At 42.3% G+C, this 144,179-nt stretch overlaps 1 protein-coding gene across 1 annotated transcript; it reads left to right on the plus strand.

Annotated features, from left to right (window-relative positions):
* Nucleotides 1–1,360: 1,360 nt before the first annotated feature.
* LOC148022594 (alpha-1,6-mannosyl-glycoprotein 2-beta-N-acetylglucosaminyltransferase) lies at nt 1,361–113,827 on the plus strand. Its single transcript, XM_087695550.1, has 16 exons — nt 1,361–1,652; nt 25,287–25,496; nt 25,673–25,809; nt 25,943–26,053; nt 80,033–80,134; nt 80,303–80,411; nt 80,487–80,684; nt 80,765–80,933; nt 81,021–81,102; nt 83,086–83,179; nt 83,312–83,408; nt 98,320–98,413; nt 112,609–112,681; nt 112,919–113,092; nt 113,186–113,311; nt 113,422–113,827. The coding sequence occupies exons 2-16, from the start codon at nt 25,299–25,301 to the stop codon at nt 113,584–113,586; spliced, it is 1,929 nt and encodes a 642-aa protein (XP_087551676.1). The 5' UTR covers nt 1,361–1,652; nt 25,287–25,298; the 3' UTR covers nt 113,587–113,827.
* The last annotated feature ends 30,352 nt before the right edge of the window (nt 113,828–144,179 follow it).

The following is a 144,179-nucleotide window of genomic DNA, read 5'->3' on the forward strand; positions in this document are numbered from 1 at the left end:
GGGACAACACTTCAAGCTTTCTTATAGTTCATCCTATCTCCCAAACCAACAAAATATATCCTCTACCAAAAAAGAAGAAAAAAGACTAGCAATCCCCTAAGGAGAGAATGCATGTGAGGTTTTCTATTACAAAGACAAAATATGCAAAGAATCTTGAACCCCACATATTTCTCAATAAGGCCTCTTCCATCCTCTATGACCTACAACCCCATCCAAGTCCCTAGTCAAGTTGATCCAACAAGAGAACCATTAGTTAGGTGTAATGTTAACAATGCCTCTTCCATCCTCTATGACCTACAACCCAACCCAAGTGGCCAGTCAAGCTGATCCAACAAAAGAACCACTAGTCAAGTGTAACAATGTTAACAATGATAAGCTCTTCAACATATTTGTTTCAAACCACCACTTTGACCACCAACCATTAAATTCTAGGCAACATTCTTCATCAACGAACACCACCACTCCTCCGAGGACAACATCATCATGTCCCAAGCATTCTATGTCTTTGATGTAAGTTGAAGCATGCTATTTACAAGATGGTGAGTGCCATGGGAGCATCACTCATTTAGGACGGGGTAATATTAGTTGCAAGTAGTGAAGAAAAATGCAAGCATCGAGTGGAAGCATGCAAATATGAAGTGCTAATAATATTTTCAAAAATGGATTTTTTTGGATTGCATCATATTAATATTGGACATTGCCATCTACAATGTTAATGTTCTCAAATGTTTTATGTTGCACTATTATTGTTGTAATACTAAGAGCCGAGCTCACTTTCATAAAAACTATAAGATCTCTCAAAGATAAATGGGAAGACTTGTATCTGCATGAGGTTGTGCACACTAAAACTCTATGCATTTTTAAATAAAAGTGGCTCTAATTAACGCAAGCGGTATGCATGCATTAAAAGGGACCAATCAGTAGACCATAAGGTGAGTAGGATGCCCAATAGGGGTGGAAATCCTAACTTTGTATAGTAAAAAACATGAAAAAATAAGAGTATGTTATGCATGTACGCAAACTTGAGTATCCTTGCTTTTTGCTTTCACTTCGCTTGCTCGTGAAGAGTGAAGGAGAGGGAGAGAGTGAGAGCAAGGGACTTGAGAGGTAAATATATTGCCATTCTCCTTTATTCTTCTTGGAGCACACAACAAGATACGTGGAGCCATTTGTGTACATCTAATCTCGAAGTATGCAAACAAAGATAAACATCCAAACCAAAGCTTTAATGCACACATGTTGGCACCGAAAAGAGAGCGCCTAGCTAGTCCCATTCTACATAGATAGTTTTATTCTTTCCCTCTTATACTTGGCTTGGATTGTTCAATTGAATGGCATGTTAGGTTGGTGATAGGTTTGGAAGATTCAAGAAAAAGAGATTAGATGAGATGAAGGGGAGTCTTCAAAAAAGTTTGTGCAGAACTTGCGCTGAAAGGCCACATGGCACGACCTAACTTCAAGTAACCAACGACCTCTTGCAACATCAAAAAGGGTGCCTAAAGAAGAGGGCAGCCTTCGAGAGTGGGGTTGGCGTCTCTCTCTCTCTCTCCTGCGCTCTCGTCTCTCGCATTCGAAGGAACCCTAGGGCAAATCCTGTGCACCGTCACCAGCTTGCCACCACACAGGGGACGCAGTCAGAGGCCTCTCAATCGGTAAATTCCACTTCCGTTTCTTCAAGATCCTATTTTCTTTCCAGGTCAGATGCATTGCCAGCAATCAAGCGTCAGAGCTGAAAGCCAGCTGGATCATGATCATTCTGTATATTGTTGATCACTACGATTCTACAAAGCGTTTAGCCGGCCGGAATTTGAGTAAGAAGTTACAGATGATGAGGACGAAGCAAAGACTTTCGAGTAAGAAGCTACCGATGATGACACAAAACAACGATCTTGATAGGTGTGCCAACCGTGGGGCTGGGCCTCGTTGTTTCTCATATCTCGATTGAAAGGAGACGTAGAACGATGACAGAAACAAAGATCTTGATAGGTGTGGTAACGATGGGACTTTTCCAAGAAAGGGCCTTATCAATGATGCGTTGTTTCTCATATCCACGATCAAAATAGGACAGAAGAATCGATGTCATGCTATTAGAAAGAGGAAATGAAAACACAAAGTTGAAGGTATGCCTTGCATGTTAAGATAACATGGAGTTTAGTGTGTTCAAGGGCAAGGGGAATTAGATACATCGATAAGCCTAGGAAGATTGCGTCTTCCAACATCACCTCACTTGTTGCTTGCCAACCACCGATGTAGTATACATTAGCAATGCAATCCTTCAATATTTTGATTGTTTGTACGACTGACAATAACCTTAATCTCTTCTCACACAATTGATTGCATGGTGTAGTATACGCTAGCAGTGCAAGTTGAAGGTTTTCCCTTTAATATTTGAATCGTTCTTATGGTTCATGATCACTCATGATAATGCATCGTCTCTTTCCCCCCCCTCCCCGAAGACCAATGGCTGGTCATATTATACAACGACAATGCTAGTTGAAAATTTTCCTGAGTATCTTAATTGTTATGGTTCATGATGACTCATAATAACCATGGTTCCTTCTTCCAAGACCAATTATCAAATGTATTGTATAAAAGCAAGTTGTTGATAAACAATGGCCCTTAGAGAATATTGCACGAGTATCTCAAGTAATCCATTGCTTGGGTGTGCTATCCAAGTATTTTGTAAAGTAACCCATACAGAGTTCATTAAATGAATAGTTGCATTACTTGCTCTTCTTCATTAGGTTGTAAAACAATCATTATTCATAAGTTACTACGTTGAAATTCACACAAACTAGTTCAATCATAATGTATCTAATACATTGTGGATTCCTTGCTTCAATCTTTAATCATGGATTCACTCATGTTTCAAGTCATGGATTGTGACTATTGAAGTGGCAATAAGTGACTTATAGATGTGCAAATGAGAGTTGCTAGTTGGCATGATGAAGTGGCAAGTCAAATTTGTGAATATAACCCATTTGTGTAGTTGAGATCTCAAATGTTTAGAACTTGGAGTGAGTGCACAATTAATGTATGTACATGTAATAGAAGAATCATAGAAAGTGCAAAAAAAAGGGTTGGTATAGAAATTGCTATATACACTCACCCATTGGACTACATGAGTGAATCCTTGAGGTGATTGCTCCTTTTTCTCTCTCCAAGAAAAGAGAAACATTATTAATAAATATCTTGGTTAAAAACCAAGGTGGAAATGTAATACAAGCCTTGTACGAGATGACCATGGTATATTATAAGGTAACAAGAAATAGCCTAGCATGAGGGTTTTGCGAAATGCCAATCAAGAGGTTGGTCCGTAGTGCTAGACCATATGTGTTGAATCTAGATACAGAAGGTGCTAAAGTCCCATGTGTCAATTATAAAGGTGATTGCAAGACCAATGCTAGCTTTAAATAGCAAACCCTCTTGAATAAGTTTAAAGGTAGACCAAATGTTTTAAAAAGAAGTCGACCAAATATTTTTGTGACCACTACAATATGGGTATTGGAAAATGACTGAATTGAAAGGGCTATGGATAGGGGATTACTCTTTTGCAATGACTCATTGCTTTTACAATATTTCCACTTACCATTTTCATCATTATTTCAGTCCTATAGCATCAATGTTCAATCATCCAACAAAAATCCAAGTTTTGCAGACAGTGAGTAGCATTTATGCAGTCAATTGAGCATCAACATTTGAATGGGCAGGAAAGAAATTCATCAAGCAATCATAATCAGTCCCAGGCTGAATTCTATATGTCCTTCAATGGGAATTAAGAGGTTCTATTACACTCAATATCTCTTATGAACAATGGGACCGGTTCAACAATTGGATGAAAAGAGAGATTAAGCTGAAAGCAATAGAATTATCTCTTTAATGTTGATGAAGAGTAGTAGATGAATCCAACCAATCAACATTCAGTATAAACCATAATCAATAGACCAAGATTTTAGATCATAAGACCAACTTCAAGAAAGCTTTGTCCAATATGATTGCTCCCATGTATTTCAGCTTGTTAGGGACAATGTTGTGACTTTACATAATGTTCTGCACTCTTTCTTACTAAGATTGTAGATTGTCTCCATTGTGTTATTCTTGAACATTGTTGAATTGTGAAGTGTCTACTTTGACTAGAATAGATATTTTTGAGTTTGAACTAGTGAAGATTCTAATCTAATTTGTTATGCTATTGATTAAATATATTGGATTGTCAATGGAACTCCAACAAGGACTCCATTGGAATATTGAGGCCTTGACTAGAGAAAAAGTATTGACATTAGCTACTTGTTTGGCATTAGGAAAACCATTGTATATTGTTGACACAGACTAATTGTGGAGAATGCATAGATTTGGGTTTGTGACTTGGTTGCTTTGTTTGGGGCTTGGGGTTGTTCTAATAGCTCAAATGGTAAATGATTATATAACACCTTAGGTTGAGGTCCCCAGTTATGTAGTTGCTTTTCAAAATTTATAGCATGTGAGCCTTGCTTTTGCTAAAGGTGTCATTTCAAGAAATATTATGGATTTTGAAAAGTTGAAATCTCTAGATTAAACTTTAAAATGCTTGAGAAGCTATAATGCTAAGTGCAAAGGTTGGAAAGCAAAACACAAGGGTTGAAACTTCTTGTTGAAGGGAGTGAGCGAGTAGAAGCACACAAGTGGAAGCAAGAGCTATGGTGGAAGTGAGAGAGAGAGAGAGAGAGAGAGAGAGAGAGAGAGAGAGAGAGAGAGAGAGAAGCGATGGCGATGGGCGAAGGTGGACCAGAGGACGTGCGGACGTGCTCCCCTTGATCAGATGTCGTGTCTTCCTGTCTCGCGTTCTGCCTAACTCCTTTCGTCACCAGCGCAGGGTCTGTTCCACGGCCCTGCTCAAGCTCTGCCCTCGTGAACAGTAGCCTGTCCTGCTATCTGGTTTTCCTCGCTTTGACCAGTGCAGGTCTCATTTCGTCCTGCCTGTCGATTCATCTCCTGTACCTTTTGATGTCCGTCTTTCGTTTGCATGAGCGACTTCTGTCCCAACTCCTGGTAATTAGCATCGACCTGACCTAATCTAACATCCTCTATTCTGCGCCTGACAGCGAGGGTGTGATGACCTGCCCTAATCTGAGTAAGTCAGACTGTGAGTGACATAGATTGTAAAAGGCATGTTTTCATTGAACAACAGTATATAGATTAGGGCTGTGGTCTTGAGGTCCTAGGGTACAACGGCCTATTGAAGGAGACAGGCTTTGTCCTGTTCTGTGAAAGACAGCCAAAGTTGGATAATCTGTGTAATCAGCATAAACCTTGGGAATGGTGAACTCGCAGGAATCTAATGGTATTGACATGGCCTTTCTAGAGCAACATATTAGAAGTGGGGAAGACAAAGACTTGGTTGAATTAGATGGCGATTCGCGAGTTGAGGATTCTGGGCAGTTAATGGAAGGGGACGAGATGGGTAAACGTCGCAAGATGTCAGTCAAAGAATTGGACTTGTGTGCCGTAAATTCACCTCAACAAAATGTTCAGGCCTCGTGCTCTTAGACTAATGAGTCTTTTTAGTTTATGCTAGCTTTTGCCAATCATTTGATGTCGGAATATACTCAAGCTAATGAGGGTAAAGCGAGTTATTTACCACAAGGGGAACATGTGGTCGCTGTTGTGGGTGCTGATTTGGTTCTACAGCAGATTGCTGCCTTCCATAAGAGGGCTGCCATCTTTTACTTTACGGGAAGGACCCCATTGATCTCCAGTATCCGTGCATGGTTGCTATCCATGCTTGCCAAGGTGAAGATGTGTCAAGATGATGTTTTAAGGCAAGACCAAGCATTCCTTTTGGAAGAGATCTATGATGGCTCGAAGGGTTTTATTGAGGTCGTCTTCCGTTCCCTGGAAGTGCAGGCTCATATTATGCAACATATCCTGTTGTTTATGGATGGTCGGTTGGTCCATATGGAGGCATATGGCTGAATTTCAGGAGATATTGAGGTAGGCATGTCCAATTTGGGTCGAGGTGGTTGATTTTTCTACCCATCTTTGGCGACTTCTTCCCTTTGTGTTGAGATCTCTCGAAGGGTTGTTGGTGGAGCCCAGGTTGGCCTCTCGTAACAGGAATAGGGTATGCATGCTTTGGGATACAGGGAAACCTCGCCCGACTAAAGTTCATTTTCAGGTTCCGGGGTTGCAAACTTTGGTCTATGAGCTCAAATGGGGCACATTTGCTGGACACTATGTCAGGTATGGACAATTGGGACATTTCATTTCAGAATGTGATAGAAGCCAGGAGGTAATGCAGCCGTCTTTGGATCGTGATTTGGATATGCATGACCATCTTCCTCAGTAGGTAGCTCAATAGCGTGAAGTTGCTTCTGATCTGATTGTCCAGCAGGGATAACTAGATGAAAAGAAGGTTGCTTCTCAAGGTGGAAATCAGCGTGCTTCGCCCTTGGGGGGTTAGAACTTGTTTCCTCAGGATAACTCCTGGGTTACGGTGGCTCGCCGTAATGCTAGATAGGAGCCTCTATCTACTCCTAGTCACCTAGCTCCCCAAACTATTACCCAGACGTCGAGGTAGGGGATTCTATATGAAATCTCGATCTGTAGTTGGTGGTAATGAAAAAAGGATCTTTGATATTACTGTGCACTTTGATTCATGAGGGAGAATGGTGCCTCCTCAAGATGTTTTTCGTGGCCAACAACAACAGTTTCCTTCTCGTACTTCGATTGCTAGTTTGCAAAGGGAAGATCTGGTTGATGTGATTCGAAGCAAGATGGAAAGATTTCAGGCAGCCAAAGCAGTTGATATTAAAGGGAAAGGGAAGGTGGGGATTCAATAGTTTTCTTTTCTGTATTTCATCATGAGAATTGCGTTATGGAAGGCTAAAGGTATCTCTTCGGGCAGTAAGTAGTATCGGTTGTGGAAAGTTGTGTTAGCCGGCAACTGGGATGCTCTATGTGCCGTGGAGCATAAACAACATGCTTTGGTAGGATCATCTTATGTATATAAGGATTACTCTGTTTTCTATAGTGGGTGTGTTCCACATAAATCTGGAGTAATATTGGGAGTCAGATCATCATTGCAACCATCTTTGATTTCTCAGGATCATCGAGGTAGATTCATGATTTGGAAATCCAATATGAGGGAGAAGTTTTATGGCTGGTGGGTGTGTATGCTCCTTCTACTTCTTGTGAACGTCATCAGCTTTGGGATGACTTGCATTGCCCTGCTATGGCTCGTCAAGGCTTTGTAATGGGTGATTTCAATGCCTGTACATCTATGGATTAGACGACTTCTCAACACTCGGTTATGGATGGTCCTGAGTGTCATGCTTGGGATGCTTTTGCAGTTGAGTCTTTGAAACAGGACATGTGGTCTTGGTTGCATCCCTCGCACTCAAGATATACTTACCGTTCTCTTCAGCATCCAAACACATGGGCTAGACTGGATAGGGTTTATGTTTGTCAAAGTGATTCTTTTCTCCATGGAGTCCTTGATATGTGGATAGAGCGAAAGCATGTCTTGTCTGATCACCATCCTTTGATCTTGGAATGACACATCGACTTGTTCATGCTTATAAGGCTCTCCTGGCTCGCTTGCCTCTTCGTTTCAATCAATCCTTTCTCCTGCAAAATCAGTTTCTGGAATGTATTCAACGAATAATTGACTCCTTCCGTTCTAGGGTCCTATTAGAAGGATTGGAAGCATGGCTTGTTCTTAGGGATAATGCGCGTAAGTTATCCCGACAATTTGGTATTCAACATGCTTCCATTTTACGTGCTGAATTGTTGCATGCATAATCTTTGTTGGCGCGTTCGTTGTCTTTATGTTAGTTGGGAGATACTATAGATGACTTATTGACAGGCATTGAATGGTTGAAAGGCGGAGTTGAATCTTTATAGGAGCAGAAATATGCTAAATTTAAATTGCTGTCTAGAGCAGAGACTTTGCACGATAACAACTATCAATCTCACCAGTTCTTTGCTCGATTACATCAGAAATATACCCAGGAAAATATTATGCATGTGAAGAATGAACAAGGTGTTATGGTGACAGAACCTGCATCCATCATTCAGATGCATGTAGATTTTTACAAATCATTGTTGGGCCCTCAAGAGATTCTGTCAGACGTTGTTTACTCTACTCGCAGATACATTTGTGATCTTGTTAGTAATCAAGTTCCGCTAGAATGAGTAGCCTAAATGGAGGTGGATATTTCAGAAGATGAAGTGGAAGAGGTATTGTCCCATTTGCCTAAAAGAAAAAGTGCTGGTTGGGATGGCCTTCCTAATGAGTTATTTTCAACCAATGTTGAGCAACTTAAGGATCTGTTGACTCGCTTGTGTCAGCAAGTTTGGAATTCAGGTGTCATGCCTTCAGATTAGAAGATTGCAGTCATTCGGTTATTGCCCAAGGTTCCCTCTCCTACTTCTTTGAAACAATGGAGATCCATTTCTGTTATGGGCTCTTTATACAAAATCTTTTCAAAAATCATTGCCAACAGATTGCAAAAGTATTTCTGCATTTGGTTTATCCTCGCCAATATGGTTTCATTAAGGGTCGGAATATAATGCATAACATTTTGAATGTTCAATATGGGATTGACTTTGCAAAAGCTTGAGGCCACCAGTAGGTGGTCATGGTTCAGCTTGATATTGAAAAGGCATTTGATCATGTAAGCTAGTCTTTTTTGAGGCAGCTAATGTTTACCATGGGTTTTGGGCCACGTATGGTTTCTCTTGTGAATACTATTGGTCAAGGGGCAATGGCCCGTATTGCACTTAATGGAGGCATCACTGATGAAATTACCTTATCCCACTCTCTCTGTCGTCAAGGCTGTCCTCTCAGTCCTTTGTTGTTTGCATTAGTTACTCACCCGATGCTTTCTTTGTTGGATAAGTTGGCCAATCAAGGTGAGATCGTTGGTTTGTCTCTTCCCAGTGGGGCCCAACTTGTGGGTCAATCTTTGTCAGATGATTCCTTTATGTTTCTTAAGGTTGATCGCTCCAATGTTAATCGAGCAATGGTTGTGTGGAAGCTTTTTGCTATGGCATCAAGACTCCATATTAATGCTAAAAAATCCACTCTACTCTCTTGTACGGAAAATGATTTGCAGGCTTTGGGTTGGAATGGTATTGTGATTCCCAAGGGGAATATAACTAGACACTTGGTTTATCCTATTGGGGTGGAGGTGGCTCCTTGTGCCTTGTTGGATTGGTTGGCATCTCGTATTCATGATCGGTTTATGTACTGGAAGTCACAAGGCTGGCCTCTCCATGTGAGACTTAAAGTTGCACAATGCATTATGATCAGCATGATTTTGTTTTTCTTATCTTTGCTTTCTTGGACTAAGAAGTTCCTATTGGAATTGGTCCAACCTATCCGATTCTTGTTATGGAAGAAGTAAGGAAATCGCCTGGGTTAGGTGTGGATTTCATGGCAACACGTGACTACTAAAAGGATGGGGGGAGCAGCTCTATTGGATGTTAATTTTCATATCGTTGCTTTGAGGTTTGCTCTTCTGTAGGCTCTTTGTGTACAGTCTCATCCTTGGATGGATATAGCAAAATGTTTTATAGAAAAGATTGGCATTTCTCATAGTAGCACGGTTATTCATACTTATTGGTGGCATGTGCTTTACTCCACAAGATCTTTTAAGGTCTCCCAGTCTTTTCTTCTTTCCCATATGATTGCATCTTGGCAGACGATGTTACGTTTTTCGGTTTGGTGCCCCCCGGATTCTCGCAAGGAGGAGAATTCTCTCCTAGGCGAAGTATTGGCCTCTTCCAGGTTGTTGGACTGGCGTGACAAAGATCTTCAGAGGTCTAGACAAGTTTAACTTCATGGCTTGGTTGGGGTTGCAGTTAGTCCAGGATTTTGAGAAAAGGTCGGTAGTAGAGTGTCTTAAAATAGGTTGATCGTGCATAACAGGTGGATCCTGGGCCATTGGAGTATCATCTGCTTTGCAGGTTGTCTAGTTGGTTGTACGGGAGTAGGAGGCTCCTCTTGACCTCAACTGCCTGCTTAGGTTGCTTATGCATCTTTTGCTCATGGAAAACTACATCATGGCTACATATAACCGGTGAACTTGCAGATCCCATAGATCATAGCCCATCTCACCCGCATCCCCATAACCAAGAAAGATGCATTTCGCGGACTTAGGATCCAACTTATTGTGCTTGTTCTTAGGAACATGGCGGAATGGCTCACAACCAAAGACATGCAAATGAGTATATGATGGAGGTTTCGTAGTCTGTGCCTCCTTTGCAACCTGGCAATGAATAGCAATGTAAGGGGACTTGTTAATCAAGTGTACGGAAGTAGTAATTACCTCAGCCCAAAAGTGTTGTGGTAAGCCTACTATGGATATGTATTTGCACCCCCAGGGACTGTTGGAGCATAAGGATTTGGTGTTGCTCATGCAGGAGAATTTGATAGTGTTGGTTATCATGTAAATACAACAAATGTACCCTTTTTGCAAGAGCCTATTTATGATAATTTGACTCCCATAGGTCCATATCGATGCAAACCCATGGAAAATTTGAACGTCACTATGATAAAGGTGGCAAAAGTGTGAAGTTTGAGCCTTTCAGTGGTGCACAAGATAGGCTGAAAGCACATGTTTTTATTTAGCAGTTTGATGTAGCCTACTCTAGAGGCAACTTCAGAGAGACATCTAAGATATAAAAGGCAGCCACATTTTTGAAGGGAAATACATTGCAGTAGTGGTCTACACTTCTTATTCAAGGGAAGTCACCTACCACTTGGGTCCAGTTCAAGCAAATGGTTGCCTTAAATTGGTTGACAAGTACCTTTGAAGTAGACATTATGATAGCTTGGAATCAATTGAATTCCAAAGATTGCAAGAACTTGGATTAGTATAACAAGAAGTTTTGGGATGGATTGCCTCTAGTTACTTCTTATTGCACATTACCCTTCCATGAGTAGGTGGAGAAGTATATTTGTGGTTTGCCAAAGGGTATTTGGGATTTTTGCATTAAGTTCATTGTTTTGAGCATGTCTTAGCTTATAGAAATTGCTACTACAGCTGATACATTGCTGCGTGGAAACAATGCATGTTTCCAAGATAGTGATGCCAAGCCACATGTCATTGATGCTAAGGTTGAGAAAAAGGGTAAATCTAAAAATAAAGTTGAAAATCAGAGGAGATTTTAGCACACAAAGAGTGGAAGATTAGGGGTAAGATTTTCAGAAGGTACTTGGTGAAGTTTCAGCTGACTTTAGTTCAGGCTCAATTAGGTTTAGCAGAGCAAGGGTCCAAAGTATTACCTGATGCTCATGAGGGAGCTAGCACCTTCGCTCCTCAGTGATGGACAACTCTAGATATAGTGGATCTTGGATGTATTCAGCAAACGTTCAGTTTACTGTAGCTAACAATATGTTTGCCAGGAGATCACTATTTAGTGTACTAGTCACTATGTTTGGTTTATAGATGGATATAGTTTTCACTACAGCTTTGAAATTGTACATTGCATTGATTAATGATCACGAACTGATTAATGAATACTGGTTTTCAGTGTATGATCATTAATATTTAGTGGTATTCAGATGGTTTTGTGGACAGCAACATATGTTATGATGCCATTGATGTTTTAGCCATGGTTTATGCTATGCTATGGTTTGATTTTGCCAGATGAGTTGAGCTCATGAGAAATAGACTTGTCACATGATAATCTAGAAATGTTTTTGAGATTCTTTGTGAGTCTTATGTCATGTTATGACGGCTAGTAATTTTCAGCATGTGTTGGGCATATGGAATGGTTGAGCAACAGTGTGTAATGTTGTGCTAACTATGATGCCTTGTGGAAATTCGAGTCCACTATTTTTGCTTTTGATGCATTTGGCAATGCAAGAGGATTTTAAGGGGGAGGGTTGTCATGAGGACATGTTTTTTTGAAATCTCACTTAACATGTGGATTAATATTTAATCACATGGTTAAGTAAATGTTGCATATGTGAGGTGTAATTGGGGTTAGAGTAAATTTATAAAATCATGGGATGTTAAAGGCAAAAGTTGCTATAAGTTATGCTGCATAGGTACTTGGTATTTAGTGCCAATTGTTGGCCCAAGTCATTCATTTGGCCATAAGTGTTAGTTGGTGTCACTAGAGAAATAATTATTAGATTAATTTTCAATATTTAAAGATTGAAAATTAATATTTAGTTATTTCAATATTTAAAGATCGAAAATAAATATTTAGTTATGAATAATGTTGGAAAAACCTTTTGGAAAGGCCGTCACTAGCAAAAATGCCCATGCAAGACAGAAAAACGTCTTTAGAGGTTGGAGAGAGGTTTTTAGTAACTAGTTTATTCAGCTTGCAAGAGAGAGGAATAAGATGCTTCTGGTTTGATCTACAGCCATGGGAGGATCTTTTGAGGCAGCTAGCGAGGGGTAAAAGAAGACCAATCAACAGCTGATGACAGCATCTATAGGCTGTTGAGGCAAGGCAGCAGCAGTAAATGACCGATTTTCTTTAGTTTTTGTGAAGAAAGTCTAAAATTTTTCACTCTTTCATTCTTTCTCATCTCCCAGCCTTTCTACACCCTTGCTTGTAAGATTGTAGCATTGAGATCACCAGAGGTTGATAAATTTCAGATTTCTTTGCTATAAATCCTAATCTGCAGTAAAAATTAGGGTTCAGCAACAGCCTCGGGAAGTGTGCCAAAAATTGAAAGCTCCAAGACTTGGATTTAACAGGGCTAAAGCTGTTTTCAGTCAAATTCAAGTGTAGGGACCAGCCAATCAATGAATTTGCACATTCCATCTTCATTAAAGTAGGTGAAGGCCAATTAATCGCCTGAATCAAGGGGAAAATGAGATTGAAGACTTACTGGTCATTTTGGACAGCAAGGGGAGTTGGAATATTGAGAGGGATTGGGAAAATCCCATTATACATCAAGTTCTTCTTCAATTAAGTTAAAGAAATACCGAAAGGGGCACCAATTTTGGGGCCAACAAGGATTGTAAGTTAATTTGCATTTCTCAGTTTTGTAATAAGTGTTATTGTTGTAACTAAGTTGTAATCAGGGAATTACCACCCATCCATGGAAGGAAGGCTGGCTTCAATAGAGGAGGATCATCTTCATAAGATTTTTCTTTTTGGTTGCATTTGTCATTGTTGAGAGCTTTGATAGATAGTTGTGTGGCAGCCTAATTAAGAGACTTGAGGGGGAGGTATTTATTGCTGAGGGGTTTATGCCTTGTACAATGTAGTATGCTTGCACTTATAATATTCACTTATTTTTGAGACTTAATAGTTCAAGAAAATAAGTGAATATTGTAAGTGTGATCATACTATGTTATACGGGGCATCTATGAGCCATTCTCCACCTTTGTGCTTCTTTGTGTTAGCTGACAAGTGTCTTGTATTCTCATCTCTTGCATGTAAGTTGTAGTCTGAGTCAAACGAGAACATTAGGAAATTATCTTCATTTCTTTTGTGTGTCCATGGCTATAATTTTCTAAATAATTGTCATGTTGAGCTTCAAGTATTCGTTCCTTCTATTTTCTTGATTTGTTAAGTCTCGGAAATAAGTGAATATTACAAGTGTTGGGGCATCTACAAGCCCTTCTCCACATTAGTGCTTCTTTGTGTTAGTAGATGCATGTCTTGTATTGTCATCTCTTGCCTCTGAGCCTTAGTTTGAGTCTGACAAGGACCATAGGAGCTTTAATGTCATCTTTGTTTGTCATTTTATGTGCTTTAGGCATTTTAAATGGAGGGTACGTTAGTGAATTTCTTTTTGGCTTTGTAGGTTGTCTTGTGTGTCCTCATTATGAGCATGGCCACTTGATTATCAGTTGTGGCCCCAGTTTACCTATTTATTGGCGATCTGCCCTTTCACTGATTCATCACCTCATTCTGATCATTTAGCCAGCCCTCTTGATTCTCTTTCCCCGCTTGCTACTATTTGGGGCCCACATTGACACTCCGTATTGCTTGTTGTGGCTGACCGTTGCAGCCTCTCTTTCAGCCATTACAGTTAGTTTGTTCCTTCTCTCCCATGTTGATTCAAGCTCCTCTCCAGGTTTGCTTTCCCTTTCCTTTTTGTTGTGCACTGTCACATGGTATTAGAGCCACGTGGGGGAGTTAAAAGGGTCTATGAAGAGGAGCAATTTGTATGAGTTTCCATCAGCTGGGTGCCATCCTTGAGTTGTACCACACCTTGCGTCTGCTGTCAACCAGTGCTGGGTGGCTTGTTTTCAATCTCTGCAGGCTGCGTTTTGATAAAGGGGAGTCACATCTAGTGCTAGGCGGTGTTCAGTCCTCACCTGCTGGTGGTTGTTTTCTCTATGGCAGACTTGCGTTTAGTGCAGGATATACAGGTTCAGGTCTATCTTTGCCTCCATTTTGCAGAATAGGTGGCAGGTTTTCTAGTCTGGGAGGCTCCATACAAGCTGGACGATTTGACATACAAGTGGACAAACATCTATTCTTGTGGCATTTATATCTGGCAGCACCTCTGTGACCTGAGTGATAGGATCTTGAGTTGGGCATCAAGTTTTTTGTGGCCTTAAAGGCTGTATTTACTGCAGCAAAACCCTGCATATCTACATTTTGAAGAGCTGCCCCTCTTGCATGGCATCAAGTGCCTCTTTTGCTTCGGATACTCCCTGTGTACCCTCCTGAGATAATCTTTTTAGCTGTACAGCAGACTGACGGACCTCGAACAGGTAAAGAACACCCAGTACAACACCTCTTTTATTGTGTTTTCTTGCAGGTATTCTTGAAGGACGTCTATGGTTGACGCATATGCTTGGGGAAATCATGTGGATCGGGATTGTTCAAACCGTCCACCATCCTAACATCCTCTTCCTTCACATTCTTTCGAGACTACTATTAGAAGTGGATGCAGGGATGGAAGCGTAGGAAACTATTGTAATAGATTGCATAAAACAAGAGAACTTAGAAGAGAAACATGCAAAGAAAAATAACACTACATAAAAAACTTTATTTAAAAGAAAAGAGATGCACGGGAAATGGAGTCCACATACCAAGATATGAAACATTATAGAAATAACATGAAGCATGGGCTGTGTGGGCATTGGCATTGGCTCCCTCTCTCTAATAGATATGCTGTAGGAGTACACAAAGTGAAAAACTGGAGGAGGAATTGACCAGCCTATAAATAGGTCCAAACTCATGATTGGGTCAGCTAGCATTTGGGGACCACAAGTAAATAGGTTGACCAGCCATAATACAATCGGCCATACAAAAAGAAATAAAATAATCAAGCGCCCATATAAACTGGCTTGATTGGTAGGGTTGGCACCCCTTGTGCAAGTGTCTGTTCCACTATCCCTACTTGTATTCGAGAAGTCGAATGGGACGAATTACCCTTTGTGGTCTTGGAAAGTTAACTGCATCCTTGACATCTATGATGGATTTTGTTGCAGTCTCTATACCTCGACCTACCATGGATCCCTGTGTTGGAGTGACCTTGAACTCTGCAGCTTTATGGAATCGGTTGAATGTTAGAGCTTGCTTTTTTTTCTCTTCGAGTTTTGCAGATTTTGTGCTTGTGCATGTAAGACACATTTGTATTGTTGCTAAGGTTTGTTGGGATAAAGGCTCGATTTAACCTCCATGTATAATACACACACATTATTTAGTTGTACATGTGAATGCACCCTTACGTGCCCTAAGTATAAATACATTTTATTCTTTGTGTACCAACACATTGTTGGTACACTCATATCGAATATTACTTTCACTCTACTCTCTCTCTGACTCTCTCACCAGCCATCATATTCTCACGCTCACTTCTCAAACTTCTGTCACTCTTAGTTGAGCTCCAACAACTCAGAGTTTATGGTACAAGATCGTCAGGCGTGCAGACGGATGGTTGTGTCGAGTAGGGAGACGGCTGGAGTTCGTGTCGAGTAGGGAGATGGTTGGAGTTCGTGTCCAGCAGGGGGTCGGCTGGAGTTCGTGACCAAGCTAGAGTTGGGTGCCACAAATTGCTAACTAGTGTGACCAGCGTGGACCAGTGGGCAGTAGCAGGCGTGTAGTAGGCGCAACGACCAGCAGGGAGCAGCCATAGCAGGTAGCGGGCAGTAGGCGCATTGTGCAATAGGGACCGCACAGCGTGCAACGTGGACTAGCAGACCACATGGATCATAGCCTGACAGATAGAAGCAGGCAGGAGAGCAATTACTCGTTATGCTCGATGCGGCGGGAAATTGTGGATATGCAGACGTCAGTCTCTTTTCAGAATCAATATTCGTGAGACAAGGCGTGCGTGGACGGATGCTAGCAGGCCGTTAGTCATGCGAGGTTAACGGACCTCCCCGTCCCCGTCAAAAAATTCTTTTTTTTGGGGAATTTCTCATAACCTCAATTATTCCCTTCCTTTGATGGGGTTCACATATTGGAAGCATAGTCTTCAAATCTGTGCAAATTTGAGTCCGAAAATTTGGGCCTTTTCCCAGATTTGATTCTGTTTGTGCCTGGCAGTGACATTCCTATTAGAAATTGCAGACATTGTGTGTGTTGACCTCAATCAAATTGGGGATTTTGCCAAATTTGTCGGAATTTCTCTCTTTCGAGTAAAATTTCTTGACATTGGACCCCAAAAAGTCGGGGCTTTTCATATTTTGATGAAATTTTGCTCAGCTGTGTTAGATTGGTTGACATTTATGCACTGTTGGACCTAGAATTTTGGGATTTTGTGCAGAATTTGGTAAATTTCTGCAGTATTTGCCCGTGTGGTGGCTGGTTCATGTACAAACAACCGATATTTATTACTGTTTGAAGAAGAACAATAGGGTATTTGCTGGTTCAGCTTGTACTTTTGCATTTTAGGGTCATTTACCCTTGTGTTCGTGATAAAATGGCTGCAACTTCTTTCAGTTCAGACATCAAGAGTTTGATGGAAATCAAACAGTTTGATGGTCATGGCTTTGACCTTTGGAAAGACTGTATGCAGGGCATTTTGTTCCTAAAGGATTGTGATGATGCTTTGCAAGAAAATAAATCCGCACTAATGTCTGATGTAGATTGGGCCAGAGTAAACAAAAAGGCTGTGGCTTACATTAAGATGGGTGTCAATGATGACATCTTGATTGACATTAAGGGTTTAGATACAGGTTATGCAATATGGGAGAAGCTGAAAACTACCTTTGAGATTACCACATTTGTTAATTAGGTGCATTTAATTCACAAGTTGGTGAATATGCGACTAGATGAGCCAAAGCCTACAGCTGAGCACTTGAGTGCATTTACAAGCATTTTAAATCAGCTCAAGGATGCAAATTTGGACTTTGATGATAAGTTGAGGGCGGTCTTTTTGATCACGACACTGTTTGACTCTTGGGAGACCTTGGTGGTTTCTCTCAACAATAACCCCAATCTCTTATATGAGGGGGTGAGGGGTTCAATCTTGAATGAAGAAATTAGACGTATGTCTAGTGGAGAAGGCAATAACTTAGCTTATAATGTAAGAGGCAGGGCTGAAAATAAAAATGCAAATGTAGGACAGAGAAATAGGAGTAAGAGCAAAGGAAAGGAAAAGAGTGACATTACTTGCTATCACTGTGGTTGGAAGGGCCATAAGAAGGAACAAGAGAGAAAGAAGAATGCAGGAGATAAAAAGCAGGAGGATAAGACAGATGCATCTGAGGCAACCAAAGACAAAGAAAAGGCCAATGTGGCCTCTAGTGTAGTCATAGAGGAGCTTTTAAATACAGAGGATGATGCATTGTGTGTAGTTGATTATGATGCCCTTGTATGTCACATGCAGGATATGCAGATTACCAAGGTTGATGTGATTGATGCACTTTTGTCAGTTGATAATGGTGTCACTCAGACTTGGATTGTAGACTCTGGTGCCTCTTTCCATGTAACTCCTTGCTTGGAGTGTTTTGCTATGTTCAATGCAGGCAGTTATGGAAAGGTGTCTCTTGGAAATAACCATGCTTGCAGCATTGATGGGATTGGTACTGTACACTTGTCTTTACACAATGGGCAAGAGCTTGTGTTGAAAGATGTCAGATATGTGCCTGGCATTAAAAAGAGTTTACGATCTGTTGGTCAACTTGACTTGCATGGTTACACTATACTGTTTAGTGGTGGATTGTAAAAAGTGAAAAGGGTTCCATGTTGATTGCACAAGGAACTAAGAAGGACACTTTGTATTGTTTGTACTATAAAGCCTTGAATGGCAAGTTTCTTGTAGTTGCTGAAATTTGCAGCCACTTGGAGTTATGGCATAAGAGATTAGGCCATATGAGCCAAAAAGGACTTGATGTCCTTACCTCTCTGAAGAGGGTTGATGGAAAAGGCTCTAAACTTGAATTTTGTAATGAGTATCGGTTTGGAAAGCAAATTAAAAAATCCTTTTACTTTGGTGTCTCTTCGTAAGTCCAATATCTTGGACTATGCATTCTGATGTATGTAGTATGCTTGTGAAATCGTTGGGTGGTGCTACATATTTTATCTCCTTTATAGATGATTGTTTCAAAAAGATTTGGGTATACCTGTTGAAAAAGAAAAGTGAAGTGTTTGCTGTTTTTAATACTTTTCATGTATTTGTGACCACTCAGACAGGTAAAAAGCTGAGATACTTGAGAACTGATAATGGGGGTGAGTTCACATCAACTGAATTCAAGTCTTTTTAGGACTTTATGTGAAAGAGTGCGGTGCATGTTGTCCACTGCTAATCTCCCTCATGAATTTTGGGGAGAGGCACTCAAAACCGTGGTTCACATTTGCTACTGCTATCCAAATAAGTCCTTAAATAATGGCATCCTTGAGGAGGTTTGGTCTGGCAAATCGGCCTCATATGATGATTTACGCATATTTGACTGTGATGCTTTTGTGCATGTTAGAGATGAGCTGAGGAACAAACTTGACCCAAAATCCACCAAAGGCATTTTCATGGGCTATGGTGATGAGGGTGAATTTGGCTATAGAGTGTGGTTACCTTGATCCAAGAAAATTATTTGCAGTCGCAATGTTGTGTTTAATGAGGCAAAATTGTTGAAAGGTACTTTAGCCTCAAATGAAGATATGAAAAAGGTCAAATTTCAGAGTTTGCAGCCGTCTATTACTTCAGAAAATGAGCCTCATGGTGCTGTACCATAGGCTAAATTGATGATTAGCGGGTTATTTTTGAGCCAGATGATGATGGACAGCAAATAGGAGCATAAGGAGTCATGGATAGCAAGATAGGCTTGCTGATGATGAAAATGCAAGTGCTGGTAATGAAAATGAAGGTGCTGTACAGCATGAATAGCATGCTGAAAATGGCTTACAGCAGCCAGTAAATGTTGATAATAATATACCTCCAGATGTAGACCCAATTCTTGAAAATGTTGATCATTGGGTATGCAAGTCTACATGCGTAAGAAGGCAACCACATAGGTTTGACCCCTCCTTGCATTATTTGATGCTTACAGATGAGGGTGAGCCTCTTACATACAAAGAGGCCAAGTCATGTGAATTCAGCAATAAGTGGGAGCTAGCTATGCAGGAAGAGATTAAATCTCTATATGCAAATGATACTTGGGATTTTGTGTCATTGCCCAAGGGAAGGAAGCCACTTCCAAACAAATGGTTGTACAAAGTAAAGACAATTGATGGGAAACCCAAGTACAAGGCAAGACTAGTTGCTAAAGGATATGCACAAAAGGAAGGGATTGACTTCCAAGAGGTCTTCTCACCTGTTGTGAAGATGACCACTCTACGTGTGCTTTTTGCTCTCACTATTGTATTGGACTTAGAGCTGTATCAAATGGATGTAAAAACGATGAGGAAATCTACATGAAACAGGCCGAGGCTTTGTAGTTTCTAGAAAAGAGCAGATGGTGTGTAAACTAAAGTGCAGCCTGTATGGGCTGAAGCAAGCACCACGGCAGTGGTACAAAAAGTTTGACACTTTTATGTTATCTCATGAGTCTACACACAGCCATGCAGATCATTGCTTGTACATGAAAAAGGATATAGATGGCAGCCCCATCATACTTGTTTTGTATGTGGATGATATGTTACTAGCTTGGAAAAGAAAGACTAGCTTGGATGCTCTCAAAAATAAGTTGAAATCAGCTTTCCCTATGAAAGATTTGGGGAATGTAGAGCATATTTTGGGTATGAGAATTCGCAGAGATAGAATGCAAAAATTACTGTTTTTATCTTAAGAAAGTACATTGAAAAGGTTCTGGACAGGTTTAACATGGTTGAAGCTAAGCCTTTTGGGGTAACCTTATCTCCTTATCTTAAGCTTAGCAAAGCCAACAGCCCAAAAGACGACGTGGAAGCAAATGGTATGAAGGGAGTCCCTTATGCATGAGCTTGTGGCTCTCTTATGTATGCTATGGTTGCTACTCATCCAAGACGTTGCTCATGCAGTGGGAGTTGTTAGTAGGTTTATGTTAAATCCTGACGAAACACATTGGGACGCTATCAAGTGTATTCTTCGCTACCTCAAGGGTACACAAAGAAAGTGTATTTGCTATGGGCAGGGTGCAGTTAGTTTGCAGGGTTATTGTGATGTAGACATAGCAGGTGACTTGGATCCTCGTAGGTCCACCAACGGGTATGTCTTTACAGTTGTTGGTGGGTTGTTTCTTGGTGTTCCAGGTTGTAGAATATCGTTGCACTGAGAACCACTGAAGTTGAATACATATCAGCTACTGAAGCTTCTAAGCAAGCTATATGATTGAGCAGACTTGCAGAGGATCTCAGCATGTCTATGGGTACTGCAGTTTTGGGATGTGATAGCCAGAGTGCTGTGTATTTGGCTAAGAATGCCATGTATCATTCACGCACAAAGCATATAGATGTGCGATATAACTTCATCAGACAAATTTTGGAAGATTGTCAAATCATGTTGACCAAGATCAAAACACAGGACAACCCTGTAGATGTTCTTACTAAAAGTCTAAGCAAAGCTCAGCATGAGCTTTGCATCCCACTAGTGGGAGTTGGTTAGAGGTTCACTTCGGGCCTTTAAGTGGGAGGTTGTTGGGATAAAGGCCCGGTTTAACCTCCGTGTATAGTACATACACATTATTTAGCTGCACATGTGAATGTACCCTTACGTGCCCTAAGTTTAAATACATTTTATTCTTTGTGTACCAACATATTGTTGGTACACTCATATTGAATAGTATTTACACTCGTCTCTCTCTGAGTCTCTCACCAGCCGTCACACTCTCACACTCACTCGAACTTCTGTCACTCTCAGTTGAGCTCCAACAAGGTTTGGAAGAGATTGGTGACTCTCTACTGTATCTAGACATTTGGGTATCATCTATCTCTCAAGCTGAAAACATGATAGCTCTCTGTTGTGCAAATTCCCTTACGATGAGGGATTACATCAATAAAATGGAGGAGGTTCAAGATGAGCTTATATCCCTTGGTAAGGACATTTCTTTGGAAGACTTGGTTGTGACATTTCTCTCATATCTTTCATCACCGACCTATGATGCGTTGTATACTAGTCTTCTCATCTCTTGTACACACTGGAGACTATCACATGGGAGGAGCTAGTCCCATTGTTGGTTCTTGAGTTGGATGCGTGTTATAGGGAGACAACTTTTGGCAAAGCTAGTGCACATAGCCATGCTTTTGTGGCATCATCTATAGGTGAAGGACAAGCCAAGTAGAAGATAGGGAAGAGAAAGAAAACCAAAGTCAGCTTCAAACTTTGATACGGATTTTGAGTAGAAGCAGCTGATATAGTGGAGCCAAAGCTTTGAAGATGACTGCATTGTCTTGGTTGATCAGGAAGTAGTGAGAAGGGCTGATGCCAAATAACCCGGTCCGAATGTGGTAGCAAAACTGGTAGGAAGCGTGTAAACATCACCGTACTTGTTGTGGTAGTTCTTCTCAAAGTCCTCCTTTGCCATGTTAGTGAAATCTAGTGAAGGTGGAGTGTTGTCCTCCTCACCGAGTCCATAATACCTTCTCAGGGCCTCCAATGATGGAGAAGCCTGATAAGACATCATAGGAACTGGAGAAGAAGGTGTCTGGGACATTGTGATCCGGTTACGAGTCGTATTGTGAGCCTCGCACAAAGACTAGCTCTCCACAATATCCGTAGGATACTCTTTACAAGAGCACCGACTCTGATACCATGTGAAGAAAACTGCTAGGGTTTGCACTGAGGACACACAGAGTGTACGACAACGACAGAAATACAAAGAGACAGACATAGACACAGAGGGCAAAACTCGAACCCTAAAAGCAAAACTTAAAACTCAAACACAAACAAAAGAAGGGACAGAGAGAACACAACTCTAAAGTGAATGAATGCTGTAAATGAATGTAAGAGTGTACAGTGTGCTCAAGGGCAGAGCAATGTCGGAGTGTGACGTCCACCGGAGACGGATCCCAAGTCTGTGACTACCAATTGGAGTGTAGGAGTGTTGAATAGTGAATGGCATCAGGCTGGTCACCAAAATGCAGCAGTTTAGAGGCTGCAAACTGGGAAACGCAGCAGTGTACCACCGATCAGAGGTTGGAAACCGTGCACAGTCTGCTATAAACAGCAGGCTGAAACAGTGTTTGATGTGGCTGGCGATGACTGGATGATCAGATCGTAGCAGATAATGATGTCTCCAGCAGTTGACGTCAGCCTGGATGAAGGCGCTAGTGGCAGGAGCAAACTCGGATGGAGTGGCAGCAGTCTCGAGGGCTGGACAGCCACGTGGGAGGAGGCTGATGATTGAAATCTGCACGTGGAGTGAGAAACCTGCACAGACGGAATAAGACTGAATGGGGGCAGCCTATCTATTTATAGATGTGGAAGGGTGCCCCAAAAATTAGGGTTTCCATTGAACTCTCTTGAATCGCTCCCCGTTTTAGGGTTTTACTCTAAAAGAGCATTTTTTAGTGTGTTTTGGGGCTGTTTAAGAGGCTAATCAGCAAGTTTTGCATGTTTTAGCCCAACACAATGGAGAGGATGGAGAAAGGAGGGAAGAATATGGAAGAAAGGGTTAGAAGGAATGGAAGAAAGGGTTAGAAGGAATGAATGAAGTGGGTTGTCAAATGGGTGGAGTTAGTGCCATATTTATAGGCACAGATTGTCTTGAGTGGCGCCCATTGAGGTCACTCTAGTGGCACCTCGGCTCTCTTAGATGGCTCCGAGACACTAACTAATGATTCAAATAAAGCCGTTTTGGGGTTGTAAATTGAAACCAAAATAGGAATGAAGGAGAAGAAATGCGCTGAATGACTTGGTTTCTCAACAAGTGTCATTGTCGGTGACATAGCTTTTGTGCCTATTTGTGGTGTTGGCATCCTCTATTGTCTGATAGTTCGTCGAACTTTTTTTGGAGGCTCTACATGTTTTGGAATTGGGCTTTTGTCTTCTCTCAGTTTATGGCCTTTCTAGATTAGGACCCGAGTTGTCTTCATGGAACATGTTGTCTTTGATGATGATTCTTCCTTGGGATCCATTTTAGTGATAGGTTGGTTGGAGAGAGGGCTATACAAGGTCCATTCCCCTTCCATTGAGCTTGACTATTGTTGCACCTATTTCGAATTTTGCACAACCTATCCCACAGGTTCCATGCCATTTCCCACCATCTTCTTTGGTGGTTCTCTTGTACCTTCCATCCCTTTCAAAGGGGGATGATATCAGTGATGCAATTGTGGATTCCTTGGTCCTTTATGTTTTAGAGGGGGATTCCTAGGAACTCGAGGAACTTTTTAAGGGATTATTGTCTACTTTGGGCACTTTTTGCATGCGGCCATCTATTTCCTTCATCATTGAGCCACCATCCCGCGTTGTTTGTCCCTTGGTCCCTATTGCTTCTTTGCAAGTTATGGCACCTTTGATAGTTTATTGCTATTGTTTTTTAGTTGGGTTAGAGGCTTGGCTTACCCATCCTTGACTAGAGTTTTCGGGAGCGATCCATTTGAGGCCTCTTTTCCATTGGATTATAATGGTCTTTTGCTTGATTGGGCTTTCATTTGGAGAGGGGGTCTTGCTCCTTGGTTGGCATTCTCCATCAATGGACTTCATTGGCATTGGTACTCTTCTTACTACCCTTGGATCTGTGTCTTCTATGGTCTTTAGCCACATCTAGGATTTGAGAGGGGGTGCTAGCAGTCGTGTGTTTGTTGTACCATCATCTATTGCTTGTGAGCCACAATTTGAGTCAGAGAAGGATTCTGACATTGTCTTTGTCTGCCATTTATGTCCTTTAGGCACTTTAGATGGAGGGTACATTGGTGCATTTCTTTTTGGCAGTGTAGGTTGTCCTAGATACCCACATTATGAGTCTGGTCACTTGATTACAAGTTGTGGACTCGATGTGCCAATTTATAGGCAGCCTGCCTTCACACTTTCATCGCATCATTGTGATCATTCAGGTAACCACCCTCATTCTCTTTCACCCCTTGCTATTGTTTGGCGCCCACATTGACACTTAGTGCTGTGTGTTGGGGCTGACCATTCCAACCTTGTATCTTTCAGCCATTGCAATTAGTTTGTTCCTTCTCTGCTGTGTTCATTCAATCTCCTCCTCCTCTCCATGTGGACTTTCCCTTTCCTTTCAACTGTGCACTCTCACACTTCGGTGTCTCTAGTTGATCTTTTGTTTTTAGTTCTGTATGTTAATGATTAAGTGTTATAAAAAGCATTACCTGTTACACAACCCTGAATAGCTTTCATCACCACATGGCATGCTGTCACATCATCACAATTCATAATTGATCATTGTGAGCAACTGCTTATGCTTAGTTTGGTGTGCTAAATAGCGTGATGATAATCAATGGAGGGACACAACTTGGAGATCATTATAGCAGGAATTTGTGTTGCTAAAAGTAAGGGTGCGAGCAGTTGACATCCTAGTTTCCTTGAGAAAGGTTCTACATGCTGTGGTTGTAATTGAGCTGGAGCTAAGTGGATAGTGCCTTGGCAAAGGTTCTAAGTGGGCTGGTCAAAATTGAGTGAAAGCTAATTGGAACCTTTTTAAAATGGGTGATGCATGCACCTAGTCAAAAAGAACCATAAAATAGCTATCCACCAACTATTTGTTGCAATGACTCCTCTATGTGCTCTCATCTATGTTATTGGAAATTTTGAGGTAAGGGTGCATGGGCATGGGCAAAACTTGAGTTGGCGCAAAGCTCACTCCTCAATGGACTGATGGCACTGTAGTTTCTCATAGTTTGCTAATATGTCAGATGTCACTTCTCATAGTTTGCTAATATGTTACAATTCTGACTATTAATAGTTTCAATATTACTTCTTGATTATTTTAGGTGCAATTGTATGGAGCACATGATAACCATTTTGACTTTTGACTCTTTTCTCCTGAAAAATTGGACAGATTCAAGTAAGCATGCAAAGTGTCTCTGAATATGTTGTACCACCTCCTGTCGAGGGTGTAGCTGGTGGAGGGACAGGTTACGGTTGGAATGATGCCAACCTAAAGCCAAGCGATGAAAGCAGACCAATGGTTTCAGATATGGTTTCCATTTGGTGCATGCCTAGTACTGCCAACATAGGACATCAAGAGCAGCCGCGGCCCCTGGAGAATGTGAGGCTTTTTTTTTCCCACTGACTTTGGCACTCGTAGCCTCAGAATTAAAATATTTGCAGATTGAAACTATCCATTCATATTGTTAGATTCTTGCAAAGTTTCTTGCTGTTCTATGCATTTTGATATGGGTTTGTGAAATCTCTTGACAATCCTCATGTGCTTGCTTGTGCCAGATTGCTATGCTAGCTGCAAGGAATGAAAAAGAAAGTGTACAGATAGCATTGCGCCCAAAGGTAACATGGGCAGGTGAAGGAGTTGCTGGATGTGTCGAGGTTAATTGCACAGATTTTTCTTCTGAATCCTCTCATAAGTAAGACACATTATCCAAATTGCAAGTGCGTCAACTTTTTACATTCTTGACGGGCATAGAATTTGAACTGTTCGTTTGATCTTAATTGAGGATCTGCTGTTTAGGTTAAGTATGTTTTGGTTCTTACTTGTAGGCTTGAAGTTGGAAAGGCTGTCACCATACGTCGTGTTGTACCAATGCTTGGTGTACCGGATGCCCTTGTTCCACTAGAGTTGCCAGGTGGCAAAGTGGCTTTACATCCTGGGTATGTAGGTTGTTGTATTTCAACAAGGCTTAACCAGGTTGCTTATTTTGCCTGATGAAAACATGCTATCTGTTTGATTCATGTTATGCCTTGTTATGTGTTTTGTTGCCTGCAACTTGGTGCAAGTATGTTTGCAGCTCTTGAAGTCAATTGGCAGTTTATTTCTTTCTCAGCTCACCACTCTGCAAATTGTTAAGAACACTCCTAGGATGGGCAGGTCACACAAATTGTACAATCAAGCAACTATAATAGAGCTACGTATTTGTTAGCATTGCATGTAAGGGCGTGTTATAGTAATGGTTAAGGGGATCTTGCCTGTTTCTGAGGGGCAATTACCCCCAGTTAACGAGTGCTTTTTAGGCCTTTCCTTTTTTAAAGGGCTTTCTTTCCCACGTCAAGCATCGAAATTAGCACATTAGTAAAAGCAAAGCCCGCACAGGACAATACTCCAGTGCATGATGTGCACTCTTGTTTAGCTCAAACTAACCATGATATATTCAATTCAAGACTGTGCATCTGAAATTTATAACAATGTCCTTTTTGGATAAATTTAGAAGAGATTGGTGCATGAATTCTTTAACAAAATTAATTTATAAAATGCAGTAGCACTTTGAGTCTTGAGATTATCATCAGATACTACAAACTTGTCCTTGTGTAGAGCTGTCTTGTTGCAAAGGTGAGGATAAGAATTGCCCAATCAAGTTCACACATCTTCTTTCTCTTAGCCTTGTACTTGTACTTGACATCCTCCCCTGAGCAGAGAGCCAGGATGATAGTATTCCTCTATATGGCTTTTTATTTTGTAGAGGGATCTTTTATGTATTTTCACTTTGGTGTTGATTATCACCGAGGTGTTTTTTAATAGAATTTCTCTTCTTGAAGGAAAACAAAGACTCATCAAATTAACGCACATGCATAACAAATCCAAGTATATGTTCAATGCGTCATAGATCTACACATCAAATACAGGAGTCAAAACTATTGGTTTTTAGCACATTGCCATCCTTAAGGTCAGCTATAACCATAACCCATGTGGCAGACACTTTTCTACAAGCTGTATGTTGAATTATGTAAAGCACAAACTGTTAGGGATGTATATATCCTGGGTGTATGGGCTCATAGGCTGAGGCTGAGTGCGTTTCATTTTTGATGAGGGGTACACATTTAAGGCTGGCTGACCTGTAATTTTTGCGACATTTAATGCTAGCTGACCTGCTCTTTATTTTGTATTATTCTTGCCTATTTAGAGCAGCCCCTCCTCCACTTCACAATCATTTGATACGAGCATACTGCATCATTTTGGAGAGAGGGAGACCAGGAGCACTCTGCTGGACCGCTGGTTGCCACAGCCTATGTCTTTGTACACACTCTTGTGCCTTGGTATATGGATGCCGTTTCCTGAGTTCATTATCTTTGAGTTCATGTGTTCTTTGTTCTTTTGTTCAGTTGTGTGTGTTTACATCAACTCTTATCTTTTCGCTTCCATTGCTCCACGTCATTGTGACGTGGTATCAAGGCCCGAACATCTTGGTTCTGGTGTTGTTCCCTGTTTCTGTCTGCTGTTTCTGTTTCATGTCCAATTGCTCTTCCCGACTGTGGCAAACTTTGTGGTTCAACTGGCATAGGTGCTGGCAGCTGGGTTGTCGTATACATTGTAGTTTTTTTAATGTGTGTCTGAGATTTTTTTTCCCATGTTGGCATATGTGTGTATGCTAAGTATGAAAAGAATTTTCACATATAACAACACCCTTGGAAGTTTGAAAATTTTTGCACAGTTCAAGTATGCAAAGTATGAAAGACGTTTGCATCCTTTCACCCTCCCAAAAGAAAAAAGGTCTCTTTGGGGTGAATTTTTTTTTGAAAAGCATTGACAACTGCATAAAATGTGATGGAAGCAAGGCATGAGCAAATGTGATGAGTGTCGAGCATCCGGACTGAACTTTGCAGCCTGTTGGGTCATGAGACTGAAGTGCCCACTGTGCAGCCTGTTGGGTTCATGTAGGCAACTCTGTGTGTGTGTGTGTGTGTGTGTGTGTGCTGCCTCTTGCGATAGTGGGTTAGGAGATTACCACCTAAACTCACATATGAATAGGAGTTGGAGTTTGTGGATTCTTATACATACCTAGGAGGGTTATTCACAAGGTCCACCTTTTCTATGTGAGAGGCAGTAGACACTAGATTGACTCATGGATACACAACACTTGGTGGTTTGGAGAGGATGTGCTTAGAGATACACTTCTAGGAACCTTGCACCAAGTTGTGGCTCTTTGATACATTGGTCACATCCACTCTCCTCTATGTAGTACAGATATGGGGGCCTAGTCTTGATTACCAGAGGAGATCAAGGCGCACTTAGGACGGATAGAAGTTGATGGAGAGACCGTTGGTGTCCATGATATCTAGGGTAATCAAATGTAAGCCTTCAATCTTACATGAGATCATCAAAGCTGAGCTAGTGGCTGCATCGATTGTGGTAGACGCTCTCACCCCATCGGTCACATACATACATAGCCTATGGGATTTACCTAGACATATATGCATGGTTGGCTCTTGAGTCCTCTAGGCAGCTTGCTAGGGAGGGTGAAACTTCATGTTGGTATGCATATAAGTTGGCATGGTTTGAGCTACATGGCTTTAGCATGCATAGTTTACCCCCCTTCTAGCACTCCCTTTGATGCACCATCTCTTGATTTGAACAGGTTAGAGATTTGAAGGATTATCAGGATGGATCTTACCCAGTTGGATTTTAGGCGACATGGTTGACGCCAATGTAGGAGTTGGGGATGAAGATGGCTTTCTACCGTGAGCATTCTCTTCATACCATAGATGATGGATTTATTGTTCGCTTGAGATACATGGACATTCACCTTTTGCATGGGATGTGATGTACTATTGGCTAGCTGTGCACCTTCTCACATCAGTTGAATATTGAGACTGGTAGATATAGATCCATCCCACCAGAGGAGTGCATATGCCATTATGTTAGATAGAGCTAGAGATAGAGGAGCATTATATCTGTGGTTGTTGAGCTTATTATGAGGCCCAAGGCAAATTTCTCTATTTGTTTAGAGATGGATTTGGACTGCTATTCTAACTCATGGATTTTACCGATCGGCGATGCATTTTCCTCTTCCTCCTTGAGATACGCCGACTTCATGACATGCTTCTTTGCAGTACAGTTGCTCTGGGATGTTGCCACGAGGACGTGAAACTTTGATGCTTTGCTTATGTTTAATTGATATTTGATTAAAGAATTAATCAAATGTGCAATTAAAAGATGTAGAGGTGCAAGCTACTTTTTCACAATTGAAGGCCGAAGGACCCTGTGAAAAAGATGGGTGTCAAAGGCAAAAGTTGTAACAAGTTACACTTGTTGGATTTTAGGTGAATTTTGGTTTCAGTTTTCCCTTAGGACCATTAATTGGCCATTAAGTGTCAGTGGTGACACTAGGGACTAGGCATTAATTAATGGATTAATGCTTGTCCAAGGGTCAATTAATGCATGGGACCACTTTGGGTTGCAAGTGGTTTGACCAATTAATTTTTGATGGGCAAGGTTAATCTTCTGGGCATGGATTAAGGATTGAATTAATTTTCAGGATTAATTAATCATGAAAATTAATTAAATGTCTGGAAATTGCTGAAAATGGATTAAGAAAGCTGCCACTTGGCAAAGCTTTCCCATGCAAGTGGGGGAAAGACTAAATAGGGCTGAAGGGAGAGGGAAATCTCGTTTTTTCATTTTGGAGCTGTTGGAAAGAGGTGTTGGACTATTGCTACCAGCTTTTGGGGCCATTTCCCAGCCATTGGAGACCATTTTGGTGATGGAGATTGCATATTCTTGACCTTGGGAAGCTGGCAATTGCTGCTGATTTACTTTCTCCTGAAGATCACAGTCTCTGATGCTCCTATTGTTGTTGGTGCATCCGTTTGGGGCTGGTACAGTAGGGCAGCAACAGATTTTGATCAGTTCTTCGCGACGAATCTCAGAATTTTCTCTCTCTACAGCATTCTCTCATCTCCTTCAGTCTATGCTCAGCAATTCTCAGCCATTTGGAGGAGATTTCAGCCATTTTTGGTGGGTTGATCTTTAATTTCTGCAATAAACCCTTATTTACAGCAAAAATTAGGGTTTAGCAGCCACCTTGGGATCCGTGCCAGAGATTGAAGGCTCAAGGGACTGAAATCAGCAGCTGATAGTTGAAGATTATCAAGGGATTTCAGGAGCCAGCCCATCCCAAATTGATTTGGGGCAGCATTTGGCTAGCCAAGGGTCAAATTGGAGAAGAAGTCCTGGGTGAATCAAGGGGCAAATGACCCAAAAGGCTTGCTGGTCATTTATGACAGCAAGAGCAGTTGGTTAGCAGGAGGAGATTGAAGAATCTCGAGTTGTACTCCTTCCAATTGAATGAAAGCTAAAGAAATACCGCAAGGGGCGCCAATTTTGGGGCCAACAGGGTGTCTACTGTCCAAGAATGTTATGGTAAAGTGTGTATTTCATTTTATGTGCATTTATTTATTGCTGTAATTAACTCTTAAATCAGGTTATCACCACCCATTCCAAGAAGGAAGACTGGTTTCAGATGTTGAGGCTCTTTCTAGAGGCAGCTCGGAGACTTCTTTGGGAGGGAGTCTCCTAGTCCACATAGGAGACTCTTGCATTGCCAGAGTTCACACATAGACAAGGAGTATTGATTGATTGAGCTGTTCAGCCTGGTTGATCTAGACGTCCTAGACCTCAACACAAACACCGATGACATCTTCATAGGTAGATACATGAGATTATCACTTAGGCTAGAGTTGGACTCTCCATATCCATGAGGTTGTAACTTGTACCATTTGGAGCTCACTATTACTAGATAGAGTTCCATGTTTTACAGCTAGCCTTAGCTAGCTTCCTTCTTGTTTGCTTTGTGTTACATGTTTTGCTAAGATAGTTGTACCATTATACACATGATTGTAACTCATGGTCTCATAGGTCATTTTGGCCTTTTGCTAATGTTAATATATAATTTCATTTCATTTCATTCTCTCTGTGTTTTTCAAAGCTCACCTAAGAGTTGAAAGCGCACACACACACACACACACACTCTCTCTCTCTCTCTCTCACACACACACACACACACACACACAAATTTCACACATTGTTAGAGTGATTAATTTTTGAAATTATATTCCGGCCCTTTGAAATCAGGCCTTTGCTCACAATCTTCACTCTGAATAGTGAAATTAACGTTTGAAATTTAGTTTCAGCATTCAAAAATTTAATTTCAGTGCCTGAAATTTCATTTTAGCCCTCTGAAATTAGATTCCTGCGCTTTGAAATCAAGCTTTTCTTTCATAAATCAAAATTTTCAATCTATAATTCTGCATCATAATGTGAAGTAACATCGAAGAGACTTTATCTACAGATGGGTTGTATGTGTTAGCAGATTAGTTAGCTCATGGTTGAGTCTGGACTTGTGGTTCAGTAGGCTGGCATCATAGATTATTTAGGCATTTTATTTGCCATTGTTTATTGTGGATTGGCATTATTTGCAGCCAGTCGGCCAGCATTTAATGCTGGCCGACTTGTCATATTTTAGACATTTATTTTGGCCTATTTATTGTCAGCCTCCCTCCTCCACATTCATTCATCACTTGACAGCTTCTGGGGAGAGGGAGCAGGTGCCAGTGCCTCCAGAGTCGGTGACTCACATTGTATCCGTACTGTCTCATGTCTTGGTATATAGATTCCATTTCCCGAGCATACATCTGAGTTCTCATTTGTATTGTGTTATCTCTTTCTTTTCTTTTGTCTTGTGTTTAGTAGTTTATTTCAGCACATGTTTATGCTTTCATTGCTGCACCACTTCTGACAGTATGTCGGGTCCAAAGTGGTATGTTTTAGTAAATGAAGCCACAAGGAAGAGGGCAATTCACATGTAAATGTAATAATTGTGGTCATTAGTGGGATGGAGGTCTAGATCACATCATGATGTGCATTTTGGGCTTGCTTGGCCATGTCGTGGCTCCTTGTAGTAAAGCACCATATTTTGCCAAATAAGGTTGGAGGATGATGCATGCAAGCGAAAAGGCCCAAGATTGAGATGTGAATGTGGATGCTAGGGAGTAGTTTATATTTTACCATTGAAACTTGAAGTTGATGAAGCAAAAGGGGAATCCAATAGAGCCAAGGCAAGTGAATGTTGACAATATTGACACTACAAAGACAAAGGATGTTCCTACTATCCCTCAAGAGGAGAGGGATATTTATTTCAAGTTGTATGAGGAGCTTATGATGTCATTTTTGAGGTATAAGTTCAGCAGCTTGTACTTGTAATATAGTTGGCACAAGTACCGCTATAGCTGAAGATGAGGATCTACTTGAGAGCTTGAGCTCTAGTAGTGTGAGTGATGATGAGAAGTATGAAGACATTGAGCAGCATGTTGGGCATGAGTCATGACACATTCTCTAGGATTTACTTTTGACTTTTCGTAGTTTCCATTTTGATGATTTATGTGGAAATACTCATGGTGCCATAGGTTTTACATCATTGGGTGCACAAGTGTGTGTACATGCTCGTGGGTTGTCAAGCAAGAAACAAAAAGATTTGAGATGAAAGAGAGACTTGCCAAGCATATGGGACTTGCAAGCATGCAAGGAAGCTACCATTGCCTTGCATTGTTTCTTCTATGTTGAGGACATCCTTGTTGGAAAGTGAGGAATCTGTACTTTGTAGACATGGTGAAGGCAATTGGAAAGGTTGGTCCTACATAGAAGTTTCCATCTTACAATGAGTTGCATACAAAGGAATTGAAAGAGGAGGTCAAATGCATTGACAAAGAGCTCATAGCAATAAGAGAAACATGAAATAATTATGGATGCTCTTTTGTATGCAATGGCTGGTCGGACACAAGGTGAAGGCCCATCATAAATTTCACGGCTTGCTCCATTTGTGGGAGTATTTTCTTAAAGATTGTCGACATTTTAGGGGAGTACAAGTGTGAGAAGTTCGTATTTTAGCATCGAAAGCAAGTAATCATTGAAGTGGGGCCATCAAATGTGGTTCAAGTATGTGTGGACCATGCAACAAATTGTGTTTGTGCAAGCTAGTTGGTTGAACAAGGATGGGCAAATATATTCTCTACAAGATACACATGCCATTGCTTGGATGTATCGGTTGAGGCTATTGGTAAACTTGATTGGGTTGTCCTTGTATTGGAGAAAGCAACAAAGATTGTTGTGTTTATTACAAGAAAGTTTATAGTCCTTACAATTTTTAGGTGTCTTATTTGCAAAGATTTGGTCAAACCATCTGCAATTGGCTTTGCATACTCTTTCATAATGCCAAGTGGTCTCTTGGATGGGAGATGTGCATTGGGCTTGTGCAAGTTGATGATAAATTTCTCAAAATGAAGGTGACTAAAACTACACAAGCTTTGGAGGCGTTTGAGATTTGTTCGCCGCATCATTTTTGCAATAGATCAAACTCATTGTAAAAATTTGTACCTCCATTTTAAAGCTATTACACTTGATAAATAAAAAACGAGCAACAATGGGTCTCATTTATGAAGTTACTGATCACATGGTAGAGAAGTTGCTAAAGATTCAATTTGTTGTGAATAAGCTAATGGGTGAAACACAAGCTCTTTGCATTGTCCAATGGCATATGTGCCGTATATCTTTGCATGTTGATGGCTACATGCCAGATCAGATTGAAGTGGTGAGGAAGTGTTTGAAGTTATCTTTCCTTTGAGAGTTCTTGTTTTTGATGACGAGCTTTTCCATCAAGGGCCTAGGTTTCTTTAGAGAGTACCTAGCTTTGATACCATGTAAATAAATTCTTAAATATAGAATACAAACACAATCGTATGACAAACCACATATTGATAATAGAACTGAGTAGGGTTAGGTTAACTTAGAGATGATGAACATAGAAGATGAATGAAGAATGAATAGATACAATGCTCTTTGGAGTAAACACATTATGCAGAGTGAATATGAAACCTTAAACTCCCATGTCTTTTAAGGAACAGGGCAAAGAGCATGAGATTGTACTCTGTACGGATCCTGAAATGCAGTAGATAGTCTTTGTAAACGATCAGTAAGTGCAGATCAAGGTGATGTATCTGTCCGGATCAGGCTGAGTAGCAACAGGGTGGCGTGAATAGATTGAAGTCAAGCAGAGCAACATTTGGCTTATGGGACATAGACTCTCTCTAGGAAAGTTTGATAAGAATTAAGTTTTGGGGTTGTAATAAAGAGCTAATCAGTGTATAATGCATTTTTTAGCTCAATAACATCTTGTTTGGGTAGGGAAAAATCAAGATAGTGATAAAGAGATCCATGAAGGTGTAATGAAAGAAGCTGAGAGGAGAGAGAAGAAGAGCTGAGGAGAGAGAAAGAGAGCAAGAAGACTAGAAGAAGAGAGAGAAAGAGAGAAGGGAGGAGAGAAGGGAGGAGGAAGCCATGGAAGCTGGAGATGAAGGTGAAGGGTATGATCTTGATAATAACTGGTTGCCCTAATTTGGGGCTCTTACACCTTAAATATCCTGGTCAGTGTGACGGGGTGTCTAAACCCTAGTTGGTGTGTATCCCGCTTGTTATAATCCATCCCCACTCGGAAGGTTTTTGCCCTAAAAAACAAGGAGAAATAGAGGGGAGTGATGGGTGGGCTAAGGGAGGGTTGCAGAGCACTACTCAGAGCCCTTTGACAATGAAGATTAGGTGTGGAGAGACTAGGGACAGCATGCAATCCGGGACTGGTCTGCTGAAGTAAACTGGTCACAACTTTTGATAGGTTGCTCCAAATAGGGCGTACCATATGTCGAAACGGAGCTTATGACGAGTACTTTCAGCCTATGTAGAATGCACATGCATGTGATTTGAGTAAGTACAAAACTGTTCTAAAACAGTATGCAGTCTGTGGGAAGAGGCTGGGCAATTTGGGGCATGACCGGCTAGTCTTCTAGCCGTTGGGGTTCACGGAGGTAGGGAAATTCATTGAGGATGGTTGCTGGGCGCCAAAAGGCTTCTTCCAAGGGTAGGCCTTGCCATTTGATGAGGTATTCTTTGATGGATCAGGACCGTAAGTGCTTATCTCGCTGTCCAATGATTGTTTCAGGGACATATTGAGTGATGTCCTCTTCATCTATAGGGAGAAGTTCTTCCATATAATCCACTGAGGAGCCTACAAAGGGTTTCAGCAAGCTAACATGAAACACATTGTGGATTTTGGTGGTAGGGGGGAGTTCTAAGCGGTAGGCCAAGTCGCCAACTCTCTTCAGGATCCGATATGGGCCATAGAAGCGATGGGCTAGCTTGTTACTGCTGCCCTCTTTGAGAGTTGAGTAGCGGGACTTAGATACTTTCAAATGGACCAATTTCTACTCTTGGAATTCCATATGCCTTCGTTTTTCATCATCATAGAGTTTCATGTGTGTTTGGGCCTTTTGAAGATTCCTTTTGCATTGATAAAGTAAAGCCTGCATGCGATCCAATTCAGCTTGACTCTGAGGGTTGATCTTATCGGTAAACAAAACTGTGGAAAGGGAAACCTTATACCCATATAAGGCCTCAAAAGGGGAAACTCCAATGCTAGAGTGTGTGGAGTTATTATATGCAAACTTAGCCAAGTGAAGCCACGTATCCCAACTGTGCTGTACATCATTGTAAAAGTACCTCAAATATGTCTCAAGCCATTTTTTCACTCTCTCAGTTTGACCATCAGTTTGAGGGTGGTATGCAGTGGATGGAGCAAGTTTAGTCTCCATGGAGGTGAAAACTATCTGCCAGAAGTTGCTCTTAAACTTTGCATCTCGATCATGTACTATGACTTGTGGTAAGCCATGCAGCTTGAAGACATTTTCCATAAAATGAGTGGTTACATGAGAGGCAATATATTGGATCTTAGTGGGGATAAAGTGGGCAGCTTTGGTGAGGCGATCAACTACCACATAGATACTGTTCCACCCTTTCTTAGTCGTAGGAAGGCCAGCGATAAAGTCCATTGTGATGTGAGTCCATTTCCCTTTAGGGATAGGGAGAGGTTGCAAGAGGCCAACGGGCCTGAGTGTACTATCCTTGTTCTGTTGGCATGGAACATATTTGGTCACAAAGTCTTTGACATCCCTCCATAAGCCTTTCCAATGAAAGCTCTTGGCAATCCTGTCATATGTTTTGAAAACACCCAAGTGACCTGCAGTGGGGCAAGAATGCATCTCTTCCATGATCTTCTGCGTGAAGGGGGAAGTGTGCGGGATGACAATCTTGCCATGGGACCAAATAAGGCCATTCTTGAGCTGATATTGGGAGTTTTCAGCCATAACCCCATGCTGTAATTTTTGAAATGTGTGGCTGAAGCGATCATCTAACAAGTAAGCCTCTTGGAGCTCTTCAACCCAATCACTGTGCAATTCCAAGATAGAGGACACTCTGCATGCTCACATTCGAGAAAGTGAATCAGCCACAATATTATCCTTGCCCCGCGTGTGTGAAATATCAAAGTCATAGTTCTGTAAGGTTGCCACCCATCGCCTTTGCTTAGGAGTCAAAGTAGACCGAGTCAAGAAGTATTGGAGGACTCGGTGGGCGCTTTTTACTTGGAAGCGGCTGCCATACAAATAGTGGTGCAATTTCTTGATGGCATGGAGGATGGCCAACATCTCTTGGTCATATACATTCATTTGCATCTTCTTATTATCAAGCTTGCGGCTTTCAAATGCAATCACACCATGCTCTTGCAACAATACTGCACCAATACCCCAGCCACTGGCATCACAATGAATGGTAAATAGCTTAGACAAGTCAGGGCAAACAAGGATGGGGGCTGAAGTAAGCGCGTCCTTTAACTGTTTGAAGCTATGATCCGCAGTGGCATCCCAAAAGAATGACTCTTTTTTCAAGCGATCAGTCAAAGGTGCTGCAATGGTGGCATAGTGCTTAATGAAGCGTCTGTAGAATGAAGAGAGACCAAGGAAGCCACGCAAAGAAGTGGTGGTGGAAGGAGTGGGCCAATCTCTAACACATTGCACCTTCTTTGGGTCAGCCTATATACCATTTTTGCTCACAATGTGTCCCAAGTACTCCACAGATGTCTGCATGAATATGCATTTGCTCTCCTTAGCAAAGAGTCGATGCTCTCTCAATATGTCAACGTGTGTCAAGTGCTCCATAGATGACTTGCTGTAAATGAGGATGTCATCAAAGAAAACAAGTACGAACTTGAACAGAAAGGGTTGTAGGATTTTGTTCATGAGGCTTTGAAAGGTGGCAGGGGTGTTAGTCAACCCAAAAGGCATCACAAGAAAATGGTAAAGTCCACGATCAGTCTTGAAGGCCGTTTTGACCTTATCTCCTGCCCGCATATGAATTTGATGGTAGCCAGAGCGCAAGTCAATCTTAGTGAAAAAGCATGCCCCTTTTATCTCATCCAGCAAATTATCAATCCATGGGATGGGGCAGTGGTTCTTCACTATAATTTTGTTCAAATCTCTGTAGTCAATGCACATGCGAAAGGAGCCATTTTCTTTTTGACTAAGAGGACATGGGATGCATAGGGGGAAGAACTTGGTTCAACGAAACCTATCTTCAACAACTCCTTGATTTGCTTTGCAACCTCTTCACGCTCACACTTGGAGAGTCTATAGGGGGGTTTATTCACTGGCTTGGAATGGGGCTGTAGGTCAAGTGGATGGTCCACTTGTCTCTTGGGAGAAAGGGATGTAGGTATCTGAAATAAGTCATTGTATTCCTCAAGTAAGGCTTGCAAGGCTGAATCATGAGATACTGTGGAGGGTTGATCAGAATTGTCCTTATTTAATTGCAAAACAAAGATTTGTGAGCATTTCTTAAACTCCCGTTTGAGTTGCTTTGCTGTAATGAGCTGAAAATCAGCATGATCTTGAACTCCCTCTTGGTGGATAGGCTGTCCATGCATCATAAACTCCATGTAAAGCTGAGAGAAGTCCATAGCAATTTTCCCCAATTGTTTCAGCCAATCACAGCCCAAGACAACATCAATGGGGCCCATATCTAGGCAATCAGATCAACCAGTGCCACATAATTTTCAGCCAGGCATAAGGGAACTGGAGAACATACATGTGTGCTGATTTCTTATTCTCCATTTGCTACTTGGACCTTCAAGGGGTGGTGTAATGCCATAGGGGTACATTTCAACCGATCAATGGCTGATTTATTGACAAAACTGTGAGTGCTTCCACTATCCACAAGGATAAAAACATGCCTTCCATTGATGCTGCCTTGAATGCGAAGCGTATTGGGGCTGCGGGAACCCGTCCAAGCATCCAAGGAGATTGAGCAAAGGGAAGTGGGAGGTGGGTGGGGTGTTAAATCACAAGTATCTGTGATGGAGCACCGCCCGGGTCAAAGGGAAACCCATCCTCGGGGTCATAGAACTGCTCATGATCAACATCCTCCGTGGGCTCAGCTTGGTCAATGGGTAGGTCATCCTCCTCAGTGTGCCAATCTTCCATGACATACATGTTATGAACTTTGACCTTAGCTGTCTTGTACGGACATTTGGAGGCATGATCAGCAGTGTACTTATCTCCACACTTAAAGCATAGGCCCTTTTCTTTCCGTTCCTTCACAACATCTGGGGAGATGAACCGTTGACTACTGGATCCATTTGAAGGTGATGCAGTGGACTGTTTATTTTCAGCATTAGAGCCTGATGCTGTTCCAAAAGTGTCCATTTTTCTTTCAGCATGGAAGGCGGGGTAAGTGAGTACTTTGGGGCTGTTATTAGGCATATAAGTGCCTCGAAAACCACCTCCCTATGGGGCTGATCATGAAGGAATGTGGGGAGGTCCAACACCTTGCTGAAAATGCTTATTCTTACGGTACTTTCTTGCATATCTCTCAGCCAATTCGATTGCATCAAACAGTGTGGTAGGTTTTTTGGCCATGACATCGGCCAATAGACTCGGTTCCAATCCATAGATGTATTTGTGCAATTTAGCATTGTCACTAATGCTCTCCACATACATGGTCAAGTTCATGAACTGATTTGTGTAGTCACGTACAATTAGGTTACGTTGGTTAAGAGTGTACCATCGTCTTGCCAACCGTTCTTTTTCCACAGGGGACACAAAAACTTGGACCATATGCATTTTAAAATCTTCCCAGTCAATAAACCGTTGATTCTCCCGATTGATATAGTGCCACTATGTGTGGGCAAACCCTTCCAAGTGGAGAGAGGCAAAAAGTATTTTTTGCTCATCAGTGCGGGGGTAGATGTTGAAGTAGGACTCCAACTTGGACGTCCATTCCTCCACATCAGATAGTGAGGGGGATGGCCCATTGTACTTTGTTAGGATGATCTTGTCACGCAGATCATAGGGGCCATGTGTCAGAGTGCAGCGGTGCGGAAGCGTAGGACTGAGAGAGAGAGAACGCAGAGAGAGAAGGGAGAGAAAGAGACAGTGTACAATGAAGATCTGCTGTATAAAGAATGCTGAATACAAAGATATACACGGGCGCAGTGCGCTGGACTGCGTGTCTCCACCTCGACGATGCGACCTGCTGTCCACCTCGAAGTCTGCTGCAGTCTGCACTGTCTGCTGTCTGAAATCTGTGAACAGAGACAGAAATCTGCACGGCACCGGTCTGTAATCTGCGACAGAGAAGAGAGGCCAGACTGCTGAAAACGTCGGCAATAAATAGGCGAAAAATCACCTAGAACGGGGCGCAAAATAGGGCGCAGCCTGATAAAAATGGCTGCAGGCAGTCGGACTGCCACGTGGCAGTCCGACTGCATGCAGTCCGACTGGACTGCACCAGGCTGAAACCTGCCTGGCTGTGATCTCTCTAACACCCCCTCTCAGAGCCTGGACAGGGCAGAAGCCTGAGGGATCTGGAATGTTGCCGAAGGAGAGCCTGAGGAAGCGCCTTCGTAAACAAATCCGCAAGATTATCCTCCGTCTTGCAATACTCCACAGTGATGGTCTCATCCAGAAGCTTTTCTCGAATGAAGTGGTACTGAATCTCAATGTGCTTCGTCCGGGCATGAAAAACAGGGTTCCTTGCCAAGGCAATGCAACTCTCATTGTCACATCGCAGCAATGTAGGACGAGTCTGGGGGCACCCAAGCTCCTCCAACAATCTCCGAAGCTACACTACCTCGCATATGGTGGATGACGCGGCCCGATACTCCGCCTCAGTAGACGAAAGGGCTACCGTGGGCTGCTTCTTGCTACTCCATGAAATAACACTGCCACCCAAAGTAAAGCAGTAACCTGTTGTAGACCGCTTGTGGTCCACGTCACCGGCCCAATCCGAGTCGCTCCAACCTGCAAGTATGAGATCTGACCCATCTGTCCCTGCGGGGTAATGAATCCCCAAATCAGACGTCCCCCTCAGATACCGAAGTATCCTCTGAGCAGCCTGCCAATGCACCGTCTTAGGTTCACTCATGAACCCTGCCAAGAGCCCTACAGCAAAACATAGATCAACCCTGGTGTTGAGAAGCCAAATCAAAGATCCTATCAACTGTCGATAGCGGGAAGCATCCGCCAAAGGAGAAGTTGAGTGGGACGTGGCCTTCCAGTTCGGATCCATAGGAGTAGAGAGGACCCTACAATCTTCCATCCCAAAGGACACCAAAAGCTCCTGAACATAACTCTGTTGGGAGAGAAAAATCCCCCTCTTGAGACTGAAAAATCTCATGTCCTAGAAAGAAATGAAGTAGCCCCAAATCCGTCATCTCGAACGTCTTATGTAAAGCTGACTTTGTCTCCTGGACCTGCTGTGCATCATCACCTGTGACAATCAAATCATCAACATATAATACAAACAGTACACAACCTTCCCCGGAAGTGTGAACATACAGCTGCGGATCGGCCTTGGACCGCCGATATCCCAACTGAGACTGGAGGAACGAATCAATCTTCTCATTCCAAGCTCGCGGGGCCTGCTTGAGGCCATACAGGGCCTTCTTCAACCTGTAGACTTTCCCATCCGCAGAACCAAAACCAGGAGGCTGCTCAACGTAGATCTTCTCCTTTAAGTCACCATTCAGGAAGGCCGACTTCACATCCAGCTGATAAACAGGCCATCTCCTATGGCCAGCCAAAGCAAGAACAGCTCTAATGGTTGCCATACGAGCTGTGGGGGCAAAGGTGTCATGACAGTCAATGCCTGGGCGCTGTGCAAAACCTTTAGCAACAAGGCGAGCCTTGTGCTTATCCAAAGTACCATCACTGAGATATTTGGTCTTGAAGACCCACTTGACTCCAATCACCTTCTTCTTCGGGGGGCGTGGCACGAGTGACTAAGTGCCATTCCTCTCAATAGCCTCCAACTCAGCTTCCATAGCTTTCTTCCATGGGGCGGATTGTAAAGCCTCCTTCACGGAGGTGGGCTCTCGATCCTGCATAACTCGGGACATCAAACAATAATTGGAGCACACAAGCTCCGAAGAATGCGCCCGGTGCCTCCGTGACCGCCGGGACCATCCTGCGGTCCCCACTCCTCAGGAACCCCCTCGATCCCTGAATCACGGAGTGTGTCACGGGCCTAGCGAGGAGGAGGCCGAACCTTCCCTCGTCGGTCTCCATCAGTAGAAGACTCTGGAATATCCACCGGTGGGAACTCCTCAGTAGGATCCGGTGGAACTATAGACTCTGTGTCAGAAACAGAATCAGACTCATAAGGCACGAGCTCCAGTGGAACTGAAGAAGGAGCCAAACTCTCCCCTGGATCTCCAAGAACGGGATGCTCCTCACCCGTTGAAGAAGCCGGAACCTCCACAAACCGTACATCATGGCTAGTATAAACATCCCGCTTGACGGGATCATACAGTCGGTAGCCTTGGGACTGGGAGCTGTAGCTAACAAATACTTGTTTTCGGGAAGCCGCTTCAAATTTATCACGGTGAGCCTTGGGAATGTGAACATAGGCATCACACCCAAAGACTCGGAAGTAAGAAACATCTGGCTTCGTTCCAAAATAAGCCTCAAATGGAGTCATCCCTTCCACGGCCGAAGTAGGGGATCGATTAAGGATGTGGACTGCAGTAGCCACAGCCTCGGCCCACAGAACCTGAGGGGTCTGTCGGTGCTCCATCATGGTGCGCGCCATCTCGATCACACTGCGGTTCTTCCGTTCAAGAATACCATTTTCTTGAGGAGTATTGGTATTGGCAAACTCCTGGTGAATTCCTCTATCTGCACAAAACCGAGCAAATTCATTAGACACAAATTCACCTCCCTTGTCGGATCGCAAGGTCTTCAACTTCTGGCCTGATCGGTTTTCCTCAAAGAGAAGCCAATCCTTGAAGTGCGAGAAAGCTTCTGACTTTAGTGCCAAAAAATAGGCCCATGTCATCCTGCTATAGTCATCCACGATCAGCATAAAGTACGAGCTCCCGCGCAGGGACTCAGTCCTCATAGGGCCACATAGATCCGTAGATACTAGCTCCATCGGTGAAGTAGACCGTCGCGAAGCTGTGTGGGGAATGGCATCTCTATGCTGTTTCCCCCGGATGCAGGAGACACATGGCTGCTGGCTCACCACTATATCCGGCAACCCTCGAACAAGCTGTCCACGTGACGCCTTCCGAAGATAGTCATAGTTTAGGTGACCAAACCTAACATGCCATAACTCAGATTGTGACTGTGAGGTAAGAAGAAGAGTAGAGAGGGCAGTGGAAGACTTCAGTTTGAAAATGCCGTTCTCCTCATATCCGGATGAGAGAACCTTCCTCGATCCAGGATCAAGGACGCGCACAGTAGAACTGTCAAACTCCACCAGGAGACCAAGGGAGCAAATCTTATGAACTGAAAGAAGATGGTACCCTAAACCTGGTACATGCAAAACCTCTGAGGTATGGGTGCCACCTCGACCATCCGGAATAAGCTGCATCTTACCCCGACCTGCAATAGAAACTGAAGAGCTGTCACCAATGAGAACCTGCCCATGCGAGGGTCGCAGCTGGGCAACACCATCTGATGAAGGAGTCATGTGCCGTGAGGCACCACTATCAACAATCCACTCTCGAGCTTGGGGAGCCGACATCGTAGCATCAGAAGCATTCGGAGAAGCGTCCTCAATGACAACTAGATGTAGAAATGCAGCTGATGAGGGTGCAGCCACCGCTCCAGAATCCTTGGTATCCTTCTTCTTGGTGTCCTTCGTGTCTTTGTCAGGGCAGTCCTTCTTTCAATGGCCAGTCTTTCCACAAATATGGCATGTGAATCTTTGTCCTTGTCCTTGTCCTTGTCCTTCTTGGACTTGTTATCCCCCTTCTTCTTCTTTTGGTCCTTCCCCTTCTTCTGAGAGGCTTGACTTGTCAGCGCCTCCGTCTTGGAAGCATTCTGTCCCTTTAACTGTTCCTCTTGGTCCAAGACCATAGGAACCAACTCTTCCCAACGAAGAGTAGACTCTCGCCCCGAAGCAATAAGGGCAGAGTAAAATGTACCGAATCGTGGCGGCAACTGGGACAGTAGTGTGATCGCCATGTCTTCGGAGGAAATCGGCTTCCCCGCATTCTGAACCTGCATCTGTAGCTGCCTTAGCTTGTTAATGTGTTCCCTTAGCGAGGAAGACTTATTTACGGACAAGGTCCGCATCTGTACCTCCAAAGAAACCCTCTTCATCAGGGTCATCCGATTGTACATTTGATCAAGCTCCAGCCATATCTCACGAGCCACCGTCAAGTGCTCGATGTGAGCGATCACGGCTGTAGTGCATGAAAGGAAGAGAAAGGATCGAATCCTAGCATTCAGTTTGTCCCAATGAGACTGGGCCTTGGCCAACTCCGCACGAGTATCGGAAGAGAGTTTGGACTCATCTCTTACCGAAGGCCAGTCAACATCCTCCTGTACCAACTCTGCCAGATCATAGGACTCCAAGATAGCCAACATCATAACGCGCCAAATGCGGTAGTTGTCGCCGTCGAGCTTCTGATCTGTAGGAAGAGCCGGTAAGACAGGCACCTTCCGGTCCATTATCGCCTGGAACTCCAGGTCCATCTCTGAAGACATCTTCACCTGCAATGCCTTCTCAAACGCAAAAGCAGCCCCCTCTGACTGGGTACACTCAGCCTGCTAAGGCTCTTCCGCGTCCTGAAGCTTCTTCACCCGCCGGAGACGATGAAAAAACAAAACCTGCACTTTTAGGTTGAAAACTCAAAATTCCTCTGCGTCAAACAGCAGTAAACAGCAGCAAATCCACCACTTGTACTCCTTTCCTGTGCGCCCACACTCGTTTCAGCCTTGTTCCAAGGCGCAGCCCTCCTGTCTGCCCTTAAACGCAAAAAACGCAAATTTGTGTCGCGATGGAAACTCCACTTCAGGTTGATTCTGCGCTCAGTCAGCCCTCAAACACTGCTCTGATACCATGTCAGAGTGCAGCGGTGCGGAAGCGTAGGACTGAGAGAGAGAGAACGCAGAGAGAGAAGGGAGAGAAAGAGATAGTGTACAATGAAGATCTGCTGTATAAAGAATGCTGAATACAAAGATATACACGGGTGCAGTGCGCTGGACTGCGTGTCTCCACCTCGACGATGCGACCTGCTGTCCACCTCGAAGTCTGCTGCAGTCTGCACTGTCTGCTGTCTGAAATCTGTGAACAGAGACAGAAATCTGCACGGCACCAGTCTGTAATCTGTGACAGAGAAGAGAGGCCAGACTGCTGAAAACGTCGGCAATAAATAGGCGAAAAATCACCTAGAACGGGGTACAAAATAGGGCGCAGCCTGATAAAAATGGCTGCAGGCAGTCGGACTGCCACGTGGCAGTCCGACTGCACAGTCCGACTGCATGCAGTCCGACTGGACTGCACCAGGCTGAAACCTGCCTGGCTGTGATCTCTCTAACACCATGCTGCCCATGAAATCCTTGCTGTCCATGCGGCCCGTGGTGGCCATACATGCCTTGCTGTTCATACACCCCTGGTGGTGCATTAAGCCCATATTGTTCATTATAACCATGCTGTCCACAATTGCCAGGCTGGCCATTTGTACCATATTGTCCTTGATGGGGCTGATTCATATGGGGTGCATGGGGGCTCCTAGGTAGAGCGGGTGAAATCCGACCCAAGGTGGGAGAAGGCCTCAGATGGATGTTGTCGACATGGTGGACCGGGGAATTCAATAGGGGCTTATCATGCGTATGAGAGGGTTCCCCGATCTCATAGGTAGAAGGGGAAATTCCCTTAGCATCAAGTATACCTTGTGGACCATGCGACGGTTCCTGATGTGGAGGACATCTAGATTCATGCCTAGAGTCATTGGTCTTCTCTTGGGATGAAGTGGTCGCCAATTAAGCAACAAGAGCAGTGAGTTGGTCCAAGGTCTGTTGAGTTTTCAAGTTTGAGATAGCCATGTGCTCGATCGCTTCATCAAACTTGGACATCATTTGGCAGTGGTTGGTGACCATATCATTGTGTCGTTCCATATGACAGAGCTCATGTTGGCAGAGGGTGTGATTGAGAATGGTATACGGGTCCGTTTTAGGCATTTTCTCCTGTATGTCACCATGGTAATCTTGCGCCAAGCGTGGTTCCTCATTCATGGAGGTCGGGAGTCTCTAATCTCCCTTTGGAGTTCCTCTTGGGCCTTGCTTTTGCCTTTCTGGCCAGCCATCTAGATGTAGTCCACAGGACCTGCTGTCAGTAAAAGGGGCGTAACTCTTTGTAGGAAACTCCGATTGATGAGGTTTCGGGCTCAAGTCGGAGAGGACAACGTTCTCTTCGAGATGAGCTATTAATCTTGGTGATAGAAAATGATCAGAATTTTTTGTAATGAGTTTACCGTGTCTGTCCTGGAGCGGTTTGCATCCTGTCCATAGTGACCCTAGTGCACAAAAATGGGCATAACTTTCACACCGTAGCTCCGATTGGGGAGGTTTTTGATTCAAACCGGAGGGGACGAAGCTCTCTTTGAGGTGAGCTATAGGGTTCACCCCCAGATTTAGAACATAATTTTCTGCAATGGGATCTTTATGATAGTTCTGCAGGACTGTGACCAAAACACTGCTTGTCCCTTAGTACCAAGGTCTTACATGGATAGAGCATAGTTCAAGGGGCCTGATCAGCCACATCAATATCATCTTGAGCATACTGAGCATAATCCCGAGCATCATTGCATACTCATCAGCTCTGTCATTAATGCATAAGTACATTCACTACCATACATCTCCTTTGACTGCATGTACTTCAAGTGTCATACATGGGTGCCATTAGCATTGTGGGGTATCCAAGAGGGATCATTGGGACAGGGGAGTGGAGTTCATGGGAGTACCTGCATTTGCATACAAGTATCGGGATCCGGATCACCGGGAGGTGGGCAAAGTCCCCCCCGGGCCGGGTTGTGCACCCCTTCAGGGTCTTAAGTGGTAAGGGAGGGTCACCTCTCTTTTGTCTTACCGCCTCACTAAGCATCGGCCTTTTTCCTCAGCCGGAGTATACATGGCAAACATTTTTAATAAGCAATCGGTATGAGATGCATTGGAAAGAAGACATTGGGCATTTTCATGAGATGCAAGGAATGATAAAGGTTGGGGTAGGGGTTACCTTGGCAGTCTAGTGACTCACTGGCTACTACTTACCCAATTTACAATGGCTATTATTCATCCAAGATCACAAGACAAGATAGGGGGTTAATGTTAGCCATTACAATGAATTTCAGGAAGAGGTATGATGCTTGCACATGAAGAGGATTGAACTATTAAACCTATGCAATCTTAAATCTCTCCAACAATGGATTAAGCCCAGCAAGTGGCTAAATTGAGAGATTAAGATCAGATTGGCATACCTCTTTAATGCTTGGGAAGACCGTTGAAGCATGAATCATCATGATGCTGCTTGCTCCATTGATCAAGTCCGGTTGTTGGTTGGGGCATCCAAAAAAGAAGATTTCAGCATTCGAATGCTCCTATTGATGAGGAAGACTTCCGTGCTTGTCCCCGAGCTTGAGCTTCAAGAATGGGAAGCTTCAAGTGAAGCTTTCATGGCTGCCCACAAAGTTTCCATGCATGCTGAACTCCAAGTCTTCCTCCGGGTGAGAGGATTCATTCACGGGCTGAAGGGCTTGTGTGGGTTGAGCTCTCCGGGTCAGAGAAGGCTTTAGTTTGAAGAATCAATGGCTGCCCCAAGCTGTTCCAAACTGTCCCAGCTACTGTCCACCATGGGAGTTGATTCCCGGGGTCAAAATGCCAAGGGGGAAAGAGAGGAGTATGCTAAGTCGGTGCCCAAGAGTGGTAGGGAAGTGGCAAAGCAGCAAGAGGAGAAGGGCAGGAGTGTTGGAGCAGGCAGGCAGCTCAGCGCAAAATGCATCGCATTTTGCGGGCTGATGCTTGCTGTCTTAGATGGGCTGAAGATGGTCACCAAGGTGTTTGCCAGGTGGGAAATGACCCTCGGAAGCTTGTGGGGGGGTTGAGTGTTGAGGTTGAGGGTTGGTTGCAGCAGGAAGGAGGGATTTGGGGGCAGTCCACCATGGGAGCTTGAGGGAAAAGCTTGATGGGAAAGAGAGAGAAGTCTGGAATAAAAAGTAACTGTGGTTTTTCCCCTTCTCTAAACCGTTGAACCTCCAACTTGCCCTGGGACTCCTAAAATTTGCATGAAAAGAAGTGACGACCTGCTATTTTAACTGTTTTACCTCCAGATATGTCTGAGTCTTTAGCCATAGCTCCTGCTTGCTCCAAAAAGCTGAAGTTAACTGCAGTCCTTGCTGTACTTGTACCTGTAAACTTAGTAACTAGGGTTTTTGGGATTTGAAAAGGGAGAAAGGGGAAAGAAGAAAATGACCAAAGACTGAAGCTTTGATACCACTTGTAATGAAAAAAGCTGAGAGGAGAGAGAAGAAGAGCTGAGGAGAGAGAAAGAGAGCAAGAAGAAGAAGAAAAAAGACTAGAAGAAGAGAGAGAAAGAGAGAAGGGAGGAGGAAGCCATGGAAGCTGGAGATGAAGGTGAAGAGTATGATCTTGATAATAACTGGTTGCCCTAATCTGGGGATCTTACACCTTAAATATCCCGGTCAGTGTGATGGGGTGTCTAAACCCTAGTTGGTGTGTATCCGGCTTGTTACAAAAGGGCGTATGACATTGCTTAAAAGGTACACAAAGGATGACGTGGCATTGCAAGGATAACTTCTTAATGAGCTTGACATATATAAGATTGAGGTATCCTCTTTTGCTTGTCCAATAACAAAGATTGAGAAAAGGCTACAACTGTTAGCTTGCCTATTTTAGTCATGTCAGTCAGTCATCTCGTGGTTGTGAGCTCCTGTCAAAGTTTGACAAGTTTCTAGTTTTTCTAGTTTGCCTCCACCTCTAGACATTGTCCTTGCTAGTCAGGATTTTTTGTGGCAACTTGATATTATTTTGGTATTTTTTGAAGTCTGTCGACCAGCATCAAATGCTGGTTGGCCAGCATTTGTGGCACTCTTAGGGGTAGGTCAGCTAGTTTTGGGCTCTTATGGCTATATATAGCCAGCCCCCCCATTGGCAGTCACTCACTCTCTCTTCTCTTCTTCCCTTCTTTGGCAGGTGCACACATCTGATGGGATAACGGTCCATTTGACCTCCGTGTAAAGTAGAGGCGCATTATTTAGTTGTACATGCGAATGCACCCTTATGTGCCCTAAGTATAAATACATTTCATTCTTTGTATACCAACACATTGTTAGTACACTCATCCAATTGTACTTTCAGTCTTCCGCTCTCTCTCACCAGCCGCCACACTCTCACGCTCGACGACTCCTCAAACTTCTGCACATCCACAACTGAGCTTCAACAATTGGTATAAGAGCTTAAGGCTTCACACGCTTCCGAGACCACTAAAAAGGGGACAAGTAGTGGGCAGCTCACAGGCGATAGTCAAGTCGTAGGTGACATTGCAGCGGGTGCAGGCGACCTGTTGCGTGGTGTTGGATAGCAAGGGCGTTGAACAAGACGATAGGCAGGACCAGTCTAGAAGGTGACGGCAGCACAACAGGCGTGACGGGTTGCTTGACCTTGATGCTACTTGAGGATGAGTTTGCTTTACGACTATAGGGGAAGCTTCCATCTAATTTTGGTAGCTACTCTTTGGTTGCTTTTGCTACTTGAAAGTGGGGTGACAAGTAGAAGAAGAAGGGCTAGTGCTATCATTGTGGCATAAAAGGGTGCCTTTGCAAGGATTCCAAGAAGCTAGTGGCATTATGGAAAGAGGAGGAGGAGAAGAAGAAGGTCAAAGACTTTGCGGACCCTTCGCCGTCTTCGGGTTTTGACTCCAATTTGGCCATGCAGTGAAGGCCATGACATCCATGAAATCTTTTTTCTAGTCCTAATGGTGAATCATCCCTCATGACTCTCCGATGCTAGAGAGGGAGTGTGAGCAGGTGGTGGTGGTGGGGTATTCAAGCATAATTCATATGTAGGTGTAGTGGACGTTGACTATGGCTTCCCACGTGCATTGATGAAGTTTGGTGGATTCAAATCTTAGAGCTGGTTTGCCTTTTAGGTTCATGATGGAATGTTTGATAGTGTGTGGATATTTGCTCCTAGTCTCTTCCCACATAAGGGGACACTTGTGGTTTGGCCAAAGGCAGGGAATCCATGGTCATGGTAGTGCTTTCCACAAAGTTGCATGATAGGTATTAAGATTTGGCTATTTTTACGTCTTATGATTAGGGATTGGTATGAATTGATACTTTCCAATGCATGTTGGTGGGGGCTTGTGTTAGCAAATTAGTCATCTTTGGTGTGAGTTTGTGTATGTGTTATATTAGTCTTGGCACATTCTTTGTGTAGGTGGTTGATTTATTGGTTGTTGTGCACATCACTGTGTAGGTGTCTAATTTGGGCCACCTAAGCATTTGTTGCTGGCCGACTTGATTTGGTTGACTAGCTTACTTTATTATTTTCTTTTTATACTAGCCGCCTTTTCTTGATTATTGGCCTATTTATTGGCTACATTCCTTGCTCCTCAATATTGTTGTCACCATACTGTGTTACTTGCAAGTCTTGTTGGAGAGAGAGAGCCAGTGCCAGTGCCCACTCAGCTATGACTCATTGTTGTATTTGATCATCTCATATCTTGGTGTATGGATTCCATTTCCTAAGCATACTTTTGAGTTCTTACTTTGCAATATTCTCTATCTTTGCAGTCTCTCTTCTTTCTTGAGAGAGCCAGTGCTAGTGCCCACTCAGCTATGACTCATTGTTGTATTTGATCGTCTCATATCTTGGTGTATGGATTCCATTTCCTAAGCATACTTTTGAGTTCTTACTTTGCAATATTCTCTATCTTTGCAGTCTCTCTTCTTTCTTGTGTTGTGTAGTCTATTACACTAGTTTCACATGCTTCCATCATTGCATCCACTTCTATCAGCTTGATCACCCATTGCTTGGAGATCCATGGTCCTATGTGATTGTCATCGTTGTATGTACTAGAGTGCATTTCACCTCTTATGGATTTGATGATGATCAACTTGTATTTTAGCCACATTTAATGTTGGCCGACCTACTCTTTATTTTGTATTATTTTTGTCTATTTTAGATAGCCCCTCCTCCAGTTCACAATCATCTGATACGAGCACATTGCATCTTGTTGGAAAGGGGGAGATTGGGAGCACTTTGTTGGTTGCCTATAATTCTTGCCTTTGTACACACTTTTGTTGTGATGAGGACATGTATTTTTGCAAGCCTCACTTAACATATGGATTACTTTTTAATCACATGTTTAAGTAAATGTTGCACGTATGAGGTGCAATTGAGGTTAGTGCAAATTAATGAGCTTGGGACTCGAGGGAGTCAACAAATGTCAAAGGCAAAAGTTATAGTTAGTTATGTTGTACATATACTAGGTGGTATCTTGTGCCAGCTATTGGCCTAAGTCATTTATTTGGCCATAAGTGTCCGTTTGTTGATACTAGAGATGTGGTGTTTAATTGTACTCAACGCCAATCTGATGGTTAAAAATGGCACAAGGACACTTGGGAGATGAAGTAGCCTAGCTAAATTTAATTACTAGCTAGTTAGACTATTTTTTTGGGCATGAAAATAATTCTTATATTAATTTTCAGTGAATTTAGACAGGAAATTAATATAATAATGCAGATAATGTTGGAAATTCATTTGGAAAGACTTCCACTCGTCAAATTTTCCAAAGGGAGGTTGGGAGAAAAGTGGGGAAGGCTTGGAGAGCAAAAATGAAGGCTGAGAGAGAGAGAGAGAGAGAGAGAGAGAGAGAGAGAGAGAGAGAGAGAGAGAGAGAGAACCCTATCTTCACGAAAAAAGAGAGTAAACCCTAATTTACAGCAGAAATTAGAATTGAGCAACTACCTGAGGAAGTGTGCCAGACATTGAAGATACCAAGACTTGATTTATTCAGGCCTGAAGGTGATTTTCAGCTGAAATTAGATGGAGGACCAGTCAACCATTAAATTTGGGGCATTTCCTTTCTTGTCGAAGTGGGCAAAGGCCAATTGATTGCTTGAATCAAGGGTAAATGAGATTGAACACTTGCTGGTCACTTTGGACAGCAAGGGGACTTGGATTGCGAAGGGGATTGGGAGAATCCCATTGTAAATCAACTTCTACTTCAATAAAGCTAAAGAAATACCAAAAGGGACACCAATTTTTGGGCCAATTGGGTATCCATTGTCCAAAGATACGTAGGTAAATTTGTATTTTTAGTTTTGCAATAAATGCTTAATGTTGTAATTAAGTTGTAATCAGGGAATTACCACCCATCCATTGAAGGAAGGTTGGTTACATCGTTCCATTGTTGGGATACCATCAAATCCTTGGGATTGGTGGGCTTGTGGCACTTAATTGCAACTTGGGATCATTGCAATCTTGCTGAAATTGTTCTCGGCAGTGAATTACAGCAAGTATGTCTCCACAAGATGATGCGGAGTCAAGTGGAGATGATGCATCACTCTTTGGTCATTCACGTGGTGAAGAGGGAAATGCAACGATTGATGTTGGACATGGTTCTCAGCATGGACAACAAGCTGAAAACGTGGGAAATGACCCAAATGTTGGTACTTCTATGTATCAAGAGGCTGATGACCAACAAGAGGCTAAAGAATTTGATAATAGCTTCAAGGATGGGATGTGAAAAGGACAGCCAAAAGAGTGTGATGAAGGTGGCAAAAGTGTGAAGTTAGAGGCTTTTAGTAGCGCTAAAGAATTTGATGATAGCTTCAAGGATGGGATGTGAAAAGGATCACCAAAAGAGTGCGATGAAGGTGGCAAAAGTGTGAAGTTTGAGGCTTTTAGTAGTGCACAAGATAAGTTAAAAGCACTTACTTTTATTTAGCAGTTTGATGGAGCCTATTTTGGAGGCAATTTCATAGAGGCATCTAAGATACGAAAGGCAGTCACATTCTTGAAGGGAAATGCATTGTAGTGGTGGTCTACACTTCTCATTTCAAGGAATGACACCTACCACTTGGGTCAGGTTCAAGCAAATGTTTGCTTCAAATAGGTTGAAAAGTACCTTCGAAGTAGACATTACGACGGCATGGAATTAGTTGGATTCCAAGGATTGCAAGAACTTGGATCCATACAATAAGAAGTTTTGGGATGCTTTGTTGCCCATTACTTTTTATTGGTCAATACCCCTCCACGAGTAGGTAGAGAAGTATGTTTGTGGTTTGCCAAAGGGTATATGGGAGTTTTGCATAAAGTCTACTATTTCTAGCATGTCTTAGCTCATAGAAACTACTACTATAGTTGATGCATTGTTGTGCGTAAAAGATGCAGGGATCTAGGACATTGTTATCTAGCCACATGCCAAAGAGGCTAAGGCTAAGAAAAAGGGCAGATCTGAAATAAAGGTTGAAAATAGAGTTGGAAAGAGGAAGAGATGGTAGAGAATGAGTGAGAAGAATGATGCACGATGTAAGGAATTGATGGTTGCAAATAAATGCTTTATTTTTGAGCAGGAAGGGCACATGGCAAGGAGCTGTCCTATTAGGTGGCAAGCTGAAAAAGCTGATGACAGGGGAAAGAAAGGCAAAACCATTGTTGTTTGTGTTTGATATAGTAGCAAATCAGCACAATGATGAGAGTACTAAACTTCGTAGGAATTGGGTTAAATTAGAATTCAGTAAGCATTGATTTTTCTTGATCTAGGGGCATGATAAAATTTCCTATCTCTTGATATGGCAGCCCGTTTAGGCATGAGAGAGGGTGAGATGGGGCCTATGGGTGAGATTGGTATGGCATGCAAGGGGTATGCATAGCCGGTCACTCCTATCATTGAAAAGCTTCGGTTGCACATGGAGAGTTATGTGGACAACGAAGAGTCTTTTATTTCTCCTTTGGAAGGAAGTGATGTCTTGCTTGGTATGCCTCGGTGGCATCGTGTGCATGTAGTGATTGATGCTCATGATAAGATTAGGACCTTCTTTCACAGAGGCAAAGTTCATACTTTGGATGTAAAGTTGAAAGAGGAATTTGCCCCTATTGTATCTGCATTTGCTATTTCCAAAGTAATGAGAAAACATCTTTCAGCTCACCTAGTTTTTACCAAGGATAAGAGTAATAATGAAAATATTGGGAATGTGACGAGTTGGATAAAAATTGCATGTCATTTTTGCAAATGTATACTGATTATTTTTCTTAGTTACTTTTGGGACACTTGCCACTTGGAAGGCTCGAGGATCATGGCATAGATCTAATCCTTGACAGTAGCACTTCTAATAAGCCACCTTATTGAGTTGGCGCAGCCCCATAAGAGGAGATAACGAGTTAGGTTAATCAGCTGTTAGAGAAAGGGTTGATTCAGTCTAGTTCATCTTTATTTTGTTCTGGAGTGCTTCTAGTGTAGAAGAAGGATGGGTTATGGCGCATGTGCTTTGACTATTGCACTTCGAATAAAATCATGATAAAAAACAGGTTTCTAACCCTTAAGGATTGATGATATATTGGATAGATTCCAGGGGGCAGTCATTTTCAGCCGCATAGATTTGAAAAGTGGTTACCATCAGATTCACATTAGGCTTGAGAATGTATCCAAGATAGCATTTCAAACATTTTTTGGTTTGTATGAGTTTCTTAGCATGGGTTTTGGGCTTACAAATGCTTTTGCCACATTCAATGGAATGATGAATTGCATCTTTTGGCAGCACATGGAATTTATGGACGCTTTCTTTGATGACATGATTGTCTTTTCGAAGAATGAGGCTGAGCATTGCAAGCATTTGGCAATAGTGTTCAATGAGATGTGCAGGGATGAGTTGTTGATTAATGACAAGAAAGGTGAATTCTTTTTGCATAAGATTCACTTCTTGGGCCACATTGTATGAGTTGATGACATTTATATGGATCTTGCTAAGGTTGAGGCAATTCGTTTATGGCCACAGCTTTGGAATGTTCATGAAAATTGCAGTTTTTTAGGGTCTTTGTTCATACTACAAGAAGTATCTATAGAACTTTGCGGAAATTGCTTTTCCATTGCATGTTATGCAGAAGAAAAATGTGCCATTCAGATGAACATTAGTGGAAATTTTAACATTGAATGCATCAAAGGATAAAATGACTTCGGATCTTGTGCTTGTATTACTTGATTTAAGGAAGTCATTTGTTGTGCAGTGTGTTGTATGTGGGAACACCATCTTTTAGGGACTGATTTTATAGTGGAGACAAATTGTCATGAGGACATGTATTTTTGAAACCTCACTTAACATGTGAATTAATTTTTAATCATATGATTAAGTAAATGTTGCACATGTGAGGTACAACTAGGGTTAGAGTAAATTTACGAGCCCAAGACCTGAGGAAATCATGTGATGTCAAAGGCAAAAGTTGCTATAAGTTATGCCGCACAGGTACTTGGTGGTATTTGGTGCTAGTTGTTGGCCTAGCTCATTCATTTGGCCAGTCAGTTGGTGACACTAGAGAAGTGGCGTTTAATGGTACCTAACACCAATTTGATGATCACAAATGGCGTAGAGACACTCGGGAATGGAAGTTGCCTAGCCAATTTAATTATTCGCGAGCTAGGTTATTTTTCAGGGTATCGAAATAATTATCAGATTAATTTTTAGTATTTAAAGACTGAAAATTAATATTTAATTATGGATAATGTTGGAAAAACCATTTGGGAAGGCTGCCACTTGTCAAAAATGCCCATGCAAAACTGAAAAACGTCTTTAGAAGTTGAAGAGAGGCATTTTTAAGTGTATTCAGCCTGCAAGAGAGAGGAAGGGGATGCTATTGGTCTAATTTGCAGCCATTAGAGGACCTTTTGAGGTAACCAGGGGCAAGAGAAGACCAATCAACAGTAGGTGACAACGTCTACAAGATGTTGAGACAGGGCAACAACAGTAAATGATAGATTTTCTTTAGTTCTTTGCGAAGAAAGTCTGAATTTTCTCTCTTCTCTGTAGTCTCTCTCATCTCCTAGCCTTTCTATAGCCTTGCTTCGAAGATTACAGCATTGAGATCACTAGAGGTTGACAAATTTCAGATTTCTTTGCTGTAAACCCTAATTTGCAGCAGAAATAAGGGTTTGATAGTAGCCGCGGGAAGCATGCTAGAAATTGGAGGCTCTAAGACTTGGATTTAATAGGGCTGAAGTTGTTTTTAGCCTATTCAAGTGGAGGGACTAGCAAATCATTGAATTTGGGGCATTTTTCATCTCTATTAAAGCGGGTGAAGGCCAATTGATTGCCCGAATCAAGGGGCAAATGAGATTGAAGACTTGTTGGTTATTTTGGACAACAAGGGGAGTCGGAATACCGAAAGGGATTGGGAGAATCCCATTGTACATCAACTTCTCCTTCAATTAAGTTAAATAAATACCTAAAAGGGGCGTGCAATAGGGAGTCCAATGTCCAAGATTACATGGTAAAGTGTGCATTTCAATTTTGTGAATTTGTTAGTTGCTGTAAATATTGCTTAATTAGGTTATTTACCACTCTATCCGAGGAAGGTTGGCCTCACAAACCATCAGACTTTGTGTTACTTTTTGATTCAGACGAAGCTATTTGAGAAGCATATGGGTCAACAAACTTCTTGTCTGTGTTTCACTTTCAAATTGGGCACATAGATGGCAAAAGGAATGTAGTGGTTGATACACTGTTTGGTAAGCCTCAGTTTTTGGCTATCAACATGGCTTATCACACTGAGTTGGATGCCATGAAGGATCAGTATGTTGCTGATTTGGACGTTAGAAATGTATATGATCAGCTTTGCAATGGCCAGATGCATGATCACTTTGTACTTCGAGATTGCTTTTTGATGATGCATGTGTCAAAAATAACAGGTATACTCTGATACCATATCAAAATAAGCGACATTGCGGAGAAAATCCTAGAGTGTCGGAGCTGTCAAATAGGAGAGCAGCCTAGATGCTGGTGCCAGGTGGATAACGAGACGCTAGATGATGGAAGATGGGCTGGGCTGTAAAAGTGTAGGTCCTAGCAATCTTTGTGATGACAGACGAGTGACACTAGGTTATGGAGGAAAAGCTAGGCTATAAAAACGCAGGTCCCAGCAGCCCCTATGATAAACGAGTGGCGCCAGGTGATGGAGGAGGAGCCAGGCTGCAAAAACGTAGGTCCCAACAGCTCCTGTGATGGATGAGTGATGAAATCACTAATGCTCGATGATGGAGACTGTTGCCAAAGGCTAGGATGTTGACATCAACTTGGAGATGATGATGCCAAGCAAGAAGGCCTTCAACTTGAAAAACGCAGGTGAAGGTGGAGCTTGATGGAGAAGGATATTGACGCTAAGCAGATGATGGTGATGCCAAGTGGAAGATGCTCCAAACACAAGGCTTGATGCTGAAACAGGGCGTTTGAAGCAGAAGAGGAAGGGTGAAGGTAGCCACAAGCCACGAATGGCAATGTCCTTCATAAGGGGTATGAGGGCAGTGGAAGGGACTGGTGAGAGAAGGAAAGTGGTAGGGATGACCGAAGAAGGTGGTGAAAAATGATTGAAGAGTAGTGGGGTGGTGAAGAATAAATGAAGTGACTACCTATTTATAGGTATAAGCTGTCTAGGATGGTGTACCATTGTGTGCGCGCCCATTGAAAAAGTGGCCAAAATATGGATACTAGCCCTTCTTGGGGCTGTTAGTGTGAAACCCTAAATGAAGTGTGTGAATTGAAAAAGTGGTTTCTCAATAGCATGGACGTGTATCAGAAAGCAGTTGAGGCATAGAAACAGGGAACGACCGTTCCGGCCTATAGGAACGGCCTAGCGCGTTCCAAACCCTCCTAGGAGGTGAAACGGCCAGGGAACGTTCCCTGCCGTTCCGTGCCGTTCCCTGTTTGGAACGGCCGTTCCAGGCCTGTTGACTGAAAATTGACGTTTTTTCCCGTTTTTTTTTTTTTGCTTGGGTCACAGTCCTTCTACCACATTTTCACCCATCTCCATTGCCTAATGTGCACACACTAATCTCTCTCTCTCTCTCTCTCTCTCTCGGGTTGAAGATTCAAAGTGTCAAGACAACCCACAAGCTAATTAGGAGTCCATGTATAGTTCAAATTTGATGCATTATTAACTCTTGCAAATCAGAATCGAATTTCAGTCGATCCTCAATTCCAAGGTATTCATCCATTTATATTGTCTAATTTCAAGGGAAATTGGGATAATTGGGGCAATTCAAGGCAATTTGGAGCTATGGGGGTAATCAAGTCAATTTTGAGACATTTGGGTCAATTTCATGCATTGACGGGTATTGGGGCAATTAGAGGGACATTCTTTGGGGCAATTTGGGTCATGCAGGGCATATTTGGGGCACTTAAGACATGCGTTGTCCCCCCCATTCCTGTTCCCCGACCTTGGACGTTCCCCCCGTTCTAGGGGGTCTCGTTCCCGTTCCCGTTTCCGTTCCCCGTTCCCCGTTCCAGGTAACTATGAGTTGAGGGCCAAGGTGATGATTGAGAATCATGCTTCTCCTTAGGCTGGTCATAGAGGTATTGATACCACAGAGCTAAGGTGGTTGTGTACTTCTTTTATTGGCCAGCTTTGACGCATGATGTTGAGTAGTTTATCAGGAAATGCGTAGTATGCTAGAAAGTCAAGTATAATAGGCAAAAGATGCCGTGTTTATTGCAGCCCTTGCCTATTCTTGATAGGCCTTGGCAAAGCATTGCTATGGATTTCTATCTTTGAGCTTCCATGTACATCTATAAGGAATGATGGGATATGCAGGTTCAGTAAGCAGGTCCACTTCATTCCAGTGAGGAAAAAGCTAAAGGTTGATCATATGGCACATCTTTTAATGTAGCATGTATTTAAGTACCATGGTATGCCAAAGTCGATCATCAGTGATCGTGACCCACGGATGACAAGTTTTTTTTGGAAAGGATTGTTTGAGAATATAGAAACAATGCTGAAATTCCCTTCATCCTTCCATCCACAAAGTAATGGTTAGTCTGAGAAGGCTAACTCCACGGTTTTAGATCTTTTGAAGTGCGATCTTTTGAAGTGCTATGTATTAGACCATAAAGCGTAGTGGGAACAATATTTGCTGTTTGCTGAGTTTGCATATAACAACACGATGCATAGATCCACTGGTAAGGCTTCTTTTGAGGTGATAGAGGGTGGTAAGAAAGTACCCCCTATTTTGCACACAAAAGATAAGATCTTTGAGGCTGATTGCTATGTGGAGAGCACGGATGTAGCTTATCCGAAGGTTAAGTATGCGCTTCAAAGATCACAGGACAAGCAAAAGAGAGTGACTGATCATCATAGGCATGCTTTGCACTTTGGAGAGGGCAATTATGTGATGTTGCATTTTGAAAGGCACGATTGAAAAAGATGAAGGGTAAAGAGAAATTATATCCAAAGCTGAGTATGTGATGCTATGGCCCATTTCAAGTGTTGGAGAGGATCAATGATGCATGTTATAGGCTGAAATTGTCTCCACACTGGCGGATACATAATGCCTTTTATGTGAGCTTGCTTAGGCCTTTTCATGGTGATGCGGTAGAGGATGTATTTGCTGAAATTCAGCCTGAGGTTGAAGAGCTCGATGAGATATTGGTACCAAAGCAGATTTTGGCACACATAGAGTGGATGATCAAGGGCAAGGTTTCTAGGAGGTACTTGGTGAAATTTCAGAACTATTCACCAATGGATGCCTAATCGGTTGAGGAAGATGCTAGATTAATTGAGCTCATGATTAATGGATCCATTGCATGATAATTTAGCAATGTTTTTGAGATTCTTTGTGAGTCTTATGTTATGTTATGTTGGCTGGTAATTTTCAGCATGTGTTGGCTATATAGAATGGTTGAACGCACAATGTTGTGTTGACCATGGTGCATTGTGGAAATTCTGGTGTAATACTTTACTTTTTGATGCATCTGGTAGTGCAATTGCAAGGATTTTAAGGGGAAGGGTTGTCATGAGGATATATATTTTTGCAAGCCTCGCTTAACATGTGGATTAATCTTTAATCACATGTTTAAATAAATTTTGCACATGTGAGGTGCAACTGAGGTTAGTGCAAAATTAATGAGCTTGGGATTGGAGGAAATCAAGGGATGTCAAAGAATGTTTTTGAGATTCTTTGTGAGCCTTATGTTATGTTATGTTGGCTGGTAATTTTCAACATGTGTTGGCCATATAGAATGGTTGAATGCACAATGTTGTGTTGACCATGGTGCATTGTGGAAATTCTAGCGTAGTACTTTATTTTTTTGATGCATCTGGTAGTGCAATCGGGGACAATTGCAAGGATTTTAAGGGGAAGGGTTGTCATGAGGATATATATTTTTGCAAGCCTCTTTTAACATGTGGATTAATCTTTAATCACATGTTTAAATAAATGTTGCACATGTGAGGTGCAACTGAGGTTAGTCCAAAATTAATGAGCTTGGGATTGGAGGAAATCAGGGGATGTCAAAGGCAAAAGTTGCAGTTAGTTATGTCGCATAGATATGAGGTGGTACCTCATGGTAGTTATTGGTCTAAGTTACTTATTTGGCCATAAGTGTCAGTGGGTGATACCAGAGATGTGGCATTTAATGGTACTTAATGTTGATCTAATGGTAAAAAATGCTATAGGGGCACTTGGAAGATGAATCGGCACCACCAATTTAATTACTGGCTGGTCAGACTATTTTTTTGGCACAAAAATAATTATTATATTAATTTTCAGTAGTTTTAGATTGAAAGTTAATATAATGATACAGATAATGCTGGAAATTCAGTTGGAAATGTTGTCACTTGTTAAATTTTCTAAAGCGAGGTTTGGAAAAACGTGGGAAATGTTGGGAGAGCAAAATTAAAGGCTGAGAGAGAGAGAGAGAGAGAGAGAGAGAGAGAGAGAGAGAGAGAGAGAGAGAGAGAGAGAGAGAGAGAGAGAGAGAGACGGATTTGCCTCCCCCGTGACTTGATGACGACCCCCTGTGCGCTACGGGCAATCTTACCCTGAACCTGTGTGGAGGTCGTCAGCCCTGACGTCCGCGTCCCGCCGTCGCCTGGACCTTCCGCCCGCTGCGCCTACTGACGGGGGTATATCTGCGCGTACCCGACCTGTTGACGCAGGCACCTACTTCTTGCGCCTACTCCCGCGGCTTTTGCCCGCCCTGTTGATCTGGGGCTCACCTGCTCGAGCCCGTCCGCTTCTGCACCGGCGCCCAGTTGCGGCCCTGTGGTTGTAGCCCTGGGTGCCCTGGTTTTGCAGGGCTGCGGATTTTGCACACAGAGAGAGAGAGAGAGAGAGAGAGAGAGAGAGAGAGAGAGAGAGAGAGAGAGAGAGAGAGAGAGAGAGAGAGAGAGAGAGAGAGAGAGAGAGAGAGAGAGAGAGAGAGAGAGAGAGAGAGAGAGAGAGTTATATTAACGTCTTCTAAAGACCAAAACTGGCCTATGAGACAAACTGTGATACAACTGATGAGGTCCAGCTATCCAAAATAAAAGTGCTGAATGAAAAGCTAAAAACTGGAAACTGAAAATACGGTGCTGTGAGTGCGATAAGTATCGTGTATGTGTATGTGCGTATGTAGCTCTGCTGGGAGAGAGAGAGAGAGAGAGAGAGAGAGAGAGAGAGAGACGGTCGCAGGTACTTGCAGTGCCCTGCCACTCTGCACCGCCTGTGCCTGATCCCTTGGCGCCTCCCCCGTTGACCGCTCTGCGTCAGCGTGCAGGCCTGCCGCAACTGCGTGTAAGCCTCACTTGTGGTTGACCCGTTGTGTGACATTAATGTGACATTAAAGTGATATTTAATGCAACATTAAGGTCACAAATATTGAATGTGACATTTAATATGACATTAAGGTAAATCTAGGGGAACATGGATGAGGATGACCGTCCGGGCTCTTGGGCGCCCGAATGGGGTTAAGGGAAGCCTAGAAATAAAGAGAGTCCAAGAATAGTAGGACTCACCAAGCTTTGACGGCTGGCAATCGGATCACGATGGTCTGGCCAGCAATATACTAGGCAAGGCTGGGAGGTGAAAAGGATCACTCGTGCTCACTCATCCCGACTGTTTTCTTCTGGCTTGAGTCTTCTTCTGAGTCATCGGACATTGGTATCAGAGCTGACAGGTTTAGCCGTGTGGATTCGTGGAGTTTTTCTACGAAAAGGCAGTGACGGATTTTCAGTAGTCCCACTATCCATTCATTCGACGGGTTAGTCGACAGGTTTCATACGTCACGCTACTCATTTCAGTTGACGGGTTTTCCCTCATCGACCCGTCACGGATCGGTGAAGCCGCTGGTCAAACGTTTGGTGACGCGTCACGTAAAACTTGACGTGACGATTATTTTCGTCACGAATTAAAGGCGGGGCAGATATTTTTTTACAAAAAACGTCGTATGCTGGATCGTGCAACGTCGTATGCTGGATCACGTGCCGCCGAATCCTGACTCACGCCTGTTCGTGAATGCACCAACAGATCACACACGTTCTTTTCCCTTTTCGCAGGTTGAAGCTGAAGCTATTTTCTGATGTGTGTCTGATGAGTCGACTGCGCGTTTGGATCGATTGCACTTGCATCACAAGGACAAGCTCAGAGCAAGTTCAGGGAAGGGGCATTGATGGCCTGCGTGATTATTAAAGAAGGGCGCTGAATATTAATTGTTTCTGCAAAGAAGCTCTATTTCCTGCGTGACCGACTTTGTTCGGGTGATAAAATTTGTTCCTTACTCTTTGGGTTTATTCACAAACCAGCAATTGCCTGCCTGCCATTAAAATCAGGGAAGTACTTTACTTTGTATGCAAATTTCTTATCTTTGCTTTCCAATTCCAGTGTATTAATGGCAGAAAAAGGAAAAGAGAGAGTAATGGAAGGTTCTAGTTCTGGGGACCACCCTATGGTAAATCCCCATGAACCAGAAATTCAAGAAGAACAGTGGGAAGAATTTTTTGCTACACGAGAGCAATTTGATGATCTTACTGCTTGTGTGCAAGCTCAGGGGGTTCAAATGGAATTTTTAACCCAAACACTCACTGAAATAAAATCTCAATTAACTTTATTGTTAGAAAGAGATAAAAATAAGATAGAAACCTCGGATGTCCCATCTTCATCGAAAGATTTAGATGTGACTATGCGAGATCCTAAGGAACCCCACCATAAATTGAGGGATAATCTAGTTCTAAAGGATATGAAACCACCTCAATTTCACGGGGAGGAAAAAGATAGGAATAAAGATACAATCTTTAATTTCCTCCAAAAATGGGAAGATTTACATAAACTTAAGAATACCCCACCACATCTCCAAGCATTGAAGGCTAGTTTAACTTTGGAGCCCAAAGCATATAAGTAGTGGCGGACTTTAAAGGAGGCAAATAAAATACCTGAAACTTGGGCTCAATTTGAATCCGTCTTTTTAAAAGAATTTCTTTCTGAAAATGAAATGGAAGGAAATTGGGAAGATTGGGATTATGTCAGACAAAAGGGAAGACCCCTACTGACATATCTGGAGGAATATCGTGAGATAATCCTCAAATTGGAAGGAATAGATGAATTCCAAAAAACAAGAGGATTCATTAGGGGACTAGATAAAGCCTGTAAAAAGGAAGTAAAAAGGAGTTCACCTAAGACGCTAGAAGAGGCAATTAAATTTGCATTAATTCATGAAGATAGTATGCGTCCAGGTACACTCACTAGTCTCACTGATACGGAGTCCAAGTCTAAGGAATTGGAAACCTCAAAATTTGTGGGCAAATTTAAAAGGAAAATGCCATTCTTTAAGGGTAAGAAACAACCTTTTGAAAAGAAACCATATGTGAGGCCAAAGTTAAGTCCTGATGACTTTGATAAGGCCAAAAAAGAAAAGTTGTGTTTCAATTGCCCATGGAATTGCCCTCAAAAGAAAAAGGGGGAAGACAAAGGAAAAGATAAGGGCAAGGGCAAGGGAAAAGAAAAACAAATCCATGTAGTGCAAACTTTAGAATTAAAGGGGCATGAAAAGTACAAATCTTTAGAGGTCTTGCACATGGATGTACAACATAAGTGTTGTATGTCAACTTCTATGTGGCAGTCTATTTTTGGGCCACATGATTTACTTAGAGTACATGGATTGATAACTGGAAAGAGGGTTAGAGTCATGATTGATGACTCTGCCACACATAATTTTATAAATTATGCACTTGTGAAAAAATTGAAACTTCCCCAACAAAAGAGTGGGTATCAATATATTGTTCGTATGATGCAAGGCCAAGACAATGAAATATGGGATACAATGGTATCCAATTTGGAAATTGAGATTCAAGGATATAAAGATAAACTTGATTTTCAAATTATGAACATAGAAAGAGCTGATATTGCTCTAGGGAGGGAGTGGCTATGGGGATTGGAACCATCCTTAAAACGTAGTTATCACCATAATACACTGGAATTTGAAAAGGATGGTAAGACTTTTGTAATTCAAGGTGAACATGAAGTATCTGATAATCCTTTGCTGTGTTCTACTGAAGTTCAGAAGCTGATAAAGAAGGAAGTTTATGAGGTATATATATTATGGTCTCTTCCTGTACAGAACACTTTTACTTTCTGTAATATAAAACAATAATTTTCTTATGTTTGTGAGTTGAATGTTAATAATGAATTAAGTAGTTTGTTAGATGATTTTAAAGATGTGTTTCCTTCTGATTTACCAAGTGGCCTTCCATCAGATAGGGGTGATATAAACCACCCAATTGATATAAATAAGGATACACACCCTATTTCTAAACCACCGTATAGGTTAAGTGAAACACAGCATCAAGAAGTTCAAAGACAAATTAAGGATTACCTGGATAAAGGGTTTATTCAACCAAGTAATTCACCTTGGGCTTCGCCAATTTTATTGGTAAAGAAAAAAGATGGTTCTATGCGACTTTGTGTTGACTATAGAGCACTTAATAAAATAACGGTGAAGAATAAATTTCCTATGCCCAGAATGGAAGATCTTTTTGATCAATTGCAAGGGGCAAAATTCTTCACAAAGATAGATTTAAGATCAGGTTATCACCAAGTAAGAATTAAGGCACAAGATGTTCCCAAGACAGCATTTCGTACTAGATACGGGCATTATGATTTTTTGGTGATACCTTTTGGCCTCACTAATGCACCAGCTAGCTTTATGAAGCTGATGAATAGTGTTTTACGGCCCTATCTAGGACATTTTGTAGTAGTCTTCTTGGATGATATCTTGATCTTTAGTAAATCAAGAGAAGAACATTTGGAACACTTACAATTAGTATTCCAATTGTTAAGAACACATTCCCTTTATGCGAAGAAAACTAAATGTGAATTCTTTGCACAAGAGGTCAAATATCTGGGGCATATTATCTCGAAAGAGGGAATCAACATGGATCCAGAAAAAGTAAGGGCAATTATTGAATGGCCACCTCCAAGGAATCTGGAAGAGCTGCAGATCTTTCTAGGTTTATCTGGATTTTATTGTAGATTCATTCGAGATTATGCCAAAATAGCTGTTCCAATGACAGACCAACTTAAAAGGGAAAGGAAAAAGTTTTAATTGGGGAACAGACCAAAATGAAAGTTTTCAAAAACTTAAGGTAGCTATCGCTACAGCTCCAGTATTAATAATCGTGGATCCCAATAAACCATTTGTGGTTGAAGCTGATGCCAGTGATAAGGCAATAGGCGCGGTCTTATTACAAGAAGGTCGACCAGTTGCTTTTGAAAGCAAGAAATTAGACTGTGCAAAACAGAATTATTCTGTTTATGAGAGGGAGCTGTATGCAATAGTACATGCAATGAAGAAATGGAGGCACTATCTATACGGTGCCAAACTTTTGATTTTATTGGATCATGAAAGCATTAAGTGGCTTAATGATCAACCGGATTTATACGGGCGTAAAGCCAGATGGGCCGAACTCCTTCAAGAGTTCGACTATGGGATAAGATATAGAAAAGGAAAGTATAATATAGTAGCTGATGCACTTAGTAGAATGCCCATCATTAATGAATTGAGTTTTACTCAGTTCACTTCCAACTTGCTTGAATCTTTAAAAGGGAAATGCCAGGTTGATCTAGCATATTCCAATATATGGTAAGCAATAAAAAATGGGGATCCAAATGAAAGTGCTTCTACTGAGGAAGGAATATCTGAGGATGTTCAACAAGGAAATGGAGCATCAGGGGTTTCTCAAACTCGATTCAAGTGGAAGAATTTTACCATTGATAATGGTTATTTACTCTACAAGGGTAGGGTATGTGTCCCGAAAGATACAGAAATAAGGCGCCAGATACTCTTTGAGTGTCATGATATCCCTAGCGCGGGACATCCAGGAGTTAATAAGACTTATAGTCTTATTAAAAGGCAGTTCTATTGGCCTGGAATGAATAAGGACATCCTTGACTATGTGGTCAAATGTAATAAATGCCAGGTTAATAAAGCTGAAAGATTGAAAATGGGAGGACTTCTCCATCCACTAGAAATTCCTTTGGGAAAATGGGAGAGTATCTCCATGGACTTTATTGTTGCTTTACCTAGAACACAGAGGGGGCACGACTCTGTGTGGGTGATTGTGGATAGGTTAACCAAAATGGCTAGGTTTATTCCAACTTCAACTGATGTTAAAACACCAGAATTGGCTAGATTGTTCGTAGAGAACATATACCGATTGTATGGCCTTCCGGCAAATATAGTTTCTGATCGGGATAGAAAATTTGATAGCCAATTTTGGCGTGCGGTATTTAGGAAATTGGATACTAAACTTAGCATGAGTACGACGGATCATCCGCAAACAGATGGGCAAACTGAAAGGGTTAACCAAATTCTTGAAGATATGCTTAGGGCATATGTAAGTAAAAGGCAAACTAATTGGGAAGAGTATTTACTGATAGCAGAGTTTGCATATAACAGTGCCAAGCACTCTTCCACTGGATATAGTCCATTTATGTTAATGTATGGGTTTCAGCCCAGAGCTCCTTTTGCAGTAGGACTGCATAAGGAAAGGGTTCAGGCAGCTAAAGACTTTTTGGAGGATATGAATAGTATGTTAAAATTTACTCAAGAAAATATTAAAAAAGCTCAAAATCGAGCTACAGCATATGCAGATCCTCATCGAAGAGACATCTCCTTTGAAGAAGGAGAATTGGTCTATCTTAAGGTGCCTGAACAGACTAAAACTATGAAAAAGGGAAAATGTCCAAAGCTTTCACCAAGGTATTGTGGTCCTTTCATAATACTTAAAAAGGTGGGAGAATTGGCTTACAAGCTCCAACTACCTGTTGGTAGTAAAATACATCCAGTTTGTCATGTAAGTAAATTAAGGAAGAAGCTAGGTGATTTGGATAATCTAATCTTAAATGATGACATTGAGGAGCTATTCAATGACCAATCTAATCCACATGAACCAGAAAGAATATTAAATGTTCGTAATAGACGAACGAGGAATACTATTTATCAAGAATGTTTGGTTAAGTGGAAAGATTGTTCAGAAGAAAGCTCAACATGGGAGCGAGTAAGTACTTTAAAGAAAAAGTTTCCCGATTTACAGTTAGACCTTCCAAGTATCGTTTTCGAGGACGAAACCAATTCTTAAGGGGAAGGAAATGTGACATTAATGTGATATTAAAGTGATATTTAATGCAACATTAAGGTCACAAATATTGAATGTGACATTAAAGTGACATTTAATATGACATTAAGGTAAATCTAGGGGAACACGCACGAGGATGACCGTCCGGGCTCTTGGGCGCCCAAACGGGGTTAAGGGGAGTCTAGAAATAAAGAGAGTCCAAGAATAGTAGGACTCACCAAGGTTTGACAGCTGGCAATCGTATCACGATGGTCTGGCCAGCAATATACTAGGCAAGGCTGGGAGGTGAAAAGGATCACTCGTGCTCACTCATCTCGACTGTTTTCTTCTGGCTTGAGTCTTCTTCTGAGTCATCGGACACGTTGCCCGCCACCCCGGTTCATCTGTGCGTGTCGGTCCGGTTCTCCGTTGCAGTCCGATTGCTGCATCCGGGTGGTGCACTGATTTTGCAGTGCCCCCTCTGATCAGAGAGAAGCATGGCTGGCCTGGATATGGCTTTTATTGACAAACGGTAGCCGCTCTTGGTCCGGATTGTGATGCAGAGAAACAGGAGGATATGGTGCCGTGTACAGAGGAGATACCGCCTGCTCCTGACTTTCAGCTTGCGGGTAAACGCTCCAAGCATATGCCCGAAGAGATAATCGGTCATCAGGATCGTTCGTATGCTCAGGTGGCCTCTGATTTTGTGGATTCCTAGGATATTGACTGGGAGCATTTGCTGGAGTTTGCCAATACGTTGCTTGGCGACTATGTCCAGCATAATCATGAAGTTTTTTCTAATGCGGGAATTGAAGAGGTTCTGGAGGCAATGGTGTATCCGAAAACGGTCCTGCGCTCTTTTTCAGTGTTTTATGACCGTGCAGTTATACTCTTCTTCACTGGCAGGATCCCAGTGCTTTCCCATATTCGCCAGTGGTTGCACCATCTACTGCAAGGGGAGTGTGTTGAGGAGATTTTTATTGGACCTCGAGGCTTCTATGAGGTACTGCTGAATTCGGACAAGCATCGGACTGAGCTCTTGTCCAAACTACCATTATTCTTTGATCGCCGCTTGGTCCATGTCGTGCCATGGCGCCCTATGGCAGACTTTCAGCGCGTGCTTCAACGTGAATGCCCGGTGTGGGTTGAGGTGGAAAATTGCCCTGCTGTTTATTGGCCATTGTTAAAGGATGCCATGGCCGTAGTGGGAACGGTCCTGGTCCCCCCAAGCCTAAGGGCAATGAATAGAAACCGTTTGTGTATGTTATGGGACACTACAAGGAAGAGGCCTGCGTGGCTGCGCCTTAATTGCTCTGGCATGCATCCTTTACATTTTCACTTGAAATGGGGTAACTTTGCGGGACACTGCTTTTCGTGTGGTAAATTGGGACACTGTATGGCCGAATGCCCAGAGAGGCAACCGTCTTTAGATAATGTGGATGTTGTGCCGCCCAGGGATGACATGGTGCTTGATGCTCCCTCACAGGAGCAAACCCAGCCATCAAGTGTTTTGGATAAAGGTAAACAACAGGTTTTGGATTTGGATTCTCGTAACAATGAATGGATAGAGGCACGTCCCAAAAAAGGTAAGAAGTTGGATGTTGCTTTGCCGGATTCTGGGCCTGCTATGTCACAGGATTCAATGCGCACGTATATGAACAGGAAAGAAATGGCCTCTTCACAGCATGTTGCGTGTACTATCGCTCCCTCTGCCCCCCGTAATCAGTCTACGAGGAAAGCATATATAGACGGGTCCAAGGGCCCGCCTGCTAAGTTAGCATTTGATTCTAAAGGCAATGTGATTACACCCTGGGATCGTCGTTATCCCGCGCCACCCCTAAGACAGTGGATATCCCATCTACTTCTAAAGCTGGCTGGCCGAATTCTTTTGCAGTCTTAGCTGATTTTCTGGATGATGGTGTTCTTGACATTCTAGCAGACAAGGTGAAATCGAGGCAAGCGGTGCCTCCTTCCTGATTTTTCTTTTTCCAGATATATGAAGATAGCCACGTGGAATGTGCGAGGCATTTGTTCTCGCCATAAGCAACATGCCATGTGGACTGTCTTGCATGAGAATCAGTGGGATGCCTTGTGTGCCAACACAAGAGTCACAATGATGCAGGAAAAGTGGTGGATTGTCACGGTTTTCGCTTCTTTTATGCAGGGACACGCTGTTCATTATTCTGGAGTGCTTATGATTGTCCATGAGAAATATCAGCCTATTCTTATTAAAAATGATGTGCAGGGCTGCTTTGTGGTAATTGAAATTTTATTTGAAGGAGAGATCTCATGGTTGCTGGGCCTCTATGCTCCGAATGACTCTTTATCTCGCTGGGATCTTTGGAAGACTTTGCAGAGCTCCATGTCACTTGGCAGAAGGGGTTTCTTGATGGGAGATTTCAATATGTGTGTTGACTCTTCCCAGTCCACTTCAGGGCATTCGGTGATGGATGCTCTGGAAAGTCGGGCGTGGAATGCCTTTGCTCTTGCGGCTCTTAAGCAAGATCGATGGTCTTGGTTACATCCGTCCTTTCCAGGGTTTACTTTTCATTCAGCGCAGTATGCATCTACATGGTCGCGGTTGGACCGAATGTACATCATGCAGGATGATGACTTTCTACCTGAGATGTTGGAAATGAAAGTATTGCAGCAATATGCCTTGTCCGACCATTTCCCTCTCCAACTTGAGATACTGGCACAACCCATTGTACCTTTTATGCAGTTGTTGGATAGACTCCCTTTACATTTCAACTCTTCTTATTTGAAGCATTCAATCTTTCAGGGCTATATGCAGCAATTGATTGAGAGATTTTTATTGGACTTTGCCTCCGAGGGCACAGTTTCTTTTGAACGACTGGTCTCTAATGTGCAACGAGTCGCTCGCCAGTATGGGATACATCATGCCTCTCTTTGCCGGCAGCGTCGCCATGCAGCGGAAGGCTTACTGGCTTTGGCTCGTTTGCTTCTGGTGGATACCCCAGATGATGATTTTCTATTATCACCGGCGCAACGTTTGGCCGATCTTATTAAAGAATTTCAGTTGAAATCCTAAAGGCAGGCCAAATTACACAATTTGACTGACGATTTGCAAGATAATGCTTGCCAGACCCATAAGTTCTTTCGCGCCTTGCATGCTTCTCCTGCTCGAGAAAATATGACCAGACTTCAGGATTCAGAAGGTCGCATGGTTACTGATCCGCACACCATTGTCGATGTGTAGGAATTATTTCGGGATCTTCTTGGTTCTTCTTCGTCGCCTTCTGACCAGGTTACGTATGCACGTTCAGTTTTCTATGATCTGGTCCGCCATCAGGTTCCACTTGATATGCGAGCTACCTTGGAGGCAGATATTTGTGAGGAAGAGGTTATGGATGTTTTGTTACATCTGCCCAAGGATAAAAGCCCTGGTTGGGATGGCCTCACCAATGAATTCTTTGAGTGCTCGGCTACGCAACTAGTGAAGCCATTGGTAGCTATGTTTCAGCAGGTTTGGGAAACAGGGGTCATGCCTTCCTCATGGAAAGAGGGCCTTATCAAATTGCTTCCAAAGGTTCCTTCGCCGTCAATGTTGCAACAGTGGAGACCAATTTCATTGATGGGCTCGATGTATAAAATCTTTTCCAAAGTCATGGCGAATAGGCTCCACAAGCACCTTCCAGTGATTGTGCATCCTCTTCAATATGGTTTCATTAAGGGACGCAACATTCTGGATAATATCTTAAATGTGCAAATGGCCATTGACTATGCAAGGCACTCTAGCCAGGAAGTGGTATTGATTCAATTGGATCTGGAAAAGGCCTTTGACTATTTAGATTGGTCTTTCATTGCTGAACTTATGTCCGCTATGGGTTTTGGTGCGCGGATGTCCCGATTGATCTACACCATTAGTGCTGAGGCTTCTTCGCATGTTATGCTCAATGGTGGGGTTACAGAGCCATTTGTCCTTGCACGCGCGGTGAGACAGGGTTGCTCTTTGAGTCCTCTCTTCTTTGCCTTGGCGACTCACCGGTTCTTTCAATGTTATCTTCAATGGCAGCTTCTGATCAGCTGGCCGGTTTGTCTCTTCCTTTGGGGCGGCACTTCATTAGCTAATCTTTGGCTGATGATAGCTTTATGATTTTGCGTGCAGACAAGGACAACATTCACAAGGCATTAGATGTTTGGACACTCTTTGGTCATGCTTCGGGTCTTCGCATCAACGCCTTCAAATCAGCCATTCTCAGCACGGAGTCGGATTTACAATCATTGGGCTGGCAGGGTCAGGTTGTTTCTCGTGGCTCCATTGTCAGGCATCTTGGGTACCCGTTGGGTGTTGATGTTCGGCCAAAGCAGCTACTGGAGTGGATTTCATAGAAACTAGCAGCTAAGTTTATGTATTGGAAGTCGCAAGCGTGGCCCTTTCATGTCCGCCTCAAAGTGGCGCAAACAATTATGCTGCCAACGCTCACATATTTCTTGCCATTGCTGCCCTGGACTCCTACTACTTTGAAGGCTCTCACGCACCCTATTCGTTTCATGTTATGGAAGAAGGATTCATTGCACGCAGGTATTTCGTGGATTTCGTGGTCACATACATGTACCCCTAAACGCTTGGGTAGTGGGGCTATTTTGGATGCTGAAACTCATATGCTGGCCCTTCGTTGGTCACTTTTTCGCGCTATGTGCGTGGATCATCACTCGTGGACCATTATAGCCCGTTATTTTCTAGAGGAGAGCGGGCTTCGAAATGGCAATACACAAATTTGGGGCTCCTGGTGGCATGTCCTTAATGCAGACTCTCAGTTTTCCAGCCCCGCCTCCTCTCTATTATTGCATTTGGTCGGCTCCTGGAAAGCGGTGCTCCAAAAGGCGAGTTGGTATCCAGCGGAGGACTGCTTGCATGCTAACTCCTTTCAACTGGAATTGTTGGCAGTCTCAAGATTACTTTCGTGGGAAGACAAACATGAGCTTCGACCAAAATTTGACCGCATGGCCCGTCTGGGGGTGACTTTAGTTGCGGACGCCACGCTTGCCAGTTGTAATGTCTTCGCATCGTTTCGTACGGCTAGGAGACTTTTCAAAATCCCACGTGGCTACCATGACTTATGGGAGCAGCTTTTGTTGGTACTTCAGGCTAGGCAACCTTTTCTTGCCCTTGCGGTGGATCGTCCTTGGCAGGACTGGGACCTTGCAGGCCGGTTGAGTCGGGAGAAGGCCTCTGCTAATCAGGTGTATCATCTTCTGATGAAAGATCATCAATGGCTGGCTGTTAAAGCTAATTCTGTATGGGGTTTGCGGAAATCTCAGTCATGGTGGAAGGCAACGGTGATGGAGGGCTGGTTGAATAAGACACCGTTCAAGTGCAAGGTCTTTCTTCGGCGGGTGATGATTGGTGGTCTTCCTCTTGCCTCGGCCCTCTCCAAGCGTCGAGTCTCGAATGGCAATTGTTTCTTCTGTACCACTTCTGTGGAATCGGCCTGGCATCGATTTATTTCTTGCCCACTAGCTAAGAGGATCTGGTCGCTCTTGTCACAGGTTTGGCGTACAGTGGTAGGGTTCTCGCTCACCCCGTTCGATTGGGTTTTTGTGTGCCCAAAATACCCCATACCGCCACAGTCGCATATGAAGATCTTGTTTCACTTCTTCAGATTCTGGGGATGTTGGCACAATTGGACCAGTCGGAATGCCTTTCTTTTTGATTCCGCCTCTAATGTACCAAAACACATTGCCCGGCTTAAAGGTCTCTTGCATTGGCAGATAGATCTCATTCGGCACTCGGACTTGCTCCCTCAGGAGGACTTGCCTACCTGGCACATGGCAATTTCCTCTGGGTCTTTGCCACCACTTGTGTAACTTTTGTGTGGCTTAGTACTGGGATCTTACACGTCGGCTTAGAGCCCTCGTGTATCTTGTAATCATGGAAACTTGTACTCTTTTTTCGTAATTAATACAATTATCTTTTACGAGAGAGAGAGAGAGAGAGAGAGAGAGAGAGAGAGAGAGAGAGAGAGAGAGAGAGAGAGAGAGAGAGAGAGAGAGAGAGAGAGAGAGAGAGAGAGAGAGAGAGCTGTTGAAGTGGTGATACAACATGGCTGGTCTAGACATGGACTTTATTGACCAAATGGTGGCAGCCCTTGGTTCGGATTCTGAAACAGAGGAGCCAGAGGATATGGTTCCTTGCACAGAGGAAATGACACCTGCTCCTGACTTTCAGTCTGCGGACAAACGCACCAAGCATACCTTGGAAGATACAATGGATCATCTAGATCCTCAAGGACGTTCTTATGCTTAGGTTGCTTCTTTTGATTTTGTGGATTCTCAGGATGTTGACTGGGAGCATTTGTTGCAGTTTGCCAATACCCTGCTTAGAGATTATATTCCACATAATCATGAAGCATTTTCTGACTCTGAAATTGAAGATGTTCTGGAAGCTACTGTGGATCCTAAAAATGTTTTGCGCTCATTCTCGGTGTTTTATGAACGTGCTGTTATACTCTTCTTCACTGGTAGGATCCCAGTGCTTTCCTATATTCGCCACTGGCTGCAAAGTCTACTACAAGGGGAGTGTGTTGAAGAGATTTTTGTTGGGCCCCGTGGCTTTTATGAGGTGCTATTGAAATCCGAGAAGCATCGTGCCCATCTGCTGTCTAAACTACCATTGTTCTTTGATCGCCGTTTGGTCCATGTTGTGCCATGGCGCCCAATGGCAGATTTTCAGTGCTTGCTTCAACACGAATGCCCGGTGTGGGTTGAAGTGGAAAACTATTCGGTTGTTTATTGGCCACTGTTAAAGGATGCTATGGCCGTTGTGGGCACTGTTTTGGTTCCCCCGAGCCTAAGGGCCACGAATGTAACTGTTTGTGTATGTTATGAGACACTGCTCGGAAAAGGCTTGCTTGGTTACGTCTTAATTGCTCTGGCATGCATCCTTTGCACTTTTGTTTGAAATGGGGTAACTTTGCAGGGCATCGTTTTTTGTGTGGAAAATTGGGGCATTTTATGGCCGAATGTCCAGCGCAACAACCGGCTTCAGATGCTAAGCATGTTTTGCCTCCCATGGAAGATATGGTGCTTGATGCTCCGTTGTAGGATGCGACCCAGCCACCTAAAGTTTTGGATAAAGGCAAACAACATGTTTCGGGTTTGGATTCCCGTGACAATGACTGGGTGGATGTACGTGCAAAAAAAGGTAAAAGGTTTGATGTTGGCATAGCGGATACTGTGCTTAATGCTTCACAAGATTCCTTGTGTACTTACACGCGTAGGAAAGACATGTTGTCTTCAGAGCACACTACTCATGCTAGGGTTTCTTCGGCTCCTCACAATCAGCCTACTAGGACTAGGAAAGTATATACGGATGGTCCGAAGGGCCCACCTGCTAAGTTGGCTTTTGATGCTAGAGGTAATGTGATTACCCCATGGGATCGTCGGTATCCCCGTTCCATCCCCAAGACAGTGGATACACCATCCACCTCGAAATCTGGCTGTCAGAACTCTTTTGCCGTGTTAGCTGATTTTCTGGATGAGGAAGTTCTTGACATTCTAGCAGAAAAGGTTAAATCAAGGCAAGCCTTGCCTCGTCCCTGATTTTCTTTTTTTGAATGCACATGAAGATAGCCACGTGGAATGTGCAAGGCATTTGTTCTCGCAATAAGCAACATGCCATGTGGAGTTTATTGCATGAGAATCAGTGGGATGTCTTGTGTGCTGTTGAGCACAAGAGTCACGGTGAAGCAGGAAAAGTTGCGGATTGCCATGGGTTTCGCTTGTTTTATGCAGGGACACATGCCATACATTATTCTGGTGTGCTTATGATTGTCCATGAGAAATATCAGTCGGTTCTTATTAAAAATGATGTACATGGTCGTTTTGTGGTGATTGAAGTTTTATTTGAAGGAGAGATGCTATGGTTACTTGGGCTCTATGCTCCAAATGACCCTTTATTCCGTCGGGATCTTTGGAATACTTTGCAGACCTCTTTGTCACTTGGCAGACGGGGTTTTTTGAGGGGGGATTTTAATATCTGTGTTGATTCTTCGCAGTCCACATCTGAACATTCGGTGATGGACGCTCCGGAAAGTCGTGTGTGGAATGCATTTGCTCTTGCCGTACTTAAGCAAGATCTCTGGTCATGGCTACACCCTTCTTCTACAGGGTTTACTTTTCATTCGGTACAGTACACAACTACATGGTCGTGGTTGGACCGCATGTACATCATGCAGGATAATGCTTTTCTTCCTGAGATGCTGGAAATGAAAGTGTTGTAGCAATATGCCTTGTCGGACCATTTTCCTCTACAGCTTGAGATACTTGTTCAACCCATTGCACCTTTTAAGCAATTTCTGGATAGACTCCCTTTGCGTTTCAACTCGTCTTATTTGAAGCATTCAATCTTTCAGGGTTATATGCAGCAATTGATTGATAGATTTTTATTGGACTTCTCCTCTCAAGGCAATGCTTCTTTTGAACGATTGCTCTCTAATGTGCAGCGGGTTGTTCGACAGTATGGGATCCATCATACCTCTCTTTGTTGGTGGCATTGACAAGTAGTGGAGAAATTATTAGCTTTGGTTCGTTTTCTACTGGTGGAGACTCCAGATGATGTATTTCTGCTGCCATTGGCTATGCGTTTGGCTGATCTTATTAAAGAGTTTCAGTTGAAATCTTATCAGCAGGCTAAATTGCAAAATTTGACTGAGAATTTGCAAGACAATGCTTGTCAGACTCATAAGTTCTTTCGAGCTCTCCATGCATCTCCTGCTCGAGAGAATATGACTAGACTCCAGGATGCAGAAGGTCAAATGGTTATTGATCCTCGGACTATTGTGAATATGTGCAAGAATTATTTTCTAGACCTTCTTGGTTCTACTCCTTCACCTTCGGACCAAATTACTCATGCTCGCTCAGTTTTCTATGATTTGGTCCGCAATCAGGTTCCACATGACATGCAAACCATTCAGCATAACTCACGAAGAAGCCTCAACACTAATGGTGTAGATCAAACGAGACATCCGAGTACCAAAGCCCATAGTAGACATAAGTTCTGCAATGAAAGACCAGTCTAAATAATCAAAAGCCTTTTCCAGGTCCGATTGAATCAATACCACCTCCTGATTAGAGGGCCTTGCATAGTCAATAGCCATTTGCACATTTAAGACATTATACAGAATGTTTCGGCCCTTAATGAAACCATATTGAAGAGGATGCACAATGGCAAGAAGATGCTTATGGAACTGATTTGCCATTACTTTGGAAAAGATTTTATACATAGAACCCATCAAAGAAATTGGTCGCCAATGTTTCAATATAGACGGTGACGGAACTTTTAGAAGCAGTTTGATAAGTCCTTCTTTCCATGAGGAAGGCATGAACCCCGTTTCCCAAACTTGCTGAAACATAGCCGTCAATGGTTTCCCCAGTTGGGTAGCAAAAGCCTCAAAGAATTCATTGGTGAGACTATCCCAACTAGGACTTTTATCCTTGGGCAAGTGTAACAAAACATCCATAACCTCCGCCTCACGAATATCTGTCTCCAAAGTATGGTGTTACCGAGCCATTTGTCCTTGCACGCTCTGTGAGATAGGGTTGCCCTTTGAGTCCTCTCTTTTTTGCTCTTGCGACTCATCCGATTCTTTCGATGTTATCTCATATGGCAGCTTCTACTCAGTTGGCGGGATTGTCTCTTCCTTTTGGACAGCACTTCATTAGTTAATCCTTGGCTGATGATAGCTTTATGATTTTGCGTGCGGACAAGAATAATCTTTGCAAAGCATTGGATGTTTGGACTCTTTTTGGCCATGCTTCTGGCCTTCGTATTAGTGCTTTGAAATCAGCCATTCTCAGTTGCACGGAGTCAGATTTACAGTCATTGGAGTGGCAGGGAATGGTTGTTTCCCGTGGTTCCATTGTCAGGCACCTGGGGTACCCGTTGGGTGTTGATGTTCGGCCGAAGCAACTACTTCAGTGGATTTCACAAAAACTCGCAGCTAAGTTTCTGTATTGGAAGTCGCAAGCTTGGCCCTTCCATGTTTGCCTCAAAGTGGCTCAGACAATTATGTTGCCAATGCTCACATATTTCTTGCCAGTGCTGCCTTGGACTACTACTACGTTGAATGCTCTGACTCAGTACATTCGTTTCATGTTATGGAAGGACTCCTTGCATGCAGGCATTTCATGGATTTCTTGGTCGCATGCATGTATCCCCAAACGCATGGGTGGTGGGACTGATGCCGAAACTCATATGTTGGCACTCCGTTGGTCCCTTTTTCGTGCCATGTGCTTGGATCATCACCTGTGGGTCTTTATAGATCGTTATTTTGTTGAGGATCACGGACTTGTGCATGGTAATATCCAAATTTGGAACTCTTGGTGGCATGTTCTTAATGCAGACTCGCGGTTTTCTAGTCCTTCATCATCCCTGCTTGTTCATTTGGTATGTTCCTGGAAATTGGTTCTCTAGAAGGCTCAGTGGCATCCAACGGAGGACGGCTTAGCTACTAACTCTTTCCAACTGGAATTGTTGGCAGCCTCGCGATTACTTTCTTGGGAAGGAAAACATGAGCTCAGACCAAAATTTAACCGCATGGCACGTTTGGGCTTGACTTTAGTTGTAGATGCCACCCTTGCCAGCCACAATGTGTTGATATCGTTTTGTACAGCTAGGAGGCTTTTCAGGATCCCTCGTGGATACCGTGATTTATGGGGTTAGCTTTTGATGGTGCTCCAAAGCAGACAACCCTTTCCTGCCCTTGCTTTGGATCGTCCTTGGCAGGACTGGGACCTTGCAGGCCGGCTGAATTTGGAAAAGGCCTCAGCTAACCAGGTGTATCATCTTCTGATTAAAGATCATCAATGGCTGCTTACTAAAGCTAATACTGTATGGGGTTTGCGTAAATCTCAGTCATAGTGGAAGGTAACTGTGATGGAGGGCTGGTTGAACAAGACACCTTTCAAATGCAAGGTCTTTCTTTGGAGGGTGATGATTGGTGGTCTTTCTCTTGCTTTAGCCCTTTCCAAGCGTCGAATCTCCAACAGCAATTGTTTCTTTTGCACCACCAGTGTGGAATAGGCCCGTCATCGATTTATTTCTTGCCCTCTTGCTAAGAAAATCTGGTCACTCTTGTCGGTAGTTTAGCGAGCAGTGGTTGGCTTCTCGTTAAGCCCTTTTGATTGGGTTTTTGCGCGGCTCAAATACCCCACACCGGCTCTGTCGCATATGAAGATCTTGTTTCACTTTCTTAGATACTGGGGCTGTTGGCACAATTGGACCATTCGGAATACTTTTCTTTTTGATTCAGCCTATAATATTCAGGGACATATTGCTAGGCTTAAAGGCCTTTTGCATTGGTAGATAGATCTCATTCGACACTCTAACTTACTCCCTCGGGAAGACTTACTTCCCTGGCATATGGCAATTTCCTTTGCGTCTTTGCCATGACTTTTTGTAACTCTTTTGTCGTTTACTACTTTAGAGAGAGAGAGAGATTTTACACATGATGGCTTAGAGCCATCGTGTATCTTGTAATCATGTAAACTTGTATCTATTTTTTCGTAATTAATACAATTACCTTTTACGAAAAAAAAAGAGAAAGAGAGAGAATCATTCATTCTTGTTGAAAAACACATTGTGAGGAGCTGGAGCAGCCATTGCGATCTGAGTTTCAGCCATTACCAACAGGCGTATGCAGATTTGGTGTAGCTGACAGCTGGACGAGATCCTAGGCAGCTGGGAAACAGCCTCAAGCTGAAGGTGTCAGCAGATTTTGGATCTCCAAGTGTAGGCGACAGCATTTATTGCTGTTGGGACAGGGCAGTATTGCATTTGACTGATTTTTTCAGTTGTTTCTTGTGTCAAAACTCTGAAATTTCTCTGTCCTCATCATTCTCTCTCATTCCTCAGCCATTGCATAGCCTTGCTTCATAGATCTCAGCATTTGGACCCTTGGAGGCTGAGGAATTTCAACTTTCTTTGTTGTAAACCTTAACTTATAGTAGAATTTGGGGTTGAGCAGTTGCTCGGGAAGCATGCCAAACATCAAAGACTCCAAGACCTGAATTATTCAGGGCGGAAGGTGATTTTCAGCTGAAATCAGGTGGAGGACAAGCCAGCCATTAAATTTGGGGCATTTCCACTCTTGTCGAAGTGGGTGAAGGTCAATTGATCGCCCAAAGGAAGGGGCAAATGAGATTGAAGATTAGCTGGTCACTTTGGATAGCAAAGCGAGTTTGAATTGGGAAGGGATTTGGGAGAATCCTAGTGTAAGTTAACTTTTACTTCAATAAAGCTAAAGAAATACCGAAAGGGGTGCCAGTTTTGGGGCCAATTGGGTGTCCATTGTCCAAAGATTAGTAGGTAAATTTGTATTTTTAGTTTTGCAGTAAATGCTTAGTGCTGTAATTAAGTTGTAATTAGGGAATTGCCACCCATCCACTGAAGGAAGGCTGGTTACAGTTGCCTTGGTATATGGATTCTGTTTTGGGAGTTCAGTAGCTTTGAGTTCATGTGTTCTCATTCTTTTGTCAATTCTTTGTGTTTACAATAGCTCTATCTTTTTGCTTATGTTTCTCCACATCATTGCGACATTGACTGCATGTGTAAAAACAGCTGTACCATCTCATTTTTGTGAAAGTACTAGGTCCTACATTAGACTTTGCATTTTGTAAAGCTATATTTTCCATGTTCTTTTGTGACAAGTTTACCTTGTATGAAGTTTGCTTCTGATAAGGGTACTTGGCTCTAGAGATCTTCAGAGCTTAACACTGTCCCAGTTTCAATCAATCCAAATTATTGGTGTCAATTCTAAGCCCCTGGTCTGTAAACAATGACATAGCACCTAGAGCTAAGCTGTGAACATTATGGATGCCCAAGAGCCCTACTGATAGTTTCTGATTCAGGTCCCTTTCTTTTATTTGGAAGATACTGAAGTGAATCTGATGAAAAAGCTCTCACATACTTATGAGCACTTGTAGGGTGTGTATCTAAGAAAGTTATATTTACCCATGTAAAGGTTGAGCAACCAATTCATTCCAAAGTTAGGTTTCTTGACATTATATGCTTGAATTAACTGCTTAATGTGCTGTGGTGCTCTGGCAGTCCTAAGCTTTTTTACTTTGTATTTAATACAGGGAAACAACTGCTCTGTGGATCTCTGTGTTTGTCCCGCCATCACAGCCTCCAGGAGTATATACTGGGGAAATCAGCATCAAAGCAGTGAAGGCTGATGCAAAGTAATAGTCTAGCCTGCAATGCCTCCTAGAGGTCAGTCTAAATAGGCTGATGTGTGATTTAGTCCAGTGTTAAAGCTGCAGCCTTGAGGCTTAGCTTAGTTTCTCTGCAAGCTATAGGGTATTCAGATGTAGAATATTACCTTTGATGCCAAGTGTGCTCTTTTGCAGTGTGACTCAATCTGAGGCAAGTCCTGGTGACAGAGAAGACTTGAAAAATACTTTGCAGAGCCTTATTTGTAGTATTGAGGCTTTTGAAGGCAAATCATTGGAAGAAATGGTGGGTGTATTCATTTGTTGAGTGTTTTACTGAATATTTTTTGGGGTTCATCTGATCTCTTCTGTTTCACCACAGGTTGCAGGGATTAAAGCTCTAAGAGCAGAGCTTAACAAGCTTCAAGAATCACCTTTGCTAGTAACAAGGGCAACAGAGAATGGTAGCATGGAAATTGATGAAGACACAGCAACCTGTGTTCCGGTTCGAGTGAAGCTGTCTGTGACAGTCTGGGACTTCATTTTGCCAATTACACCTTCTCTACCAGCTGTATTTGGTGTATCCATTCTGTACCAATTATTGTGTTGTTGATTTTAAGTTTTGTTAAAGATGGAGCCGCCCTTAACCAAATGTTAAAGGTCTCTGAAACTGTGATTGAGGATCGTTTTGGTTTAGAGCATGGGAGCAGTGCTTGGTTTGAGGCTTTGGATATGCATCACCAATGGCTAGTAAACTACAGAATTAGTCCTTTTTTCTGTAGATGGGGAGATAACATGCGCATTTTGACTTACACTTGCCCATGGCCTGGTAAGGACAGGAATGTCAATTGTCCTTAAAGATTGCAGACATCCTATTTTGCAACTGTGAAGGTAAAGAATGTGTTTCATCTTTCAGCTGATCATCCTAAGGCCGATGAGTATCACGCTGATCCAAGGCTGGCCGTCTATGCCGTTCCTTATACACCTATTTTATCAAGGTGGAATTTGTTTTGGTTCTTTGATGTCAAATTTTCAGGTTACTTATGGAAAGTGCTTGCTTATGTGTCCCTTCACAACAGGTCCTCCTTTCTGTCTTAAGTCATCTCATAATTGATTTTAGCATGTTACAAATCAATCCACAACATGATTTTTCATTTGGAGAGAAGAATGATTCTATCAATAAATTCCCTGGGACAAACTATCCCAAGGAAAAGTACAGCATAATTGTAGTATGGCAAATGGTTTAACTGATGTGCTTTTTCCTAAAATCCATGATTCATATCCCTTGACCTGCAATGCTGTGTTTGTGGCTTCCCATGCATATGATAGGTTGTATCGGGCAGTAGTGATCCATTAAATCTGCAGTAACATATAAGCATCTGCATTGCTGGAACTGTTTCATGTGAAATTATACTCGGGATTTGGAAGAATTTCAATGAGTACAACACAGACAGCTAGACTCCTTTGCATTTGGCTCCTCATGTTGATGCAACTCCATCATAGAAATACAAATGATACTGCACTTAGTGAAGTTACAACCACCATTATTGAACTACTACCACCTACATACTGAAAAGCCAACCTAAACTTGTGCTGTAAGAATCCAGAGGCTACAACTCTTTCTTTAAAATTTTAAAATGTAATGGTTTTGACCTTTGATCCTTAGGGTCCGATCAATGAAGTACTCAGGAACTGGTTCATAAGTGGAGACCTTCAATGCTCCTCCATTGCAAACGTTTGGAAAATGCACAATAGATTCAATTTCAGGCAATTGTGTGTAATAGATATCCTTCAATTATGCACAATCAAGAAAACCTTCATGTGGTTTCCTTCCTTACAAAGAGAACCAAAGAAGTGCAGTACCAAGCCCTCTTCACTCTAAGTAAATGCAAGATGCTAGTTTCTTGAAGGTTTTATAAATATGGGGTAGAGATTTTACTTGCAACACATTGGTATAAAGGCATTTGACTTGATCAAAGCAAAACAAGTGGAAAAAACTATAAAAATCATGTAGGGTTTTTTAGGTGGATGGTTGTGTGGATTATAACCTCCATGTGGTTCTTCCTTAAAAGAAGAGAGGTGCTAGATGTAAGTCAGTCCCCTCGAAGGTGGTGGAAATTAGGGAGGTTTCAAAAACATTATACTTGCAATTCAGAGATAAAAGGGTGTTTATCTTAAGGGAAGCAAATAAGGTGGAGAGAAACTCAAAAAACTCTAGTATGGGTGGTTTTTGTGATGGTTTTTTCTTGTTTAAACTGCAAGGCAAAAAGGAATTAAAGAAAAAACCTTGAAACCCAAACATACTACCCACCAAATTTTGATAGAGCATGCATCCCAGCCACCAGCTGGTCAGGGAAAATCAAGCCAGGGAAAACAGCCTCCAATGCGTGATCAAGAGTTGTAGCCCAGGTTGGTAGAACTACAGTGGAAGCATGTGGGAATTTGGAGCATGTGTTAGTTATTAGTTTGACCTAAAAAATGGAGATATGATTCATGTGTTTTTGTGCTTACCTGTATGAATAGTATGCATGTGCAAGTATGGATGAATGCCCAAGATAATCAAACGAGTAACCAAGCACATCATATGTTTATGTCTCTAAGCATATGTAATCATGGTCACATGCAATCTTATTTTGATGTGTGTGTGTATATATGTAGTCATGCATGTGTTTATGTATGTAGATGCATGGGTTTATGTATGTAGTCATGCATGCTTCTATTCTAAAATCTGTAGCTAGATGCATGCAAGGGGTTGGGTATAATAAACAGTATGTTCATAAAAATATATGATAGGACAGCTAATAGAGCAGCAGGATTCAGAAATACTCCTTGATGGTAAAAGTGAGAGAGTTTTTTTTGCATAGATCCTGATTCATTGGCTTGGTCATACAATGACTAAAATAGAATGTTGCTGCAAGTGCTTAAGTTTGTGTGAAGCTCTCTACGTCTTTGTTCACTTTGTTGGTTTGTAAATTTTGTAGTTCTGATGCTGCCAAAGACGCAGTAAAAAAAGAGTTGGAAATTTTGCGAACTAAACCGCATTGGAAAAAAGCATACTTCTACTTGTGGGATGAGGTTATGTGTTACATTCATTTCAGTTTCTGACACTACATAATGCTTCCATAAGTCTTTGTAGAAATTGGGCTGCTGCTTTTAGTAGTTGACGGTTGTTGTTTCTTTATTTTTTTTCTTCTCTTTTGATTTCAGCCTTTGAGTCTGCAGCAGTATGATATGATCCGTACAATGTCCGAAGATATAAGGTGTACTGCTCCAGATGCTCGAGTCTTGACAACTTATTATTGTGGTGAGCAATTCTCAAAGAATACTGTTCCCGAGCTGTGATTTTCCAGAGTCCTAGGCGGCTGTGCGTGTTGGTCTGAAGCTCAGTTTTTAGGGCCCAGAGACCTGATTAGTGTTGAATTGTAATGAAACTTTCGAACTTGCAACGCACAGCTGTGTCAAAAATAAAATTATTCTTAATGGGGGGCAAACTTGTTGAAGTTGTCATCTTTTAGGAAACTTAGTATATCTTGCAGTATTTCACTAGCATTCAACTCAAGTTCTCCCCACAGGTAATACGTGATAGGAGGGCCATGTGACAACTGATGAGGTTACATGGAATTCTGACTGCAAGTAGGGCCAGGCTTGCTGCCAGTCAGCCAGAGCAACAATACTCGGCCAGGTGGGGCCCAGGAGGCTGTTTAAGCCCAAATAGTTTCATTTCCTATCATGTGAAGTCCCAAGTAGCATGTATTTGTAGGGGCTATATGTGTCTATGTGTTTTCTCTGCAAGGTGTTTTGGAAGGTCAGTGGGCAACCTTGTAACAATATTTCAAGCAAGCACCAGTTTAACAAATGAGTGGATTATGTGATAATATGGCCGTATCAAGTTTTGTAACCTGTTACAAGAGTTTCACCAATTTGTAAAAATGTGTCCAGACAGGATTTCATTTTTTGAAAGACCTATTACCAAACAATCTGATTATACTTTCTTAGTATTTCATCATTTGCTCCAACATTGGCGACTGACTTGGATACATCTAGGTAGAAAAAAGATCACTTGGACTGTGACGGAGTAAGATGGAGCAACTGGTCACGGTATCCATGGGCAGCAGTTAGTGTAGCAGATAGCAAAGTCATAGGTGAACTGTGTAGGTGCCATGGGGCAGGACTGCTTGCAAAATCAGGCTACTTTGCAGAAGTAGCCAGCTTTATGTTTGTACCCCACATCCCTGATCCACATATATTCATACTTCATCATCCTTTGGGTGTAACAGTTCCAGCCTCCAATTAAACAACTAATGTGCCAATCTTCAGGTCTGGCCAAGATGGTTCTATTCAGAGATTTGTATGGACATGTACAAGTATCCTCTGTGTTGACTAGATACTCTCCAATCTTATTAGACCATGCTCTAGGTGCTTGCTTCAGCCCATAGAGCACTTTCTTTAACTTGCACACATATGTGGGATGCTCTAAATCTTCATAACCTGCTAGCTGCTGCATATACACCTCTTCTTATAATTCACCATGTAAGAATGCATTCTTGATATTCATTTGCTATAAATTCACACCTTTGGCTTTTGCCAAAGCAATCACACATCTAACAATTGCCATTCTAGCAACTGGACCAAATATCTCTTCATAATCTATGCTATATATTTGAGCATAGTCTTTTGTAACCAGCCTAGCCTTATACTTGCTAATTGAACCATTTGCATTATGCTTGGCACACTCAGTTATCCGTGGTCATGTGGCCTGTGTTCAAGGATTACTTTCATGTCAGATCTCTTCCATTGTTTCGGTAGATCTAGTCCTCCATGAAATGGCTGCTCTGTGGTTGGATATTGTTTGCTCTACTCCTATTATGCTGCCTATATGATAGTTATGTGCTATGTTTTGGTAGTCTTTTGGCTTGACTTGTGATTGTTGGGATTTTCATGGTTGGTTAGATGGCTTGATGTGATTTTTGGTATAAAACCCTTGTGTTGGGTATTTCACTTACGTCTCACTTACACCTATGCTCGCATAGGAGTGTCGGTGATCAGTAGGACACTCGGGTACTTTTTACTCTCGGTACGAGAGGTTTTTTCCCCTAGACTTATCGTCTTATTTCGTATGTGCTTATGTCACACACATATGGGCACTGATTCTGTTCGGGTGTGAACACCCCCTACAACCCTAAGGTTTAAGGGTTATACCTTGTACTTTTAGTCTATACTCTTTCATAGAAGAAGTTAGGCTCAGAGTTGTGGCTCCAGCTACTCCTCTTCCAGGAGGACGTGGACAACGGGCACCTCAGCTTGCTCTACTTTAGTCACTTCCCTAAAGATCAGTAGTTCAAAAAGCACGGGATACACGGGATGCATAGGCTTTGTTGCTGATTACATTGGCAGTTGAGCGGTCCATCATTCCGGTTTAAGGGTTGTACCTTGTACTTTTAGTCTATACTCTTTCATAGAAGAAGTTAGGCTCAGAGTTGTGGCTCCAACTACTCCTCTTCCAGGAGGATGTGGACGACGGGCACCTCAACTTGCTCTACTTTAGTCACTTGCCTAAAGATCAGCAGCTCAAAAAGCACGGGATACACGGGATGCACAGGCTTTGTTGCTGATTGCATTGGCAGTTGAGCGGTCCATCATTCCCCACATTCGTTCAACAGTTTCTTCATGAGAAACTTGGCTAACTTTGGAGTAGATGTTTGCAGGTAAGAATGAGACTTGCATCGCTTTATTAAAGAAAGAGCTAGAGACATTGAAAATGGATGAGGGTGATTCTATTCAAGATCACTTGAACAAAATTTAGGACTTGCGTGAGCAACTCATGAATGTTGTGAGTACTATTGCAATGCATAGATGATATCTTCTACATTGAACTCATTACCTCCTTCATTCTTGGCTTTTCATACGGCCTTAAACCTCACCATGAGAATTGCCACACAACCAATCACTTTTCTTCACTTAGTCAGTTTGCTTCTAGAAGAGAAGCAAATAAGAAGAAATAGTGGTGTGGATGTCATAGCCTCTGAGCAGGCTTGTACGGCTAGATAGAAGGGCAAAGGCAGCCAAGTAAAGAATGCTCCACAGAGCTCTAGGACTTCTGGCACTTCATAGGCAAGTAAAAAACAAGGGAGCACACAAGCCAAAAAGGGCAAATGCCATTATTGCAAGAAGCCAGACCACTACGTCACTGAGTATAGAAAGCGCATTGGCAAGGAGAAGAAGGATTCAGGAATGTTTGTTTTTGATGCTTCTTCCACTACTACTGAGTTCACGTCCTTTGTTGCAGACAGGGACTACTGCTTTTACACATGCAGTTATGACACTTCTTGGGCTGATCGAGCATTTAGCTCTACCGAGGATGCAGACACTTGGTTTTTAATAGTGGTGTTTCTAGGCATATTACATCTTGCAGAGATTTATTTGCTTCTATTGGTGCAGCTCCAGTTGACAAGTCTGTACAGTGTGTCAACAATGCATCATATCCTATTAGAGATATTGGGGATATTATGCTCACAGCCATTGATGGCTCTATTCTCTGCTTACAGGATGCTTTGTTTGTGCCAGGCATAAAGAAGAATCTGATCTCTATTTCTTCTTTGGTACGTTGTGGATTATTGTAGGTCACATTTGATGATGATAGATGTATGGTGAGAGACAAAGAACACATGACTTTGGTCTTGATTGGCACTTTATGTTATGGGTTATATGAGTTGGATGCTCTTTCAGTTGATCAATCAGTGTACTTGGCATCCACTCTTACTCCTGCTATGATACAGACAGAGTTATGGCATGCTCGGATGGGGCTCATCAACTTTGGTAGCTTGATGCTCTTACAGTGTACACAGATGCTAGATGGATTACCTCTTATGGAGAGACCTCTTGAGCACTTGTGCGAAAGATGTATTTTGGAAAAAATGCATCGGTTTTCGTTTCCCCGTGATGTTACTTTTAGAGCAAGAGCCAGGTTGCAGTTAGTGCATTTAGATGCCTGTGGGCCTATGCAAACAAAGTCATTGGGAGGATGTTACTATTTTGTGACTTTTATTGATGACTTTACACGATTTTGTTGGGTCTATTCTTTGGTAAAAAAGTCAAAAGTGTATGATGCATTCTTGGCTTTTGTTGCACTTGTTGGCAATCAATCTGGTTGTAAAATTAAGACTCTCTGTTCGGACCGAGGGGGGAATACATGTCCTCTATGCAGAATTCTTTTTTGAACCAGAAGAGCATTGTCCATCAGTACACTACTGCTTATACTCCACAGCAGAATGGGATTGCAGAGAGGAAAAATCGGTCACTCATGGAGATGGCCAGATGTATGCTGAAAGCAAAGAGCTTGCCACTCAGTTTTTGGATGGAAGCTGTCATGTGTGCTTGCCATGTTTTGAATAGATGCCCCACCAAAGTGTTAAAGAAAATTACACCTTTTGAGGTTTGGAACAGCCGGAAACCTTTTGTTGGACACTTTCATACCTTTGGGTGTCTTGCAGATGCACATATTCCACAAGTACTCAGAAAAAAGTTGGATAACAAGGCTGTCAAATGCATTTTTGTGGGATATAGTAGTGAAAGCAAAGATTGCAGACTGTATGATCTTGTCTCTAAAAAGGTATTTGTTAGTAGGGATGTACTATTTGGTGAAAAATTAGAATTGTCCCTTGCTGGTTTAGACACATATCAGACTATCCGTGATATATTTTAAGGACTGTTGCCCATTACATTTGGTGATTCAATTGGAGTTTTAGCAAGTAAACTCAATATTCAGTCAATTGCTCCTTCGAAAAATGCAGAGCCTCACAAGATGAGGTAGCCACTATAGATTGTTTCTTACTTGGCCATGAGATACATGAGCGGTCCAGAAAGAAACAATGTCCACTGGTAGTTTGCCTAGTGTTTGAATCACCAGCCCGATTTGAATCGCTTAAAGCCTGTAGGTGCAAGTCTCCTTAGGCCCTAGGAAATAATAATACATATGATTGAGTACCTTGCAAATCTTTGAAGATCTGCTTAAGAGCTTGCCAATGTATTGTCTGTGGGTTGTGCATAAGCCTGGGACGCTACAAATTGCATGTGAGGACACGTGTTGCAAAGGCACATAAGACAACCAACAACTTGTTGGTTGTAAATTGCAACATCAGACATATCTTCACCATTATACATGGACAACTTTAGCCCTGACTCCATAGGACTGCACATATGTTTGCAATCTTGCATATTAAACCTATGCAAAAGTTGTTCCACATTTTGCAATTGCGACACGATGATGCCATGCTGATTTTGGGTAAATAGAATTCCCAATAGTAGTTTAAGCAGCCCAATTTGACATAGCAGAAGCATGTTTCAATTCAGCCTTGGAATATGTAGTTTTATATGGTGAGTAGCTATCATCTACATATATAATGATCACTAGTAAGTCACCCCCTTCATTCTTAATGTAGAGAGGGGAAGTAGTTGGTCTATTTTTAAAGCCAATGCTGGCCAAGTAAGCATTGATCTTAGAGTACCATGCATGAGGAGCTTGTTTTAAATCATAAAGAGCTTTATGTAATTTGTAGACCATGTGCTCTTTGCCTTTCACCACAAACCTTGGAGGTTGTGACACAAAAACCTCTTTATGTAGGTTACCATTCAAGAATGCGGTCTTGATGTCAAATTGATGTACTTTCCAACCATAAGTTGCAGCCATACCAATGATATGCCTAATTGTACTCATACGGGATGTAGGAGCAAATGTCTCCTCATAATCTATGCCTTCCTTCTGTGCATAGCCTTTTGCTACCAAACATGTCTTGTACCTTGCACCCATAGCAATGACACGCCTAATTGTACTCATATGGGATGTAGGAGCAAATAAAGGGTCACTCCATAGAGGTCAAGATATCAAACTAAGGGTATACATCAATAGCCTATTGGTATATTGAGACATACAAAGGCATCAAACAAAGGGTGTGCATCGACTACCTAGTAGTATACCAGGGTCTACAAAGGCATTAAAACCACTTTAAACTTTTTTTAAAAAATAATAAAAGGAATTGTCAGATCTAATGCATTACAAAATAGACAACCTATCTTGAGCACTCATGGGTGTTGGTGAAAAAGAAAAGGTATGGGAAATATATGTATAGTGCTACCAAAGAGATTGATTAATTAGGAAGAGTGCCATGTGAGTTGTCATGAATATGGTGGATCTAGAGTCGACCACTCTTTGACCAAAAAGGGATAAATATGCATAGATGCATGTTTACAAGTATATTATGTCAATGCATGGGGTAATGCAAAGGGCAATATAATACTTCATGCTCAAGAAAAATGCAATGCAATGGTGCCACTTGGATAGTGCCTTCCTAGGGGAATTGCTCACTTGTCCAAGTCCTCTTTTACAATAATAATTTGCTAGAATTGGTCAATTATGGATAGTGCCCATTGTAATTTGTGTGGTGTGGACACTTGTTAAGTGTCAAAGTATAGTGTGTCTAGGACTTTAAAAGTAGTGACACTAGACTCTAGGGTTAAATTAACTCTAGTTGAATTAGGGATAGGCCTAACTTACTTAAGGCCTATTGTACTTTCATTGTATCATTTTAGCACTTCCATCTTTTGAGTGTGGAATTACTGCCTACTCTTGCTCATTGTCTTGTGTTAATACGCACTCTCCTTCATTTGCAACAATTGGTATCAAAGCTAGACATGTGGGTTCCCACGCAAAGTTCACATAGATGACAAAGGAAAAGGAGTTGTTTTGGAGGGACAAGTTGCTATTTTCCAAGAGAAGCTGCTATTTTAGAGGAGCTGTTACAGTTTTCGGTCTTGTATGTAGCCATGCACACACAGCCTCTCTCACCCTTGCACGTGATATTTTCAGTACCCTAAATTTTGAATGTGGGGGTTTTCAAAAGTTTTTGTGCAATTTCTCATCCATCTTGTCTCATCCCCAATTTCAAAGAAATTTTCAATGTCTCATACTTAGTGCCAAGATTTTTGGGGATTTTCGATCAACTTTGTCATTTTTTTTGAGGAAATTTGGGGCTTTTGCTTGATTCGAGCTCCCATGCGTGAATCTCCACCAAAATTGCCAACGTTGTGCAATTTCTTCAAAATCGGTGTGAGAAATTTGAGGTTTTGTGATTTTTGGGTCCGATGGGCATCCTGAGGTGAAGTCCAGTTGCTGATTGCTATCTATGCACATCTCAAGGTGACATTACACCGAATTCTAAGGTTGTAAGTATAAAATCTCTTTTATTTCTTGGAATTTTGCTGAGAAGATTTGGGGATTTTGCTTAGCCACATGCGAAGGCAGCAAAGAGGCGTAGTAACATCATTCAATTGTTGTTTGGATCCAATCTGGCAGAAAAATTTCTATGAATTTGGGGATTTACAACATTAAATTGTCGAAAGTGACTTTTCGGGCACATATTTCAAGATACAGCAGTGTTTGCTGTTCTAAACAGTTTTGGCATACTTTTCAAGGCATTTACAAGCAGATTTTGCTTTGAAACAGTTTTGGATAGTTTTGTGATTGCATAATCTATCTTGTGTGGGGATGTCGGGGTACTCGTATGAGTACATTTTGCACTTCAGCTTGGAAGCATTTGGTTGTAGTCTGTGCACTTTATTGCAGCAATTGCTCAAGAAGGTCATAGTGACCAAAGCAACATTTTGGGAGTCCTCACTCGGGAGGATAAATTGGATGGCACCAACTACTTCTTGTGGAGTTTCATAGTGCGGAGTCCGCTTGTTGCCAAGGGTCTTTGGGATTTTGTGATTGGTGATTTAGCTAGACCAGAAGGGTTTGCACCTTGGATGACTCAAAGAGGGGCTAGAGGACAGCAAGCTGCCCGTGTTGCTGTCCACATTTCTCCTACAGAAGTACAAAGGTAATGGGACTCTAAGGATGCACTTGCCTTATCTTCGATTGCTCTTTCAGTCTCAAGAGAGCAATTATACCTCATATTTGGTCATGCAAGACCTCAAAGGAAGCTTGGGATATCCTTGAGTAGCAGGCAATGAGGCTAGAATTTCTTACTTGAGAAGAGAATTGGCAAATGCACACATGGATGAGGGTGATGCTATGACATATCACCTTACTTACATTTAGGATTTGAGAGAGTAGCTGTTGAATATTGATGAGGTGATGACCGATGAGGAGATGATGAACATCACCTTGAACTCTCTTCCAGATTATAGAGGCATCTAGGTTGTATCTCACTGTGAGCAATCATTAAACCAGTTTGGACATCAAGCGCCTTGATTTTTCTTGTAGTAAAAAAGGCCACTCACCCCAATTGGCAAAGCTTTTGGACAGATAAAAGATTCACCCCAAGCTGGGGGACATAGTGCATATCATCTAGCGGAGTGAGATCCAAGCCATTCTCAGTATCAACTACCCTTGATTTTTGTGGTTGGTGTTGGGTTTGACTCACGCCTATGCTCATAGAGGAGTGTCAGTGATCCTCAGTAGGACGCTAGGGCACCTTTTACTCTCCTTACAAGAGGTTTTGTCCCCCAGATTTATTCTCTTTTTTTTAATGTGCCTATGTTACATAGTTTGGGCACTTATCGTGTTTTACACCTTTCGGGTGTGAACACACTTTAGCAACCCTAAGGTCTAAGGGTTGTACTTTGTACTTGCACATGGCACTCTTGAGATTATTGCATTGGGAGTTGTCTTCACTCTCACACTCTCTTCATTGTCAACTGTACTCTCAGCTGAGCTTTGATCTCTATGCATCCTCTCACCTCTCACCCCTCACATTTGGTGTTAGTGCAGACAGAGCCACTAGTTGAGCCGCCACCTCCAGTGTCAGCAGCTCCAGCACCACCAGCTGAGCTCTCTGGCTATTGACGATGAGCTAGTCAGCTCCAAGGCAGGGCCTCTGCTTCAGCCCGCTAGTCCAGCTCCCTGCACAGAGCTGTTGCCCCAGGTGCTGCTAGTCCAGCTCCCTGCACCTCCTATAAGGCACACACCTCTTGGTCAGCTCCCACCCCTGGAACCAGGTTTTGGCCAGCAGTGCCCTGCTATCCCTGCACTTCCACCTCCTGTGCCAGCCTGACTGCGCCCGCCACAGTCCCTGGTGCAACCTGCCTGCGCTTCTTCCCTACTCGTCACAAGTTTGACTGCACCTCTAGCAGTCCTGTGTGTCCCTGCGAGTCCTTCAGCCGCTTATCTGGCTCAACCAGCCAAGTGTCACCAGCAGTCTGCCAACTCCATCTGGTCCTGTAGCAGCGCCTCTTGCTCAGCCACCTGCGCCAGCCACCTTTGTTCCTCTCTGCCAGGTCCACTAGCCTGGTCCAGTTTTCTTCAGCAAGAATCAGTGGTAAAAAGGGAAAAGTTTTTCAAAATTTTCATTTTTAAATTCAGATTTGATCTTTTGGAAGGGGCTTTGCTCGGGCAGCATATCTCTTTTTGTGCAAGTGTTGGGGACACATTTATTGCAGAGATTTTGTGAATTTCGGGTCAGAAATTTGGGGCTTTTGATGTCAGCTTAGACATTGTCAAATGTACATTAGTGATAGTCTATAATAGACTGAATTTGTGCATTTTGGGGCAAGAAATTTTGGGGCTTTTGCATTTTTTTGTGCTACTGAGCACTGTTTGTACCTTGGACAGCGTGTATATCAAACAATTTTTGACGGAGTGTGACTAGATTTGCTAATTATAGCAGGGTGCTAATTTGGAAATTCTCAGATTTCCAGGTTGGTCCAGCTTGAAGTATTGCTGTTGTGCTCTTTGATTAGTGACATTTACCATGGGCAATAAGGGAGGTGATGTATTCATATATGTGTCCAAGGAAGATAGGTTGGATGGTAACAACTATCTCTATGGTCTTTTATGATGAAAAATGTGCTGATTGCAAAGAATCTTTGGGATTACGTCAGCGGTGAAGAAGTTTGGTCTGGAGTTATGGCTCCTGTCACACTTCCTCTAGGAGGACGTGGACAAAGGCCTACTCAGCCCGCTCTAGCTCAGCCACTTCCCCAAAGATCAACAGCACAAAAGGCTTGGGACACACAGGACGGTCAGGCATTGTTACTGATTGCATTGGCAATTTAGCGTATATCATCCTCCACATTTGGTCTACAACTTCTTCACAAGAAGCATGGCTAACCCTTGAGAAGATGTTTATTGAAAAAAATGAGATACACATCTCTTTCTTGAAGAAAGAGCTCGAGACTGTGAAGATGGATGAAGGTGATTCTATGCAGGATCATCTCAATAAAATTCAGGACTTGCGTGAGCAGCTAATGAATGTAGATGATTACTATTTGGATGCGCAATTGAACTCTACTACTGTGAATTCATTGCTGCCCTCTTATTTGGCCTTTCATATGGCCTTGAATGTCACTATGAGGGTTTTTCCATAGCCACTTACTTTTCTTCAGGCGGTTAGTTTGGTCTTAGAGGAAGAGCAAACAAGAAAGAACAGTGGGGTCGATGTTATAGCTTCTGAGCAGGCTTTTATGGCAACGCAAAAGGGCAAGGGCAGCCAAGATAAAAATGCTCCGCAGATTTCTGGGACTTTAGGTACTTCACAGAGCAGCAAGAAATAGAGGGGCATGCAAGCCGAGATGGGCAAGTGCCACTATTGCAAGAAGCCAGGTCACTACATTACAGAATGTAGGAAGCGCATAGCCAAGGAGAAGGAAGAGGAGTCAGGGATGTTTGTTTTTGATACACCTTCTACTGCTATTGAGTCCATGTCTTTTATTGCAGACTGTGACTATTGTTTCTACACTTGCAGTTATGACTCTTCTTGGGTTGATAGAGTATTTATCTCTATTGAGGATACGAGCACTTGGTTCGTTGACAATGGTGCTTCTAGGTATATCACATCCCGCATGGATTTGGTTTTCTCTGTTATTGCAGCTCCTGGTGGCAAGTCTGTGTAGTGTGCCAACAATGCATCATACCTTGTTAGAGGTATTGGGGAGATTGTGTTGATAGCCATTGATGACTCTATTCTCCGTTCGTAGGATACGTTATTTATGCCAAGCATAAAGAAGAAGAAGTTGTCTATTTCTTCTTTGGCCAAGTGTGGTTTACTAGTCACATTTGATGATGACAGATGCATGGTCAGAGATAAAAAACTCATGGCTTTGGTTTTGATCGGCATTTTATGTCATGGACTATATGAGTTGGATGCCTATTCAATTGATTAGTTGGTCTATCTAGCATCTACTCTTACTTCTGCTATGTCATAGACAGAGTTATGGCATGATTGTATGGGGCATGTTAACTATGGCAATTTGATGCTTATGTAGCATGCACATATGCTTGATGGCTTATCTCTCTTGGAGAGACCTCGTGAGCATATATGTGAGATTCATTTTGGGAAGAATGCATCATTTTTTGTTTCCTTATGATATTGCTTTTAGAGCAACAACGAGATTACAGATTGTGCATTCGGATATATGTGGCTATATGTAGACAAAGTCATAGGGTGGCTGTTATTATTTTGTCACTTTCATTGATGACTTTACTCGTTTTTGCTAGGTCTACTCATTGGTGAAAAAGTCAGAAGTGTATGATATATTTTTGGCTTTTGTAGCAGTTGCTGAAAATCAATTTGGCTGCAGGATTAGGACTCTCTGTTCAGGCCCGGGGGGAGGGGGGGATACATGTCTTCCATGTTGAATAATTTTTTGAAGCAGGAAGGCATTGTCCATTAGTACACTATTGCTTATACTCCATAACAGCATGAGGTTGTAGAGAGGAAGAATCGGTCACTCATCGAGATGGCCAGATGTATGCTGAAAGCAAAGAGTTTGCCACATAGTTTTTGGATGGAAGTAGTTATGTGCGCTTGGCATGTTTTGAATAGATGCCCTACCAAGGCATTAAAGAATGTCATGTCTTTTGAGGCTTAGAACAGTCGGAAACCTTTTGTTGGACCTTTTTGTACTTTTGGGTGTCTTGCATATGTTCACATTTCCAAGGTACTAAGAAAGAAGTTGGATAACAAGGCTGTTAAATGCATTTTTGTGGGGTACAGTAGTGAGAGCAAAGGCTGTAGATTGTATGATCCTGTCTCTAAGAAAGTATTTGTTAGTAGGGATGTGGTTTTTGATGAAAAATCAGAATTATCCCTTGTTGGTTTTGATACATATTAGGCTGTCAATGATGTATTTGAAGGGCTGCTGCCCATTTCTTTTGGCAATACAACTGGAGCTTCAACAAGTGAGCTTAACATTTAATAAATTGCTCCATTAAGTAATATAGAAAATCAGCCTATGGTTGATTTGAATTTTCAGCAAGATGCTGAATTTGAAGTTCAGTAGGAGCTCGTACACAATTAGAAAGCTAGGCAGATACTTAGATGGTACTTGCAGACTATGCAAGATAGTCATTTGGATGCTCCTATTGTTGGTTGTACTAGAATACAAACTCGTCTGCATGATGGTGCATGGACAATGGAGTTTGTTATGGAAGCACATACACTTGATGAGATGAGGAGCTTGAATGTTTTGGGAATGCACAACATAGTGTGCATTGGATGGCAGCAATGCAAGTTGAGTTTGATTCTATTATAAAGAATCGAACAGGGGATTTAGTAACCTTGCCTGTTGGGAAGAAAGCCATTGGTACAAAGTGGGTCTATAAGCCGAAAAGGAGTGCAAATGGATCCATTGACAAATATAAGGCTAGACTTGTGGCCAAAGGCTAGGCACAAAAGAAATGCATTGACTATGAGGAGACATTTGCTCCTTCATTCCACATGACTACCATTCGGTCTATGGTTGCTTTGGCTGTCCATCATGGTTGGGCTGTGCACGAGCTTGATATTAATATTGTATTTTTACATGGGGAACTTCAAGAAGTGTATGTACAATAGCCCATTGATTTTGTAATTGTGGAATTTGAACACTTGGTATGTAAATTGAAAAAGGCTTTGTATGGTTTGAAGCAAGCTCCATGAGCTTGGTATGCAAAAATTGATGCCTTTTTACTTAGCCAAGGGTTCATTAATAGCTCATTAGAGCCTACACTTTACATATGTAAAGAGGGGGGATCCTTGCTGGTCATATGTCTTTATGTTGATGGTCTTTTGCTCAGAGGGACACATGTTGATCAGATTTCAGCATTCAAACAAAGTTTGCAGCAAACTTTTGAGATGTTAGACTTAGGGCCTTTGTACTATTATTTGGGCATTTAGTTCATTCATGATGCTAGAGGCATTGGATTGTTATAGTCTAGATACATTGGTAGACTTCTTGAGAGGTTTCACTTACAGGATTGCAAGCCAGTTTGTACACCAATGGAGATTGGACTCAAGCTGTCCTTGCATGATGATAGTTGAATGTCTCATTTACTTATGCAACACAAGGCCAGACATTCAATTTGCAGTTTTAGCCTTGAGCAGATATATGCATTGCCCATGCGTGTGACATTGGCAAGCTATGAAGCGTGTTTTTCGTTACTTGTAGGGTATTAGGACTCTAGGATTGCTTTATGCTAAGGGGGAACCATTGCAACTATATGCTTATAGTGATTTAGATAGGGTTGGCGATTTTGATTCTCGTCACGTTCACATTAAGAAATTGGTCCTCTTCGAGACTTTGAATTAAATGAACATTTTGAAGATTTCCTTCATCTTCTTGGTTATCACCAAAATGTTACTTGAAAGTAAAAACAGTAGGAGCTGATACAAAAGTAAAAGTGCATATACATGACACATGAGTAGATGGAGGAGAAGGAAGGGTAGGCTTACACTCTGTGTTATTTTCTCCAATAGGATGGCTGGTTCCAAGTGGAGGTTTTGTCTTTTTTGCAAAACCAATAGATCTTCACACTAAACCTAAAGGGGAATGATCAGTATTACCTTCTAGTTGTTGTTTGGCTCGATGCATGAGGATCAAGTTGAACTTAGACCATGAAATCTCATATGGTTTGTAGGCTCCATAGTAGTTTGATGTCTCTCCACTAGTGTTGGGACCTCACGGAGCAAGCTGTGAAGCTCACTCAAACTGAGTTCTTAGCATAAGCTACTTTGGAGACTGAAGTGATGAAGAAGTGTTCGAAGTCATCTTCCCTTTGAGATCTTGTTTTTGATGTTGAGCTTTTTGATCAAGGGCCGAGGTTTCTTCAAAGAGTACCTAGCTCTAATACCATATGAAGAAATACTTGAACATAGAATACAAACACAATCGTATAACAAAGCACAGACTTAGTAGGGTTAGGATAACTTAGAGACAATGAACACAGAAGATAAATGAATAAATACAACACTCAATGCAGGAAACATACCATGCAATGTGAATACAGATTCTTGAATTCTCCTGTCTCTGAAGGACTGAGGCAAAGAGAATGAGCTAGAGAGAGTGTTGTACTCTATATGGATCTTGACACAGCTTCAGCTTTGATGAAGCAGTAGGACTGCACAGCAGCATAAAATGCAGGTGACAGCCACTTCTGAGAGCAGATATTAGGTTGTTTGAAGCAAATATGGTGTTGCCCAGCTGCTGGTGGGTTGCCAAATGTGGGGAAAGGGCTAGGGAGCAGAATTACAAGGTTAGGGAGCTCCAGCAGCAGAAAAGGCAGGTTTCTAGGCCTGAAAACTGTCAGTATCAGCATATGAATGTACAGAGCCAGCAACACTGGTTGTTTGATACCCTGTGAGAATGAGCAAAGCAACAGATGCAGAAGAACACCAACTGCCGAACACAGAATTATGAACAATGAAAGAGAGAGCACAAGAACTCAGACTGAATGAATGGGCAGTGGAATCCATAAGACATGAGATTTACCATACAAACCACGTATGATGACCAGCAGTACTCCAGTCTACTTCTCTCCTTACAACTTATACAAGAAGGGTTTTATAAACCAAAGGATCTTGAGTGCTTGTGGGCCCAAAAAGGGGACAATTTTAAGGAAAATTCAAGCAATCACATATGAATTGTTCTGTATGTATCTATGGCTAACTGTGCATAATGCATAAATATTACATTAGTTTACCATTTTCGTGCTAAATGTAGGAAGGTGAATCAACAACGCAGATCCTCATGTGCCACTTTTTCCTTTGCTTTCTTTGCTAAACCCTAAGTGTCTTTTTGACATCTTGCCAAATGAAATTTTAACTCATTTCACCAGAGAAGCTAAGAAAGGTGTGAAGATTTTGAGAGTTACTATAAGTTGCGTTCAATTTCCTCATAAAAGTTGTATCGTTCCTTTTGAATTTGAATGGTTTGACTCACATGTTGTTTGTCATGCTGAACAGGGCCTAGTGATTCTTCCTTTTCTCCTGGGAGTTTTGAGGCATTTGTAAAAGTACCAAGCTTTTTGAGACCACATACTCAAATATTTTGTACAAGGTGATTTTTCATAAATAAAGTGAATTTTACGTAATAGTATTGAAACTTGTGTTACTAGGAAATTTTAAGTCTAGAGCTTAGGCTGTAAAGTTACTCCTCTTTTAGACCCTCCAAGCTTTAGCGGCTAACTCCCCTCATTTCCATACTTTTGTCTTCCCCTTAACAATACTGAGCTGCACTGTAAGGCTTGGCTTGTCAACACTAGTTTTGTTGGACGTACCATTGTCCTCCTTTGTAGTCGCATCTTGTTGCTGCAAACTTTCTTCACATTGAATTGGTAGTTGCATCCTGTTGCTGCAAACTTTCTTCACATTGAACGTCTAAAGGCCACCTAGAGAAAATATGCATAGTTATGAGAGAAGAAGCTACTTCATTGTATTGATCAAATTAAGCCTTTTATTGTTCATGGCGAAGGTTAGATAATACTAACGAAGCAATAGTTGCAGTTAATGTATCTGCTGAAGTGGATGCTGACCATATAAGGATTGATTCTAAAATTTACTAAAGCGAATTCATCAATCAAACATGACTAGAGGGCCATCTGATTGGATTACCCAGAATGTGGATTAAGTAAGAATTTTCTCCAAGTAAGAAAAGGAGCAACATCAACCAAATGTCCATAATGTCTATCAGATAGTCAGATATATGAGTTGAACAATCAGCAATCTGTAAACATTTTCTGCTGATATGTAGACCAAGGGTATGTTAGCAGCCATTTATGTCTTGCATAGTCATCTCCTGCTTGTGAACCTTAAATTGAGTCAGATGGGGACATTAGGAGCTCTGACATCCTGTTTGTTTGTCATTTCATTTGTTTTGACAGAGGAGGCAGCTCTTTCTAGATCATGCATTACAGTGTGTATCTTTTTCAGTTAGTTTTAGTGTGTTCGCACTTGCTGGCCATCTGACTGGATTACCCAGAATGTGCATTAAGCAAGAATTTTCTCCAAGCAAGAATTTTCTCCAAGCAAGAAAAGAAACAAAATCAACCAAATGTCCATAATGTCTATCAGATCGTCAGATATATGAGGTTGAACAATCAGAAATCTCTAAACATATGCTGCTCATATGTAGACCAAGGGTATGTTAGCAGCCATTTATGTCTTGTATAGTCATCTCTTGCTCATGAGCCTTCGTTTGAGTCAAACAGGGACATTAGGAGTTGTAACATTCTGTTTGTTTGTCATTTCATTTGTTCTGCACTCCTGGAGACCCTCCTGCAGTAGTACCTTCCAGGTTTGCCCTCCTAGTGTGAGCCCGCAAAGTACTAGCTTGCCCAAAAGGGCTAGGATTTGGAACTCTGGGTCTATGATCCCAAGCCCTCCCTCAGACTGATGATGGATGATGGTCGCCCACACCACCTTCCCCTGAGAATCCACGGAACTATTTGAACCGGCCAAGAGAAAATTTCGCACTAGGGGCGAATCTGAGCTACACAAGACGAGGAAAAACACCAATATGAGGCGATGTACCATGCCGTCGCTAGGAGGACTTGGTTGACCACCAGGGCTCAGCCCGCTAAGGAAAGGCGGGCGGCACTCAAGTAGGTCAGCTTTCGCCTGATAGAGTCGAGTACAAGAAGAAACTACTGGGCAGGAGTGATGTCCAGTCCCACCTAAAGCCCTAGGTATCGGACGGTCTGCCCTTTGCACACCCATTTGAATCCCAAGTGGACACCCCACTCTGTGCTAGAGTGCGGGTTTGTAAGAAAACCAACCAAGTTTCGCAAGTTGATTTTTGCTCCCACTGTAGTGCAAAACACCTCCAAAGCTAGTCTCACTCTCTCCAGCATCAGGTTATCGTCCTCTATATATAATGCGGTATTATCTGCATAGTTTGAATCTAACAACTCGGTCTCCTCCCTCACCGGAAGTCGAAGGCCACATAGCTAGACGGGAGGAAGTAGGACATCACCTCTGCAAAGAGCAAGAACAGATACAGGGCCAGAGGACAACCTTGTCGGACTGATCTCTCTAGCTGAAACTCCTCCCCCCTCCTGCCATCTATGAGAACCCTGTTGGTAGCCGATCTGTAAAGTGCAAGGACCCCGCGGATCCATGCCTTGGGGAAGCCCAACCTCACCATGGTGTCCTCTAAGATGTTCAAGTCAACCTTGTCGTAGGCTTTCTCGAAGTCCGAGAGAAGTACAACCAATCCCTGACCACTGTGCTAGGTCCACTCAGTCGCCTCGAAGAAGGTGAAGACATTGTCTAGGATACTCCTATCCCAAACAAAACCTGTCTGTGTGTCATGAATGATATCTGGAAGTACGAGGTGGAGTTGCCTACCGATCATCTTGGCTAGTGCCTTATAGGCTATTGACAACAGGGTGATCGGTCTCCATTGGGATAGCTTTCCCTTTGGGGAGGAGACTGATAAGACCTATTGATAGACTCCGTGGTATCTGTCTTGAGCTGGAATCTCCTGAAAGGCCAACAATTGGAGGTCCTTCACCACCTCCCAGTAGGTAGCGAAGAAGGCCTTAGAAAGACCGTTCTCTCCCGGGCATTTTTACTCATCCTGTGCATGGAAAGCCTCCTCTAATTCCTTCTTTGTGAAGGGATCTAGGAGAGAGCGACCCATCTTCTCTTTCTGATGAGGGACGAGATGTAGTCCTAAATCTGTTGTCTACAGCACTGTCCTCTGGCTGAAGCCCATCATGTAACCTGGCCATTGTTGTGAAAATAATGCTAGTCGTCCTTTTTCCATCCACTGGGAGATGTGGTCTGCCACATGACTCTTCACGTTCTCTATCTGTGTCATCGTCCAATCCCCTGAGTGAGAGGTTTGAAGGAGGAAGGCATAGTTTGGTCCATCCGGTGGTGCTAGTAGATGGACCTTGCCACTCCTTGACTTACGTACCACGAAGATCCCCACCTCTAGAGGTAGTGGAAACTCTCCGCGCAACACAACTCTTAGGTAGGACCACTGACCATTGACCACTGCGAAAAAATTCCTGTGGTAATAGTTGTGCTTGTCTCGTTAAAGTGTGATGAGTGCCAGGGAGGACAAATGAGCTGGTGGCTGTGTGGGGATTCGGGGGGAGCAAGGCTGTTGATGAGTGGAGGATATAGGCGTAAGTGGCTTATCACCTCTCGTGGGAAGGGGAGGGGGGGATGGGCAGGGGGGGATCACTTGTACCGGGTGCAGATCAAGGGGGTTGATTGGCGGGGGAGATGGTGGGGGGGAGGAAGATTGAGGGATGGTGGGGTGGTTTGAGGTATGGGGCGGGCGTGGGGGGGCCGGTGGCCCTGGAAGGGAGGGGTTGTGGGCTGGGGTCGGTGGGGGATCCATGGTGGGTGTGGGGGTTGTGGGATCTCGGGTGAGGTAGCTTGTGACGCGGGTGGTGGATGTGGAGGACTGTGGTCTTGCCGGGTGGGACGGGTAGGGGGGGCTGCGGGGTGCTCTGTTGGGGGGGCCCTCGTTCGCCCTCCTGCTCCCTGTTGCCGTGACTGTGTTCGACGGGTTGATTGCGGCCCCCCCTATCGTCTCCCTCTCTGTCATCTCTGGACCCGTGTAAAACCATCAATGTGCACCTGCGGGCCTATCGGTGGAGCCGCCTTGGCTCCGAAGCGCACGCAATCTGTTGCCTAATGCCCAAAGTCATGGCAGCGCAGGCATTGCCCTGGTTGCCTAGTCACAATGAGCTGTTGCTTGAAGGAGTGTCCTCTTGCCTCAATCTCCAGGAACTTTGGTATACTCTTTGTAACTTTCATAGCCACTTGTACCTTTGGGACTCCTGCAGTTGTCACTGCATCCGCAAACAAGGCAGGAAGAACTGTGCTGAAGAGCCATCCAAAGTCCTCCACTATAGACAGCCGAGCTTGGGTCACACACATTTAGATGCGGTGTGTGTAGGCCCTAGGGTGAGAGATCTCTTGGAGGTACATTCCATAGCCAGTTGTACATATTTGCTCCCTTTATTCAGCATTCATTCGTTAGAGATTTCTGCACCCTTCTCTCTCTCTCTCTTCCCCCCCCCCCTGCACCCAATGTTTCTTTCTTTCATTCTTTCATTCAGTTTGGACATATGCTATGCATTCGCTCTCTGCAAACTACATTTGCGAGAGATGTTAATTATTCAAAGTTATTTTTGAAGATGCAATTATTTAGTATCTCCTATAATTCTTTAGTGACTCTTCAGTAACTAGGAGAAATGGCACTAGCTATGGAGGCGAGAGAAACGAGAGATAGTGACAATGTGAGGTGAAGCAAGAGAGTAGAGTGCACTTGCTGAATTGAAAGGTAGAGTGAAAGTATAACTCCAGTTTAGGTCAAGGGTTGACTTAATTGGCCTTCCACGAACTAATTTTGCTTTCAGCCCATACACCCATGTATACCGTGAGTAATCATCAATTAAAGTGACAAAATAAAGATGACCCCCAAGTGCACATGTCCTCATGGGACCACAAACATCGGAGTGTATTAGTTGCATTTTCTGGACAGCACACATTGCACCATCCTTCTTGAAAGAAAACATGTGCATTTTACCCAAAATACATCCTTCACATGCATGGGGAGGTGAGGTCTTCATTGAAGGCCATGCATATACCATTTGACATGGTTGAAGGGTCATTGGACTACCAAAACTCATATGTCCATAGTGGGTATGCCATAGCTCCATGTTTTGCATTGTGGGTGAAAGAGTACTAACTGCGAGAGCATCATGAGACCGTCTATCATATGCATCCAATAAAAAGAGACCCTTATAGAGGGTATGGGATAAGTTGAGTGCATAATTCATCTCTCTTTCTTTGACAATGCATTTTTCATCTTCAAAGATGACCCGAAAGCCATGCTTATTTAAAGTAGATATAGACAATAGATTCTTTGTGATGCCGAGCACAAAGAAAACATTGAGAAGCACAGAATCTGAGTTGTCTGCAGTAGTAATCATAACTGAACCAATGCCACATATATCATAACTGCAACTGTTCATAGAGGTTACATACTTCCCAATAGGGGCTGAATGCAAAGATGTAAAGAGACACTTCCTAAAAGTGAACTGTGACATACTTGGACGCCCCACTGCCAAAATATCATATGTGTTGCATTTCAGCAGCATTAAATGTTGAATCAGCTAGTGAAGAATCAAAATTGCATGTTAAAAATGCATAATCCTCCCCCATAAAGTTGGGTGTAATATCACCATTAGAAGATCTGGTGGCTGATGTCTCTTGGACTGCCAAACCGGAGTCCTTTTCTTTGGCCAATCACGTCTTGTATTCATCAATATAATGATGGGGCTTTTTGCAATAATGACATTTCCTCTTTTTCTTGGATTTTTTTGTGTCTTGGGTCTCTATTTTATGGTCGTTACACATCAGCCTTTTGCTGATTTTTTACATTTTGCTTGACCTTCCCCTTGCCTTTGTGCTCTGAGAGCGTAGCTACATCACCCGAATGCAATGCAACATTCATTTGAGTTTGTTCCTCTTGTAGCAAGAGGCTTTTCCAATTCCACAAATATAAGGGGCATGTGCATGCTTTGAGTACCACCTCCATTGATCCTTTGTAGGAGGCAAAGGGGGTGTAGTAGCAAGAGCCTCTCTTCTAGCATTATGTTGAGGCATTAAAGGTGCAAGATCCCTTGGTCATTGCAGATCACCAATGACATAGTCCCACAAATCCTTTGCCACAAGAAGATTACGCACCATAAAACTCCAAAGAAGGTAGTTGGTGCCATCAAGCTTGTCCTTATGAGTGAGGACACCAAGGATGCTGTTAATCATTATGCCCTTGACGTGCCATGCTACCAATGATGCACAAAAATCAACAGCCAAATAGTTCATGCTGAAGTATAGAGTGTACTTTGCTGAGTACCAAAAATTTCTAGATGGGATTCAAATGCAAGTACCAAATTGTTAAACTAGTACAATTCTTGACAAATGTGCCTAAGATTGCACAAATCAGCACTCAGTCTGCAATTTACAGCAATAAACTGCTTTACCACAATTGCCTCAAAATGTGTGCCCAAAAAGACAATTTACAGCAATTTAAGGCAGTCTTCTCAAATTTTACTAAAGATTCCCAAAATTCACTGCCGAATCTGAATGATGCAGCAAAATAATACTGCCGTAAGACTTGTTTTCTGCCTTGGAATGCATGTTAGGCAAAAGCCCCAAATTTCTTTTCAAAATTTTAGGAAATTGAGAAAATTTATACCTCATAGTTTGAAATTCGTCGTAATGTTTCCTTGGGACGTGTATTGATAGTAACTAGCGGCTGTAATCTGCCTCATAATGTGTGCTGGAGGCTATAGACCAAAGAACCTCAAATCTCTTGCACAAAATTCCAATAAACTGTGCAATGTGAGTGATTTGGTCGTTGAGCAGTACATAGGATATCGATTCGGTCAAAAGCCCTAAATTTTGGGTGCCTTGGGATGTTTTAAATTCTAGTCGTCAAAATACTTTTATTGGATATGTTTGCATGCCTATTTCTCTTCATTGAAGCCATTTATAGTGAGACGATGTAAGTAGTCTCACGAAAATTCACATAACTTAAGAAGGTAGTACTAACTCTTAACTCTTGCTAACAATTTGTAGGTGCTAAATAGTGACCATAGTCGAAGGAAACAGGGAAATGGGAATGCAAATATAAACGGAACCGAAATTGGATGACAAGTTTCGAGGAGGGGAAAATAGAAATGCCATGTTATTAGAGGGGGCAAGCTAGAGTTTCATACTTAAATTTGAAGTTTTTTAATTTACAAGTTTTGAGAGAGAGAGAGAGAGAGAGAGAGAGAGAGAGAGAGAGAGAGAGAGAGGTCTCGAAAAAGGCCAAATGGCCTATGAGACAAAGAAATGAATACATTTGGCCATGCCATCTCGATTGGACTATTGTAAGTACATGCTACCATCATGTACAAAATGATCCTTCAACTAACTTGTAGGATCCCACTGCAATGTACCCTTCTTGAGGCAAGAATATCTGTCATGGGGTGGTCCAAGACATTGAGTCTACTAAGGGGGAGGTACTCGTCTCTGATGGTAAGCGATGGTGGCTCAAAATTTTTGGAGGTAAGGATGTTGGGCATGGTGATAGGGTGGTGAGTGTCGTGCCCTACAGAGTGTGGCTACTTGGTCTATTTGACCCCTTTGACTGGTGGATGGTGTGGTGGGATTGTTGTAGTGGTAGTATCTATAATAGTAGCATGTAGCAAGCTAGCTCTAGAGGGAATACTAAAAATATTTATAAGAATTTGCTGGCTTGTTGACTTTGCTTGTATTTTTGTCTTGCTCCATAAGAGGTTCTCTTTGTATGCTTGAATCTTCAATAAGAATAGTCCTAGACATCTCTGATCCTTGTACTCCATCACCTTACGGAGAGGCCCAAAAGGTTCTTGAAAAAGACAGTGAAATCTCTTTTTGATCTCATAATATATAGTACATTTATAAATAAAGTGCTGTGTATACTTGTCCTATCTCAATCTTGAGTTGGTGTGATGATGTCTGTATCGGTTCAATAGTACTACATATCCCATGGGAGAGGTGGACCAAGGGGCTCTAGGGGATGATCTATATCAATCTTCACAATATCTTCCCTAATCACTTGATTCGACTCTCTATGCACGAGATCTAAGTATGGGCTATCCAAACTGTACTACAGTGGTGGGAGTGCATCCATCTCTAACCCATGTATCCTAAATCATGACTGCATCTTTGCATACTAGCAATGTGTATCCCTAATCTCCGCTAATTGCTTGGAGGAAGTCAATGCCAATCATGGATATCTATATTTAGGGAGCTCCCATATTCTCTTTAAGCAAGTTACAGCCTAAAATAATGCCTTTGTTACCACAGGTGCTACTCCAATATTTACTCTAATAATCTCATTAGGTATTGAGGGTTTGTTTCATATCATGTGAGCAATCATAAGTAGTGGCCTCTCAATGATCTTTTAATTCTTTTTGCAAAGAGTTGGTCCCCATAAGTGTTGTCTAATCTCTATCCAACCTAGCAGCTGTTGCATTTTGCAATGAAAATGTAGGTCCTATAAATGTGAATCCTAGATATACATAGGATCTAGCATATTCAACCATATCCCCATGAAGAATAAACTAATGTCTCACTTGGGTCACCAAGCTTGTGTGGTATTAAACACCATTACCTTGGTCTTTCGAAGGCTCATTGTCAATCCTTTGTATATGTAACATGCTTGTAATACATCCATGCATCTTTGGAAGCCCTCATGTGAATCTATGATTAGTACACATCATCTGCATGGAACAAGATGGATATCAATACACTAGCCAAGCTTGCACCTGGTCTTGCTAATCTATCCATATAATGTGAGAGCTCATGAACATAAACACCAAGGAGAGTAGGTGAAAGTGGGTATCTCTACACCTTGATAGTATTTTCCATCATATCCGAAAGCCCTTCTAGAGTGCGTAGTCTCCTTGTCATTGACTTACATAGGGCATAAATCCCCCATTGTAGATATTTAGGAGTGTCGATATTCTATAGTCGTTGCATGGGCCTGGCTTAGGCCATAGTGTTGAATGCTTTGCAAAAATCCCCATAGCAGTCATAAATTCTCTTCCCATGTGCCCTACTGATGCGTCCTCTTGGGATCCAACCTGCACATGAGACATGATGCATGCCTAACTCACCATAAAAGGGATTGGACATCAGATTCAGCTCCCAACCGGAGAGCCGAATGGGGTCACCCTTGAGCTTTGGGGCTAGCAGCACTTCGGGTGGTGACCATGGATGTATTGGCCAATGGACCAAGAGTTCGAGAGTGGTAATCTCATAGTGAATGTGCAAAATAGGGCCTTCAGGCTTGTAAATAGGACTTGATTGCCCTAACCTTGAAGTGTCCTCAGTGCATTCACACTAAGTCACTTTGTAACCATCGTGACCAATGCTACTAGCACCTATCTAGATATCCAAGGACATAACACTTCCCCCCTTATGAATGATTGCTATCATCAGCAATATCCCTAGGAATGAAGTGAGAAAAATGGCACTTCAATGAACATATCCATTGTCAAGTAGCCTCTGCCTTTGGGTGGTTTTTCCACTTATCCAAATACTCCAGATAAATGGTCCAACATGATCATTTAGTCCAAATGTCAAGAACTGAATTGGGTTTGAGTGAAACATAATGAGCAGTACCCCTCAAGTTGTGAAACTTCCTCAATCGGAATCATCTACTCAGCTTGTCCTAGTCGTTCTTTCAAATGACTCATGTGGAATATAGGGTGAACTCGAATTTCTGAAGGTAAGTCTAACTCATAGGACATGCTACTTATCTTGGTAATTTGGAAAGGACTGCAATATCTCGAAGACAATTTATAGTACATGCCAGCAGCCATTGAATTTGAGTTCTTTGGGACTTTAAGGTACACCCATATACCTTCTTGGAGCTCTCTAGGGGTATGATGTTGGTTAGCATAAAATATAGGACAATCCTACATATTATGTAGAAAGTCGACTACGGATTGTTTTTTCACCCCCTTGAACTCTGTGGCAATTGTTGGTTTCGGCTCATAACCATAATTTTGCTATAACTAGTAGCTGAATACTTAGCACTGTTATAAGCAAACTCAAGCTGAGGAAGATAACACTCCTAATTAGATTGCCTACGGGAGACATATGCACGAAGCATATCCTCCATGGTTTGATTCGTCCGGTCGGCTTGCCCATCGGTCTTTGGATGTTTATAGTGTGACATGGATAATTGAGTTTCTAGTTTTTGGAAGATCCTTTGCTAGAAATGACCAACGAACTTAGGATCCCAGTCATTGACTATTCCATCAGGCAAGCCAGAAAGTTTATAGAGTTGTTCGATAAAGAAACTAGCCAATTCATGGCTTTTCACGATTGTCTTATAGGAATGAATCACCAAACTCAGCCTTGGAAAATGAAAACAGAGAGCAAACTGCTAAGCCCATGAAGGATGAGGGAGTATTGGACTTAGAAGGCGTTTCAATTGTTTATAGATGTCTAGTAGACTAAGACTCTAAATTGTAGTCATAATGAAAGCTTCAACTCGGAAAACAATTCAGGAGAAACTTGTCTGTGGGCTCCAGTTTAGCAGCAAAGTCCAGCAAACCAGCTGCATTGGATAATTCTTCTCCTGCGTCCTACTCAGACTTCTGCTTTGAATCAAGTGCTAAGTCTCCAAAGAGAAAATTGTGACTGTAAGTGAAAATAAGGTAGAGATTATTGGAAGTCGAAGTGCTTAAGAACTTGTTGATGGCACAATCGTTTCAACTGCTGTTGTAGAAGGATCTGGAACGATTGATACGCGAAGGTCCAACTTCAAATCATAGAGAACCTCTACCATAGTCATTCCAGTAATGAATCATTTGGAAATGCCAAGAATCTATCCACAACTTCGGCTGTCCATATACCATAATCCATTGGAAGAGAGTAAGTACAAATGGAGAATAAGAGAGTCAAATGTGTGCCCAAATGAGTGCCATACTGATTATGGATCATCCCCAAGAACATTAGAAGGATGAAAGGTCAGATCTCAAAGATTTCAGACAAGTAACACTGCTGTCCAGATCTGTCCACTGCTAGGGTTTTCAAGGAAACAAGAAGAGCCATGGGAGAAGAAGAAGAAACCTTGCAATGGCTTATTATGGAGCTGATCAGCGCAAATAGCGCTAGAACATACTCGTTTACTGCTGGTCAACATGAGCTTTATGCTATGTATTATGGTTATCGAAGCGCTCCAAATAATCTGTAGAATCAAGCTTTAGGTGTCATAGAAGCCATGAAGGCTTATACTCAAAGGAAATAGAGGATGAAGGATTACCTCGTGGAATATCTCTAAATATAGAGTTTTCTTGAAAACCATATCGGCACTAATTTGGGTCTCCATGGTGACTTATAGTTGGTTATTGTGTAATAGTAGTAGTATGGACAAAATGAGATTTACATAAAAATGGATTGTACGAACTTTGCCTCTAGGCTTGATTGTGAAGAGTTTGAACTTTCGGCTGTGTCTTGAGTGGATAGTCTTTTCTCAACTGAGAGGTGATCAATTTGGTCAGTAGAGTGCTCCAATTGAGATGCGTCTTGTGAAGGAGTATGAGACGAAGGGCCTTGATGAGTGATCCCTACAAGAAAGGTTAGTAGGAGAGTTCTCCAAATCAAGACCACAATGCTTCCTGATAGCCTCCATTGAAGTAATAGGAGGAGGAAGCAATAGAGGATCTGAAGATGGAGTAGTCTGGGCCATCGTGAAGCTGTTATGTGTCGTTCTTGTATCTTGCACAAAACCAAGCCTCCACAATCACCACAAGATACTCTTTACAAGAGCAGTGATTTTGATACCATGTGAAGATATACTAGGGTTTGCATAGAGAAAACATAGAATGTACGAAACCAAGTCTCCACAATCACCACAATATACTCTTTACAAGAGTAGCTACTTTGATACCATGTGAAGGTATGCTGGGGTTTGCATAGAGAAAACACAAAATGTACAAACAAAGTTGAAACACAATAAATAACTTAGATAATAATGCAATAAAGACAAACCCTAAATTCCACAAGCAAAAACGCAAAAATGCAACATAAACAGAGAAGAAAGAGAACTCTAAAGTGAATGAATGAATGCTGTAGATAAATGATTGTACAGAATGCTGAAGGGTAGAGCTGTCCAAATAGCCAGTGGCTCTTGTCTGTAAATAAATGAATGTATAGAATGCTGAAGGGCTGTCCAAATAGCCAGTGGCTCTTGTGGAATCAAGGTGAGGGAGGTGTTGATGTGTATTGTCCACCTGAGATGGATCCTGAGTGCAGTAATCACTAGTCGAAGCAGAGGTTGATGAAGAAAAGTGTTGAATACACAAAAAGGACCTATTGTAGATGCAAACAAAAATTAGGCTGATGTTGGAAACAGAAGGGCAGCAGGCTAGAAACCAAAATGCAGCAGTCTTTGGGGTTGGAACTAGTAAACACAGCAATGTAACTGTTTGAAGATGATGGCAGTTGTTCATCGGTAGTAGTGGGAGGTTGGGTGACAATTGTAGACCACATAGCAGTAGTTTCGCTAGGGGCTGGTCATTGGGGGCTGGACAACTAGTGGAAGAGGGCTGATGGTGGAAACTTGCAAGACAAGGATGGGTTGAATGGTGGGCAGCTGATCTATTTATAGATTAAGAAGGATCCCCCAAAGTAGGGTTTTACTTATGGGACATAGAAACCCTCCAGGACCAGGCACCATTTAATGAAATTTTTTGGTAATTTACATGTTTTGGGGCTATTTTAAGGAGCTAATCCGTTTGTAATGCATTTTTAGCTCAACAGAACAATCCCCTTTCCTTCAATCACTATTTCAGATCAGAGTTGGACTATGCTCTTGGATAGAGGAGTTATCTTGGGGGATATTCTCTATATAGGTTGTTGCCTTAGTGGGAGATTGGTTTGCATTCTAAGAGCTAGCATAGGAGAGTTAGAGGTAGAGACTACAAGGTCTTAGGGGAGGTAGGGCTATGATTGAGATTGCGGTAGAGGGAGTACCTCTTGAGTTGCGAATAGATAGGGACACTTTCCATACCTGGGTTGGTCTCTTTTCGAGAAGAGGACTTGGAGTTTGCATTGATATAGCTTTATAATGCATGTAAACTTTTCAAATATAGTGTTTGGGAGAAATAGGGAAAAAACTTCTGTTATCATAGAAAGTGATGTCTAGTGTCATTAAGGCTGTCACACTTGGGGTCACTCACTTTGGAGAAACTTATAAACCATCAAGGAATAGTTCCCTGCATATGTATAAAGAACTGAAAATGTTGCTTCAAGGCTTGCTATGCATCAAAGAAAGTTTGGATCTTAACGTCCATGTAAACAATCTTCACCAATCTTAAACAAACCCTTCCACGGCACATGATGGTTTGCATATGCTGAAATGGGAGTGAGACCAATGTACAAACACTCCCTCATCTTGAACTTCATCCAAGAACATGGAAAGGCAACAAAGATTTACAGGATAAGAGTGACACATTTCAAAAGTTATATGGAGAACAAAAGGTAACAAAGCACTTGGAGAAAGACAAACTATGCCCTAATAAGAAAGCTAAGACCTGGGAGCAACATCTGTGAACTTGGTGTAATCCACAATGCCTCCGGATGGTCAAGAATGCAGTTGATTGATGGCAGAACTGCAATGTATAGTTGTCCACTATAAAAAAGGCTGCTGAATGGATTGAATTGCCGAAAAAGAGTCTTGCTAAAGAAGGGTTATGAGTCTACAAACACAAAGCAATTGAGTTTGCAGTTGAATGATTCTGAGCAGCACCAGTATCCAAGAATGGCACTTGCCACATGTGCTCACACTGATGAAGAGGAATAGGATTGGAAGAGCTGGCACTTGGAACTCCAAAAGGTTCACACCAGCAGGTGGGGGACAGACACAATGGCAAAATGCAGAAATACAAGGGGCAGGGCCAACTTTACAGTAGGCGAATATGTTAGACCAGAAATTTTAAACTTTCCATTGGGCAGAGGCCCCAATTTTACAACAGGTAGCCCAAAATTATTGAATTGGACACGAAAGAATTGTGGTTAGGGTACATGAAATGGCCCAAATTAAACTAGGAAGACCCACTTAATGAAAATATATGCCCGTAAGAGATTAAAGATGAAAATCCATTTGCTGCTCTGTAGAAAGACTTGTCGTGAGAGGGCCCCGGGATGGATGGGTCAAAACCATGTGTGATGTGGAGAAGGTCAACAGGTTGACCTTGGCATCTAGCTGCCCAACTTGCCTCACAATATTGCCTTGTGCATGTGACAAGCTTTCATGCACAATGAATTAGCATTCACTATCTTACCATCATTATATGGAGGGAGTTTTAGATTTTGATGCTGACAGCTGTCCTGTGATTTTTAGAGGTGGTTTTCCAGTGGTAGTCTGCATATGGTTTTTTACAAGAGGAAACTTTATGTTCCAGTGACCTTTATGTTGGCAGGTGTGTCTGAAGTTTAGTTGCTTTTGACGACGACTCGAAATTTTTCTCTTCAAATCCTTATCTTGACATTTCTATTTGCACTTGTGACTTTGTAAACAGTTTGACTTTATTGAAAGAAAGAAAGGGAGCGTGTGTATTTCTGATATGTTAGCATTTGTGAGGTCCCTTGATTTCTGCTATGTAGGAAAGATAGATAGCATTTCTGGTGTCCAATGTGTATAAGGTAACTCTTAACACTTTTTGCTCACTGTTTCTGCAGTGAATGGGTTTTGGGAAATCGTGAAGATTTAGTGAAGGATATTACCTCAGAACTGCAACAAGAACATAATGAGGTGGATACTTCAGTTCTTTGCACTGTTATCTATTACCACTTTCATCAAAGAAATCTGCTTTAGTACTTTATATTCCTGGAGTATGACAAACATGATGTTGATTGGAAATCAAGAAATCTATTGAAGCATTTACATGGGAAGACATATCAGTCACGTTTTGATTGTTCAAGGTGGTCACGCAGTAGTTTCTGTACAGCTGAAAAGGCAACCAGGTTCTCAAGTTGCAATGTGATGCAGGAGTGGTGGACATATGTTTGCATGGGGCCTACAGATCCACATCCAAACTGGCATCTTGGAATGAGTGGTACACAACACCGGGCAGTGTTGTGGCGAGTCTGGAAGGAGGGAGGCACTGGATTTCTATATTGGGGAGCGAATTGCTATGAGAAAGCTGTTGTGGCTGGTGCCGAGGTTCACTGCAATTGCTTGAACCAGTTTGATATTTACTTTCTTTGTAGTAGATCACAATGTTTACAAAGTCTCCTTTTGTGGTGCATAATGCAGATACGCTTTCGTCGAGGTCTTCCACCAGGAGATGGTGTGCTTTTCTATCCTGGTCAAGTATTTCAACCAGATCTAAGACTACCAGTTGCATCTGTACGGCTTGAACGTCTACTCAGTGGCTTGCAGGTAAGCCTTGGAGTACAACACAAAACCTGTGAAACATTTTTATCATCAAAGAATTAGGTTGTGCTGAAAATGGCACCACTAATGCAACATTTGGGATCATTGAAATGCAGGATTTTGAGTACCTGCAATTATATTCCTCCCATTATGGGAGAGCTGCTGCATTGTCTCTCTTGGAGAGAACTGGCCTTTACTTGGGGCCTGATCAATATACACATGGGCATGGGGCTGTGGATGCAATGAGAGCTGAAATATACCATGCAGTTTCTGCTTTATGATGATATCAAATTATGTGAATTGACAGACAGTTGTGCTTGAGACTATACTCTTATTTTTGTGGCACTATTGTCATGTTAATACCTGAGCATTTTCATAGTGTACAGCAGCTTACAAATCCATCCAGCTAAAACCTGTACTAGTAAAGAGTCTGTTAACATAGATGCAAGTGGTTCAAGCAGTTAATGAGGCTAGTTATACTATATGTTTAGTTCTGCAATGATGGTTTTATTATTTGACGCATGATTATTTGCCTTTTTTTATTGGATGCATGTATTTGAAGGACTCCTCTGCAATCACCTAGGTTTCCAGAGTTGATGATAGTTGTTTCTCTTTGCAGGAGTTCATTTTTAAGTGCTTTTTGAGAGAGTATTGGGATTAGCAATCACCTAGGTTTCCAGAGTTGATGGTACTTGTTTCTCTTTGCAGGAATTCATTTTTGAGTGCTAATCTAGGTTTCCAGAGTTGATGGTACTTGTTTCTCTTTCCAGGAGTTCATTTTTGAGTGCTTCTTGAGAGAGTATGGGGATTAGATACATTGTTATAATTGTCAAAATATTTCTCAATGTTATGTACATCTTAGCTTTGGTTGCTGGTGAGCTGAAATTCACCTTTTGGAATTTGGAGGGAAGCTTCAGTACTGTATGCTTAGAGCAACCACATTGTCACCTATGAGGCATGAAAAGTGGAGTAGGCAGTGAGTGTAATGACTACAGATAGAAGCACCAGAATTAGTGAGGTGTTTGAAGTGCCACTGTTGGGGCTTGAGTGCATTAAAAGGGATTGGTCCTTGAGGTCATGTCTTGTGAACTGACAATGTAGCCTTCTCTCTTTGTTGGTAGGTAAGCTACTGATTGGAGGTGGGGCGTGGAGATGCAGTTCTGACGTGTTTGAAGTATGAGAATTTGCAAGGTATTTGAAGTGCTAGTGAGTTAGGGATGGAGCGTATCAAGAGGGATCAGGTCTTGAGGTTCATGCCTTGTGAATAGGCAATGTATGTAGCCTTCTCTCCCTTTCTTGATAGGCCAGCTACCCATTGAATGGGGGCCTTGAAGCTGTGTTTGATTGCATTTCAAATATTCCGTATTGTAATGTCATGCCTTAGTTGAAGGTTGTAGGCGAAGTCATTGAAGTCTTTAGGTCCTTAAATGTAGTTTTGCAGCATGCAGTCATTGATATCATGCCTCAGTTTAAGGTTGAAGACGAAGGCATTAAGGTCTTTAGGTTTGGTTCTTAAGTGTAATAGGGCAGTTCTACGAACCCTTATAAGATATTTGTTTGGGTACAAGGGTCTTGAGACTCTCAGAGGGAAGCATTGGAATTTGTTTGGAGGTGTAGCCGGAGACATGCATATATGAGATTCATGTCTCATGAGTTGGTGGTGTAGAGCTCTCCTCTTGGTTTGATTGGGATTGAATCTTGGAGATTCATCTTGTTGAATTGTTAGTGTAGCTCTCTCATGGTTGGTAGTTAAACCACGTGGGATTTGGAGAGATCTTGTTAAATCTTTGATGCACAATAGTCTGCCCAATCTCTCATACATTATTGTTCTCCATGGTGCGACGTGCAAAGTTGAGGGTACAATCATCGACACGGTGTAGATAGAGGTTTTCAATGTAGTTGCTATTGCTTTGCACCTTTTAAGATTGCATGATAAATGTGAAAAATCGACTGGTCTATTACATGCTAGATATACTCAATACCCCACCCTTATAAGGTGCCAACAATGATCCATGGGGCTCAAGGTCATAAGGCTCCCATTATGAGAAGCCATGTGTGAGGTATCTTGGGTTTTGATTTGTGTGTTAGATGATGGCTATGTGATTGGATGGCAAAAATGTAACCTGTGGGTCTAGCCTTTGGGTTAGAGTGGTTGAGTCAGTAGCAACTCTAGACACACTATTGAGTTGGAATGTGTGGGAGTTATCATCAAGGATTCTTATTTTGGGGTTGTGAAAGTAGTCTATGGTTGCGGTTTCTCATAGGGGATGACGGATCCCTTGATGGTGGCCCTCTTGATAAAGGGAATATTCTTTGGTTGACTAGGAAATCATCTCGGGCTATAAAAAAGGTAAATCTCTCCAAAGCTATAAATAATTATTTTTCACTTGAGGAGAGTTCTTTAAGCTAGCCTTAAGCTTTCTACCTATCATTTGTTCAGATTGCCATCTAAGCTTCATAGTGAAAGTACACGGGTAGATAGAGTAATTTCTATATTAGTTTGGGAAAAAGTAAGTTTATGCTCCTCTCATATTTGTTGTGTACTCTTTATTCCTTGCTCAATTTTTGTATACTACCTTGTGTAAATTTTATATGGTATTGAAGAGTATTGAGAGGTAAGGGTTTTAATAACAAATATGGGTGACTCTGGCGTATCAGGTAGTAGTGTTATTGTAATGGTAATTCAAACATTAAGGTTTTATCTACCAATCTTTAGCGAATGTAAGTTAGATTATGTAAACTACACTTTATGGAAGTTTGAAATTATAACTATCCTTGATTCTTGTGAGTTTTTAGAAAGGGTGATGAAAATTGATTTAAAATCACAAATTCCATCTCCAACTTATCAAATTCAAGTGTTGTGATTTTTTCAAATGCAGATTTTTCTTGAGTTTGAAAATGAAGGAATGCAAATGTACTATGTCTTAGTTACTGTTGAGATGACAAGCTCAACACATGCGAATATTAATGATAGACCGTCTGGTTAGACGGGTCCATACGTCTACACTTAGCACGTCGGTGGTCATTATGACTCTCACATGGCCACTGACTCATTATTTATTATATTCAGATTGTTACATCTATTTACAGTTGACATAGTTATAGCGCCAGTCGACTAGTGTAGTCGGTTATGTATTGTTTGACTTAGTAGGTTACTTTTCTTTATGTTGTATCTTATCTATACTTTGTGTATATGGTAAAGTGTGTGGAAGAAGAAGAAAAAACCAGCAAGAAAACGTTTTCACCTCCAGTTCTCTTCTTGTTTTTTGAGTGAGCTTCTCCTTGTGCATTCAGTGTGTGTTCGGCGCAGCATCTTGAGCAAATCCCCCCACCACGCGATTCTTGAAATGGTATCAGAGCCGTGCCATTGAGAGGCTGATTTCGAAGATTGAAGTGAAAGAGAAGAAGCAAGGCTCGAGCAAGCAACGGGTAAGAAGCTTTTCCATTCTTCCACTCTCTCTTGGATAGTGACTGTGGAGGCACTAGAAGCAGGGCAGAGCAAAAATCTCAGAGTGCAGTGAGATTTGGTGTGCGCGAAGAGCGTTGTATATTCAGTAGATAAGGCCTTTGGGGCTTGTCCGTTGATATTTTGGCCATTCGAGGTCATTTCAGGTCCCGTTTTAGACTCGCAAGGTTGCAGACAACAGTTCGAGGTATCCTACAATTTTAGCTGTCTACCGTATATAGGTGCACATGTTACATATTTTAAATTTGTAAGTTCAAGATGTCTCAGCGAATAAACACAAGGTTTATCTGCAAACTGGTTGCAGATTGCATGTATTGTTGAGTAGACAGTGAAAAAGGCTTTCTAGTGTATTGCTATGCACTATAGGTCGAGGGTTATAGAAGATTTTCTTGCTGTTTGGTATTAGTTTTGTGATAATGACAAAGAATAGTGGAGATCCCATTATTGAGAAGCTCGACAAGAACAACTACCCTTCATGAAAGTTTCGTGCGATGAACTTCCTTATTGGACATGGCCTTTATGAATTTGTTTCAGGTGAAGAAAATGAGCTAGAGTTGGGTATCCCTCCGACTGCAAATGAGTTAAAGCATGGAAATAGTGGAATGCGAAAGACAAAAAGGTGATGTACTGGCTATCTACAGTAATTGATAATACTAAGCTAGGACATATTAGGAATGCAGAAACTTCACATGTAGCTTGGACAAATTTTGAGAGCATGTTTTCAGTAAATACAAAGGTACGAAAAATTCAACTCGAGCAAGAGTTGAATGCCTTGAAGAAAGGGAAAATGTCTGTCAATGAGTATGTTTTGAAGGTGAGGAGCATTGCAGATGCCTTAGCAGCGATTGATGCAATGTCAGATGATAATGATTTGGTTTCATCTACTCTGAGTCGCCTTAACAATGAGAAGGCATGAAAATCATTTGCTACTTTAGTATATGTATGAAAGCCATTTTCAGATTTTGATGAGCTGATCTCTCTCATGATTACTGAAGAGATCAATATGCAGGGTGATTCATCTGAAAGAAATGGTGAACATATCCAAGCATTTTACTCGAGTTTAGGAAGGGGACGTGGAAGATCCTCTTCGAGAGGCCGTGGTATGGGACGTGCTGGCGATAACCAATAAAACCGGTTCAATCAACAGTTTGGTGAAATGCAGGTTTCTGGAGGCAGAGGAAACTTTAGAGACAGGGGGAACTCTAGAGGAAGAGGTGGATGGCAGAATAGAGGTTCTAACGACTCTGGTATTATGTGTCACTACTGTGGCAAAACAGGTCATATTTCAACCCAATGTTATGCTAAGAAAGATGATATTCGCAGTGATAAGTTGTAGCAAGGAAACTATGCATCGTCTTCATGACAGAATGAAGATAAAAATGAACGTCTGTTTGTTATGCAGCATATGTTGAATGCTGTTACAGGAAATGGAACACATGATGTTTGGTATATTGATTCAGGTGTATCCAATCATATGACCGGCCATGTAGAATGGTTTGGAGAGATGTAGGATTTGCAAAATGCAGGTTATGTACAGACGGGTGATGATTCATGCCACCTAATTTCACACATTGAAAAAGTTTATTTGTCCTTGCATGATGGTAAGACAAAAGAGTCTTTCAGATGTATTACATGTGCCATCTATTACAAAGAACTTGGTGTCAGTCGGTCAGATGGTAGAGCAAGGGCTGCAAGTCAGATTTAATGCAAAGGGTTGCTTTGTAGAAGACTTAAATGATAAGTACAGGTTGGTTGCAAAGGGAAGTAGAGTTGAATGTATGTTTACTCTGGATGCTGGAATTCCTACTATGAATGCTGTTATGTATGCTGAAGGAAAATGTGTTGCAGATATTGAAATTTAGCACAAATGCATTGGACATGCAAATGTACAAAGGCTGAAATTAATGCAGTCCAAAGGGTTGGTTACAGGTTTGCCTACATTTAGAATTGCAGAATTTCATAAGGTATGCGAAGCATGTCAGTTTGGTAAGCAGGTAAGACAACCCTTTTCACATGACAAAGATGTAAGGAGAAATATCCTTGATGTTGTACATACATATATTTGGGGGCCTACACAAAATGTATCTCTTGGAGACAGTTCATACTTTGTCACATTCATTGATGATTGCTCTAGAAAGCTGTGAGTATATTTTATGAAGGAAAAGAGTGAAGCGTTTGAGCACTTTAGAACTTTCAAGGCTGCAGTTGAAAGAGAAACATGCTTGAAAGTAAAGTGCTTGAGGTCAGATGGAGGGGAAGAGTACCTCTCGAATGAGTTCAGTGGTTTTTTGAGATCTCATGGGATAAAGAGACAGTTCACATGCATGTATGTCCCACAGCAAAATGGGGTTGCAGAAAGGAAAAACATGCATATTGCGGAAGTTGCACGCGCCTTGATGGCTGAAAAGAATATGTCTAAGTATTTTTGGTGTGAGACTGTTCATACTGCTGTTTATATTATGAACAAAACTCCCATAGTTGCAGTTCATGGTATGATCCCCAAAGAATGTTTTACAGGTAAGAAGCCTGATGTCTCATACTTGAAAGTGTTTGGATGTATTGTATATATTCATGTGTCAGATGAGTTGCGGAAGAAACTGGATCCAAAGGCTGAAAAGTGTGTCTTTATTGGATACTCTTTAGAGCAAAAAGGGTATCGTTGTTATAACCCTGTCACATGTAAGTTCAGAGTAAGCAGGGATGTCATCTTTGATGAAATGAGCAGTTGGTATGCATCTAGTGGTGATGCATTGGATGATGATGATGATCATGACACTCATGTGCAGACTGAAAAGCAAGAATCACATACTCTTAGTAGACTAGAGACATCATCTGGTAGTCCTTGGTCTGGGAAACTAAGGAGTAGCTCTACATCTTCAGGTGCATCTAGTAGCATTACAGGTAAAGACAAAGGAAATAATAAAGTGTCAGATGGCATTGATGCAGTTGTTGATGGAGACTCCAGTGGCTCAGAGAGCTTGGATGATGAGCTTGGCATTCCTTCAATGAGGACTCCAGGTGTGCAGAGAGCACGCGTCAATGCAAAGACTCCATTGAGTGATCCAGTGGTACGCAGGTCTCGCAGGGTGAGATATCCTGTTAACAGATTTGGTTTTGAAGGTTATGTAGCTCACCATTATGCTTATATGGTGAAAGTGATTGAGGATATTGAGTCCACATGTTTTGAGGATGCTATTGGTCACGCTCATTGGAATGCAGCAATGGATGAGATGGTTGCATTAGAGGCCAATAAGACTTGGGATCTAGTATCATTGCCGAAGGGCAAGAAAGCTGGATGTAAGTGGGTTTATAAGATTAAGCACAATACAGATGGTTCTGGAGTAGGTACAAAGCTAGGCTGGTTGCAAAAGGCTATGCCCAGACATATGGCATAGATTATGAAGAAACCTTCAGCCCAATTGCTAGGATGGCAACTGTCAGATGTGTGATTGCTTTGGCAGTAGCCAAAGGTTGGAGGTTGTAGCAAATGGATGTGAAGAATGCCTTCTTGCATGGTGATTTGCAGGAAGAAGTGTATATGGATCAACCAGCAGGTTATGAAGATTTAGAGCATCCCACGTATGTATGCAGGTTAAAGAAGGCGCTCTATGGGATCAAGCAAGCACCTAGAGCATGGTCTGACAAGATCAGAGAGTATCTTGTCAATATTGGCTTTTATGTTTCTGATGCTGCTCACTCACTTTATGTGAGAAAGGGAGATGCAGGTTTGGTAATCATAGTTATCTATGTGGATGACTTGATTATTACAGGTGATAGTGATAGTGGGATTGCTGAAGTCAAGGACTTTTTGAAGAAGAAGTTTGAGATGAAGGATTTAGGTGAGCTAAGGTACTTCCTTGGCATTGAGGTCATCAGATGTGATGATGGTATATGGTTTTCCCAAAGATAGTATGGCTTGGATATGTTGTCCAAGTATGGAATTACAGCATGCAAACCACTTTCAGTCCCATTGGAGTAGAATGTAAAGTTGAGTGCTAATTTTGGGGATGAGATAGGAGACCTTACTATGTTCAGGAGGATAGTGGGGAGTTTGATCTATATGACCATTACAAGGCCAGACTTGAGCTACGTTGTTGGTCTTGTGAGTCAGTTTATGCAAGTACCTAGAAAGCCACATTTGGATGCAGTCAGATGCATATTGAGATATGCGAAGTCCACATTACATTATGGACTTTTCTATGAGGCAGGTACAGATGTACATGTGTTTGGATACACAGATGTAGATTGGGCTGGTGCACAGGTTTATATGCACAAGGCTTAGTACATTGTTTTTTATTTTGGACCATTAGCACCATTTTGGTATGTGTTACAATTTTTGGACAAGTAGGCTCTTATGGTGCTTCAAACTTCAATAGAGGAATAGAGTCCTAGCTTTGTAATTTCTACTTAAACGTTAGCAACAACGCTCCAAGGTTGATATGCACAAATCTTAGTGTACATCATTTATTATTAAAACCATTGTATGTAATCTCACATAGGTTGATAATCACAAGACTTAGTATACATTGTGTATGATTAGGAATATTGGGATATCTAATCCCGCCTAGGGAATACATTCACAAGAATGGTACTCATGTGACTAGAGATGAGTCAAAAAGCTATGACTCTATTCCCTTATTAAAGTCTAAAGCACCATAAGAACCTACCTACCAAAAAGAAATTCCTTCAACTTTCTGGCCCTTGATCAAACAACCATCGTGAAACATATCGAGGCCCCAATACACCCATGCTAGATAGTAGCAAGAAACAAGAAGCCAAATAGCATGATATGAGCTACAACTACACCTCATAAATTGATATTCCCTCAATGTCCACCCACAAGTGAATTACATCCTTGGTCCAATGCTAAGTCTCTCAAGATGAACTTGACATGAATATTTAATAAGAGCTTTCTTGAAGATATCTCCTCCATTCATATAAGCAATAAGCCCAAGTCTGTCATTTCAAACTTAGAACTCAAAGCCTTTTTGAGTATCATGGATCATTTCTTCATAGCCACTTGTATTAAGAATGTCACCCACATATACAACAATCACTGCAAACTTTTCACCATTCTTATAAGCGTATAAGTTAGCATTTGAGAAGGACCTATTGAATTTTAAGCTTAAAAAGAGCTTATACTTTCATTGGCACCATACTCTAAGGGCTTGTTTTAGTGCATACAATGCCTTTTTGAGCTTACAAACTTCATTCTCAAAATCGGAGGCCTCAATCCTCAATAAAACCAAGCCACATACAGCTCTTTCTTGATGTCGTCATTCAAGAATGTTGATTTAATATCCACTTGGTAAATTGACCACTCCTTGTGAGAAACAACGGCAAGTACTATGTGAATATTGGTCCTTTTGACCATGGGAGTAAATGATTCTTAAAAATCAAGTCCTTCAACTTGTGAAAATCCATATGCAGCTAGTCTCACTTTGTACTTTTCTAAGCCACCATCATATGTATACTTTACCTTCCAGATCCACTTGGTGCCAATAATCTTCCTCTTTTATAGCTGATCCACTAGCTCCCAAGTGTCATTCTTCATCATATTCATAACCAACTTACATAACTCCTCTTAACCTTGGATCGATAAGTGCTTCCAAATCTACTAGCTCTTTTACTCCTCTCATAATCTCAATTATCAAGGGCATACTGACTATGTAAGTAGAAGCCTTTCTTTGCTTCTCTATTCTTTGAGATATCCTTACTTGATTTTCCTTTTTCGCAACAATTGTAGGCATGGATTATTGCATAATAGAGCTACTTCATCCAACTACTGCTTTTATAATCTCAACCATCAAGGCCATATTGATTATCTAAGCAAAAGCCTTTCTTTGCTCCCCTATTCCCTAAGACCACCTTAGTCCATCTACCTTTTCCTCAATAGTCCTAGGCATTAGGATTGTTGTAACTTTAGAGCTACCTCATCCATCACAAAAATGGCTTTTTAGTTGGTGTAATTGCAGCTTGAAATTTCTCATCATCAAAAGACAATCCTCCTCCTTAAGAATAGGACTAGGTCTTGGGTCAAGTTTACAATTGACTATTTCACTTGATGATAAATTGAAAAAGCCTCATCTTTTTCTCCTCTAGTATATGTGGCTACTCCTTGAACACCCCATCACAGCTCGTCATGATCATGTTTGCCTCTTGATCATATAATGTATAAGCCTTTTACTCATCACTATAACCCAAGAAAGAATATATATTTTGTGCTTTTTTTAAAAATTTATTACTCTTATTATTTGAAACATATGCATATCATTTACATCCAAAAGTTCTAAAATATCAAACAATAGTTTCTTAGAAACATAAATCCCATGAGCAAATTTTCCCTTAAAGAGTCTACATCCAATTGACAATCTAGACTACAATATTAACAACCCCATGGTCAAGCAAATCTCTTACTCGTAAGCATGTTTGTCATTTCCACAATGGCATGATTTTGGTATTCAACAATGTCATTCTACTAAGGTATATAAGGCATCACCAATTAATGCTAAATCAATTTAATCTTGCAAAAGTCTTCAAACTCCTTTGAGTTGAACTCACCATCGCCATCTGTTCTAAATTTCTTCATATTTTTCCATAATGCATTCTCAACAAGTTTTAGCCATTCATTAAACTTACCAAAAGCTTTAACCTTATCACAGTAGTAGACAAGGATCAACATAAAATAAGAAAATCCCCCTAGGACTTTTGTAGGCATCTTACTACACAAGTCAACATACAGTAACTCTAGAGTTCACTCTATTCTTGCTTTCTTGTGTAAATGCCATTCTCTATTACTTGCCAATCATGCAACTTTCATATGGTTCCTTCATTTCAATCATTGGAAGTAGATGAGCAATTGTATCTTGATTATGCAACTCCTTATACCACTACAAATCTAATGTAACCAAATCTTTCATGCCAAAGTTTACATATGCCCACTCCAATGGTGGCTATAAGAGCACTTAACTTATATAGATTATTCATTATTTCTCCATTGCCAACTTTACCAACATTGTCCAGAACATGTGTATCCATAATGGTGAACCTCACTTCATAGCCAAGATCTGTTATGGAAACAACTGATAAATTGATTAGTCTTAATCTCTAAAATATATAGCATATTTGAAAAATTTTTGACTTCACTACTTGTAGCACTAGAGAAAATAGTACATGTATCCTTGGCAACTCATTTGCATAGTTTCCAACCGCAATGACTGATTCTTGTAGAGAGTGCATAAAACTATATAGATATTTCTTGTGAGGCACCACTGTCTAATACCCATGAGTCTGTGCTAGATACTTATTATGCCAACAAACACTTCCTCAATGAGTGCAATGAATAATTATAGCTCTACTTCAACCATATTATTTTTCTTCCCTTCAGTTTTCAAGATATCATTCTTTTAATCTACCTTCTTAACACAATAATGTATAATTATGTATCCTTTTTTCTTGTAGTAGAAACATTCCTTGAAACTTTTCTTACCATCCATCCTCCTTTATGTCGTCATTGGTAGAGAAACCACCTTTTTCCTTTTGCTTTGGCGAAGAATGCAACATCTCTACTACTACCTTCTCGGGCTTTAAGTCCCAACTCCTCCATAAATAGTGCACAAAATCCCTCAAACATCAAAACTTTGTATCGCACAAAAATGCTTAAGGTAGTTATCCATCAAACTTTGGTCGACATATCCCAAGACACACCTGAGTTAGCTCCTCACCAGTCCTTTGTAATCTAATCCCAACCATTTCGTCATACAAATTATTGTTTCGAATTATGAAAGCTTCAATTGTCACTTTCAACAAACTTTTCTGCTACTAGTTCACTCTCCAAGTTCTGAATTCTTACTTGGTCTCACATTTTATACTAACTCCTCATTACCTTTCAAGTCTCTGATGCCTTGGTTATATGTTGAATTAAGGTCAAAACTCTATTAAAACAACTTGTAACTGTCAAGAATCGTGTGGTGGGGGGATTTGCTCAAGATGCTGCGCCGAACACACACAAAATGCACAAGAAGAAGCTCACTCAAGAGACAAGAATAGAGATGTATGCCAAAACGTTTTTTTGCTAGTTTCTTCTTCTTCCACACACTTTACCATGTACACAAAGTATAGATAAGATACAACATAAAGGAAAGTGGCCTACTAAGTCAAACAATGCATAACCGACTACACTAGTCGACTGGCGCTATAACTATACTAGTTGTAAATAGGTGTAATAACCTGAATATAATAAGTAATGAGTTAGTGGCCATGTGAGAGTCATAATGACCATCGACGTGCTAAATGTAGATGTGTAGACCCATCTAAGCAAGCAGTCCATCATTAATGTCCGCATGTGTTGAGCTTGTCATCTCAACACTCCCCCTCAAGCTCAACCGCATCTCTACAACTCCAAGTAAGCTTCGAAACTTTTGAAGCTTCTCTGTACCCAATGCCTTCGTGAAGATGTCAGCTATCTGATCATGTGTGCTGACATACACAAAGTCAATCTCACCTCCTAGTACCTTCTCTCTCACAAAGTGGCAGTGTACCTCAATATGTTTTTTCCTGGCGTGGAATACAAGGTTTCTAGCCAACTGTATACAGCTCATGTTGTCTCAATAAATGACAACTGGACCTTCCACCTACGCATCTAAATCAGTCAATAACTTTTGCAGCCATACTACCTCATATGCTGCAACAGCAGCACCTCTATACTCAGCCTCTGTACTCGACAAAGCAACTGTAGATTGCTTTTTACTGCTCCAAGTAACTGTGTCACTACCAAGAGAGAACATGTAATAATACCCTAAGTATCTTGCTTGGGGAATACATTCACAAGAACAGAACTAGCTAGAGATGAATGAAAGAGCTATGACTTTGCTCCTTTATTCAAGTTTGAGGCAACATAAGAACCTACCTACCAAAAAAGGAGTACAACATGTATCGAAAAGGACTATAACATGCACAAGACTCATTTTCTATAGTCACAATTTGTGTGTTCTTTGATTTGTGTGTTTTGTTCTTGTTTGAGAACTATAACACATGATTTGTATGTAGAACCATGATAATTTGTTCATCATCTAAAATGAGGCAAACTAGTTAGCCATAATAATTGCTCTCTAAGGCAAAGCAATCATGTATGACTACTACAACTTCTGAAGTTGAGCTTGGCATTATCTTTTTTTTTGCAAATAGTTTGTATAGCACTAGCAAGTCAATATTAGTGTAATAGTGCCCTTCGTAAGATATGTAGCCTTGATAAATTTAAGTTTCTTGTAAATGAACCACCAAAAGAGATTTTAATTTTTAACCATTGGTAGGTGCCTACTCTCCTTATTAAGCTATTGGTGTGGGTGGGAGCAAGAATAAATTTACTCCCTAATAATATGTTTTTGTAGTTGGAATATCTAAAAAATCAATTGTTAGACAATATTAATAAGATCAACATACTCATTAGTGAATTAGCTATTTACTAAATAAATACTCTAGCAAATGGGAAGGTCCTATTGTTTGGAAAAGATTGTGCTTTTTGCACCTATTCAATCATCTTATCCTTTGAGTTTCCTAGGGTATGATTGTGTGACTGGAGTTTCATATATAGTCCTACTATTATATTGGTTAGCAGACTATTGTTACTTTCATCATCTTCTTTATTATCATGAAGGATGTGAAGAAGGTTGTGGGAGTTTTCGCTCAACCGCTAAGACCCACGGACCGCTTATTGTTTCAAGCATTCCAAGCGAGCTCTAATGGCTCTCTCTCACCTAGCCGACGTGCCGTTGATCCTACGAGTGTAGTGAGCTTACCTTGATGCCGATATAAGTTGCCTTCTCTCCTGCACTCACCAGTAGCTTCACGATCCTAGATGTTAGCTCAAGCATTCTCAAGTCTCCTCCATCTCCAAGCTTCATCCACCATAGCCGCGCGCAAGAGAAGAGAAGAGGAGATGGTGAAGAGCTTCACCCTCTTGATCCCTCACTCCCACACACTCACTCTCTCACACACACTCCCTCTCTCAAGAGCACACACAAGCAAGGAGAAGAGAAGAAGAGAAGAAGAAGAGAACTCTTGTTAGCCATACCCAAAGAATGAGCTTCCATTCACTTTTTGAACTTTATATATACAAACCCTAAAACCCCCATGGACGCCCATCCCTTTTTACATGACCGGCCATTGTGGCAAGGTCCCTTTTTCTGATTCCCTCTTCTTGCTTCATGCCCTAAGCCTATACTCGTCTATTCTTTTACAAGTGGCACAGGAGGGAGCTTGGCGCTCTTTTGCAAGAGTTTTTTAAAGTTTTTGGGGTGCCTTTCCTTGAAATTGCTCTTTTTGCCTCAATTTAGTTTTAGAGGCCACCTCTACGCCTTTGCTCTTTTTCCATTCTTTTTCCGCTTTTGCATTCATTTTTCGACCTTCTTGACTTGGGATTAACATTACCCCTCTCCGAGACGGGTGCCAATCCCATAGTACTCTTGGCTGCTGTTGGGGTTTAAGAGGCCGTTGGCGAAGTAGTCATGTGAGGATAGGGCCACGTGTAAACTGGGGTGCTCGTGGAAGCTTGGTGATAAGGTTTGTTGGAGAAGCCAAATGGATATCGTGGATGACAGGTGCCTTTAAAGTTGGTGGTTTGTCGCCTTTGTGATGCTTGGAAGGAAAATGTGCAGTGCTCGACCTAAGGAGGTATCAATCTTATTGTGTAGTGTATTGTGTACATGTTGGTGGAATGGGGAGTCCAGTCTAATCACAGGCTAGCTTGGGTGATGTCCCACACTTGAGGATCCTATTCGTACAAAGGGAGGTGATGCAAGTAGCTTAGGGTGACAGGTCTAGCCATAGGCGAGTGGTACCCCCTTAGGTATGTCCTGTCCTTGATGGGCCCTAAGCATGAAGTGAGGGAGCAAAAAGGGGCTAGGGGGTTAGGAGCGGGGCCAATCGACCGAAGCCGTTGGGCATGCCTAGCTTGGGGACCCCTAGGTGCAGTGATCGTGCTTTATGTGGTGCTAAGTGCTTTTGTAAGTGAGTTATTTTATCCATTCCATGCGTAATGTTCCTCTTGCTTTTCTTTGTATGCTTTTTTTTTTTTGAAATAGTATTACACTAGTAGAATGACAGCCTGTGCCTAATTCTCCTCGTTTGATTTAGGCGGAGAAGGGGGTCGGATGGATTTGCTCAAAAATTGATGGCTTTAAATGTATCTTTTGAGATTCATGAGGACGTGGAGGGAGGTGGTGGAGTGGAAAGGATGGTTGCATTTAGTGAACTGGCTGTCGTTCATATTCCCTAGGAGAGCTAGGCAAAAAGAGGGGAGAAGGCTAGCCCTAATCATTAGACAATCCATGGCACAACTATCGATGGCGTTAGGGTCAAAAAAGAGGGGAGGCAGGCCATGTTCTTGTGGGGTCGGGTCTTGCTTGAGTAGAAACTTAAGTAATCTAAGATAATTACAGGTAGTTACAAAGGTTGGATTGGGGCATGAAGAGAAATCCTTGAGGAAATGCATCATGGAATCATTAGGCTTCCCGAGTCGAAGAGGAGGGCATGTTCGAAGGAGGCAGCATTGGAGTTGTAGATGATAGGAAAATCATAAAGCCCATGGAGGGTGGCAACAAAATCCACACCTACCCTATGAGGGTATGCCATGAACGTGGGGTTGTTCCTCTCGTAGGGCAGGGTGTTGGAAAAAGCCATCCAAGCGAGCATGCTGATGTTGCACACTCGCCTCCTCCATAGGGGTTGGTAGTTGTATCCCTGTACAGTATGTGGCACTTCAAACACCTTGTTTTGCCAAAACTCTACTTTTTCATTTCCCCACAGAGTGGGGGTCCTCTCCCTTTCTTCCAGCCACTTCTGTCCCAGTCCGCTGCTAGTCGCGATCACCTCCTCCATCATCTTGAGCGGCAGGATCCTCTGCAAGCTGTTGGGCATGAGGAAGCTGAAGGTGAATGGGTCTTTTTCTCTTTCCTGCCGCTCCCAAATCACCAGCTCTGCGTGGAATTCAACAAGGAGGTCATCTAGGCACGGTGGGAGGGGTACGGACGGTTGTACGACCGGTTTGGCTCTTAGCTACTTCCTGGTTTCTTCAACTAACTTTCTCTGTCTCTCCCTTAGTGCAGCTTGTCTCTCCGCGAATGGATCAACCTGTTGCTGTTCTTGGACACGCGGCGAGGGTGGTTGTGGGATCACCTCTTCTCTGAATCTCCCCACAACGAATTCAAGCTCAGCCTCCTCCCCTTGCCGGTCTTCTTGTTGTGCTTCTTTTTCAAAGCCCATTGCACCTGTGTGCTGGAATTAGGCCCTTCTTCCCTCAGCGGGCTCCAGGCTCCCTGATCATCGGCCCAGCTTTGCTGCTCAATGGACCATCGTGTGGCTTCGGCCAAGTCCTCCTCCTCCTTCTTTCTTAGTTCCTCTTCTTCCTCAGTAGCTCTTCTTTGCCGTTCTTCTTCAGTTTTCTTATACTCTTCCTCCAGTTTCTATTTTTCTTCCTGTTCTTTCCTTTTCCTCTTCTCGACCTCCTATTTTGACACCTTTCTAGCTTTGTTTACTTCTTCCTTTGCTTTTTCTTCTTCCTGTTTCTTGTTCTTTTTCCTCTCCTCGGCCTCCTTGAGGGATTCTCTTTTTTCCTTTTCCAAATCCTCTTTCTCTTTCTTGCAGCCTTCATCCGGCTTCTTTTTCTTTTGTGCCGTCTTCTTTGTGGGTTTCTTGGCCTGCTTTTTGCCCGATTGTTCTTCTTGTTCTTGCCCTTCCTTATTACTCTCAATCCTGTTGCTGGATCTCTCTTGGTCCTGGTGAGGGGTTGACCTGTTAGGTGTTTCTCCTTCCCCTTCTTCTGCATCTTGTGTCTCCTTCACTGCCTCCTGGATGAGCGTAGTCAAAATGCTTCCATAGGCAATAAACGAGGCCTTGGACGAGGCCTTCTTTCTTTTCGTGGCCTTGGAAGCTGGGGACTCCCCTCCTGCTGGTGTACTTCCTAAAGCTAGTGCTTTAGCCGCCTGGTCGATGGTTTTGCATGCATATCTATTCCAGTTGACTTCATGCAAGGTGTGAGCCGATACATTCTCCAGCACAGGCACACTGATTCGATGCATCAAGGCGTTGTAGCACTGGCTGGAGAAGAGCACGTGTACTCGCTTCGTTTGCAGTTTGGCTTCCGCATCAGGAATGTCTTGGATGCTGATGCTGTCTTTAGTTAGCACATCCTCCTTTTTCATTTTCAGCATGGCATACACATCCCTCTTCTGCTTTTTCTCTATCCTTGGCTCTAGTCCCAATGCCTTCTCCACCAAGGTTGGGTTTAAGTGAACTTGTACCTATTTAGTATTTTCTCCCCTTCCTACCATGACGGTGCCGCACTCATTGTCAAGGTCGTATGTCTTGAGAAACTCCACACAATTCGTGTGGTCAGGTTCTTGCGCAAATTTCTCAAGTTACTTGGTGAGGTTGCATTGCTCGATGACTCTCTTGGCCGCTTCCTCCTTGGCCACCACACCCTCTACGTTGTGAATGGTTCGGAACTTGAGCTGGTTGTAGGTGCGACTTTCAAGACTGATGCGGTATTGCGCTCTTTCCTCCTCCGTGAACGGAAGTCGGTGGGCGCGGTCTTATTGCGACATCTTTTATTCCCTGTCATAATCCCATTCATAATCCCAAGCTTCCATTAGTGCTTCCAATTTAACAATTCGCTAAAAAAGTCATAATTAAAAAAAAAGACTCTATATGTTTATTGAATGAAAGCATTAAAATCCCATCCAATGTAGAATCTTCCCTTTTGACTTTGACTTTTTGCCCTTTATTTCAAAGTTCTCTTGCCATTTTCCTACCCCACTCGTTGTTTACGTGTTTATGCGTTTTTCTTGATTTTCCTTGGTTTTAATTTAATCCACCTCACCCTCAATTCACCTCACAACTCGAGAAGAATCCTTCCTAGGATTGAAGGTTTTGGAGGTCGAGGACATTCTGCAATGGGTCTAGGAGTTACCGGCGTAGGAACCAAGTGTAGAAATCGGGGTTGTACTCTAATTGAGCTTTGTGGTCTAGATCAAAAGGTCGAGTGCCCACGTGTGTGATGTAAGTGAGAGCATCTGTTAGAAAGTCACTAGAAGCGACACTGCTAGCAATATGTAGCTCTTCCTTAGTTAGTAGGCGATTGAGGTAAGGTTGTCCTTAAATGTGCTCTTCCAGGGGTCGGCCACGAAGAGTGGTTAACACTCTATACAAGGTTGGTGCGATATAAGGGGGATCATACTCTGCTGTTTTGATTGCATGGCGCTGCTCAGCGTTTGTCATGACTTGGCACCCTTCTACTTTCCATTGCAACCTAAGACTGTACCAATGCTTCAAGAACGGGGATTCACTCTCAGCAAGTTTGGATAATTCTACAATTTCTTGGTCAGTGATGGTAGAAGTGGTTCACTGATCATATGACGTGATGAGGCGCTGTTTGAGGGCTTGCTCTTTAGAGATCTCACTGTTGAGCAATTCAGTAGGGAGTTAGCTGTTTTTGTGAAGGCAAGTTCAAATGTCTCCCAAGAACAAGGCATTGTACGAACTTTGGTTGCAAAAGGCTCGGGCAAAAATCCTAAGTCCAAGCAGTCGTAGCTCAAAGCTAGCTCTCTGAAAGTGGCATCTAGCTGTCTAATGCAATCAACCACATCATCCCCCGTATCTTCGGCCAGATCGTCTGAGGCCAGTGTTACAAATGATTTCTGCTCATAGGAGGGTTTAAGACGTGCTGGTGGTTGGGGTTTGATAGCACTAGAGCCTTTGACAATGAATAGTTGTGGTTACGGGTGTTCTTGAGGTTGCGGTTAGACTTCCTGGCTTAGGGCTGGGGAAGTAGTAGCTACTTCTGATGGACTACTGCCTTCAAAATGGATCATTGTAGTCGAATGGGCTCTAGCGAGTGATGTCTCATGTGATGATGTCTGTCGTTTGGGCCGATAGGCTTGTTCGACTCTCTTGGGCATGTGCATGGATGAGCTTGATGGATGTGGGTCTGGGAAGCACTGCGGTTTATGGTTTTGAGGTTCTATGGGGCTTGGGGTGATCAAGCTTGAGGGCGGCGTATGAGTGGTGCCCTTGGCCATGTGGGCTTTAGGGATCCATAACCAGGCATTCCCCTCATAATAGCCTTGCGCGTGCAAGAGGGCCTTAGGGACCCACCTTTGCTTGATCATGCACCGATTTCTGTAACTGTGCCTTGCTTTCCTAGGTTTAGAGCTTTGGGTCTTATGAGGTTATGTGCGTCGACTCTGCGGTTTATGGTTTTGAGGTTCTATGGGGCTTGGGGTGATCAAGCTTGAGGGTGGCGTATGAGTGGTGCCCTTGGCCATGTGGGCTTTAGGGATCCATATCCAGGAATTCCCCTCATAATAGCCTTGGGCGTGTAAGAGGGCCTTAGGGACCCACCTTTGCTTGATCATGCACCAATTTCTATAAGTGTGCCTTGCTTTCCTAGGTTTAGAGCTTTGGGTGTTATGAGGTTGTGTGCGTCGACTCCTATGCGATGGTTGCGGTTGTTTAGGCCTCCATTGAAATCTAGGCTGTTGGGCCTTAGCATTTGTTGCTGCTGTGAGTAGCGATTCTTGGGAGGTGGTGGGTGGTGGCCAAGCACTACCCTTCTCCTTAGACTTGGCTGCTAATATTTCTACCGGTGGCGGTGCGGACTGGGGTGAGGTTGCGCAGCCCTTGCTGAAAGCTGTAACAATGCGGACGTTGCCTATGGTGAGGTGGATGTGCTGCAACTCATAATCAACGTTGCAATGAGTTTGCTTTTTGAAGGTTCGCCCTAGCAGTGACTCCATGCCTGCGTCTTTGGCGTCTGGCAATACATAGAAGATCATTGGTACAATCTCAAACTTGATAGAAATGACAGCCCTGCACTTGCCAAGAAGTGCGTATGAGCGGTCCCCATATGGGCTCAATTTAGCGTTCGTGGGTTGTAGTGGCGGTTTGCCAAGTTGGGTCCAATGATCGTGAGTCAAGACATTGAAGTCCGCTCCCTCGTCAATCAAGGCATTGAAGATGCATGTTCGCTTGGCAGTGACCATGATGTGCATGTATACAAGCTCCACGGTTTCCTCATCCTCATCATTGATTTCTGTGATGGTGGCTACTTGTACTTTGACAGGCGGTTCCAACGTTGGTGGCTCATGCAAAGGATGTGTGGGAGGATAGTACTTCTTGACATGACTGCCATTGAAGAATCCTATTCCCTCAACGTCTAGAGTCTCAAGCTCAATGTTGCCCGTTCGGCTAATTGCATGGACTTTGAAAGGTCCAAGTCCCCTAAACTTTATTTTTTGCTTATGCCCCTTAATTGAGTATAGGAGCACTAAGTCGCCCTGTTCGAAGTCGCGTTGCTTGACGTGCTCGTCAAACCAGCTCTTACATCATGCCTTCTCACATATGAGTGCATGAGTGGCTAGAAGGTGAGTCTCTGAAAGGCGTTCGAGTTCAACTAGGTGTTGTGTCCATGCCTCCTTTCCTTCCCACCGCTCCTGAAGTGCGATTCGCAGGCTAGGCATGAAGAATTCTACAGGGAGAATTGCTTCGGTTCCGTAGGTCAACCTAAAGGGGGTCTGTCTGATAGTTGTTTTATAAGCCATGCGGTAAGCCCACAAGGCTGCCATTAGCTTGTTATTCCAGCCAGAGACTACCTTGGTTAGAACATTGACAAGAATCTTATTCATAGATTCTGCCTGGCCGTTTGCTTGAGGGTAGTATGATGAGGTTTTCTAGTGGATAATTAGGACGGTGGATAGGATATGCGTTATCACTTCATTGGTAAAGTGTGTGCCCTGGGTCACTAACTAGTTTGATGGGGCAGCCAAATCGTGAGATCACCTGCTCCCACAGGAACTTGGCAGTCGTTTGAGCATCGTTATTTCGTGTTGCTCTCGCCTCTGCCCACTTCATTAGGTAGTCTATGGCCACAATAATGTATTTGGCTTGCGAATACTGTGCAACGGGGCTGATGGGTCCTATGAAGTCGATTTTCCATTTTTCAAAGGGTTGTCCTGCAATGATTGGGGTCAACTCCATTTGATCCTTGCGAATTGGGACCTTCGTCCTCACTGACACTCGTCACAATGCTTAAGAAATCGTACTGCATCACGGAATAGCATTGGCCACCATAGTTGAGACTGCAACACCTTGCGGGCCATCGTGTCTTCGCTAAAGTGTCCACCAACAATTCCGTTGTGTGTCTCTGTGAGCACGTCGTGTATCATGCTCGCACACGCATCTGTGCAGCAACCCATCTTGCCCTAGGTGATACAACTGGCCTGCTATCAACTCGTAGGGTTGGATCTTGAGAATGAGTTTCCTCAGTCTTGCCTTCTCTATTAGTCGCTTAGGTAGTCCGTGCTCAAGTACTTGGACTATGTCATCTGCCCGATATGGCATTAGATTGACCTTGAATAAATCTCTCTCGCTGGAGAGGTTAAAGAGGTGGGCGTCTGGCAATTCATCAGCAATGCCTTCTCCAGCGACTTCTCCTGTGGGGATGCGTGACATATGATCAGCCATGTAGTGTTGTTTTCCCTTTCGTATAATAACAAAGAAGTCAAACTCCAAAAGGAGAAGGAGCCACCAAGCTATGTGTCCTGTAGCGCAAGGTTTATTCACTAGATATAGCAAGGCTTGATGGCCCACAAAAAAGGTAAAGGGTGTAGCCAACAGATAATGCCGAAACTTCTTCACAGCAAACACCATGGCCAAGCCCTCTCTTTCTGTTGTCGAGTAGTTCATTTTCGTCTCAGTGAGTTGTCTACTAGCAAAGCTCACTAGATAGTCTAAGTTGTGCTCGCCAAGTTGGCACAACACTGCCCCCACAACAATTTTAGAAGCATCAATATGCACATGGAAGGTAATGGTCCAATCTGGGGCTCATAGAATTGGTTCTGTTGTTAGAGTCTTCTTCAATTCTTCATATGCTCATTGGCATGCTTCAGTCCATTCAAAGATAATCAGCAGCTTGTATAAAAGTTTAGCTATCAATGCGTAATTCAACACAAACCACCGATAGTATCCCGTATGGCCTAAGAAGCATTAGACTCCCTTGTAGTTGATTGGGGATGGAAGGTTGACAATGACCCTGACTTTCGAGGAGTCAGTGGCAATGCCGTTCTTTGACACCATGTGGCCTAGGATGCATCTATGCTTCACCCAAAACTAGCATTTCAAGGAGTTCGAGAGACGATATAGGCGACACCGCTCAAAGATTGCTTGGAGTTTGGCTAAGTGTTCCATCCAGGTCGAGTGAACGCAGAGGTCATCAACAAAGACTTCTAGCTCTTTGCGAAGCATGACATTAAATATGGTGCATATGAGCCATTGGAAGGTGGCAGGGGCATTAGTCAACCCGAAAGGCATGACTATGTAAGCAAAGACGCCCCATTCACAGTGGTGAAGGCAGTCTTATGCCTATTGGCAATATGCACTTGCACCTGATTGTGCCCTAAGAAGCCATCCAAAAAACTGTAGGCCTCCTTCCCGCCACTCTTTCAAGCATGTGCTCGGTGTATGGTAATGGATAATTGTCCCTTTTAGTAGCAGTGTTCACCTTCTTGTAATTGACGCACACTCTAATTTTTCTGTTTTTCTTCATCACGATGACTATGGGTGATACCCAGTCCATGTGCTCAAATTTGTAAATGGATCCTGCTTTCATCAGCTTATCAATCTCTTCCTTGACAACATGAGCATGCTTTGGATTCATTGGGTATGGTCGTTGCTTCACCGGCGTTGCGTCTAGTGTCATGGGTATATTATGAGTCACCACACTTGGATCCACCCCTTTAAGCTCTTCCAAGGACCAGGCGAATATGTCTACGTACACTCGCAAGAGAGCAACAAGACCAATTTCTTCTTCCTCAGTCAGGTCATCAGCAATGAAGGCTGGTCAGGGTGTCTCCCCTTCCTGGGCTAGGTTCACCTCCTTGACCTTGGCTGGTCCCTCGATTGGTTCGCTTGTTTGTCCTTGCCGTTTGGCACCCAACAGGATCACTACTCTATCTCCTTTCTTAAATTTCATAAATCTTTTAGGGAGATCCCGCGGTTTTCGCTGTTTGTTTGTTCGTGTGTCCCTAGGTTGTTTCGCCCTTTCCTGCTTTAATCATCTGCGCCTTAGGTGGACGGGTAGGTCCCTATTGGTACGTCAGGTCTTGGGTGGCCGAGGTATTTCTGGGTCATTGCCCAAGCTTACCTCGAACTTAGAGTCGAGAACTCGCCCTCTTCGCTAGAAGAGTTGGTCTCCCCTAATGGTCACAGTTCAGATGGTGATTCTGTCCTAAGCACTGGTATCGCTCCCGATTGGGCTAGGCCTGTTTGCTCAAGGTCTATGGCTCCTACATGTTCTAACCAAGCGCGATCACAATCCATGTGCATGACCCCTTGCTCTATTCCATAGACACTCCTTTTCTATGGCTTGGAGTCCGCCCGTAGTTGTTCTATCTCATGTCCCTCAGTATCGTATTCTACCATGTCTATCTCACCCTCACTTTCATCACTGAAGGATTGATAGTCTTTGTACTCATTATCAGAGTCCTCTGTGTCAGACTGCTCGTCGTCTCCTAGGGCTTGGTATATCTCTTGTCATGGATCACGGACTAGGGCCCAGTTGTAAGTAAGGTTTAAGTCATGGACCTTGGTCCATTGCCACTTGGATTCGCCTAAGAGATCCTGGAGTAGTTTGAATTTTGTTATTGGGTTGTCAGCTAGTTTGTCCGTTAAGTATTCCAGAATCTCATGGAGCTCCCTTTTGCTGTTTGGCACTTGGAAGGTGATAGGCTTAGGTCTCCCACGAAGGGTTCCTACCATCATGCAAATTAGTGCGGCGGGCGTTCCATCAGTCCTACCCCTCATCTTGATGGCTTGCTCATATGCCTCATGATCAGAGAACGACAGGTCGACTGTAGCAAGGACGTGCATCCAATCCTGCTCGTCCTTTGGGCATGGGATATACTTGGTCAAGGCCCCATAAGGCTTCTTGACTTGAGCATCACCCTTGAGCATCGCGGAGGTGGCATCCAAATTGATTGGTGAGGTCTTCCAAGTGTCCATCTCTACCCTAACAGCTTCCGTCCTATTGCCTAGGAAGATCAAGTTGTTACCCCAATCTTCGATAACTCTGGCATTGCGCATCCAGGGTCGGCCTAACAGGATATCGTAGTCCACCCCCTTCATGATTATAAAGTCGACAGAGAACTGGACACCTGCGATTTTCACTGGCCAGTTTTTACGTACCTCAAATGGCTTCACTCTCATGCCGTTTGCTAATGTGGCATTAAATCGAGTGGTCTCGACCGGTGGGTTTTCCCAAGTCTGAAGTACTGTGTGGCTTAGCACACTAACCCTGACTCCCGTATCCATGATCCCCTTTCTCGTTGCGTCACCTAAGGCTAGGACTGGTAATACTGCATGCACCTTGGTGCCTTCCTAAAAGGCATTCACATGCAAGGATTTTGGCACAGAGTGCAGCATTAGACTCGGCATTTGTGTTTTTGCATCATGATCGTGCAGATCCGTAGCTTGTTCTTGTGACCCCTCAACCCACTGCTTGAGGTATTTCACAGGGTAGTATGATGCTTAAGTAGGTTTCCCAGGCTTAACGTCACAGGGGTGATCACTAGCGTTGTAAGGAGACTGTTGGCTGCTTGTCTCTCTCCTAAATTTGATTGTCTTGGCCAACGGCCGTGACTGATTTGTGGGCCTGCAACATCAAGGCTTGGCCTAGGCGGTGCTGCCTGCAGTGCAGTTGCATCTCCTGGCTTTGGTCGAGGGGGTGAGACCGGGGTGCTTATGCTGGGGAGATCATTGATCTCATCCTCTAGGATGGGCTCAGTGTCCCTTAAGTGCTCTTGGGCCTCTTTCACCCAATCCTTCACTTTCTCTATGGCCTCAAGTTGGTGCTTCGGATGCAGGTATTCCCCTACCTTGGCACTTCCCTTTTGGGCTATGTTGGGGGAGTGAGGTTTCTGCCTCTACGTCCGTAATCTTCTTACCTCTGCACTTTCTTCTCCATGCAGCTCTAGATTTTAGGCAAAACATAGGTGCCCATCTCTCTTTGCATTTTCTCTTGTTTGCTATTTTTTTCAATAGGGTTTGATGTCGTTTCTTACTGTTATTGTTGTCTTATTGCAAAGGTTGTTTTGGGAAAGAGGTAGAGGTGCTCATCTCTCTCTCTCTCTCTCTCTCCTTTATTTCCCCCCTCTCTCTATGTGTTGTTTCTCTTTTATGTTGTGTTTTCAATAGAATTTGATGTTGGTTTCTAATTGTTGTTTTCTTGCAGAGTTTGTTTGGAGTAAGAGACAAAGGTGTGTTTATATATATATATATATATATCTGTGTTTGATTATTTTTTTTGCTACTATCTTTTTAATACAACATGATGTTAGTTCTAACCCTTGTTGTTGTTTTATTGCAGAGATCATTTTGGGTGACATTGCATAAGTGCTCATCTCTCTCTCCCTCTCTCTTTCTCTCTCTATTTTTTATCGTTTCTACTAATTTTTCAGTATATCTTCATTTAAATACTAACTCTTGCTATTTTCTTTTGCAGAGATCAATTTGGGCAAGATTGGATAGGTGCTCATTTCTTTCTCTCTCCCGCATGCATACACTCTCTCTCTTTCTTCCTCTCTATATTATCCCTTTTCTATTATATTTACAATAGGGTTTGATGCTAATTCTAACTTAAGGATCAATTGTTGTTGCACCACTTAACACAAGGTAGAGCAGATATTCTGTAGCTCAATTTATCGGTAAAATTTTCATATTTTGTGGTGGCAAATTTTTTTCATTTAATTAGTGACTTTTATGTTTGATGGGATTGATGTTTTCTTGTGTCCATCATTTGCAATGGGTTTTGATCAGCAACGATTTTGTATTGCTTCTATTCATGCAGTTATCTAGATATTTTTTGTTAAAAGGGATTCATGCAGGTATTTTTTTGTACATGTAGGTATTGCACAAGGTTTAGGTGAAGCACATTATTCTCAATCGACTATTTTGATGTGGTGAGTCATTCCTTTGTGCTAGATGATATGGATCTGCTAGAAGTCGATGGTTCAAAAATCCTTTGCTTTATTGGTCATGTGTGTCCATTTGGATCTCCATGCCAATTGGCAACGATCCATGAAGTTCTTGTATCATATCATCCATATAACACACAATGTGTTGAGTCTTAGAATATCTCAGGTGTGAATCCAATGTGCTTATTAAGATTTGCATGCCATGTGGCTGGTATCCTTGTAACAACTACTCTATAATACCCACGTTTCATACTGATTGCAACAATAATACTTAGAGTGTAATGAAAAGAATAGCACAAGAATACGTGGTTGCTATGCTTGTAACAACTACTCTATAATACCCACATCTAAGCTGGTTCATACTGATTGCAATTTTTGCACACATGTTCAAGGAATGTGAGGATTTGAGACGTACCAAAAGCACGTATGTCATAAAAAGTGCATCAAAGGATTATGTAAAAAGGATTCTAGGAAAAAAATTGGACATAAAAAATGACTCAGAGTCCTGACTTATTGAAGTGTCGAGTCACAACAAGGGATATGGCTTTCACGTACAATTTTTCTCTCTTAGTTGACTATTATGTTACTTTGGGATGAATCGACTAACTTTCCTTTCCAATTACAGGTAATTTATCACACGACAGACTTTATACCTAGTGTTCAAGTATCGTAGATGGAGGATGCTCAAGGGTAAATGGTTGTGCCTTGATTAAGACATGCATAAAAGTACAACTATGGATGTTACTATCATTTGTGAGGGCCGCGAGCCCCAAGTGTTGTAAATGGAGGATGATTGGCCCTTGAACACATTTATATATGCATGTAAACTTTACAAAGACGTAAGTAAAGCCATAACTAAATATCTTATGTGAACAGCCCTTAATGGTTTAAAACTTAAGGTTTTTAAGGTAGAACTAGTTTCATTCTTGTTTCATTGTTTCATTTCACACTTTCTCTCTTCATCTCTTTATATCCACCACATTCCTCCTACCTGCTACGATGGATACTGGCGCACACTTTGCCAGCCAGGGTGACGAGATATTTTAAGTTGTCTCTAAGAACTTCAACCTTGAAAGCATGCTCTCATCGCTGGAAACCCCCTTCAGTTTTGGAAGACTTTGTGAGCGCCATTGCTACTTGCACATACTCCATCGAGGGATCTGACATGACTTGGGTGCCTCTGGAATAACTCATGGTATTTCAAGTAGGGAAGAATCACCAAAAAGTGGTGAATAGGTATTTGGACCACGTGGATCCTTCATGCAGAGTATGCACCGTTCTCATGAGCATTGCACTAGATACAACACCTTTGGATCTCGTGGAGTATGATTGCACATTGGCAATTTACCTCCTTGCATTGGATACACCCCTAGAGGAGGAGAGCGATGAAGATACAACTCCACAGGTTGTTGCTATCATATACATGGAGGAAGAATCGATTGAAGAGCTCATAAATGTTGAAGAGGAACATCAGGTGGTAGTAGAGCAAGGGTTGGCTCTCATGGTGCCATTTTCTTCAGAACAGCCACAAGTCGACAAACCCAACCTTGCCTCCTTTGATGCCTATTGAAGTAGATGGTGTACAATACTTACTTCTATCAAATGTGCTGCAATACTTGGAAAAAAAGGAAGAGGAGTTGTTTTCCATCTTAGTTAGGGATTCGATGAAAGACCTGATTGATTATGATTACATGGATGTGCATCCGATGATGGCAAAGATTGGAAGTTATGATGGCACAAGCTTAGATACAGTGAGTGCCATCATAGCAACACAGGAGCATATTATCTTGATTGAAGAAGACTATCGTGTGACGGATGCTAAATTTAAAGCACTATAGCATGATCTATTCAGACCAAGGTCCTAGCTTCCTACTAAGGAGTTTGTAGATCCCTCTGCCCAAAGAGTTGCCTCATTGACACATGAGGAAATAAAGATACAAGATGATATGGAGAAGGTGAGATTTCTAACTATCATATATTTTTATGCGATGAAACTTGACGGTAAGGTGCATTTGGTCCCCCAGAGTCCACAAGTGAAATATTGGTAAAAAATGATGCCTGCAACTGTCGTGTCCGAATTTCACCTGTGGACTCCGAGGGACCCTACTCATCCTACCGTCAAGTTTCGTCACTTTCTGACAACTCTAGGTTAGTTGCTAAATATGTTATTTGATTTGAATTTGTTATTCAGGACATACTGTATATAGATGAGTTTGCATCAAGGCAAGGAGGAGCTCCACATGTGGATCGACAGAAGGATTTAGCTTTGAAGGAGTACATTTGCAACCTTGTTGCAGACTTGGTAGTCTTCCATAAGAAGTGCTCATCACGAGGGTAAGAAATAATTATGAAAATTTGAGCTTTGACCAATTTTGGACATTTTTTAGTAATACATGTGATATCTAGCTTGGAGAAGGTGGTGCTAATCAAGTGGTCAAAGTTTTTTTACTTGTTTGACCAAACACGTGGTGGAGCAATATGTGTGCTTGCTACATTAGGTGACCTTGCTAAAGTGTCAAATCTGCTTCTCATGGAGAAAGAGCTGAAGGGGGAGCACATCATTTTTTAAGCAAAGAAGGAACTTATATTTTCATCGGAAGCTGGCCCCTCCTCTCTACCAATGAAAAAGCCAAGGAACAATTAAGAGTTCTTGTTGGCTATCAACTTTTTGTATATGCTATCACTATCAGCCATTGCATGTATTTTTCTTAATGAATATAAGATATTTCACTTTGTCTCTATATATAAATATTTATTGAATAAATATGTGGTTCGTGTAAGTGTGACGATAATGTGTGGTACATGAACGATACATTCGCATACATTAACATAATCCAATTTAATTATGTCAGTGCGTAGTGCTGCACTTTTAATTGTACATAAGCAATAACATAACTCATATCTATACATATTACTACTTTCGATGCATGCATACATTAAACAAAAATTAAGAGTTGTGCATTTCAAGAAACAAAACAAAACAACTTTACTACACATCGCATGAGATATTATGTGTATATATATAAATATTCCAATGTGGCAGAGTATACAAAATTTTTGGCGTTCCAAGATGCTATGGTGATATAACACTCATTACAAAACCTTGCATCATTAATCTCATAACCTATGGAGGAGTCCCCTTGTCGTGTCGAGGTCGAACGATAAAGTTCATGTCTTTATCTATGATTGTGACACGCTTTGCATGGATGGCCGCTAGCTATGTATCATCGAACAAGTCAATGAGAAACCCTTCTACAACTGTTTGTAGGGCCTCCATAGCTGCAGCAGTCCACCTTCCTGCTAGTAGGTCATCTAGCACTCGCGCCCAAAATCTTCCCATCCCTTTTAGCTTCAAGTCTTGCATGACTTCCCGAACAACCTTATGAAAAGAGATTTTCGAGATGAGAAGCTTGTATCCACCTTGGATTCTCCTTATCTCTTGAAGGGCAACAGTACCCGATTTCCATCTCCTCTTCTTCTATGGTAGTCATTGTGCTCTATGGGAAGCCCCTGCTGCTGCACTAGAGGAGGCTTCACTTTGTGCTCCAGGTGGCGGACCTTGGTGTGAGGTCTTCTCGGGGCCAAAATGGCAACATGCTTGCTTGTTGCATACCATGTAAGCTCGAGGAGGGCAAGATGGAGAAGAGACAGAGGTTGGGGGTGTGAGAATGGAGAAAGCAAAGAAAGCAAGATGTGAAAATGAGAAGAAGAATGAACTTTTAACCCATTTAAATCCCAAAACCGAGTTAATGCAGCTTCATACGCATTATCCATCGTGTGATCATAAATCCATAACCTTTTATCGGACTGCGGCAAAACTTCACACACATACTCGTTAGGTGGCCAAGTCCAAACATTTGCATGTTAGACCCCTGGAAAGTGGCTTTAGAAGCTAGACTTCGGACCAGGGGTCTGTCGGTAAATTTTTTTCCTAAAAAATAATAATTTGTGCTCTTGGCCACCTAACAAGTGTGCGTGTGAAGTTTTATCGCATTTCGATATAGTTTAGTACTTTAAAAATTATCCCACACCAAAATTATGGATGGATTGATAATCGAGAAATCCCCTTAGAAACTTCACACCACATAGACTATATAGAGGCATAAGGAGTAAAGTTTGCAACAAGAAATGGCAAATTTTTGCATGTTTTTCCTATTGAAATTAACAGTGCTAGCAAAAACTGTAACTAAGAATTGAAAATACAGTGAAGATGCACATTCAAAGTTGAGAGCAAAGGACAATAGTAAAAATTTAATTCATATTTTAAGGGCACATACAATAGTTCTGCACTGGGAAATAGTCATATGTCCAATGCACGAGGAGAACACTATGCCAAAAAAGATAACATTACAAACTATGTTCATTACATTGGAATGAATGCATCCTTCATTGCTTGAAGATTTCTTACAAGTTGGAAGTCCTTGGGAGTTACAGTGATGTGCTTTGCTTGTATCGCACAACGCTGAGCATCAGTTCAAGTCAACTAAAAAGGCCTCTATAGCACACTGTAGAGCATGAAGACATTCTTTTTAAAGCAATAAGGTCTATCCTGACGTTGTGCCAAAAACCACCTCGTGCTTTCTGTGCGGTAGAGGTCTTGCACAATCTCATGAACAATTCTCGAGAAGCTCACCTTCAGAATGATGAGATCAAAAGAGCGTTGATAGCTCCTAATTTCTCTCAGGGCCACTGTACCTAATGCTGAGGAGGACCCTTGTGAGGGAAGATTGAGGAAGCTAGGTTAGGTTGAGAAGGGGGTGCATCTGAGCTAGTAGATGCTCCAAGGGGCTAAACACAATATGGGGCTTTGAGTGGAAGCTTATTTGCAACTACCTTAGACCTAGCCATCTTTCCTGCACAAGAGATGTAAAAACTCAATGAATAAGATAGAAAGTGAAAACCTCTTTTATATAATCCTAAATTGTAAGACTCATTCACATAGATGCACACTCTCTCTTTCTCTCTTAAACTATGAATTGCATTCACACTGAATACATTGTTCATCTTACTATCTTAGCTCTCTTCGAACCCATTTTTTGCCTTATCAAAGCCTTGTTTTTAGCCACTTGGCATGGTTTTATTTGGCACTTGAGGCTTCTTAACACTCTCTTTTAGTGACACGACGTGATTCCATTATGTCTGCAGCCGATTCATCAGCACTTTCATTTTCTCTCTTTTGCGAGAGTTTAGCTTTATCCACTACTATAATCCTATACCACCAAGATAGCAATTGGATCATTGGATTGCTATCATTCACCCTCCACCATGATCAGTTTTTATTTTGTATACACCACACACTATCCAATGTGAATTTTTCATCCCTTGTGTGGACCAAATTTTGATGCTTCCTTTTTTTGGAAAGTATGGCCCATGTGCCTCAAGGATA

This window comes from Lygodium microphyllum, chromosome 16 (assembly GCF_053477565.2).
Source record: "Lygodium microphyllum isolate KBCC chromosome 16, Lygodium_microphyllum_v1.1.10, whole genome shotgun sequence".
Taxonomy (NCBI): Eukaryota; Viridiplantae; Streptophyta; class Polypodiopsida; order Schizaeales; family Lygodiaceae; genus Lygodium; species Lygodium microphyllum.

Bases quoted from the DNA above. Each gene is read 5' to 3' on its own strand.
- LOC148022594 (XM_087695550.1), top strand. From the start codon at position 25,299: ATGCAAAGTGTCTCTGAATATGTTGTACCACCTCCTGTCGAGGGTGTA. The intron at 80,135-80,302 runs GTAATAGTCTAG...GCTCTTTTGCAG, and splicing joins GCAGTGAAGGCTGATGCAAA to TGTGACTCAATCTGAGGCAA. The intron at 83,409-98,319 runs GTGAGCAATTCT...CATGCTGAACAG, and splicing joins CTTGACAACTTATTATTGTG to GGCCTAGTGATTCTTCCTTT.